Below are 144,179 nucleotides of genomic sequence, written 5' to 3' on the forward strand. Positions count from 1 at the left end.
TCTGGAGGCAAAATACAGCAAAAAAAGTAATGTTTGTCTTTAAATTTAGGAGGAAAACCACCTTTTCATCTGTAATACTCCTTTGATAAAGAATTCTGCAAACATAGTGACAGTTTGGTATTTAACATCAATACAGTGAGTACATATGTGTAAATGTATCAACTAATAATATGACAGTAGAGATGCATATAAATGGAAGACTACTAAAAATGAAAACTTCAATTTGAAAGATTGAACATATTCTTTCAAGAATAGCATCGTCATATTACAAAACATGGCAAAGTTCATTATGGAGAAAGTGAGGACTGCAGATGCTGGAGATCAGAACTGAAAATGTGTTGCTGGAAAAGCGCAGCAGGTCAGGCAGCATTCAAGGAGCAGGAGAGTCGACGTTTGGGCATAAGCCCTTCTTCAGGAATGAGGTAAGTGTGTCCAGCAGGCCTGCTGGACACACTTACCTCATTCCTGAAGAAGGGCTTATGCCCAAACGTCAACTCTCCTGCTCCTTGAATGCTGCCTGACCTGCTGCGCTTTTCCAGCAACACATTTTCAGCAAAGTTCATTATGCACCAGCAGAATTGGTATTCAAGCAAATATGTTTTATGTTGTTTTATTTATGACAATTAAGTTAAAAATTAGCATGTACTTAGAAGTAATGTAAACAGTGGTTTCTGTTTGCTGTTTTAATCTTGACATTTCTAAATGCATTTGGAGAAGGCATTTGGACTCAACAGCAAGCCAAAGTTGGCACCACAATCCTCCATCACCCAGAGGACAAATGTACACCGCAATTCATTATTCCTGAAAATTTTTCATTCCCAGTGTCTGGAAGCCTGGGTTCTCGTTGGTGAATAGAAAGCCAGGTTTTCCTGCTAAAGAAAGGTTAGAGTGTGAGTATTTATCCAGTTGTTTTCTTTTTGTGTTTGAGCTGTAAGGGACAAGAACAATTCAGCACAGATTTAAAAGAGATCTGGAAAAGCAAGGATGAAGTCAGGAAAAACCTGTTCATGCAGCAGGTAGTTAGGGTACAGATGCCTGAAAATGTGTTGGAGGCAAGTTTAGTTGAGGCATTCAATAGAGCTTTTCATGACTGTTTGGATAGAAATAATGTGTAAGGGCTTGGGGAAAAAGGGGGAGATTGTAACTAGGTAATGATGTTCTTTCAATGAGCTGGTGCAGACACAATGGGCCAAATGGCCTCCTTCTGCATGGTAATACATTACCCATTGTGTACTTTTGATTGGTAAATAATCTAACAAAACAGTTATTATTCATGCGAGTGCAGTCAAGTGACGCCTGATTTTAATTCTGCTCCCCTTGGGAGAAGTTGCATCGATTTAGTGGATATTAAACCTTGCAAACAAAAAAACCTCTTTAAATTGCCACTGTTCTTGAATTACTATTCTTGCACAAGTGAAACTAAAACCACGAGTATCCTGTAAATTTGATTAAATATCTTTTCACAGATAATGGATCTGAGGCAAAACTGTTTTGTTAATTGTTCTGAAGTGGATAAGGTCTGATTATTCACTGCGATAACCATTTTGGTTTGTTTCAACTCAGGACTTTTGGTGGAGCTAGAATTTCACAGTTCAACTTTTATGGTAAAATGGATCTTCTTTGTAAACAAATCAGGGAGTGTTGGCAGGCCATTCAACCTGCCAAGGCATCTAGAAGTTACTGGTTGCAATGATCCAAATATGCCCAATGATACATTTCCCTGTATATTTATACATCTCGCCTGTCATATTCAAGTATTCATAGGAGTCGTCTATGGCCCTGTATAATTTAGTAAAGTTTAGCCTGTGCAAGCCACCTTAATACAGTTGAGCATTTCTCAAATCAGGGTAGCAGTAATTTCACATGGAATGTCAATTTGCTAAAATTACTTTTAATTTCCCTCAAATGTGATGATTTAGTGATCAATATTATTAGTGACGATCAATGACAAAACCAAATTTTAAAAAAGTAAATATAAATACAAAAAGCACAAATCAAAATGTTATCACTGAAAAAGTTCAAATTTGATCAGGCAGAAGTGCTGGAGAGATTGGATTGGAGAAGATGTATCCAAGGTTTTTGAAAAAAATGAGAGCATAAACCTGCTGAGGCACTGGCAACAATGTTTCAGTCATCCCTAGACTTAGGGGAGATACCATGAAGACTGGAAAATTGCATACAACCTTGTTGTAAGAATGAGCCCAGCAATTACAGACCAGTTAGTTTAACTTCAATATGAGGAAGCTTCAGTATGGTGACAAGTTATTTGTTATAGTAGTTTTGTGGAGAAAAGGTGGGTTGGTTAGGAAGAATCAGCATGGAATTCTGAAGGGGATATCATGTTATTTAGCTTGCTGGAGTTTTTGAAGAGTAACAGAAAGGCTGGATGTTGTCGTATACATGGATTTCCAGAGGGCATTTGGTACAGTGCCTCACAACAGACTTGAGGCAAGCTATAGGTCATAGTATAAAAAAGGTCAGTAGCAAGATGGATACAAAATTAGCTAAGCGATAGAAAAGCATAAAGGTGATTTGATATTTTTAGACAAGAGGATGGTTTCTAGTGGAGCTCCTGAGGGATCTGTACTGGGACCCATGCTTTTTCTGAAATATATTAATGATCCAGATCTTGGTGTGCAGATGACAATCTTAAAGTTTGCAGATGTACTTTGAAGAATTATAAACTGTGAGGAGGACAGTGTAAAAAATTAGTACAGAATATAAAGACAGATAGCAAAAACTTCTATAAATATATAAAACGAAAAAGAGTGGCTAAAGTAGAAGTTGGTCCTTTAGAGAATGAGAAGGCGCATTTACTGATGGGATATGATGAAATGCCTGAGGCATTGAATAAGTACTCACAGTGGGGGATATAAACAACAAGCCAGTGATTGACAAAGAGACAAAGGTAGGTTAGGACATGGAAACAATTATTATTATGGAAGAGGTAGTGTTGGGCAAGCTAATGGAGCTAAGGATAGACAGGTCTCCTGGCCCTGATGGAATGCATCCCAGGGTACTAAACGAGATGGCAGGAGAAATAGCAAACGCACTTGTGGTAATTTTTCAAATTTACTGGATCCTGGGGCAGTTCCCAGATTGGAAAACAGCAAATGTGATGTCATTGTTTAAAAAGGGCAGAGGACAAAAGATGGGGAATTATAGACTGGTTAGCTTAACTTCTATAGCAGGGAAGATGCTTGAGTTATTATCAAGGAAGAAATAGCAAGGCATCTGGTTAGAAATTGTCCCATTGGGCAGACACAGCATAGGTTCATGAAGGTCATGCTTAACTAATCTTCTAGAATTCTATGTAGACCTTATGAGCACAGTGGACAACAGCAACCAGTAGATGCAAGGCCTGCAACAAGGTGTCATACAAGAGACTGCTGCGTAAGATAAAGATGCATGGCATCTTTAGCATGGACAGAGGATTGGTTGACTAACAGGAAGCAAAGAGTGGGGATAAATGAGTGCTACTAGACTTGGCAATCAGTAATGAGTGGTGTGCCACAGGGACCAGTGTTGAGACTGCAATTATTCACAATTTACGTCGAGTCGGGAACCACGTGTACGTGTGTCAAAGTTTGCGGATGACGCTAAGATGTGTGGAAGAGCAAAGTGAGGACTGTGAAACTTTGCAGAAAAACATAGATACTTTAAGCGAGTAGGCAAAGGTCTGTCAGATGGAGTACAATGTTAAGAAATGTGACATAATCTATTTTGGTCGGAGTAACAGTAAAATGGACTATTACTTGAATGATAAAAAGTTGCAGCATACTGCTGTGCAAAGAGTCCTGGGTGTCCTTGTGCACGAATCATAGAAGGTTAGTCTGCAGGTACAATAGGTAATTATGAAGGCAAATGAAATTTTGAAGTTCATTGTTAAAGAGTTTAACTTTAAAAACAGAGAGGTTATGTTGCAGCTGTGTAGGGTGCTGGTGCACTAGAGCACTGTATATGATTTTAGTCTCTTTACTTGAGAAAGGATATACTGGCAATGGAGGGGCTGCAGAAGAGGTTCACTAGGTTGATGCCAGAGTTGAGGGGCTTGGCTTATGAGGAGAGACTAAGTAGACCAGGATTATAGTCATTGGAATTTAGAAGAATTAGGGAAAATCTTATAGAAAGATATAAAATTATGAAGGGAATAGATAAGATAGAAGTAGAGATAATGTTTCTACTGGCCGGTGAAACTAGGACAAGAGGGCATAGCCTCAAAATTAGGGGAATTGAGAAGGAAATTCTTCACCTAAAGAATTCCATGCCCAGTGAAGTAGTTGTCACTATTTCAGTAAATGTTTTTAAAGCTAAGATAGATTTTTTTTAAACAAGAAAGGAATGAAGGGTGATGGTGAGATGGTGGGTAGGTGGAGCTGAGGCCACTAAAATATCTTATTGAATGGCGGAGGAGGTTTGAAGGGCCAGATGACCAACTCCTGCTCCTAGTTCTTATCTTCTTATGTAGAACTCCAAAAAGACATAGACAAGTTGGGAAAGTGCCAGATAGGTGACAAATGCACTCCAATGCAGCAAAGTATTGGTAGGAAGAATGTTAGAAAACAAGAATAATGGGGTTTGATTCCAAAGAGGGTGCAGCACGAGAGGGACTTATTGTATATGTGCACAAGTCATTGAAGGTGACATGCAATGAGCTGTTGTTAATAAAGCATAGAATATCCTTGCTTTTGTTGCTAGGTGCAATGAATAAAACAGCAATCACAAAAGAGTGATGTTGAACCTGTGTAAGATACACTTTTCTGGACATTATCTAGAATTTTCTGTACAACTGAGAGTGCTACATAATGGAATGATTTAAAGCACTGGAGAATGAAAATGTAATTTAAAAAATGGTGATTCCCAGGATGAGAATCTTCAGTTATGGGATTCGATTGAAGAAGTTAGGATTGTTCTCTTTAGAGAGAGGAGGGCTAAGAGGGGAGGTTTTGAATGGAAGACAGAGTAAATAGGGAGAAACTGTCGCCACTCGAAAAAGGAACACAAATTAAAAGACATAAATTTAAAGAAATTTCAAACGAAGCATGGAAGATACGAGAAAAAACTTTTTCACTCAGCAAGTAGTTCGAGTATGGAATACATGGCCTGGAAGTGTGATGGAGGCAGATGCAATTAAACCAGTCAAAAGGACACTGGAAGAATATCAAGATAAAAATATTATGCAAAAGTATAGGGATAAATCAGGAAATTGGCATGAGGTAATGTTGCAGTGTTAATGAGTTGATACAGGCATGATGGGATAAATTACCTCCTTTTGCCTCGATGTGGAGGTGTTGGACTAAGGTGTACAAAGTTAAAAATCATACAGCATCAGATTATAGTCCAACAAGTTTATTTGGAAGCGCTAGCTTTCGGAGCACTGCTCCTTTTGCCTCAGAAGATTTTTGTGATTCTAAAATCAAATGTATCCCAGAACATGGTGAAAATCTAGGGAAGAAATTGCAAAGCCCCAAGTACAGATATTCATACCGTCGACAGCCAAGGGTGAGGTGCAGAAAACTGGATGCTACTGTTGAGCCGTTATTTAAGGACAGCTGAAAAGAAAAGCCAGGGAACTACAGACCTTGAGCCTGATATCAGTGGTGTGTAAGTTGTTGGAGGGGATTCTGAGAGACAGAATTTACATACATTTTGAAAGGCAATGACTGATTAGGGATAATCAGCATGGCTTTGTGCGTGAGAAATAGTTGCCTACATGAACTTTAGTAAGGCCTTCAACAATGTTCCAAGATTAGTAAGAATAGATGAGATGGGATCCAGGGAGAGCTAGCCAATTGGATGCAAAGTTTGCTCAATGATAGGAGATGAAAGTTGAAGGTAAAGGGTTGTTGTTTAGACTGGAGGCCCGTGACCAGGGATGTGCTGCAAGGATCGGTGCTGGGTTCATTGTTGTTCATCATTTATATAAATGAATTGGATGAGAATATAGAAAACACGGCTAGTAGGTTTGCGGATGGCATCATAATTGGTGGTAAAGTGGACAATGAAGAAGATTATCTAAGAGTACAATGTGATGTTGATCAATTTGGCTCGTTGGCTAAGGAATGCAGATGAAGTTTAATGCAGAGAAATGGGAGGTGTTGCATATTGATAAGACTGATCAGGACTTCATGATAGGGCCCTGGGTGCTTTGTCAAACAGACACCTCAGGGTGCAAGTAGATAGATTCTTGAAAGTGGCAATACAGGTAGACTGGCTGGTGAAAAAGGCATTTGGCATGCTTGACTTCATTGAGTACAGGAGTTGGAATGTCATGTGTTGGCTGTATGTTAGGCCACATTTGGAGTACTGCATGCAATTCTGGATGTCCTGTTATAGGAAGGATGTTATTAAACTGGAAAGGGTGCAAAATGGTTTACAAGGATGTTACTGAGACCGGAGGGTTTGAGATAGAAGGAAAGGTTGGATAGGTTAAGACTTATTTTTTCCTGGAGCATCAGAGGCTGAGGGGTGACCTTGTAGAGGTTTATAAAATCATGAGCGGCATGGATAGGGTGAATAGCCAGGGTCTTTACCCCAGGGTATGGGAATCCAAAGCTAGATGGCATAGGTTTAAAGGTGAGAGAGGAAAGATTTAAAAGGGACCTGAAGGGCAACTTCTTCATACAGAGGGTGGTGCGTACATGGAACGAGCTACCAGAGGAAGTGGTAGAGGCGGGTACAATTACAGCATTTAAACTAAATTTGGACAGGTACATAGATAGGAATGCTTTAGACAGATTAGGGGTCAAACGGAACTAGTTCAGTTTAGGAAACCAGGTTGACATGGGTGAGTTGGGTCAAAGTGTCTGGTTCAGTACTGAATTAATTAATAAAAATCAAACAAAAAAAAACAATTTCAAAGAAAATATAAAACAGCAAGCCCACAAATTAAAATCAAGTAACCTCGAACTAGCCTACCACATGTTTAAAAAGGAAATCAAATGTCAGAATGGGCCTTCGATTACAGTTATGTTTGTTCAAAGATTTGGAATGCTGGCAGCACATTCCATAAATAAACATTGGAAAGCCATAATGAAGCAGTTTTTATTAGTAATTAATTTTTAAAAATTAAGTATTAATAATGCTTTCCAAACTATCAGTGGCAGCATGCAGTTTTACAAAATATCCTGTCTCCCAAGAAAACACAGGTTGCTGTGAGGAGGATTTACTGACTCCTCTGCTGTCGAGAGTACAGTGCTGAAAAGCACAGTAGGTCAGGCAGTATCAGAGGAGCAGGAGAGTCAACATTTCAGGCAAAAACCCTATACCAGCCCCTCCTCTGCTGGTTATGCATGCGCAAATTGCACAGAAGACCATTTGGCCTTTGAACTATTCAAAATGATCACGGTAAAACATCTACCTCAACTACTCATCAGGCCTTGTACTTACCATCAGGCCCTTCAGGGAGAGTGTCACTGAAGTTGTTGAAGGTGTTGTAGTTCATGCCATATTGGGTGTTATAGTTGGTTGCCTGGTTGTTGACCGGATGCAAGGGAATTGTACCAATAACAATTGGTAATTTAACATCTAAGTTGAATGAGCTTGGGACATCTAAATATATCTAAGAAATAAAAAACAAACTTTTAAGCATTTTTAAAAACATGTTATCACCAACAACTAATTTTTCAAGTTCACATGTTTTTGCTAATTTTGCTGTGCATATAGTGATGTGTCAGAGAGCATTTCTATATTTCATATCAACCTATTCAAAAGATGATCTTTACATGAAAATGCACAAAATATTGGGTTATACCACTGCTTACTCAATACCAGAACACTGCCCAAACAGCATATACAAATTTCTACCTGACTGATATTCAGTTTATGATGTAATTATTTAGAGGCTGTTGGACTTTAGCATCCCAGTCTATCAGCCAAAGGAATCAAGGTTTGTGATTTCTGCTGTGATCCTAGTGTCCTTACCAAGCTCATCTAATTCCTGACTTCAGAAACTTATGTCTGTTCTCCATTTTCCTTACATTCTCTTCCCCCACAGCCTTGTCTGGTTTACTTTGTTCCTTCTAGAGCAGACCTATTCTCTCCCTTTCACACCATAACTTCAACACATTTTACATTTCTTTTCCAGCATTAACAACCCATTTGTCTTTTGGACCGGGCCTCTGACTCTGTCAAAAGTATACAAAAAAAGCTTTTCCAACATCTTTCACTTCTGCTGAAGTGTAATACTAGATTTGAAAAGTTCATTTTGTTTCTCTCTTCATGGATGCTGATAGACCTGCTGAGTTTCTCCAGCATTGAGTTTCTTTCAGCTTTCCACCACTGCAGTATTTTATTAAATCTCCTGTTTAACTGCCTACCATGCCCTTGTAGGTAGTACTCAATGAATATCCTTAAATTCAGCAGCATTTCTCATGCCAAGCCATCTTTAAAAGCCTGTTGTGCATCCGATCACTGTCAGTCCGGAGCTGGTCTGGATGGTAGCTGACAACAGCCCAGATATTCAGGCAGGGGGGACATTATCAGCTTGCCGTACTGACAGGGATCTGGAAATACAGGTTGATTTGGTATTGTAGACGTGGGACTTCCTCATCCTCCAGCATCAGCAGTAGAAGCCATGAGACCAGATTACACCACCCTGGTCTAAGGTTTCCACTCAGGTCACTGCAGTCTCATACATCAGGAGGTATGTCTCAGCACAGTAGGAAGACGGTCTCAACGACTATCTGCACTCCACCAGCATAAATGCCATCACTCTAATATCTCACACTCACTCTACCACTTCCTAGCAAGGCTCATGCTCTATCACTCTTATTTATTGCCAGCAACATCTTCCATCACTTGCTGTCACCCATTCAAAACCATGACACTACCAACCCAGTGTGCCCTCTACACTGTCTAATCACTCACTTTGAGCACCTCCATACTTGCACCAAAAGCAACAACTGTACCACCTATTTCATCTCCTTCATTCAATAATAACGGCCCCCTCTCATCCTAGAATGGGAAAAAATAACCCATTAAGACAAAGACAAAGGTATCCTGACCGACATTCTGCTCCTTACCCCTAATGTTAAGAGCATTCTGACTTTGACTGCCCAGATGGCTGACTGGTTTTGAAGGCTGCCCTTGGCTCACAGCCCCAAGACTCTTGGGTGAAGGCCTTGATTTGTCTGAGGCTTGCTGACAATCATTACAAACATGCTTCGTTAATTAGAACTAAAACAGAAATTGAAAAGCCAAGTACCATCAGTGAGTACTCCATTTGGATAATGCTGCAGTTCATCAGTGTAGGAGGCACTGCTGGAATTTTCAGTTCCATTCCATTCCAGTTCTCTGATTTTCCAGCTAACAGTGGCTCACCCTCTATTTTGGTTACCAGTTCTGTAGCCGTTTTCTTCTTTCCTTCAGCACGGAAAATCTGTGTCTTATAAATGGCTGCCTTTGGAACCAATTTGCGGGAAGAGTTATTCTCAATTTCAGCAAATATTCGAATGGATTCACCTGCAGAAGGAACAAAATCTACATTGTATATTCTTTTATATCCCATCTGAACTCCACAGCAGTTTAGGTGAAAAGGAAATAAAGTATTATGTAGAATGGGAATTAAATAGTACTATAATAATGCTGAGATGGGGCATAAATTCTACAAGTCTTTAAGATAGGCTCAAATCTACCTCAATTGACTAGTCATGACTTGGTTGGACTGGTGTGGACAAAGTTAAAAATTACACAACACCAGGTTATAGCCCAACAGGTTTATTTGGAAGCACTAGCTTTTGGACCATTGCTTCTTCAACCACCTGATGAAGAAACCAAATAAACCTGTTGGACTGTAATCTGGTGTTGTGTGACAATTGACTAGTGGTTTTATCTTGGGTGATGGGCAGGTAAGATGAAGGGAAAGAAAATCACAGCTACATCCTGGAGGCCACAGATCACAAGTTCCGTCATTGGCTAATGCCAGCTCTACGGTCGCATTTTGTATCTGGTGCTCTTACATCGGATGCACAGTTCTGCAAGTTGAATAATTCAAGAATAGGGTTGAGTCAGAAGTTAAGTCAAACTCCCCCGTTTTGTGTGGAATGTAAAAACAAAAGGAAAATTCATGTTCAAGGTTAGCTTTTCACAAAGGTTGCCTTGTGAATCAGCAAACGAGTACACTTCTTTCAAGAAGGAAACTGGGCAAGGGTTAGGGAGCCAGCCAGGTTTAAAACGGGAAAAAAAGGCTCCTAATATGAATCAGTGTTAACTTATTAAATGGGTTAGCATCAGCATTCCGCTTTTTTTCCTACTGTGTGGACCTCGGAGGTTCATGTGTAGCAGCAACTTCCAGGAACTGGAAGTCAATGCTGCACAAGGCACATCAATCAGATTGATTATTATCCAAAAGCTGCCACCTTCACTGCTCTGCATTAGTTAAAACTACGCAAACAGTATTACAAATTTATGAACACCATTATCCCATAGATCTGATATGTGGGAAACACTTCACCAGAATCTGTGCTTAATTACTTCTAAGTTCGATTTAACAGAATAATACGTTAACATAAATTACCCCAAGCTGCTAACCTCAGTAAAGTCCCCTTCATATGTTGTGGGCTGAGAAGTGGAAACCCACGCAGATACGGGGAGAATGTGCAAACTCCACACAGAAAGTGTGGGTGGCATGGTGGCTCAGTGGTAGCACTGCTGCCTCACAGCGCCAGGGACCTGGTGTTCAATTCCCACTTCGGGTGACTGTGTGGAGTCTGCACAGTCTCCCTGTGTCTGTGTGGGTTTTGTCCGGGTGCTTCTGTTTCCTCCCACAATCCAAAGATGTGCAGATCAGGTGAATTGGCTATGCTAAATTGCCCATAGTGTTGGATGCATTAGTCAGGGGTAAACACGGGGTAGGGGGATGGGCCTAGGCAGGATGCTCTTCGGACGGTCGGTGTGGACTTTTCGGGCTGAAGGGCCTGTTTCGATACTGTAGGAAATCTAATCTAATCTAGAAGTGTCTGTGTCTTCCTTTCTTCACTCAGGTTCTTGGGAAACTGGTGATGTTTCCCCACTTCAGTGTTTTGACTACATTGAGTAATGGTACAGTTCAGCTTCTCCAGGTTTGCAAAGAGTTGATCCAACTTAATTACCAACTGAACTGAAGCCTTGCTTGAAAGAGCTTCCATTAGTTTACAGCTGTCAGCAATTTGATTTCATCAATAAGAGACCCAGTGGACTGTGAGAAATCATTAATTTTATCTTTTATTTTTCCAACCATTGGCCATCAAGTATTTTTTTCCCCAATATGAAATATAATCTCTACAGAGTTTATTTTTTGGTCTTTTGCCCATGTGAGTCTGAGTTTTGAATGTAAAAGGGGATATAGTTCAAATTCCAGATTATAGCTTAGATGTTAATCAGTTTTGCCACTTTTTATTAAGACCGTGCTTTGTTTTATAATGAATGGATTGTTTGAGTTAATGAAACAAAACTAGAGCAAGTCTATTCTATTCTGGATAGCGATACAGAGGGAAACAACTGGCAGTTTTGGTGATTGAAACAAAACATTTACACTAATGATGTGACTCATGGAGTAATTAGGCTTGACTACAATTTGATTTCTCCCATCACAGTCATAACAGTACTCAAACACTGTACCACTCAGCAACTTTTTTCTATTATCATGAATATACAAATTAGATGCCAGGCAATTCAATCCACAAAATAAACAAACCAGTAAATGTTTTACATACTTATGTATAAATAAAGAAGAAAGTGTGTCAAGATATAATGTGGGCTACAGAAAGTAACTGACTGTCATTAAACAGGCAGTCCCTGCACATGAAAATCTTTCAATATTATGTTGCTATAGATACTCACAGTATGATAAAAAACATAATAGTTTTCAGATTTTTACCTGATATGTAGCCTTTGCGTTCAATTTTGGCACTTAGGGATATTGGGCCTGAGGCACAACAGCAGCAACAAATAGTTTTCTCCTCTGAAGCAGACTGTGGTGACTGTAAAAAATTACCAGAAAGCACAGGAAACACTTTTACTTCAAGCAAGTTGAATACTTCAAGATAGCCAATTAATTTCTCTTTTTGCAGAGTGAAGCAGCATAAGATTCTAATGGTTTTGTTCACAAATAATACTTAAAATAATTTTTTATTAATAGCAAAACACTTAAATATCTCCAGCTATAGTTATTTTTGAGTCAAGCTCAGTATGTTTTGTTAAGCGCATACTGACTTTGTTGTTTAAGGGGATGTGGTGAGTGTGATGAGTGAAAACAGTTGAAGAACTTAAAGCTGGAAGAGCACTGATTGATTTAACTCCAGAATTTAATGATCGTTGATTTCGCTGGATTCTGGCCGAGCAGTGAGACAAGCCGACAACTCGACCGACTGCTGGACAGGTAAAGCAGCAGCAGGAGGCCACAACAAGGGGATTCTGGGACAGTTTCTCGCAATCATGAGGGTATGGAGGTTAGGTGACAGAAGTCAGCAGCGATTGTGCTGTGGAGATCAATGTTTTCGGCTTGGCAGGTTAGGGTAAAGTGGACAATAATTGCAGCTTGGAGGCACTGGCAACTGGGTTTGATTGGGAGAAGCTGGCAATTATGATTGTATGAAACTTTCCATGAAGGCCTAAATGGGGAACACTCCTAATCTTCTTGGCCTACGAAGAGTGTTATAAAGATGCTTAGTCTGTGAAGCCAGCATTTCCCACCCTCCTTTCTCTATTAAGTAACCTGAGCCTACAGAAATCATCTATAGAGTTTATATAAGATTGTCAATTGTGCTGTAGAAACATAGGAGTAAAAGTAGGTCATTCAGTCACTCTAGCCTGATATAAATATCCTCACATTTAAATATAGATCATCCTGTCAGTGTGACATTTGCTCATCATAAAACCTTCAAGTTTTCTCCTAACCCACCCAGGCTTTCTCCTGTCCACCATGGATGCATTAATATCAAACTTATTAATTCTATAATGATTATGCAATGTTGGTCTTGGTGTCTGGTGCACTGATCAACAATCATACTCCTCCATCCATCACATTAATGAACATTTAAAGATGCTCACACTCAGAGAATCACTGATGTGAAAGTTTTACATTTATTTTCAGTATATTTGAACAAACTATGACAACTCAGGTGGGAGCAGTCTTGTTCAGCTTCATGCTATTGCCAAGGAAAAGTACAGCATCAGCGGTTGAAGAAAATGTTTTGGGTACCAAAGAAAATGGGTTTGATTTTCATATTAGTTAGACATTTTTTCTCATCCGTTATCAGGGATCAGACTAACTGTCTCTGAGAACTGAAAGACAGCAGAGAGGTCGAAAAAGGTGATGGTACAATACATCTGAGTGATGTAAGAGTACGTGTAGAAACGGAGGGCAAAATGCAGATGAAAAATTGGATAGGGCCAATGATAAATCATTGAGAGACACCAACAGAAACAATATGGGAATGAGTAAAAGATGATTATCTGGTTAAATTAACTAGACAAGAATATGGAACCACATAACTGGACAATGGTGGCATGGTGTTGGAGTAGGGGACTGCAGTCTAGCATATTGATGAATGGTAAGTATGAGGAGGGATAGTATACCTATGTCACAGGCACATAAAACTTTGATAATAGCTGTTACATACAGAAAAGTGTTCACATTGTGAAAACCTACCTGAAGAGGTTTAAACATAAAAGTCTGAGTAAGGTGAGCACAGATCGAGAGAAAAAAACATTTTCAATGACTTTGGAGAGGAAAGGGTGGGTATCAATGAGGTGGTAGATGAGAGCAAATTTGAAGGAAAATGGATATAATACCTGAGGAAAGAGACTTTTCATAAAATCAGCTAACCCAGCAGCAAGGAAGGGAAATTTTGCAGTCAGCAGTTTACAAAGTGGAAGGCGGGTCTCATGGACAAGGCAAGCCTGAAGGGGAGGTGAGGGGAGATAACAGGACATATGTATGTGAAAAGGAAAAAGAAAAGAGGAGTTAAGATAAATGCAGGTCTCTTACAGTCAGAAATAGGGAAGTTATAATGGGGTACAAAGGGAAGGCAGATCAATTAAGTATATATTGTGTCTCTGTCTTCATGAAAAGAGGACACAAATAATTTCTAAACATTATTGGAAAATGCAGGGTTTAGTGAGAGGAAAGAACTTCACAAAATCAGTGTATGGAGTGGGATATCGTTGGGGAAATTGATGGGATTAAATTGATGGCTGATAAATCTCCAGGGCCCAATAGTCTACATTCCAAACTATTTACATTAGTGGTCCTAGAAATAATGAATGCATTGGTGGTCATCTTTCAGGATTCTATTGACTCTGGAACAGTTCCTTTAGATTGGTCCTAATGTCACCAAACTATTTAAAAAAAAGTTAGAGCTACAGCAGGAAATTTTGATCGATTAGCTTGCCATCAGTAGTGGGGAAAATGCTGCCGTCTATGATAAAAGATTTAATACCAGGACTTGGCAAACAGTGACAGGATTGGACAGAGTCAGCATGGGTTTATGAAAGGGAAATCATGCTTTACAAATCTACTAGAATGATTCAAGGATGTAACTAGTGGTATTGATAAAGGGAGCACCAATGGACACTATTTAGTTAAACTTTCAGAAGGCTTTCAATATAGTCCATAAGAGATTAACATATAAAATTAAAATGCATGGGACTGGAACAGTGTGCTGACATGGATACAAACAGTAGGAATAAATGCGTCTTTTTCTGAGTGTCAGCCAGTGACAAGTGGGAGACTGCAGGCTTCAGTTTTTAGGTCACAGCTATTCACAATATATATTAAATAATGCAGATACTGGACCTGAAAGTAAAACTCCAGGTTTGCAGACAACACAAAGATGGATTGGAGGGTAAATTGTGAGGAGGATGCTAAGATTTGGAGAAGTTGAATGAGTGGGCAACTGTGTGGCAGATTAAGTATAATGTGGATAAATGTGAGACTATTCCCTTTGGTAGCAAAAACAGGAAGGCAGTTTATTATCGGAGTTGTGATAGATTAAGAAAGGGTGCGGTGCAATGAGACCTGGATGCCCTTGTACACCAGTCACTTTAAATAAGCACACAGTGAATGCAAATGGTATGTTGGCCTTTATCGCAAAAGGATTTGGGTGCAGAAGCAGGGATGTTTTGTTTCAAATGTTCAGAACCTTGATGAGACCACATCTGGAGTACTATGCGCAGTTTTGTTCTCCTTATCTGAAGAAGAATGTTCTGGCTATGGAGTGAGGACAATGATGGGGTAGCAGACTGATTCCTGGGGTGGCAGAACTGATGTACAGGGAGTGACTGGATTGGTGAGGGCTTTATTCATTGAAATTTAGAAGAATAAAGGGGCATTTCATAGAAACCTATAAAATGATAACAACAGGATTAGACAGGGAAAATACAGGAAGGAGGTTCCTGATGACCAGGGAATCCAGAACTATGGATCACAGTTTAAGGATAGGGGTACGCCATTTAGGGTTGAAAAGAGGTGAAATATCTTCACCCTGAGGGTGGCCAGCCTGAGGAATTCTCTGCCACAGAAAGCACTTTAGGCCAAAACATTACATATTTTCAAGCAGTTCGATATAGATTTTAGGACAAAAGGAATTAAAAGATGAGGGAGAAAGCAAGAGCAGTGTACGAATTGGAATGATCAGCTATGATTGTATTGATTGATAGAGCAGTCTCGAGAGGCCAGCTCCTGTTTTTTATGTGACTTCAGCGAAAGAACAATGAAACTACTGAAAAAAATGGTGTTTAGATTGTACTTGTTAAATTTCTGCAACGTTTTTGGCAACGTTTTTAACAGCAGGTGAACTGGAGAACTCTGCAAAAATGAACAGTGCAGGAATGACATGCTGATGTGTAAATTTCTACAGTGAAAAATATATGAGACCCCTTCCTATACCAAACACTTTGTCTGCATTGCGTAACTTAAATGATTATTTAGATAGCTGCATGTCCATGAATTGCTTGAAATTGCATGTTTGTTTGTTTTTAAATGCAACTCTAATATTTACATGATTCATTTAATAAAATATTGCTCTGGCTGATCAGAGAGTGTGTCAGACAGGGTTTTCAGAGTGGAAACCCAGAGCACAGATGCTGACAGTTGGTTACCATCTCTAGTTTATCATTAAACTTTATCATCAAAATTCAGGAGAGCTTACCAACAATGATGGCACATTAATGTCAATCTGGTCAAGTACTGTAAACATTTCTTTCACTTTAATTCTCAGTTTCCATGGTCTGTGCAGTTTGGCTGTCATCCAATAGCTCACGTTGCCATGAGGACCTTTGAAGGTGGCAGGAAGTGGTGGTCTGTCAAAGAGTTAAGACATCAGAAGACATTTGTGGCATGAAGTATGTTGCTAATTTAGGTTGACTAATATCAATAAAATAACAAACAATACCAAGCCTTTATAAAAGGATCAGTCTTGAAACGATGCCATCAATTCTATCAGACGTCATTTTACTATTTCCACTTGATTTTGCAGTTTCCAGTTCTCTGCTTAGAATAAAATGACAGAACAATCCATACTCCATGTGAGCCTCCCACATCTCTCCTTACGTGTCTCATCAAAACCAACGACTCCCATCTCCTTGCGATTCTTTATCTTGTGTTCCCTTAAATACATCTACACTAATTGTCTTGACCAATCCCCTTGTTAATAAATTCTATTTTCACCATATGTGTGTGAATATATGCTTCATTCCTCATGTTATTTATTGATGACCAGATTATATTTATGACCTTAGTTTTGCTTCTTCTTCAGCTGGAAACGTTCTCTGTATGTCTACTGTACTGAAACCATTCATAATTTTATTGATCTCTGTTACGCTATTGCCTAGCTTTCTCTTTTCAAGACAATACAAAAGAGACCATGTTGTGCATTGTCTCCTGTTGGCTTTAAGATAGCATTTCTGGTGCCATGTTTTTCAGTGATTTCCTATGCAATACCCCAGTAAGTATCAACATTTCCAAAATGTGAATTCCTTAACTTCTTTTAAATTCAGTTGTAGTATTTCATATTATAGCTATTGAAATTAATTGCTCATTCTGCAAGCATATGAAGGTTATATAATTTATCGTGGTTCTCCTTAATATTGCCCCACTAATGTTTATGGGCTATAGATTTAGAATGTGCGCTTTTGACTACAAAGTCTAAATCATTAACATTAATTATGAACAGCACGGATTCTTATGAAGATTTAATAGAAAATTGTAAAATTTGAGAAGAGTATGGCGTTGTTTTTCTTGGAACAGAGAAGGCAATGTACAAAAAAAGCTGACCTTCCAACTTTCCAATTTTTGCTGTACCCCATTTCCAACTGCCATTGTCAGCATGAGTTATTCTGGACAAGTCCCTACATTTGAGTTATCACCGAGGCTGGAGGAGCGCAGTGCTGCTCTGGTCTAGTGCTTAACTGATTATAACTTAACATTAAAGTATATTACACTGATCAATATGACCAATTAAATAACCTTATCTACACCAAGCTTTTTCACAGATGTGCCAAATAGATGATGCATCTCAGCTTCCTCCTCAGGTTCCCAGCATTTTAAATTGATACTTTATGTGATTTTGACTCATTGCTGGTCTTAACAGCCTTTGAAAAAGTGATGGTGAACTGACTTCTTGAAATACTGCAGTTGTTGTCATGTAAGCGCATGGAAGGTGTCATCAGGGAGGGAGTTCCTGGACTTCAATCCTGCATAAGGGCTGCATTATTTTATTTCTTTGCATTCTTGAGTGTGGACTCAATTGGACAATTAATCTATTTTAAAATCAAGGATGTAGAAATAAATTTTTATATTTCTTTTTTCAAATCAGAACTCATTGCAGTGGCACAACTATTTTTGTGAAGGAATGAATCCCACGATAGCATTGAATCCACATGAAGCCAAGCTTGGGTATTCTTCTCGAGAGTATGATGCTGGAAAAGCACAGCAGATCAGGCAGCATCTGAAGAGCAGGAGAAATGATGTTTCGGGCATAAGCCCTTCATCAGGAATGCACCACCGTCTCGACTCTGATCTCCAGCATCTGCAGTCCTCACTTTTTTCTGTTGGGTATTACTCTCCCAAGTTCTGAAGTTCCTACCTCCCAAATCCATTGCCATCTTTATCAGAATTCCATATTTGAATTTCTCCAACCAAATATCATGGAAGTGAACAACTCTTGCCAACAGAATTGTCTTCCTGTGTGACAGACACAGTTGACTGCACCATCTTCTTCTAAGTTCATTCTTTACAATCCTGACCTAATTTCCATCATTGGCTGCCTTTCCTTCAACTGTCTGGACTATTAGCTCCAAATGCCCTCCCTAAATCTCACCTGCCTCTCATTTCTCTTTCTAGATACCCATCTGCCTCTGTGTAAATATCTGACTTCATGTGATGAGTTGACAAATCTTGACCAATAATGATGTTATGATGTGCTTTGAGAAGTTTTATTATCTTAAAAGGTATGATAAAAAACCAAGTTGGTGTTGTAAAGTCACTGCTCCACACAGCCTCTCAAGCCCTCGATCTCCAGTCTACAATTGTATTTCCCAGAGTAAGTCTACAGCGACAACTCACATATTGCAACAGGAAATATCCGCTACTTTCTCTCAGGCAGGAAGCAGTCCAGTCAGAGATAATCTATACTGCCAAACATACCACAGACTGTAAACCACAACCTCTGCCCACCCCTTCCAGACTAGAACTGTCACACCCACACCCAGGTCACATCAAGTCCAATCAAAATTGAAACACCTGAAACTCAGCATGATGGCTCGGTGGTGAGCTTTTCCGCCTCACAGTGCCAGGGACCCAGAATTGATTCCAGCCTCAGCTGATTCTAAGTGTAGAGTTTGCACATCTTCCTTCAGGTGCTCCAGTTTCCTCTCACAGTCCAAAGATATGCAGGTTAGGTGGACTGGACATGCTAAATTGTCCATAGTGTCCAGGGATGTGTAGTTTCGGTGGATTGGCCATGGTTGGTGTTTAGTTACAGGGACAGGGTAGGGGGCTGCGTGCGATGCTCTCTGGAGGGTTGGTGAGGACTCAATGGGCTAAATGGCCTAATACCACACTATAGGGACGATATTCTCTCCCTGTATAATTCCCAAACTAATCCTACTGTTCCAGTCTCTCCCCATGGACTTCTAACAATCCAAAATCAATCCCACTGTTCTGCAGCCCTGCATCAATTCCAAACTCATCCCACTGTCCTACTCTCTTCCCATAGCCAAGTTTAAGTTACAAACTAATCCCATGTTCTCCACATAGTCCTGTATCAATTCTCCAAACTAATCCCATTGTTCTGCTCTCTTCCTGTAACCCTGTATCAATTACAAATTAATCCTATTGTTGCTGCACACTTGTAATGTCTTTTACTATTTTGAATAACTTAAAAATTATTCAATTCAATCAGAATCTAGGATTTTAAATGGTGAGGAAAGCAAACTGTGATGGTAAGAGAGCAAAGTTAGCTGTGGCATTTTAGGAAACCGTATTCAAAGATGGTAGACCAGCAATGCCTAACACTTAACATGAAAATTCGGAGCAGAAGTAGACTGTATAGCACTGTGAGTCTGCTTTACCATTTGATACAATCAGCTTCTAGTGCACTTTCCTGCCTGATCTGTATATCCCGTGCTTTCCTGAGACCAACAATCTGCCCATCTCAGCCTTATTATCAATGCAAATTTCTTCAGAACTTTATATTTTTCCACAAGATCACCTCTCATTCGTCTAAACCTCGGAGAACATTGACACCGTTTACTCAGCCACTTGTAGGATAGCCCTCTCTTCCCAAAGACCAATCTAATGAACCTTCATATTGTTTCCACAGGTCAGCACAACAAAGATTAAAAGCCTGTCCTGCACTGTAATATTCTACATTCTATATATGTGTTCTCTGCGTCATCTCCATTGTAAATACATCCTTTTTAAACTAAGAAATCAGAACAGCACAAGTACTCCAGGTCACATCAGAACAGCACACAATATAAGTGCAGCAGGATCACGTTCTTCCTGTTCTCTCATCCTCTTGCAAGAAAGATCAACATCCAGCAATTGTGCCATTTTCAAGTTTCACAAGTTGCACAACATGATTGGCTGCTTGCCCAAAAATTAAAGTCAGAGAGGCACACAGCACGGGAACAGATGCCTGAAAAACCTTATTGAATAACAACTGGCTAACATGATGGCACTGTAATAATGTGTAATACTATCGCAGAGCATAGGTGTAACTGATCCTGCAAAAGTAGGTAATACTCTGACAATTAAGTCTTGTAAATAAAGACTTGATAAAATATATTCTTGGCAAAAGGCCTTCAAGTTATTGAGTTAAATGAATCATACACAGAAGAAAGCTATTCAACTCTTTGTGCTTGTGCCAACTATCCCATCAGTCCTCATTGCCCGTCTCATTCTCTGTAGAGAGTCTGGAAACATTTTTGCCCATAGGTTTTTATCCTTTAACATGTAATAATTGAATGTGCTTTCAACACCCTTTCAGGCACACATTCCAGATCAATATACTGTCGCAGCAAAAGCAGCTCTTCTGCTGCCAATTATCTGAGGTAGTGGTCCATATGTCCATTTTGGAAATGTATTGGATTTATTTATTGTGACATGCTCACAAGCCACATACAATTTCAATGGACAGACAGGAGGCTGGAACAACACAGCAAGTCAGGTATCATCAGGAGGTGGAGACGTCGGGTATAACCTAACATTCCACATTCTGTTTTCTCTTCAGCAATCAGCGCTTTCAACATCAAAATATCTAAAGGAATGTTGATCCGATGAACACACCAGCATCATGAATACTGGAAATGTGATCCTGACGTGGATTCCAGAGGCCTCTCACAGCCATTCTCCAGCCTCCTTCAAACTGGAATCCAGGGAGTTCATCCTCATTTAAAGAAATTACCCTGAGACTGGAACTGCTTAAAGTCAGGGGTCTCGAATGATAAAGGACCTCTCCACTTTGAAAATACCACCCAATTCTGTTAAATAGAATTACAATTATGTTCCCCCTAAATACATCCCATTTTTAGCTTGTCTGTACTATGTTGTTTAATTTTGTTTTTATCTATCTATTCTAACCCTTATTTGCCTAATGAATTTGGGATTAAAACCTTTTAGCAATTTGTCTATTGGCTGAAAAGTGGAGATGTTACTTTAAATTCCTTTTACCCTGAAACTAGGTTGCTTTGTAGTAAAATAAAAGGCATTAGAGATGGTCCAGCTGAGGTTTGCTGGTCTGCACTGTGAGATACTGAGGCAGTTGAGCAGGTCACACTGCAACCACAGCCAATGCCCACCGCATTTCCCCAGAATCAGACTACAGGGAGAGTGAGGGCTGCAGCAGAACCACCTGCTGCAGGGGGCTGAGACCATTCAGGCACATTAAGGCCTACATTCAGGGGCTGACTGGAGCTTTGGGGAACAGGCTAACTGCTTGGAGGGGACAGACCTAGGGCTCAGTGAGGCTTTACGGCTCTCTCTCCCAGCCTTCATCAGCTCTTTGCTGCAAGGTACCATATGAAGAGCATATGGTACCTTGCAGCAAATGTGCAAGGTACCAAGAGCACAATGTGGACTGGTTTATTATTTAATATTTTAAAATGTTGGAGAGGGAGTCTCTTGTCTGAAAAGGTGCTTGGGTGCTTCTTGAGTGGAGAAGGCCTCATGGATACATAGAAAATAGGAGGTGAGTTCATTGTTGAGACCACTGAGAATAGGAGTTGGGATGTCATGTTGATGTTGTACAGACCATGGTGAGGCCACTTTAGGAAGGAAAGTTCAGAAAAGGCTTACCAGGATGTTGCTGGGACTGGAGGGTTTGAGTTAGAAGGATAGGTTGGGACTTTTTTCACTGGAGCGTAGGAGGTTGAGAGGTTTCCTTCCAGAAGTTTATAAAATCATGAGGGGCATAGTTAAGGTGAATAGCAAACATCTTTTCCCTAGGATGGGGCACATTTTAAAGGTGACAGGAGAAAGATTTACAAGGAAACTGAGGAACAACCTTTGCACATAGAGGATAGTTCATATGTGGAATAAACTGCCAGAGAAAGTGATAGATGCAGGTACAGTAACATTTCAGAGACATTTAGAAAGAGACATGAATAGGAAAGGTTTAGAGGGAGATGGGCCAAATGCAGGTAAGTGGGACTTGTTTAATTTGGGAAGCTTCATCAGAATGATCTGGTTCCATGCTGCATCATTCTATGATATGATTGAAGTATGCAAAACTGTGAGGGGTAGAGGTAGACAAGAGGAACTTGTTGCCCTTGGCAGAGAGTTCAAAAATCAGAAGTCAGAAATGCAAGGTCACTGGCAGAAGGATTAGAGATGAGGTAAGAAAATCTTCTTTACACAGAGGATGCTTGGTAGCTGGAATTTGCTGCCTGAGTGGATGGTGGAGAAAGAGATCTTTCAAACAGGACCTGGATCTGTAGGGCTATGGGTCATGTGTGGGAAGATGGGATTAGAAATCTCCCTTTCTACGGTTTTACCCTCCCTCATCGTTCTAAACTCCGTTGAGTATAGATCTAGAGTCCTCAACTGCTCCTCATATGATAAGCCCTTCAACCCTTCTTATAAACATTCTCTGGTCCTTCTCTAATGCCAGCACTTTGATGAATGATTCATACAAAGCTCAAATAGAGGTGTAAGAGGTCACTTTCATTGATTTATTTTTACCGTGGTGGTAGTCTTGTTAAAAAGGTGGATGCTTTACATTGAGAATGGTTGCAGTATGATGTATTTTAAAAACTGTCCTTTATTCAGCATTCCAGGAACTATACACATACTTAGGTTTCACATAAAGCATACGCAATAATTTCTCTCTTTAAAATTTCTTTATCATGTGATCTCTTGCAATACTGTTGGTGTAGCTTATCCTTTACTCAGTAATTCCTGTTAATAGCATAGTGTAACTTGGAAATTCCAGCTACTGATATTTAACAGTAATGAGGAGGAGGAGAAAGGTGTTTATCTTCATTTCTTTCTTTTAGGGAATAGTTATGACAGTAAAGGAGCAGGAGTTCTCAAAGTTAGGAATACTGTAGTGAGGAAAGGAAATACCAGTTTTGCAGAACTGGAGAAGGTGTTCCTCAGGCACAAAGACAGAAATTGCTGGAGAAACTCAGCAGATCTGGCAGCATCTGTGGAGAGAAATTAGTGAACAAGAGTCACTGGACCCAAAACATTAACTCTGCTTTCTCTCTGCAAGTGCAGCCAGACCTGCTGAGTTTCTCTAGCAATTTTTGTTTTTGTTTCAAATCTTCAGCATCTGCAGTTTTTTTTGTTAAGAAGTATCTCAACTAAAACTTGGACACGAAGATGGCTTACTGATAGATTTTCCACGTCTGTAAGCACTGAGAGGAGGGACAGGATGTTCATGGAGAAATTGATAGTTTAAGGTTCAAAGAAAATTGACTGCCAAGCATGGTGGTTGAAAGCCTTTTAAAGGTTGACAGAAATGGCTTGTGAAGACAATGCATCCTTTCCCAAACCACAAGTAAGCACATGGTGCAAAACAGAGTAATGACTTCACAACAAAGAACGATGTGGGTCCCACTGACAATATACAATCTGTGTCATTAATAAAGGCTTTATTCATCCTGTCTGTTGTGATCAATCTTCACACCAAGCACTAGTTTAAAACTAGTCCATTAACTCATACAATCTGCCACAAGGATATCAGCCAATTTTCGAGGACAGTTCATTGAAAAAGACAATGCATTGAGCCTTATTATTATGAAACAATTATTTAAAATAGGAAAACAACGTCAATTTCTTTTTAATTTCTTTAACTTTAATGTTTATCTCTGCAAGGGAGGATCTGGAACACAATCAGCAACAAAACGGGAAAGGCACTTGGGCAGAACAGAGTGAAAATTCCAAGGCAACATTGAAAAGGGAAGTCTGCAAATTGAGCTCAGACAGATCAGAGTGGGTATTGAGTCTCGTGACACAGGAGGCAGTGTGACAATGGAAGATTGATAGAAGGCTTTGCAAGGATCATCATGAGTGCTTTCTGTACTGTACCATTTCCAAATATTGCAATAAATCATAACCTAAACTAGTATTTATTGAAGGTCAGAATCATTGAGGATAACTTTAACTTTTAAGACTCAGCAAAAAACAAGTGATGGTGAACTGACAGCCTAGATTGTACCTCAGCTAGTTTTCATTTCTATTCAATAGAACGTCTATCAAAAGGTGAGGTAATCAAATGTCAGCCCACTGTGTGCAGTTCCTAACAATCTATGCTTTGTTTCAAATTACAAATGGAACCTTGGTGGAAGCAGGCCCTCCAAACTCGTCCAGAAACATAACCACTGCCATTTCATTGCCAACTCCAAGATGCCATTTAAAATGGACAGTATTCAATACTGGGGTTCTGAAGTGTGTGGTGTGCAATCTATTGAATATAGAAACATGCTAAGATTTCCTTAAAAAAACACCATCATGTAAAGAAAAAGAGCAGCAATATTTTAGGGCAACTTCCTAGAATTAGTTGTTCATTTGAAATACTGGTGCAATATTACAGCATTCCAATTTAGAACTTCCTTTGCTATCTGTTGAGTAGTCCTTTGATTCTCCTCTGAGTCAAATGCCAATGGTCCAATTCCTGTATCTATCTCGTAAACTTCCTCTGAACTACCTTCAATGCTCTTATATCTTTCTTTATCTTTCTTTATATAGGGTCAAGACTGTACATAATATATGACCTGCATAACTGGAACATAACATGCTTACTATCATTTCAAGCAATGGACAATGGTAGCATAGTGGTAATGCAACTGGGCTTGTATTCCAGAGGCCCAGGTTAATGTTGTGACACAGATTGAAATTCCCACAACAGCAGCTTGTGGAATGTGGGCATATTAGCAAAGTTAAATTTAGACATGCTACTGTGGGAAGATCAAAAGTAGAACTATGCGTGGGCAAGATGGATATTTATCAAAATCAAATTCTAATTCATAATTCTTCGCTTAATGTTAGCACAGATGCCTGAATCAAATGGATATAGTTTCAAACCACACTCATCACTCTAGTTATGAAGCAATATTGTCAGCAGATTATCAAAATTATTTGTAGAACCAAAGAATACTTACTTTCAAAATACAATCAAAAGTGCCAGGTACCCATTATGCAGGCAACCATCCAACAAGTGACTTGAAGAAGCATCTCTCAGATATAGAGGAGTCTGACAATTATAAATTTAGTGTATAGAAAGACATGGGAGTTAACATAGGCATTCCAATGGAATTAGCAGGGCAGGTTAGAAAGTTTACAAGGCCATATCAGATCCTGGACTTTATGAAGAACTGAAAAACCTTTAAACCTTTAAAACAAACTACAGTGTAGTTTGGTTTCAACAAGAATATTATGTCTAATTTTGAGCATTGTATTGTAGAATGTATTTTACAATATATGTGAAAGCCTTGGAGTGAGTGCAGAAAAAGATGAAAATGGTGACCAGGATGAGAAACATCAGTTACAGGGACAGGTTACAGAAGTTGGGGTTCCTCTCCCTTTTGAAGAGAAGGGCAGGAGGCAACTTGACAGATGTGCTCAGAATCTGGAAACAGAGATGAATTGTTACTATTGACAGAAGAATCAAGATCCAGAGGGCACCACTTAGGGTGACTGGCAAAAGAACCAACAGCAAACTGTGGGAAAAACTTTTATTTTAAATCAAGAAGTGACTGGGATATGGACACACTGCTTGGGTAGATGGTGCAGGAAGACTCAATTGTAGCTGAAGGTAATTGGCTAAGTGCTGGAAGAGAAAACTTTACAAGTCTTCAGGGAAAGTATGGCAGAAAAGAAATAGAGTAGTTGTTCTTGCAACAAGAACATGATTAACTGAACAGCTTCCTTCTGTGTTGTAACCATCTATGACGGGCAGGATAGAGGAACAATCTAAAATTCAGCACAATAGTATATAATACTGTCACAAACTCACGAATGTGGAAGCACAAGGCTGAATGGATATTCATGTCTGCCTGGAGGTAGAACTGTAAGTTGTTCAGAATCATCTGGAAAAAAAATGTCAATGAGTTAGTTGTTTAGAAATACCAAAGGAAAAATCTTATTATAGGCTATACTAGAACCAGTAATTTGATTCTTGTGCTGAGATCTCTGCATCTCAGGTGTTAAGTGATCCTAGATAGAACATTTTTCTTATTATACTGGGAATGTTAGATCATCTCATGTAAAGATTCAGTGTTACTGAGGATCTAAAATCTGGATTTAGGCTGTTGTCAGGAGCAACCATTTAATGCATGCTTTTATTAACTACAAAATGGCTTCTTAATGTAAGTAACATAAAATAACATAACAAAATGGCTTCTAGGAACAATGGCATCTAACTCTGCTGGAAACTGCATTCCTGGAGTAATTGAAAGAGATTAGCAAACAATGCCCTGTTCATAGTATGAATTAACTAAGTAAGACATAACATTATGTTTATTTGACCGATCGGGGAACCCGAGAGGCCCCTCCCGGGATCCAGATTTACATTATTTCCAAAAGTGGAAGGCCATGTTGTTGAGTATGAATAGTTATTAAAGGTTTTCTACTAACATTAAAACTGTGTCTTTGTGCATCAGCCATCTTGCCCTCACATCAAGTATTATTCAAGAGTATTATTCAAGAGTAATTAGCCACTGAAGACAAGCAAAAGATGATGTATCAATTACTGGTTCTCGTATTTGAAAAAATGGGCTACCCAAGAGAAAACAGGGAAAATACCTGCTGCAAATTCACTTTAGACACTGATTGCAAATGGTCACAAAGTGAGTAGAGAGCTTCTCCAATAGACTCATGTCATTATTGGGCTTTGTTGTCATTTAACTCAACACTTCCGTTTTAATGAAGTATATAGAAGATGCATGTGTATCCACTCTGCCTGCTCAAACCTGGTGATATGAGGTATGCACTATTTTGAAGCACATATCTTGTCATATAGTCAGAGAGCTGTACACACAAAAAGAAACCCATCAGTCCAACTCATCCATATTGACCAGATATCTTAAACTGATCGAGTCCCATTTGCCAGCATTTGGCCAATATCCCTCTAAACCCTACCTATTGATGTACCCATCCAGATGTCTTTTAAATGTCATAATTATACCTGCTTCAACCACTTCTTCATTCCATACACGCACCACCAGTTGCATGAAAAAGCTGCACCTTAGCTCCATTTAAAATCTTTCCCCCTCACCTATTTTTCGACTCCCCTACCTTGGGAGAAGACCTTGGCTATTCACCCTATCCATGCCTCTCGTGATTTTGTAAACCTCTATGAGGTCACCCCTCGGCCTCTAATGCTCCAGGGAAAATAGCCCCAGCCTATTCAGCCTCTCCTTATGGCTTAAACCCTCCAACCCTGGAAACATGCTTGGGAATCATTTCTGAACCCTTCGTGGGCTGTCAGAACAACTATAGAATGGTATGGAGGAAGTGTTGAGAAACCCAATGTAACTGTTGTGGTTCTGTTCGCCGAGCTGGGGGTTTTTGTTGCAAACGTTTCGTCCCCTTTCTAGGTGACATCTTCAGATGGTTTGAATCTGCTGCTTCCGATCGTCAGTTGCTGTCTGCTGCAGTGACAGCAACTGACAACCGGAAGCGGCAGATTCAAACCAGTATAAATGCCGGAGGAATCAGTACAGAAGCGCTTCACAGGAGGCTCCCAAGCACTGAAGATGTCATCTAGAAAGGGGACGAAACGTTTGCAACAAAAATCCCCAGCTCGGCGAACAGAACCACAACAACGAGCACCCGCGCTACAAATCTTCTAACTACTTTGAATCCAATGTAACTCTCTGCTTGAAAGGATCCTCCAACTCTGGAAGTGGTGGCATCATTGAAAAATGGTCAGCAATTACTTCAAAATAAATCACTGTTAATAGTGTAATCTAGCTCTGCTGTAAAAAGTACAGGTGAGTATTTCCAGGTCTCAAGTGTCAGAACACAACTGATCAGTGCAATGGACAGTCAGACAAAAGATTTCCACTGTATAACTGCAAGTGTGCAGTTCAGTTCCAACTTGTGACATGGGTTTGGGATATGATATTGAAGCAACTTTGTTAGCCATGATCCATCCAATGAATGTTGCTTCCATGTTGAAGCCAATATGGTATAACATCTAGAGCATCAGAAAGGATTAGAGACAATTATATGCTTAGATGAAGGTAGTCCTGATAAGTGAATTTGGTTATCTCCATTATCAATCACATTTCTCATTGATCTCGATGTACTGATTTTGTTTGATGATTATTTGTTGATTAGGTAATTGTAATGTCGGACTTAAAAATGCTATCTCCAAAACAGGCTATTAAGGGTTAACTATTAAGGGATATGACAATCAGCAACTGGAGAATGTGTAAAATTACATGGAAAGCAGGCCTAGTGAAAAACAGCCTGTTTTGGCTGTTGGGCAACTGCACAGCCTTACTTGTCTGTGGGAATTATTCTTTCATGCAGCTAACACTGAGACACCTAGAGATATTTGTTTTCTGCACAATGGAATGTCTTGAAAAGTACTGAAAATACTATGAAATGGTGATACAGCACATAACTAGAATAACATTGAATTTTGGACTTTGTCCCACTCTTTCGGTTTGCATCATGTACATATATTAAATAGAAAAGCACATTGAACAGCTAACAGTTAATCAGAATGTTATCAGCAATGGGCAAACTTTTAGCAGGAACATTTGGATGATACTGCGATGTCCATTTCATTGTCCAAACACTTTCAGGTGTCTCTTGAGAATTGCTCCAAAGAAATCATTGAAACCATGACTTTGTAACCGGACAAAGATGTTTGTGATAATACTCTGCATATTTTGCCAGCACTATCATCTATCACAAACTAAAGGGCATGAGTCAAACAGTTACTCAGGAAAAGTTACATAATTAAATACATGGTCTATTCCACCACCATCCCCACTCTTCCCCCCACAAACTACACCAATCCTACATCAGAGACAAACTCCCTCCCACAACCTGTTACCTCCTGCCTTGGGATCTGACACTCTGTGGGCCCAGACACACGGACTCATGAGATTGCCACTTCCTGGAAATTTCTCATCCAATATAACCAAAATCTGGATAGCCATTTAATCACAAACAAGTTGCAAGGATTTGTCAAATAATATTTACGTTATGTATTGAACCATATAACTACCTTCAGTTTTGTAGAAGGGGTCACTGGAGAATTTTTATAAATATACATCTAAATAGAGTCCTAGAGATTGACAGCATAGGAGAAAGAAATCCACTCTGGTCAAAACGACCTCCTAACTATTTTAGTGTCATTTTTTAGCACTTGATTCATAGCCTTGCTATGCTTTGACATTGCAAATGCACATCAAAATACTTCTTAAATATTCTAGGGGTTTCTGTCTTCATTGCCCTTCCAGGCAGTGAGTGCCAGAAAACTCTTTCCTTACATCTCTTCTGAACCCTCTGCTCGTACCTTAAATCTATTCCACTGAACCCACCATCAAGGGGAAAGGTTTCTTCCTATTTACATTTTTTATGATGGTCATAATTTTATACATCTTAATCATGTCCCTTATCAATCCCTTATGCTCTAGGGTAAACAAACTCAGTCTGTCCAATTTCTATATCTGAAACTCTCCAAGCTAGGCAGCATCCTGGTAAATCTCCTCTCCACCCTTTCCAGTGGTATCATATTCCTCCTGTAATGTGGATTCTAGAACTGCACACAATACTCTAGTTTAACCAATGTTTTATACAGTTGCAGAATAACCTCCCTACTCTTAAATTCTATGCTTCAGCTAATACCATATGTCTTCATAGTTATTTTATCCTCCTGTTCTGAAACCTTAAGGGACTGGGGGATAAGTGCGCCAAGATCTCTTTGATTCTTGGTGCTTCCAGCAGTACTACAGTCCATTGAATACTCCCTTTCCATTATAAATGGCTGTAGAAAATTTGATGGGAATAGGTGCACCCACTGGTGGTGTGCCGAAATTCAACCGCAGTTGGACTGAAACTTTATCAGGGCTTTCAGAGGTTAATGTTCAAGCACGGATGTGGTTAAAAAAATCAGAATGATGATTTTTGTTTGTTCTGTAATTAAGTTATTAATTATGTTTCATTCCTTTTTTAAATTCTTGGCTGGCAGCTTTTATTATCTGTGTGAATGTACAGTAATGCTGATTGGTTGCAGATACAAGCTGATCTCCAGTGCTATTCAGAGTGGTTTTGTTAGGTGCCATAAACCATAAAGGATCTTGACAGGTGGAAAGCTTAAAGACAGTGTCTTTCTGTTTTTCTGTATTTTTAATTGTGAACTGAAATGGGAAAAGGACAATTAAAAATAAAAACAAAAGATTGTTGAAGGATCACTTCAGGTTTTAAAAGTAACATGACAATCTTTGCGAGCACCATTTATGCAGTTTCTTATTCAAGCAATAGTTGGAGTGAATTTTACAGATGGGTAGCAGCTGAGTAGTGACTACAAATGGAGATTCAGCCTGGCACAAGCAGCTAATTTACTGTCAACTAGTGACAAGTTAATGATGACAAAAGCCCCCAGCTTGCCAACAGCTAGGTTTCGGATTGCTATACAATTTGTCACTGACAAAAGAGAAAAATCATCACAGCTCCCTCAGCTCAGAGCTCTCTGTTCTCTGTAGTAAAAACTACAATAAACTAGAAGGAAGAGAGTTACATTTTCCTTCAGTAGTTGCTGTAAGTTGTGACTTCCAATAACTAAATCAAAGGACTTGTTAAACTTGTTCCCTAATAATATTGACACTCACATGCAGCTAATCACATGGACATAGAATGCATATGCTTGAACAACTGCAGTGTTCTGTGCTGAGACTGCCACACCACACCACAGGTCTGCTGTTGACCCAGTTCTGTACTTTTTCTAATTCATTCATGTGATGTGTCATGGAACAGCATTTATTGCTCATCTCTAATTGCCCTTGACAAGATAGTCGTAAGCTATCTCTTGAAGCACTGCAGTCCACACAGTATAGGTATACCCACAATGCTGTTCAGGAGGACAGTCCCAGATGTGGAAGCAGTGACACTGAAAGAATGATGATATTTTTCCAAGTCAGGATGGTGAGCGGCTTGGAGGGGATCTTGGAGGCATGGTGTTCCCATGATTCATCAGGCACATGGGTTTGGAAAGTACTATCTAAGAAGTTTTGATGAATTTCTGCAGTGTAGCTTCTGGATGATAAAGGCCATAAGGAGCAGAAATTAGGCCATTCAGCCCATCGAGTCAGCTGTGCCATTCAATCATGGCTCTTAAGTTTCTTAACCCCATTCTCCACTTTCTCCCTGTAACCTTTGATCCACTCGATACTTAAGAACCTATCTATTTCAGCCTTAAATATACTCAATGACCTGGCCTCCACAGTCTTCAGTGGCAATGAATTCCATACATCCACCACTCTCTGGCTGAAGAAGTTTCTCCTTGGCTTCATTCTAAAAGGTCTTATCTTTCCTCTAAGGTTATGCCCTTGGGTCCAAGTCTCTCCTACCAATGGAAACATTTTCCCAACATCTACCCTGCCCAGGCCATTCAGTATTCTATAGGTTTCAATTAGTTCCCCCCCCCCCCCACCTTTCTTCTGAACTCTATTACATATAAACCCAGAGTCCTCAAAAGGTTCCTCATATGTTAAGCTTTTCGTTCCTGAGACCATTTTCATGAACTTCCTCTGAACACGCTCCACTGCTAGTACATCCTTCCTGAGATATGGGGCCCAAAACTGTGCACTGTACTTCAAATGTGATCTGACTAGAGCTTTATAGAGCCTTAGAAGTACATTCCTAATTTTATATACTGCTACTGAGAGTCAGGAGGTGGAGAGAGCTGATCTGGTGCCAATCAAGTGAACCGCTTTGTCCTGGATGGTGCCAAGTTTCTCAACTGTTGTTGACAAGGCAAGTGGGGAAGATTGCATTACACTCCTGACTTGTGCCTTGCAGGTAGTATCCAGACTCAGGGAAGCCAGGAGGTAAATTTTAAGCTCTGTATCACCCAGGATCCATTTAAGTGATTTGTCTGATATTATTAATTTGGTCAAAGCTTGTCCAAATTCCTCAAGGGTTACATAAATCAAATCAGTCACGATTCCAAACAAATCGATTATCCTCCTGTTTCATCTGACTTCAGGCTGTGACAGGAATTCATACAAGCTTGAACAGATTTTTCAAGGCTTCCAGAAATGAAGAATGTCTCTTTATTAGCTTGCACAAACTTCCTGTTTATCTAATTTCAGTATTCTAAAGCAGGGCTTCATGCAAGTCTATACACATTTCTCAGATTTACTTGTAACAGTTGTGACGCATCCAGTTTTACAGAACTTGAGTATTGCTGAACAAGACACATTTTGTCCAAGTTTTTCATCCTACTCGCATCAACACAATTCAAGAATACCAATTCAAGGGAAAAACAAACATTTATATTGCAATTGTGTTTGTTCTTGATCACACCGTTGTCCATTTACAGATTCTGGCACGCCTCTATCAGAGATCACTTGCTTACCAATTAATATTCTCATCTCATGCAATATACGTGTTCATTTACCCCTAGAATTGTATTCTTGTGAATTGTCTTGATGAGAACAAGACAAAAACTGCCATAAAATGCAATTCTCAAGTTGTGATTCTGCACAAGTAGACAAATCCTACAGCTTCAAATGTCACATGCAGTGAATTTAAAGCCTGATGGGTGTTTACCATTTTGCTGCAAAACCTCCTGTACTAATGGAAGAGAAGAGGAAGAAATATAAACAGCAGGGTCAAAACCCAGTAGTTACAATTCTCAATTGCTTTTAATGTTTTAATGATGGCCATGATGTGGAGGAGCTGGTGTAGGATCAGGTATCTGCCTGATGAAGGAGCAGTGCTCTGAAAGCTAGTGCTTCCAAATAAATCGGTTGGACTATTACCTGGCGTTGTGTGATTTTTAACATGTTTTAAGACTTGGAAAGAACAAAATGAACTTTGAATCTGGAGAGAAACTATGAATAAGATTTATTATCGAAAAGAATTTTAGCTCAAAACTGCTCACTTTTTGATCACAGCACTTTTCCTGCACTACTTCTTCCCACAAAACTTCAACAATCATCAAAGGCCCCTCAAAAGATGTGGGTGCTGTAACCACAAACAAACTGTTGTTGTCAAGGTGTGTGGTATAGGGAAGGTACTGGATTCACCTAAAAAGGATAGGGAATAGAAGAACAGGGCAGAAGTGGCCAGCAAGAACAATGATCACTATATATAGAACCATATAGTACGGAAAAAGCCTTCAATCCCTTCAAATCTGTACTGCCAAAAGAATGAGGGTGTGGGGGTTTGGTATGCACTGCCTGTGACGGTAGTCGAGGCATGTTTCACCTATATTTTTGAATCAACTTGTTGACAGATGGGACTTGATCCCAGGCCTCCTGGTCCAGCAATAGAAACATTATCACTGTGTGTTTCTTCAAAGGGTGTATTAGCCTTAAGATAAGCATAACTGTTGATACAAAGGCTGCAACAATTTCCATTCTCACCAGACTGCTAAACATAGCAAACCGCCAAGAGCCCAAAAGTACAGAATCCCAGCATATCAAGTCCAATGCTTATTCCATGCTCCCTGAACCAGTCACTCCTTTTGGGTGTGAGAAATCTCAGCATGTCTGAGTTCTTCATATCTTGTTCGCAGCATTCCACCAGACAAATCACCCAAATGCACAATTCTGGCATCTTTATTTTTAAAAATGTTAGTAGATGAGTTACGCGATGCTAATGGGTGTTTATTTCCTAAAGGTCTAATTAAAGGGATTACCAGAAAAACAGCATTTTGGGATTCCAATGAAAATTGCTTTTAAGATGGGATAAAGAACATTAGTGAACCAGATGGGTTTTTACAACAGCTTCTTGGTCATCATTGGATTCTTCATTCAAGAGTTACACTGAATTGAAATTCCACCACCTGCCATGGTAAGATTTGAACCTGGGTCCCCAGAACACGACCCGAATCTCTGGATTAATAGTCCAGCAATAATACCACAAGGCCATCACCTTCCCAATTAACAACAGTATAAGCAAAGACTGTAGCACAAAAGAAACAATGGCAGTATTCCAACCTCAGTGCCAGAAGACCAGGGTTCAAGTCCTACTCAACCTAGAGGCCTGGACAAGTTGATTTTAAAACAAAAGTAAGGAGCAGATGAGAAGCATTGATTCAAGCTCACAAATTAAATAATGTGCTATATTTTTAAAGGAGTACAGATTTATTTGAAATAGATGAGCAAATTATTCTTGTTGCTTGCTATTCCTGCCCCATTTGAGAATTTCTTGTGTCTTGGATAAACAGAGATATCTCCAGCTGCTTTAGCATGCGCTTAGGTTTTGGGGGCAGGGAGGAGCAGGGTGGGCAATGAAGCTGGAATTCCTAACAACTTCTAAAACAATGGGGCAGAACGCCAGGGAACAGAGGCAGGTTTTCTCACACCAGCACACCTTAGTCTTAGCCACCCTGTGTCCCCATGCCTCCAGGGTTGGCAGTCCAAACTCTATTATACATCCACCAACCACCCCCTCACCTTTACACAGTGACAGTGATCATCAGTCCACATCTGCCTGTTATGAACCGTCAGCCTGTAGAAGTGAGGTGCATCACTGATCTCAAGGGGCAGCCAGTGTTACTGTGCAGCGTCAGGAACAATAATTCCAAGTAGGCAAAAGTGAGGACTGCAGATGCTGGACATTAGAGTCAAGGTTAGAGTGGTGCTGGAAAAGCACAGCAGGTCAGGCAGCATCCGAGGAGCAGGAAAATTGACATTTCAGGCAGGAGCCCTTTATCGGGGATCTGTATGTTCCAAGTGTTCATTTAGCAGATACTATAGAAGATAGTTGCTTTTCATGGAGAGTAGGAAAAACTAGGAAAAGGTACAAGTATGGTAGTCTTTACGATACACGTTACTGTCAAAAGGTATCATTAGAGACTGCTAGGAACGCTGCTCGTTGGATGCTGCCTGAACTGCTGTGCTCTTCCAGCACCACTGATCCAGAATGATGATGCCCCGAATGAGTCTAATCCTGACCATTAAGCAAGGGACTGCACAGGAGGGAATAATAAAAGGTAGTAAGTTATAGGAGGTTCCAAAATCAGGGGAACAGACAGGCTCATAACATCAAAGAGAGGTGGTGAGGAAATTATGCAGAGAGAAACAAATGAGCTAGATTTGGAGGACACATTGGATTCATTCATCAGTGTTTAAGCATAAAGTGCTGCTGGGGAAAGTGATATTGTGGCACTTAAGGGAATTGTGAAACTAAATGCTCAATATTCAAGGATATAAAATGTCCAAAAAGGACAAGGTGGGGTAAAAATAAGGGTGTGGGGAGGGGGTGGGTGGAAAATTGATTAGGGAAGATATTTTGTGTAGGACAATAGGAATATTCTTGATGTGCAAAAACTTCATCCACTTGGTTAAAGACGAGGAGCAAAATGAAAGGGTGTGATGGCCCTACTGAAAGATTATATAAATCTCCAAATAGTGATTTAAATAGAGGAGAAAAACTGCAGGGAAATTGCAATTGTGTACAACTACCACTGAACAGCATGATTTGGTACTTTAGTCACGCAATATTCCTTGGCATCATATGTGAATTTCAGTGCCAGAATGATGTCTAGCATGCAAGTCATTCATGCAAGATCAAACCAAACTGCCTATTATTTCCATTTCTTGTAATTGGGTGGATACAGATTATGCTCAACCAGCCCATGCCTGTAGAATCAAAACAAACACTAACTAGTATTGGTTCATTAGAACATTGAATCTATCACACTTTAAGAAAATACAAGGTTCCTCAAGATGTGTAGAAAAGTTTTATCAGAATGATTGAATGAATGAGGGATTTTAGATACAAGATTAGATTGAAGAAGCTGGAGTTGTTTACCTTGAAGCAAAGGGAGGAGAGATTAGATTAGATTAAATTCCCTACAGTGTGGAAACAGGCCCTTCGGCCCAACAAGTCCACACCAACCGTTGGTGCGTTAGTCAGAGGGAAATGGGTCTGTAACCCACCCTGACCCATTTCCCTCTGACTAACGCACCTAACCTATGGGCAATTTAGCATGGCCAATTCACCTAACCTGCACATCTTTGTGATGACAAAAAAAAAGGACTGTGGGAGGAAACCCACGCAGGCAATGTGCAAACTCCACACAAACAGTCACCCAAGGCTGGAATCAAACTTGGGACTTTGGTGCTGTGAGGCAGCAGTGCTAACCACTGCACCACCATGCCGTCCCTAAAGATGGTAAAGGTGCACAAAATATTGACAGGTTTGGACTAGTTAGATAAAGAAAATCTGTTTCTGTTTGCTTATGGTACTAGGACTAGGTGACACAGACAAATGTTTGAACAGAGGATGCAAGGTACTCCCATTGAGAAAGTATGAGTTTGCCCATGAACTGATAATAACCTGGAACTTGTTATCCATGACGATGGTGCAAGCAGTGAAAATCAATGATTTGAAAAGAAATTGAATGGGCCCTTTAAGAAAGCAAATTTGTAAGACTACAAGGGTAGAGAAAAGGAGTAGAAATTACAGAATTAATCTATGGAGAGCTAGCACAGACTTAATGGGATGAATGGCCACCTTCTGCATTATTTAAAGTTACTCTACGGTGTGTAGGACTGCACTCCCATAGGTTGATGTTAAGCTTACCAAATGTCTGGCATCTCCCAAATCTGGAACAGTTATTTCCCAGGCAAAGCTGCTCACATTTCAGCAGAAAGTAAAGTTTATCTCCTAAAGTATCTCAATGGCAGGGAGGCCATCTATAATGGTCACCTCAGTGTAGACATACTGTGACCGACCACCATAGAGGAACCTTAGGTGACATCACCATTCCTGATCCCAAAAACTGCCCCACTGTATACATGAGCCTGACTGACAATTCTAAATTTCTTCTCACACTTCTGATTGTCCAGCAAATGCTGTCCAATCGCGTAATCACACCAAAATGTTGGATATTACTTTGTGAGTTTTACAAGTGTGACTTGATGGGTAAGGTTGTTGCAAGCAGCCAGAGAAACATGTTTCATACAATCTGCCAGCTTTCGGTACTTTCAGCCTAAATACCAGGCATCATACTGGTGTTGAAATTCACATTACTCAATTGTGTGGTAGACAGAGTGTCCTTTTGACCTAATATGCTATTAATTAAGAAAGGCTGTTAGCAAACATCAAGGGACTATGGACCAGTGAGCCTGACATCAGTGGTGGGTAAGTTGCTAGAGGGGATTCTGAGAGACAGGATTTATATATATTTGGAAAGGCAAGGGCTGATTATGGTTAGTCAGCATGGGTTTCTGAATGGAAAATTGTGTCTTGAGTTTATTTGAAGAGTTGACCAAGAAGATAGGTGAAGGCCGGGTGGTAGATGTTGTCTATATGGACTTTAGCAAGGCTTTAGCTCAGGTTCTGCATGGTCATCTGGTTCGTAAGGTTAGAACACATGGGATACAGGAACAACTAAGCAACTAGATACAAAATTGGCTTGATGTAGGAGACAGAGGATGGTGGTAGAGGGTTCTTCTTTAGACTAGAGGTTCATGACCAACTTATTGGTTCTGGGTCCCCTGCTATTTCTCATTTATCTGAGAAGCATGGTTAGTAAGTTTGTGGATGACAGCAAAACTAGTAAAATAGTGGATGTGAAAAAGATTATCTAAAAGTACAACTCGACTTTGACCAGGTGGGCCAATGTGCCAGGGAATGGCAGATGGAGTTTAATTTAGATAAATATTGCATTTTGATAAGACAAATCAGGGCAGGACTGACACAATTAAGGGAAGGCTCTGGGGAGTGCTGTTGAACAGAGAGATTGAGGCCTTCAGCTACGTAGCTCCCTGAAAGCCGTATCACAGGTCGACAGCGTGATGAAGACGGCCTTTGGCACATTTGCCTTCATTGGTCAGAGCACTGAGTATAGGGCATTAGTAAGGCTACTTTTAGACTATTGTGTACAATTCTGATTATCCTGTTATACGTAGGATATTGTTAAACTGGAAAAGGTGCAGAAAAACTTTAAAAGGACGTTGCTGGGACTGGAAGGTATGAGTTATAAAGAGAGGCTGGACATTTTTCCCTGGAATGTCGGAGGCTGAAGCATAACCATATAAAGTCATGATGGGCATGGATAGGGTGAATAACCAAGGTCTTTTACCAAGGGAAGGGGAGTCCAATACTGGAGAGCACAAGTTTAAGGTGAGAGGAGAAATATTTAAAAGGGATCTAAGAAGCAACTTTTTCATCCATGTTTCATATGTGGAATGAACTGCCAGAGGAAGTGGTAGACATTGGTACACTTACAACATTTAGAGTCATAGAGATGTACAGCATGGAAACAGACCCTTCAGTCCAACCCATCCATGCCGACCAGATATCCCAACTCAATATAGTCCTAGCTGCCAGCACCTGGCCCATATCCTTCCAAACACTTCCTATTCATAAACACATCCAAATGCCTCTTAAATGTTGCAATTGTACCAGCCTCCACCACATCCTCTGGAAGCTCATTCCATACACGTACTACATTCTGCCCTTAGGTTTCTTTTATATCTTTCCCCTCTCACCCTAAACCTATGCCCTCTAGTTCTGGACTCCCCAACCCCAGAGAAAAGACTTTGTCTATTTATCCTATCCATGCCCCTCATAATTTTGTAAACCTCTATAAGGTCACTCCTCAGCATCCGACGCTTCAGGGAAAACAGCCCCAGCCTGTTCAGCCTCTCCCTGTAGCTCAGATCCTCCAACCCTGGCAACATCCTTGTAAATCTTTTCTGAACCCTTTCAACTTTCACAATATCTTTCCGATAGGAAGGAGACCAGAATTGCATGCAATACTACAACAGTGGCCTAACCAATGTCCTGTACAGCTGCAACATGACCTCCCAAATCCCGTACTAAATACTCTGACCAATAAAGGAAAGCATCCCAAACGCCTTCTTCACTATCCTATCTACCTGCAACTCCACTTTCAAGGAACTATGAACCTGCACGCCAAGGTCTCTTTGTTCAGCAACACTCCCTAGGACCTTTCCATTAAGTGTATAAGTCCTGCTAAGATTTGCTTTCCCAAAATGCAGCACCTTGCATTTATCTGAATTAAACTCCATCTGCCACTTCTCAGCCCATTGGCCCATCTGGTCCTGATTATGTTGTAATCTGAGGTAACCTCTTCGCTGTCCACTACATCTCCAATTTTGATGTCATCTGCAAACTTACTAACTGTACCTCTTATGCTCACATCCAAATCATTTATGTAAATGACAAAAAGTAGAGGGCCCAGCACCAATCCTTGTGGCACTCCACTCATCACAGGCCTCCAGTCTGAAAAACAACCCTCCACCACCACCCTCTGTCTTCTACCTTTGAGCCAGTTCTGTGTTCAAATGGCTAGTTCTGTATTCCTGTATTCCATGAGATCTAACCTGGCTAATAAAAGACATTTGGACAAGTACATGAATAAGAAAGGTTTAAAGGGAAATTGGCTAAATGCAGGCAAATGGAATTAGTTAAGTTTAAGATACCTGGACAGAATGCTTGAGTTGATCTGAAGATTTGTTTCTGTGTTGTATGACTGTATGACCTGATGGCAGCATACTGTTTGTGGTGAACACCACTTGTGATGCTAATGTACTTTAGCAGTGTGAAACAGCTGATATTTTAAAATCAACAATACTCTATATCTGTAGTGTGAATTTCACACATTGGTCTGTAACCAGTTATAGGGAAATTTCAGGGTTTAAAAATAGTTATGCCATCAAACAGGATAAGCAGCCAATCACAATGAAGCACTATCACACACAGCAAAATATAAAGCATCAGTTCGGAGGCAGGGTCACTGGACCCAAAATGTTAAATCTGATTTTTCTTTACAGATGCTGCCAGACCAGCTGAGCTTTTCCAGCAACTTCTGTTCTTATTCATGAAGCACTAGCATCTGCTTTTCATGAGATTAAAGTTAAAAACTAAAATATCACAAGATTATACAGAATAGAAGTAGGGCTAGGGCATTCGCCCTATCCAGTATGCTCTGCCAGTCATTAAGATCACAGCTGATCTGATGTGGCCTTTGCTTCACTTTCCTGTCTGACACACCATAACCCTAAGTTCCCTGATAGATTAAAAATCTGCCCAATACAGCCATAAATATTCAACAGCCCAGCCCACTTAGGAAGTAAATATCAACCACTGATGACCCTAAACAAACTTTAAGAAATTCCTCAAATATATTTCACAGCTGGGGATTCCCCATCAATAATTATGACATACATCTCGTTGTACCTCATTCCATAAAGGTTCTGCTGTGAATTTCACAGGCTTTCATTTTAACATGCAAAACTGCAAGTAATTCCTGTTGTTACTTGGGCAGATGCGAGCAGGCCCTACTGCAGAGAAGAATCCAATGATAACAGCATTTGAATTTACCTCGAATACAGGCAAAACACAATAAAGCACAACATAAGCTCCAGGGACATCACCTCATCTTTTTTGTTTACACACTTTACAGTCTCAATATTGAATTTAATAACTTCAGAAACTGGTTGCATTATGTCAGTTAGCTATTTTTCTTATATTGTCTCTCCTTCAGAGTCTCAGAATCTTGTTTGTGCCTTCTTTTCTATGCTCTGAGCAGTGAACTCATTCCCTCTCTTTCACACTGTTGTACGCATCTTACATCCTTTTGTCCTTTCTCCACCACTAACAACTCCTTTGTCTTTTGCACGAGACCTCTGTCCCTTCCAAATGTATTAAAGTTTCCAACACTTTTCAATACTGAAGGTGAGTCATATTGGTTTTGAAACTACTCTGCTCCTCTCATCACATTTTCTGCGGGACTTGCTGAGTCTGTTTGTTTCTAAACGTCCTGGTTTAATTGTGGATGCCAGTTGCTGCTGTCAGTTTCAAAGAGGAATGAGGAATCATTCTAACTAGCCGGGTCAGCACTGTAAATATTTACAAATTCTGAAGTAACAACAACATGGTGGAGCCTCATGAAATTCCTCCAACCCAAATTTGCAACCTTAGTTGATGACAGAAAAACAGTTTGTGCCCCTGAATATATACCATGTATGTGCAGTTTAAGAAGGGAAAGAATATACCCAATGCCACTGTTATCCCAATAGCCACCTTTGTTTGCGACTGCATCAAACTGTGCATGGATCCTTGGTATGAAAACACCAATGTCATTATGTACAGTACAACCTCGATTATCCAAACTACATAGGTGGGGAGTATTTTGTTTAGATAATTGAGTGTTCAGATAACTGATCTGATGGGGATGGGGAGCTGCCCAAGCATCCAGATTTTGAGATTTGTTTGGATAATCTGAAATTTGGATAATCGATGTCGGATAATCGAGGTTAAACTGTACTGAGTTTCTACCTGTCCCCAGTGTTTGCAAAAGGTGGGACTCGAATTATTGCTGCGGAATGCTCTAAGTAGTTGGACCGATCCATATCACCTGTCTTTCATGGAGAAATTTGCAAACGAAAGGCAAATGTGACCACAAGTGATCAGGAAATGGTCAGTGCATAGCATCCTTGAGACTCTGCAAGTAAAGGAGGGTCATGTGGTTTTCTGAGCAGATTGTCACAGTCATTTGGCAGAATGCCTTATCAGCAGAACTTTCCAACAATCACAGACATCGCTTGGCTGATGGTGAGAAGAACACTACCTGTGGAATCCTTCTTGCATGCCCAGTCTATTTGTGCCACTGAACACTGCCCCTGAAGTGGCGGTGGGGGACAGAGACTGTCACACATTTTCTACTAGAATGTGCCTATCAAAGGGATTCTGGAGAAAGAGGCAGTGGTTCTTGTCAAAGTTCATCCCAAGCAGTTCCATCACATGGACCTCTGCTCTATGGTCTATTCTCCGGGATGCACACTGAGACAAACATCGACTGTGCCTGGAGGTCCATCAACTTGGTGAAAGTCACTCTTTGGTCTGCTTGAAACTCAGTCTTTCAGAGCAAGGAGTCGACCTCGACCAAGTGAAGCAGAGTGGCACATTGCGAGATCCACTGGAATGTTAGGAAAGACCACTGTCTGAGATCTTCCTGCTGAATTTAAATGGGAGGGTGTTCAGTTACGATTAGATTACCTACAGTGTGAAAACAGACCCTTCAGCCCAACCAGTCCTCCAAGGAGTAACCAACCCAGACCCATTTCCCTCTGACTAACGTACCTAACCCTATGGGTAATTTAGCATGGCCAATTCACCTAACCTGCACATCTTTGGACTGTGGGAGAAAACCGGAGCACCCGGAGGAAACCCAGAGGGACCTGAGGTCCAAATTGACCTGGGACCATGAGGCAGCAGTGCTAACCATTTGTACCATATGGGTCCCTTCTTGTACCATAGTTATATGTAAACATTATCTTTTGGCTTGTTTGTTACAGTCAAACATCAATGTTTTGTTGTTTTTCTTCATCAGTACTATACAGACAATATGACTATGTATGTATGTGTGTTATAAATTTATAAATAAAGTATAATTTTGAAATTAAAAAGAAAATGAATGTAGAGTTAGGACAGATGGAATATTTAATATGCATTACTCGAATCTGTTTCATGTTTGCAAAAAAATACAAAAAATAAAAACATCAGTGTGGATAATAGAAATCTGAATTAAAACTGCTAAAATACTACTGTAATTTTTATCATAGTAAAAATGCAATGTTGGAGAACATTTCAGGCATAAAACACGAAAGCAAAAACCACAAGTTCTGGAAAGATACAAACAAAAAGAAGGAAACAGGGTGCTGCTAGCTAAAGAGGTAAAAACAAGGACCGCAGATGCTGGAAATCAGAGTCTAGATTAGAGTGGTGCTGGAAAAGAGTGTGCTGCTAGGACCTGCACAAGGAGATGAAGACGGTTCCAGTGAATAACCTGACCTGTTAAATGATTCCATTATTTCTCCGCCGCGAGTGCTCCATAACAGTGTTGGCAGGCGGGACACTGAAACTACACAAACACTTGGTGTTTTTAAAAAAATGATACATCTTCTAGTTCCGATTTTCGAGTTTAACTTTGACAATTTGAGACCACACTCACCTATTCCTATTAGCAAGTCCTTGTGCTTGAAGTATCTGATGGTCTTACTATAGGACCGAGTCTCCGAGTCCGAGTCGGTCTCAGTCCAGTGAACATACGCCTGTCCTTTGGCGTGAATTTTAAGAGCTTTCACCTCGATCTCAGCGTTGACCTCGACAATGATCCGCCCAGAGACCCATTCCCCGCAGCTGTAGGTCGGGATGTTGTTGTCCACGGCGCGGTCGTAGAGTATTGTAAAACTCGTCACTTTCCCCATTGCTGCGGGCGCCGAGGTGGAGAGATTTTAAAGTGAGACCATTCCCCTGCCAATTGGGTGCGGTCTGAAGCGGGATTGGGAATGTCCCTTCTTGTACCGATCCTCCCTGTGTGTTCGGGAGTTTTCTGAACGTGAGCAGCCCCACAGTGCCAGGGCAGTGAGCTCAGTCTGCTTCCGCCTTTTTGGAGAAAGGAGCATGTGAAAGTTATTGTGTGGTTTCACCAACCCCTGCGCATCGTCATTTCTCGTAATTCTACAAGCAAAGGAAACACAACAGTTCCTCCACTCTCCTCAATTTTACGATTCCGATTTTTCTATCAAAGGAAGCGATCGAATGGGCGGCACTGGTGCCAGAGCCGAGCTCCCAGCCCATGGTGCTGAGGGAGCAGGCGAGATGATTAAGCTGCTTGCGTGCAGTCGGCTTGTTAAATGTGTGCTGTGTCCAGCCTCTGTACCCTGTCCACAGCCTTCGGGAATTGCATCTTGTTAGGGATGCATAAAAACTGCTTGCACTTTTCAAGAGAGATACGTATACCGTGCTAACAATAAGCAATGGAAAAGTTACCCCTACTACAGTATGTGTTTCTTTTGAGGAACGGCTGAAAATACTTTTCAATTGTAAAAGCCAACTCGCTCAACCGTAGTGCTCACTGATATACTCCCCTCTTATTTACAGAAGGTGGTCAGCAGGAGTCAGTAGGGTTTTTTTTTCATTCATTTGTGGGATGTGGACATTGCTGGAGGGTCAGCATTTATTGCCTGTTCCTAGTTGCCCTTGAGAAAGTGGTGGAGAACTGCCTTCTTGAACCGCTGCAATCCACCTGCTGTGGGTTGACCCACAATGTCATTAGAGAGGGAATTCCTGGACTTTGACCCAGTGACAGTGAAGTAACAGCGATAGATTTCAAAGTTAGGATGGTGAATGGATTGGAGGGAACTGGACTGCAAATGTGTTGCTGGTCAAAGCACAGCAGGCCAGGCAGCATCTCAGGAATAGAGAATTCGACGTTTCGAGCATAAGAAGGGCTTATGCTCGAAACGTCGAATTCTCTATTCCTGAGATACTGCCTGGCCTGCTGTGCTTTGACCAGCAACACATTTGCAGCTGTGATCTCCAGCATCTGCAGACCTCATTTTTTACTGGAGGGAACTGGAGGCTGGTGGTGTTCCCACGTATGTGCTGCCCTTGTCCTTCCAAATAAAAGTGATCATGGGTTTGGAAAGTACTGTCTGAGGATATTCCATGAATTTCTGCAGTGCACCTTGTCATACACACTGCTGCTACTGAGCATCGGTGGTGGGGGGTACGGATGCTTGTGGATATTGTGCCAATCAAATGGGCTGCTTTGTCCTGGATAGTATCAAGCTTCTTGAGTATTGTTAGGGCTACACTCATCCAAGCAAATGGGAAATATTCCACCACACTCCTGACTTGTGCCTTGCAGATGGGTGGATAGGGAGTCAGGAGATGAGTTACTTGCTGCAGTATTCCTAGCCTCTGACCTGCTCTTGTATCCATTGTGTTTGTGCAGTGAGTCCAGTTGAGTTTCTGATCAATTAAATCTCCTAGAGATGAGTGGGGGATTCAGTGACGTTAATACCTTTGAATGTTGGGGTGGTGGTTAGATTATGTCTTATTGATAATGGTCATAGTCGAGTGTGGCGCTGGAAAAGCACAGCAGGTCAGGCAGCTTTGAGGAACAGGACAGTCAATGATAAGCTTTGTGGCATGAATGTTATTTGTCACCCCAAGCCTGGATATTATCCAGATCTTGTTACATTTAGTCATGGACTGCTTAAATATCTAAGGAGTTGTGAATGGTGTGGAACATTGCACAGTCATCACAAACATCCCTATTTCTGATCTTATGATGGAGGGAAGGTCATTGATGAAGCAGCTAAAGACAGTTGGGCCTCAGACACTACCCTGAAGAACTCCTGCAGAGATGCCCTGGAGCTGAATTGACTGATCTCCAACAATGATGACCATCCTCCAATGTGTTAGGTATGATTCCAACCACCAGAGAGTTTGCCCCCAATACCCATTGAATCTAGTTTTTTTAGGGCTCCTTGATGCCACACTCGGTCAAATGCAGTCTTGATGTCAAGGGCTGTCACTGTCACTGCACATTGTGGAATTCAGCTCTTTTGTCCATGTCTGAACCAAGGTTGGAATGTGGTCAGGAGCTGAGTGGCCCTGGTGCAACCCAAACTGTGTCACTGAGCAGGTGCTACTTGATAGTACTGTTAATGACACTTTCTATCAATTTGCTGATGGTTGAATGTAGACTGACAGAGCAGTAATTGGGGATTGTCCTGCTTTTTGATTACAGGATATAACTCGGGCAATCTTTCACATTGTTGGGTTAATGCCAGTGTTGTAAATGTACTGGAACAGCTTGGCTAGGGGAGCGGCAAGTTCTGGAGCACAAGTCTTCAGTACTATTGCCGGAATGTTGTCAGGGCCCGTAGCCTTTCCAGTGTCCAGTGTCTTCAACCATTTTTTGATATTGCCTGGAGTGAATCAAATTGGCTGAAGACTAGTATCTGTAATGCTGGGGACCACTGGTGGAGGCCAAGATAGACCATCCACTTGTCACTCCTGGCTGAAGATTGCTGTGAATGCTTCAGTCTTATCTTTTGCACTGATGTGCTAGACTCTTCCATTATTGAGACAGGGATATTTGTGGAGCCTCCTCCTCCAGTGAGTTGTTTAATCGTTCACCACCATTCTCGACTGGATGTGGCAGGACTACAGAGCTTAGGTCTGATCTGTTAGTTTGCTACTCATGGCTGTTTGGCATGCAAGTAGTCCTGTTTGGTGGCTTCACCAGTTGACACCTCATCTTCAGGTATGTCTAGTGCTGCTCCTGGCATGCCCTCCTGCACTGTCCATTGAGCCAGGGTTGATCCCTAGCTTGATGGTAATGGTTGAGTGGGGAATATCCCAGGCCAAGATGTTACAAATTGTGCTAGATTACAGTTCTGCTTCTGTTGATGGCCCACAGCACTTCATGGATACCCGGTTGTGAGTTGCCACATATGTTCGAAGTCTGTCCCATTTAGTACGGCGATTGTGCCACACAATACCATGGAGGATATTCTCAAAGTGAAGGCTGGACTTTGTCTCCACAAGAACAGTGCGGGGGTCACTTTACCGATACAGTTATGGACAGAGGCATCTGCAGTAAGCAGATTGGTAATGATAAAGTCAAATAAGTTTCTCCCTCTTACTGGTTCCCTCACCACCTCCGCAGACCCAGTCTAGCAACTATATCCTTTCGGACTCGACCAACTCAACCAGTAGTAATGCAGCCGAGTCACTCGTGGTGGACATTGAAATCCTCCACCCAGAGTACATTCTATGCCCTTGCCATCCTTCATGCTTCCTCTAAGTGTGATCAACATGTACTGATTTATCAACCGAGGGAGAACAGTACATTGCAATCAGCAGAAGGTTTCCTTGCCAGTGTTTAACCTGAAGCCATGAGATTTCATGGGGTCAGAGTCAATGTTGAGAACCCCAAGGGCAACTCTCTCCCAAGTGTGTCAGTACCTCTGCAGCGTCTGTCCTGCCAGTGGGACAGGACATATCCACGGACAGTGATGGTAGTGTCTGGGACATTGTATAGACAATAGGTGCAGGAGTAGGCCATTCAGCCCTTCGAGCCTGCACCGCCATTCAATATCATCATGGCTGATCATTCCTAATTAGTATCCTCTTTCTGCCTTATCTCCATAACCCTTGATTCCACAATCCTTGAGAGCTCTATCCAACTCTTTCTTAAATGAATCCAGAGACTGGGCCTCCACTGCCCTCTGGGGCAGAGCATTCCACACAGCCACCACTCTCTGGGTGAAGACGTTTCTCTTCATCTCTGTCCAAAATGGTCTACCCCATATTTTTAAGCTGTGTCCTCTGGTTCGGCACTCACCCATCAGCGGAAACATGTTTCCTGCTGCCAGAGTGTCCAATCCTTTCATTATCTTATAGGTCTCAATCAGATCCCCTCTCAGTCTTCTAAACTCAAGGGTATACAAGCCCAGTCGCTTCAGTCTTTCAGTGTAAGTTAATCCCGCCATTTCAGGAATTGACCTCGTGAACCTACTCTGCACTCCTCAATAGCCAGAATGTCTTTCCTCAAATTTGGAGACCAGAACTGCACACAGTACTCCAGGTGTGGTCTCACCAGGGCCCTGTACAGCTGCAGAAGCACCTCTTTGCTTCTATATTCAATTCCTCTTGTTATGAAGGCCAGCATGCTATTAGCCTTCTTCATTACCTGCTGTACCTGCATGCTTGCCTTCATTGACTGGTGTACAAGAACACCCAGATCTCTCTGTACTGCCCCTTCACCTAAATTGATTCCATTGAGGTAGTAATCTGCCTTTCTGTTCTTGCCACCAAAGTGGATAACCATACATTTATCCACATTAAACTGCATCTGCCAGGCATCTGCCCACTCACCTAACTTATCCAGGTCACCCTGTAATCTCCTAACATCCTCATCACATTTCACCCTACCACCCAGCTTTGTATCATCAGCAAATTTGCTAATGTTATTGCTGATACCATCTTCTATATCATTAACATATATTGTAAAAAGCTGCGGTCCCAGCACGGATCCCTGCGGTACCCCACTGGTCACTGCCTGCCATTCCGAAATGGAGCCGTTTATCACTACCCTTTGTTTCCTATCAGCCAACCAATTTTCAATCCAATCTAGTACTTTGCCCCCAATACCATGCGCCCTAATTTTACTCACTTACCTCCCGTGTGGGACTTTATCAGAAGCTTTCTGAAAGTCCAGGTACACTACATCTACTGGATCTCCCTCGTCCATCATCAGAGTTACACCCTCAGAAAATTCAAGATTAGTCAAGCATGATTTCCCTTTCATAAATCCATGCTGACTCTGTCCTATCCTGTTACTACTATCCAGATGTGCCGTAATTTCATCCTTTATAATAGACTCCAGCACCTTTCCCACCACTGAGATCAGACTAACTGGTCTATAATTTCCTGCTTTCTCTCTCCCACCTTACTTAAAAAGTGGTATAACATTAGCCACCCTCCAATCCTCAGGAACCAACCCCGAATCTATTCGAGCTCTGGAAAATAATCACCAACGCATCCACAATTTCCCGAGCCACCTCCTTCAGTACCCTGGAATTAGACCATCAGGCCCCGGAGACTTATCAACCTTCAGACCTAACAGTCTCTCCAACACCAAATCCTGGCAAATATAGATTCCCTTAAGTTCAAGTCTTTCAGCCACTGTTACCTCAGGGAGATTGCTTGTGTCTTCCCCAGTGAACACAGATCTGAAGTACCCATTTAATTCTTCTGCCATTTCTTTGTTCCCCGTAATATATTCCCCTGTTTCTCTCTTCAAGGGCCCAATTTTTGTCCTAACCATTTTTTTGCCTTGCACATACTTAAAAAAAGCTTTTACTATCCTCCTTTATATATTTGGCCAGTTTACCTTCATACCTCATTTTTCCTCTGCGTATTTCCTTCTTAGTAATCCTCTGTTGCTCTTTAAAAGCTTCCCAGTCCTCAGTTTTCCCACTTATCTTTGCTATGTTATACTTTTTCTCTTTTAACTTTATATGTTTCTTAACTTCCCTCATCAGCCACGGCCGCCCATGCCTCCTCCTGGGATCTTTCTTCCTTTTAGGAATGAACTGATCCTACAACTTCTGCATTATACACAGAAATATCCGCCGTTGTTCCTCCACGGTCATCCCTGCTAAGGTATTGCACCATTGAACTTTGGCCAGCTCCTCCCTCATAGCTCCATAGTTCCCTTTATTCAACAGAAGTACTGTCTCTTCTGACTGTACCCTCTCCCTCTCAAATTACAGATTGAAGCTTAATGTATTATGGTCACTACTTCCCAATGGCTCCTTCACTTCGAGGTCTTTGACCAATTCTGGTTCATTACACAATACCAGATCCAGAATTGCCTTCTCCCTGGTCGGCTCCAGCACCAGCTGCTCTAAGAATCCACAAAGAGGCACACCACAAAGTCTCTTTCTTGAGGTCCAATACCATCCTGATTCTCCCAGTCTACCAGCATGTTAAAATCCCCCATAACAACTGTAGTAACATCTTTGCGACAGGCCAATTTCAGCTCCTGATTCATCTTACATCCGATATATGTAAGGTATGATTCTGTGAGTATGATAATGTCAGGCTGTTGCTTGACTAGCCTGTGAGACAGCCCCCAAATATTAATGAAGAGGACTTTGCAGGCTTGACAGGACTGTTTCTGCCACTGTCTTTTCTGGTGTCTAGGTAATCCATCTGGTTTCATTGAGACTTTGTAGCAATTGATATAACCGAGTGGCTTGCTAGGATTTCAGAGGGCAATTGAGAGTTAATCACATCAGTCACATCATGAATTAGTGAACCAGATAGTTGTTCCCACCGATGATTTCATGGTCATCAGTCGATTCTTAATTCCAATTTTTATGTTGTTTTTAAAAATTCAATTCCACCATTTGCTGTGGTGGGATTTGAACCTGTGTGTCTGGATTAATAGTCTAGCAATAATACCACTAGGCCATCACCTTTCATTGGACAAAACACAAGCCCAGTCACAATATGTTTATTCCCTGAAAGAGACAATGTTGTGGTTACTGGCATTAATCATGAGAGATGTTCAGCTTTAGATCAACTGATTTACTCAGTCTACGTGCAGGGGGACGTCACTCAGGAAGTTTCTAGGAATCACATGGAAACAATTTAGGTTTTTTAAAAAGGGAAATTGTCTTTAACTCGCAGGAAGTTTTTATTGTGTAAGAGGTTACAGAAGGTTCAATAAGAGTCAGGTTGTTGATGTGGTACACATGGCTCTCCAGAAGATTAGATTAGATTACTTACAGTGTGGAAACAGGCCCATCGGCCCAACAAGTCCACACCAACCTGCTGAAGCACAACCCACCCATACCCCTACATTTACCCCTTACCTAACATTAGGGGCAATTTAGCATGGCCAATTCACCTGACCCGCACATCTTTGGACTGTGGGAGGAAACCGGAACACCCGGAGGAAACCCATGCAGACACGAGGAGAACGTGCAAACTCCACACAGTCAGTCGCCTGAGGTGGGAATTGAACCCAGGTCTCTGGCGCTGTGAGGCAGCAGTGCTAGCCACCGTGCCGCCCATGGTTTGATACAGTGCCACTAACGGAATTATGAGGAAAAGTATAAGTCGGAGTATAAAAAGGGGACAGAAGGGAAGTCAATAAAAAATAATTAGCTGATAAATAAGAAAACAAATAGTCAATGGATATTTTCCCAGATGGAGGAAGATTTGTAGTGGAGCACTTTAGGGGCTGGCATTGGGACTTTAGCTTTTTCAGTTATATATTAATGATATGGATTTTGATGTGCAGATAATTTCAAAGTATGCAGATGACATGGAAATTTGGAAGAATTGTAAATTGTTAGGGGATCTGTGTATAACTCCAGAAGGGGAAGAAAGGTGATGTGAAACTTGAAAGGGTTCAGAAAAGATTTACAAGGATTTTGCCAGGATTGGAGAGTTTGAGTTTTAGAGATAGGCTCTAAAACTGAGTATTTTCAACTGAGCATTGGAGATTGAGGTTCACAAGATCATGAGGGGTATAGATAAAAGTAAATACCAAGGTATTTACCCATGATGGGCGAGTTCAAAACGAGGGGTTATGTTTTTAAGTCGAGAGGAAAAAGATTTAAAACAGACACAAGGGACATTGTTTTCACACAGAAGGTGGTTCATGAGAGCAATGAACTGTCAGACAAAGTGAGAGATGCAGGTTATAGTTGTAAAGTTTAAAAGACAATTGACCAGATACATGGACAGCAAAGACTTAAAGGGGTATGGGCCTAACGCAGGCGAATGGGACTAACTTCGTTTGGGAAACTTGGTCGGTATGGTCGATGTGACTGTATGGAGGTAAGTTCTCACTGTTTAAATGTGCCCGTTGTTTTTTTTCATGCCTAGACTTACTGCCCGGCTCCAACACAGTATTGGCAGGCGGGGCACTGAAACCGCACAAATACTTTGGCTTTTATTTTTAAAATGAGGTGTTTTGATTTCTGATTTTCAAGATTCTTGCAAAACCACACTTACCTGATCCTATTAGCGAATACTTGTACTTGAAGTATCTGATAGTTTCGCTGAAGGTCTCAGTGTCATCCAGATTGTGCTCAGTCCAGTGAACATACGCCTGTCCTTTGGCGTGAATTTTAAGAGCTTTCACCTCGATCTCAGCGTTGACCTCGACAATGATCCGCCCAGAGACCCATTCCCCGCAGCTGTAGGTCGGGATGTTGTTGTCCACGGCGCGGTCGTAGAGTATTGTAAAACTCGTCACTTTCCCCATTGCTGCGGGCCCCGAGGTGGAGAGATTTTAAAGTGAGACCATTCCCCTGCCAATTGGGTGCGGTCTGAAGCGGGATTGGGAATGTCCCTTCTTGTACCGATCCTCCCTGTGTGTTCGGGAGTTTTCTGAAAGTGAGCAGCCCCACAGTGCCAGGGCAGTGAGCTCAGTCTGCTTCCGCCTTTTTGGAGAAACCAGCACGTGAAAGGAAACACAACAGTTCCTTCACAGTCCGCAATTTTACGATTCCGATTTTTCTATCAAAGGAAGCGATCGAATGGGCGGCACTGGTGCCAGAGCCGAGCTCCCAGCCCATGGTGCTGAGGGAGCAGGCGAGATGATTAAGCTGCTTGCGTGCAGTCGGCTTGTTAAATGTGTGCTGTGTCCAGCCTCTGTACCCTGTCCACAGCCTTCAGGAATTGCTTCTTGTTAGGGATGCATAAAAACTGCTTGCATTATAACAAGAAGCCTGAAAGTACTTCTCAATTGTAAAAGGCAACTCGCTCAACCGTAGGCGCTCACTGATATATTCCCCTCTTATTTACAGAAGGTGGTCAGCAGGAGTCAATAAATTGGACAAAGGACAAGTACAACCATAATATGCTCATAGCCTGAAGGAGAAAGCGGCAGCAATATGTGAAGGGACAATGCTGTCGTGGGGGTTACTAGAGACGTTAATTGTGAGGGGTGTTTAGTTTTAGATCAATTGATTTACCCAGTTTACGTGCAGGGAGAAGTCACCTAGGAAGCTTCTAAAAGTTGTTTTAAACGTTGTCATCACATGGAAAACATTGGGTTAGTTTGGAAGAGTCAGTTTGGGACTTTTTTTTATAAAAAGGAAACCGTGTTTAACTTGCAGGGAAGCGTTTTGTAGAAGAGGTTACAGAAGGTTCAATAACAGTAAGGCTATTGATGTGACACACATAGATCTCCAGGAGATGCTTGATACAGTACCACATAACAGACTTGTAAGGAAAAGGTATAGATCAGAGTATGAAAAAGGGACAGAAAGAAAGTGGATATAAAATTGACTGACAGGAAGAGAACAAATGGATAGTTTTCTGGGTTGGGGAGATTTGGAGGGGAGCACTTCACGGGGTGGCACTGAGAGTTTTGTTTTTCCTCTATTAATGATATGGAGCTTAGTGTGCAAGATCATTTCAAAGTTTGCAGATGACATGGAAATATGGAAGAATGGTAAATTGTGAGGAGGACTGTGTAGAACTCGAGAAGGACATTGAGGGGGTGCTAACTTGACGTATAAGATTCAATGCAGAGAAGTGTAAGGTGATGCACTTTGGTCAGAAGAACAGTGAAAAACAATATAACATAGGGGGCCCATTTCTAAAGAGGGCAGAGGATGTATAAGTGCACAGAACTTTGAAGGTGGTTGGACAAGTGGCAAGCAGTTAATAAATTATACGGTGTTCTCAGCTTTATTAATAGAGGGGTAGAGTACAAGAACAAGTTTAATTTGTATAAGACACTTGTTGGACCTCAGCCGTTATATTGTCTACATTTGTGGGTTCACATTATAGGAAATATGTGAATACATTGGAGAGTACAGAAGTGGTTTACAAATTTGGTTCTAGGAATAAGGAACTTCAGTTATAAAAAAGTAGATTGGAGAGGTGGTTGGTTAGCTCGCCTGGGTTATCGTGCACACATTTTGTCGCCATGCTGGGTAACATCATCAGTGTAACTTCCATGAAATGCTGCTGTTCTATCCTACTCGGTTTTGTGTCGTCTGGTCTGTTGAGGTAAGTGTTACTTTTGGATCTTCTCTGCAGCGGCTTGTACACTTGGTCCAGTTCTATGTGTTTGTTAATAGCCTTTTTGGTAGAAAACTAGGCTACCAAGAACTCTCACATATCTTTGGATGGCTTGTCGTGGAATAGCTACTTTGTCATAGTCCAATTGATGGCCCTCTTGGTCTGTGTGCACAGAGGTGAGCAAGAGTGGACCATGTCGTTTAGTTGCAAGGTGTTGTTCATGATGTCCAATGGCAAGTTTTCTTCCTCTTTATCTAATGTAGTGCTTGTTGCGAGGAACTTTGTATATCACATTGCTCCTACATGTCATGAGTGTGGGATCCTCTGTCTTGGTAAGTAGTTGGTGTAGTATGGATGTTGGTTGGTGTGCTATCATAATACCTAGTGGTCATAACAGCCTGGTAGTTAATTCTGATATGTTCTTCACATAGAGTAAGATGACCAGTGTGTTGGTAGGTACAGTATCTTCTTGGCACTGTCTGTTGGACAGGCATTGGTGGATGAAGCTGATGGGTTATCCCTTGTTAGCAAAGACTTTGTATAAGTGTTCTTCCTCTTCCTGGTTCTGGTGTGTAACAGTGTGTCATGACTCTTTTGATTAGTGTCCTGACGTAGTTCCATTTGTGGATGTTGGGGTGGTTGCTATTGTAGTTGAGGATCTGGTCCACATGGATGTATCTCCTGTAGTTGATACTAAAATTGGAGGTGTAGTGGACAGCGAAGAAGGTCACCTCAGATTACAACAGGATCTTGACCAGATGGGCCAATCGGCTGAGAAGTGGCGGATGGAGTTTAATTCAGATAAATGCAAGGTGCTGCATTTTGGGAAAGCAAATCTTAGCAGGATGTATACTCTTAATGGTAAGGTCCTAGGTAGTGTTGTTGAACAAAGAGACCTTGGAGTGCAGGTTCATAGCTCCTTGGGAGTGAGTTGAGTAAGAGTCACAGGGGAAACTAAAAGCCTTCTCTCTATCCATCTGCCCTTATGATTTCAAACTGTAAGTTGCCTGTGCCGTTGTTTACTGTTTGTGCTAAGGGATGTGTGTGTTGGGACTGTTACAAGTAGTTTTAGAACAGCATCATTAAGTCGGGTTTGGATAGGATCAGTTATCCAGTATTCTGTTTTCTGTTCATTGTGTTTCATTCTGTAACTTTGTAAATAGATCTTGTTTGTTTAAATCTTGGCAGTCGAGCCAGCTAATTTACACCGGCAATATTCACTCCACACCTAGCTAAACAGACGCAAAGTTATGGTCTGGGATACCAGTTTAAGAATTTTTGCATATCAGTTGTGACCAGAAGTCTACAGACAATGTTTCAGAAATATAAACCTATATTGAGTTTGAAAGGATTAAACAAAGTAATTTTGATAGATGGATGATAGATGGTGAGGTTGTGATCTAGGGGGGAGATTGGATGAGGTAATGTGAGAGCCAACACCCAGCCTCATGAACTTAGAGGTCAGTCTGCCAGACGACAACAATAGCACCACTCTTGTTGGCAGGCTTGATGACAAAGTCAGGGTTGGATCTGACAGCATGGAGTGCAGTCAGTTCAGAGAGAGATAGGTTTGAATGGGTAACGGGGATGGGCAGAGAAATTGAGGCCACCAATATCATGTTGACATGGGTCATGGTCGTGCCTGTCTCTTTGGGGGGGTATGTGGAACATTCCTTCTTCCAATCCTACTCTGGCCACACCGACAACTCTTTTTCTGGTATAATCAATGATATCACCAGTGCTGTTTCCTTCTCTTGTTCGGAATTGTAAAAGTTTACTAATTTTGCTTCCAAATTGCACCCCACTCTCATGTTCACCTGGTCCACTCGGACTCCTTTCTTCCCTTCCTCGACATGTTTGATTCTGAGGTTAGGCTGGCCAACAATATCCACTACAAACCCGGTGACTCCCACAATTACCTTGACTATACATCTACATACCCTGCTCCCTGTAAAGACTATTCCATTCTCTCAAGCTTTTCTGCATCATTTGTTCTGATCATGCTGACTTCTTCAAGGAAGCCTCCGAAATGTCCACTTTCTTCAACCGAGGTTTCCCCACCATCGGGGTTGACAGGACCCTCAGTGACTCATTTCTCACACTTCAGCCCTCACCCTTTCTCTTCTCTCTCAAACCAGCGATACGGCCCCCCTGCTTCTCACTTACCATCTCACCAGTATCCACATCGAAGAGATCATTCGCCACCATTCCCACCACCTCCTGCCGAATGCCAACACCAGCCACATATTCCCTCCCCTTCTGTGTCAGCCTTCCGCAGGGATCCTTCCCTCTGGGACAACCTGATCCAGTCATCCTTCACTTCCAATACCCCCCACAGCCCCACGGCACCTTCCCCCGAAGCCACAGAAGATGTAACCCCTACCTGTTTACTGCCTCCCTCCTCAGTATCCAAGGGCCCAAACATAGCTTCCAGGTGAAGTAGTGCTTTACTTGTACTTCACGCAATCTAATCTACTTTGGGAAAATGAAGGTAGACCTGGTGACCGCTTTGCAGAACACTGACATATCTAACCCCGAAAAAAGACCCTGAGCTGGGACAACATCCCTGACTTGGGCTTGCTGCATTTCATCAGCGAAGCTCAGTACAAGTTGAAAGAACAGAACCTCATTTTCCACTTGGGGACCCTGCAGCCTTCAGGACTCAATATCAAGTTCAATAATTTGAGGGTCCCGAGTACCTTCTCTCATGTCCCTATCTCTCCCCCCCCCCCCCCAACACACACACACACACACACACACACACACACACACTAAGCATATGGGCTGCTATCACAAATAATTAGCAGCAATTGATTCTCCCAGATTGGCCTTTACCCCATTTTCTACTTTTATCTTTCTCTGGGCTCTGTCTCCACTGATCTTTGACTCCTTGCCCCCTTCCCTATCTTCAGCATATACACCAACATTTTCCTATCTACAATCAGTTCTGAAGAAGGGTCATTGGACTCTGCTTTCTGTCCACAGATGTGACCCGCTAAGTTTTTCCAGCGATTTCTATTTTTCTGATATCCAGTATCTGCAGTTTTTAAAAATGTATTTGTTTAGTGTGTGAACATATCAGATTAAAACAGTACAAGACGGGGGATTCAAGATGGCGGCAACCCAGTAGGTCTGCCTTGCTACACTCTGCACCAGACCCCAGACAAAGTGGTGCACTCACTCTCCCAATGTGGTAGAAATTATTAATTGTTGACCCCTAGAACCATTTAGTATTAGTTTAAAATCACTAGGAAAATGACCAAAGGCAAGGGGCCACCCCTGCAAAACTGGACATGCCCGTGGCTGCAGCATCAGCCTCCGCAATCGCCCAAGGGGCCTCACCTGCAGAGCAGAGCCTGATCTCGGAGTCTCTGAAACCCCGAGAGAAGATTGATTCAGCGATGGAGACGACCTGGGCCAGGCTTGAATAGATCTTGGTCACGCTGCAGACATATGACCTGGAGATCCAATGCCTCGGGAGTGTGTTGGGGAGGTGGGGCAACAGGCTACAGCCTCCAAAAGTGGCAGAATACTGGGTGGTTTTGGTCCGGGCCTTGGTGGAGCAGGTCGATGACCTCAAAAATCTGGTGGGGCTTCCTGAACGGGAGGAGGAAGGCCAGCTCATCAGCTTCTTGGAGCAAGGACTCCCACAGTTTTTGAAGCTGGAAGTTGAGGCAGACCGGGTGTGAGTCAAGCAGGCCCACCAAGTTGCAGTGCGCAGGCCTGATCAGACCAGTGCCCCGCCCAGCCCTAGTGTGACTCCAACATTATAGAGATAAACAAATGATGCTGGAAGCCTCTAGAACATTGGGGAAGAATCCACAGGGTAAAAAGTGAGGTCTGCAGATGCTGGAGATCAGAGCTGAAAATGTGTTGCTGGTTAAAGCGCAGCAATTCTCATTCCTGATGAAGGGCTCTGGCCCGAAACGTAGAATTTCCTGTTCCTTGGATGCTGCCTAACCTGCTGTGCTTTAACCAGCAACACATTTTCAGCTCTGATCTCCAGCATCTGCAGACCTCACTTTTTACTTACAGTATGAATGGGATAGTTTGATTGCCCACTTAACTTTCTTGTTGTAAGATCTGTGTAATTTTTTTCTTACTTGGTGCTGTCTGGGGTGGGAGCATGGCTTCATCTTGAAGCAGCCATGGAGGGGTTAGTGGGTAGTATGAGTGCCCCCTGTGGGCAAGGGGGAAAATCTCCTTTCGTTTGTGTTATATGTCAGTATATAGTAGAAGTAGCTGTTAGAAGTTTTGATTTGGTAGTTTTGGAAGTTGTATTTTAAAACTTATACAAACTGCTTATTATTTTCACACGGCGCACTGAGTGGGGTGCGGTTCTTCCACCCGGGGTGTTATGGACGGTTTCAGATGGTTTATGGCTAGCCATTCTTTAAATGGTGCACCTGGAATGTTAAGCGGAGTCATTCACCAATTAAGAGAAAACAAAATACTGTCAAGCCTTAGAAAAGAGAGAGAGGGTCAATGTATCCTTGCTGCAAGAAACAAATTTAACCAATAAGGAGCATTTCAAGTTGATACAGGAAGGGTTTGGACAGGTACTTTTCTCATCCTTTAATTTGAAAAATAGAGGAGTTGCTATACTCATCTGGAAGAATCTCCCATTTCAAATGTTCAACCAAATAAGGATGAATATGGGCAATTTATAATTCTTAAAGCTTTAATACATGGAGAGGAATATGGGATTTTGAATGTATGTTGTCGGCTGGCACACCTCCTTAAATTTTTAATGGATGCGCTTTCCAGGTTGGTGGCCCTTGCTGCACGTCATACAATTCTAGGGGGGGAAACTTTAAACTTCTTATTGACCCCAAAGTAGACAGGATGCCTAGGGGTCTTGTGGGTCTGTCCCCACAATCCAGGCAGTTGGTGGACCTATGGAGAGGTCTTCAACATCAAGGTATGGATTTCACCTTTCTCTCTAACCCACATAAAAGCTATACCAGAATTGACATGTTTTTGTCTCATCGACCTTTTTGGATTTGGTGCTACCTTGAATAGGGAATGTAGCCATTTCTGAACATGCGGCAGTGTACATGGAGATTAAGGCCGGTGGTAACAGGATAGGCTCCCGGCACTGGCGCATGGACCTTTCCTCTTGAAAGATTGCAAATTTATAGACTATTTTTTGCAGAAATTTTAAATTTTTTGGGACATTAATTTCGGTACGGCCAGTAATCCATCTGTGCTCTGGGAGACTGCAAAGACCTATGCACAGGGTTTGATTATTTCTTACTCTGTGACCTGGAAGAAGCAGAGGGGAGAGCAACAGCAGTTGCTCGAGTCTCGTCTGAAGGCAGCTAAGACAGCATACCTTGATAGACCATCTGTAACCAAATTGCAATGGATTACAGCCCTCAGGGCTAGTATGAATGCTGTGCTCACCCAGACAGCAAAGAGGGAAATCTCCTTTGCGAAACAGAGGTTATTTGAGTATGGTGAAAAACCGGGCAGATATCTAGCGTACTTGGATAGAAAGAGGAATGTCCCCCAATCTATCACATCCAGAAAGTGTGCTGGTCCTCTTATTTGCAATGCCAAAAAGATTAATGCATCATTTAGGAAGTTTTACTCAGAGCTGTACCGGTTGGAGGGTTGTGAGGACAGATTGATGAAGATGCAATCCTCCTTTAAGGCCCTGGATCTTCCGGGTGTAACTTCAGAGCAGGCGTCCTTTCTGAATGCCTCCCTGACAATCCACGAAATACAGGAGGCAGTGGTAAAGCACCTGGCCCAGATGGATTTCAAACTGAGTTTTAGAAGGAGTTTATAGATATGCTGGCCGGGCCACTCTTGGATATGTACAACTACTCAGAGTCAGGACTGTCTTTCTCCTTCTTTGAGAGAAGCAAATATTTCTTATTCTTAAGTGAACAGCCCCAGAAGATTGCACTTTGTACAGGCCCATTTCGTTACTGAACTTGGATTTTAAAATTCTGTCAAAAATGTTGGTGTTAAGGTTGGAGAGAGTTTGTCTCTCATTGTAAAGGAAGACCAGACGGATTTTATCAATGGTCGTAGGTCTACCAACAATATAAGAAGTGTATTAAACATGGTCCAGGTATGGCAGAAAGGTTAGATTCCAGGCTTGGTAGTTTCCCTGGATGCAGAGAAAGAGTTTGACCAGTTGGAGTGGCCGTACCACTTTTATGTACTGGAGCAGTTTGGTCTAGGAAGGGGTTTTAACCAGGTGGATGGCAGTGTTGCTTAGTGACACAAAAGCAGCAGTTCTCACTAATGGTATACGGCCGAATAATTTTAGTATCGGCAGAGGCAGCCGACAAAGGTGTCCTTTCTCGCCACTATTATGTACATTGGTGATTGAGCTGCTAGCAGAGGCCATCCACAGGGATCCCAATATAACTGTCCCAGAGGCAAGATCAGGCAGGCATAAGATCACCCTCTACACAAATGACGTTCTTCTCTTTTTAACTGATCCTATGACATCTGTGCCCCGTTTAATACAAGTGATTAATCTATTTGGTTTCTTCTCAGTGCATAAAATTAATCTTATAAAGTTGGAGGCCATGCCTGTGGGGGTGGGGGGATGACACCTTACTAGAATATCCGATTTTGGGGATAAACAAATATGGGTTTGCTTTCTAATGCTCCCGGTGGTGGGGAGCTTTGTTGGGTCAAAAAAGTTGTAATGAGGTTAGCAGCTGAGTGACCTGGCAGAACTGTGAGGAAGATATATGATATCTTGCTATTATTTGGGATTGCGCTTAGTGCAGTAATTTAACGGAATATAATTTGTTATCTTGATATAACTTGGTTTAATTTTATTTTATTTTTCTTCTTTAGTTGTTTATTGAATTGTAGTTTTTGTAGGGTATTTTCCCCCATCTCAATGGTTTGCAGAGTACAGTAGTAGTTTGTTTATTGTTATTAAAGTTGTTACACTATTTTGTAGTGATTTTGTAAAGAAATTAAAATCTTTGTTCTCAATAAAAATATTTACAAAAAAAGTACAAGACATTCACAGATAGCAGCAGTCAATCTTAAGAAAACACATCAAATCTCTGAAAACAATTTTAGTCTTAATAAGTTGCTTTGAGAAAGCAACTTGTTCCATCTTTGCAGTTTGCTTCCTTTAGAACTATGGGATGACTCGAGTATAGCCAAAGAACTTTTTCCATTTGTTCATTCATCAAGGGGTTAGATTCTGTTTTGTTTGAAATTGTCATTGTCTAGAACTACTTCTTGTATAATGTTAGTGGGCACTTACACAGGGTATGGGTTGCTTCAGGATCTGAGGAGTTTATGAACGATGCTGATCATTATTCGCTAATGATTGCACACCTCCACTTCTGACTTTATGGTGGAAGGTCATTTAAGAAGCAGTTGAAAATGAGCCTACCTTGAGCAACATCAGCAGTAATGCTCTAGGTCAGAGATTATTGACTTCAGCAACTACAAGCATCTTCCTTTGTTCTAGGCATCATTCTAACAGAGAGGTTTTCACCTGATACCCACTGACTCCAGTTGTGAGAGGACATCTGACACCATATTTGCTCAAATGCATTCTTGATATTAAGGGCTGTCACTCACTTCTCCTTTATCTACGTCAGTCTCTTATCAATTTCTTATCTACACAAGGTCAAAAACTGTAATGAGGTTAGCAGCTGAGAGTGGCCTGGCAGAACTGTGAGGAAAGCATATGATATTGTTGCTATTATTTAGAACTGGAGTTCTAAAATGGAAAGCACACTGCATCTTTTTAAGTTTGAGTCATATTTATATATGCTGAGAGTTAAGGTAAAGATACAATCTTTTTGAATTTGATGAGAAGCGATAGACGTTTTGGAAATTTCTTTACATCTAAATGAGATTTTTCAAACCCTAAAGGTGGATACTTTAGTGCTTTCCTACCGGAGGGTAGAAGTGAAAAAAATTGGGTTGCTAACAAGGTGTCCTATGCCACAGGGAGACAGAGTCCGAAACACATTGCTTTTGAGAAAAACTGCACTGTCCAGAAATTCAGAGAGTATGCAGGTTTCTTTTAGAGAGAGAAACGGATCATTCAGTGTGAAAAAAGGCTTGTAACATTGGAAACTGCTAAACTGTATTACCGAAGACCAAAAAGAAGTTCCGAGTGGCATAAATGTCAATAAGGGAAAAGCTCCAGAAACAGAAAACTGTGGAAGAAGAGTTTAAGGAAGTCAAGTTATGAAATGTGCACTGTGTTAGTAGTTTTCATATGGGTCTCAGGATGAGGCATTAACTAAAGAAATAGCATCATGTAACTGTAGTAGTTAGCCAAAATTAAACTAATTAAAACTATGCCCACAAAGGTTTGTGTATCTGTAAAGTTGTTGTTGAGGGTACAAAGATTGAATCCTTATTTCTGATATTTGTAGTTAGGGGTGGCACAGTGGCTCGCACTGCTGCCTCACAGCACCAGGGTTCTAGGTTCAATTCCAGCCTCGGGCGACTGTCTGTGTGGAGTTTGCACCTTCTCCCCTTGTCTGTGTGGTTTTCCTCCCACAGTCCAAAGATGTGCAGGCTGGGTGAATGGGACATGCTAAATTGCCCATAGTGTTAGGTGCATTAGTCAGAGGGAAGTGGGTCTGTGGGAAGTGGCCTTCGAAGAGCCAGTGTGGACTGGTTGGGCTGAAGGGCCCTGTTTCCACACAGTAGGAATCTAAACTAAAAAAAATTCAACTCGTATAATATTTCTGGGTGCTTTTGTCTTTTTGCGTGTATCAAAGTTTTGTGTTATTTTCATTGACCACCAGCCTCTTGTGTTCCATAACTGACCACCATGATAAACAAAAAGCAAAAATAAAATTTATGATCAGTCAAGCTAGGTTTCACTCTGAAATATGACTTGACCAATATTATCACCAACTGGGATCACAGCAAAATCCAAGCTGAGCAACTCAGGTTATTGCTGACTGAGTGATCCTTGACAGCACTGTTGGTGACCCTTTTCATCCATTTGCTGATGATCTAGAATAGACTGAGGAGCTTCCTGATGAAGAGCTTATACCCAAAACATTGATTCTCCTGCTCCTCAGATGCTGCCTGACCTGCTGTGCTTTTCCAGCATCACACTTTAGAACTGATGGGCAGGAATTGGTCAGATTGGATTTATCCTACTTTTTATTCTGGATACTTTTCTGCATTGCAGAATTGATGCCAGTGCCATAGCTTTGCCAGCATTTTCAATATCTAGTGTCTGTATCTGTTTTTTGATCTCACATAGAATTAATCAAACCGGCAGAAGATTGGTATTTGTGATGCTGGAGACTTCAATAAGTAGTCAAGGGATTAACGAGGTGACCTCTCCCATTAAATTAAAGCCAAATGCTGAGGGTGCCAGAAATGTGAAATCAAACCAGAAAATGCTGGACAACAAGTCTGGCAGCCTCTGCAGAGAAAGAAACTGAGTTGAGCTGTCCCAGGAGACTTGTCTTCCTAGGAGGTTTCTAATTGTTCAACACCATTCAAATCTAGGTGTGGCAGACTGCAATGTTTAGATTTGATCTGTTGGTTGTGGGATCACTTCATTAACATCTCGTCCATATCCCACACCTCCGCCCTCAGACCCCACCCCTCCAACCATAACAAAGACAGAACGCCCCTGGTACTCACCTTCCACCCTACAAACCTTTGCATAAACCAAATCATCCGCCGACATTTCCACCGCCTCTAAAAAGACCCCACCACCATGGATATATTTCCCTCCCCACCCCTTTCTGCCTTCCGCAAAGATTGTTCCCTCCGTGACTACCTGATCAGGTCCATGCCCCCCTACAACCCACCCTCCCATCCTTGCACTTGCCCCTGCCTCTGCAGGAACTGCAAAACCTGCGCCCACACCTCCTCCCTCACCTCCATCCAAGGCCCTAAAGGAGCCTTTGATGTCCATCAAAGTTTTACCTGCACATCCACAAATATCATTTATTGTATCCGTTGCTCCCGATGCGGTCTCCTCTACATTGGGGAGACTGGGCGCCTCCTAGCAGAGTGCTTTAGGGAACATCTCTGGGACACCCGCACCAATCAACCACACCGCCCCGTGGCACAACATTTCAACTCCCCCTCCCACTCTGCCGAGGACATGGAGGTCCTGGGCCTCCTTCACCGCTGCTCCCTCACCACCAGACACCTGGAGGAAGAACGCCTCATCTTCCGCCTCAGAACACTTCAACCCCAGGGTATCAATGCGGACTTCAACAGTTTCCTCATTTCCCCTTCCCCCACCTCACCCTAGTTCCAAACTTCCAGCTCAGCACTGTCCCCATGATTTGTCCGGACTTGTCCGACCTACCTAGCTCTTTTTCCACCTATCCACTCCACCCTCTCCTCCCTGACCTATCACCTTCATCCCCTCCCCCACTCACCCATTGTATTCTATGCTACTTTCTCCCCACCCACACCCTCCTCTACCTTATCTCTCCACACTTCAGGCTCACTGCCTTTATTCCTGAAGAAGGGCTTTTGCCCGAAATGTTGATTTCACTGCACTTTGGATGCTGCCTGAACTGCTGTGCTCTTCCAGCACCACTAATCCAGAAATTAACATACGCTTTGTCTGCTGTTTGGCATGTAAATAGTCCTGTGTTGCAGCTTCAACAGTTAACACTTTTTTTGTTTTAAGAATGTCTGCCGCTGCTGTTGGGAAGAAAGTGAGGACTGCAGATGCTGGAGATCAGAGCTGAAAATGTGTTGCTGGAAAAGCGTAGCAGGTCAGGCAGCATCCAAGGAACAGGAAATTCGACATTTTGGGCATAAACCCTTCATCAGGAATGCCGCTGCTGTTGACATGTACTCTGTCTTCTTTATTGTACTCGGTTTGATATTCCTGCTTAACAATGATAGTCGAGTAGATAAGGTGGACTATGAGATTAACAAATTGTTGTTGAGTACAGTTCTACTGTTACTGATGGTGCATGGTGCCTTATGGATGTTCAGTTTTGAGTTTCAAGATCTGTTTAAAACCAATCTCATTTAACACAGTGACAGCACCACACAACACTACATAGCATTGGGGGCAAATAATGTCAGCGTGTTGTAACTCCATGTTGGAATTTTAACAGCTAAGTGCAAAAGTCTCCAACAAATGTCAGAACAGCAGAATACCCAGCTAATTTTATATAGCAGGCTTCACACACAAGTTATGACCCAGGCAGATCTAGAGACCACTAATTCTAATGCCTACTTTAGGGGTTTTCTAGCCATATTGAACATCAAAGAAAGTAAGAACAAAAAAAACTTTCATGTACTCACGCCCACACTCCGGATTCCTCCACCGTTCCTGAACCTTCTCACGACCTCCGGAACCGCTTGGGCGCCATTGCCCATGCTGTGGCGAACGGCGACGTCACTTCCGCCCCCATCGCCGCACGGACAACAGCCACAACCGACCATGCAGCCTCCGTGATTGCTGCCCAGACAACCGCCTCCACAATCGCCAGGAAGACCATTGCCGACAGATACGCGGCCGCCGCGGGATCCACAGCCACCGGGACCAGTGCTGTTTCTGCCCAGCGCATCACTTCCGTCCCTGGAGCTGCCGTCGCCGCAGCCACTTCCGCTCCCAGTGACGTCACTCACCTGCTCAAGGACCACACCGCACGCCACTCCCATGTCAATCTCCGCCCCCACGTTAGTCTCTGCCCCCACTCCGATCTCTGCCCCACGCCAGCTCCTAGCTCCCAGCCCTGCCGTATTTTCACCATCCCTCCAGACCTCCCACTCTCTGAGGATGAACGATCAGTCCTCAGCAGAGGCCTCACCTTCATCCCCCGATGCTCCCGGATCAATGAGTTCGACACGTGGTGAGACAGCGAGCATTTCTTCCGCTGCCTTCGCCTCCGCGCCTATTTCTTCAACCAGAACTCTCGCCCACCCTCTGATCACCCCTTCTGCCACCTCCAACACACCCCATGCTGGCCTCTTACCCAACCTCAATCTCTTCATATCCAACTGCCGCCGCGACATTGATCGCCTCAACCTGTCCACCCCTCTCACCCACTCCAACCTTTCACCCTCAATGCACAGCCCTCCACTCCCTATCTCACCATCAAACCGGCAGACAAGGGAGGTGCGGTAGTAGTTTGGCGCACCGATCTTTACACCGCTGAAGCTAGACACCAACTCGCGGACACCTCCTCCTACTACCTTCTTGACCTCCCACCACCAAACCATCATCTCCCAGACCATCCATAATCTTATCACCTCAGGAGATCTCCCATCCACCACCTCCAACCTCAGTCCCACAACCCCACACCGCCCGCTTCTACCACCTGCCCAAAATCCACAAACCTGACTGCCCCGGCAGATCCATTGTCTCAGCCTGCTCCTGCCCCACTGAACTCATCTCTGCATACCTTGACACTGTCCTGTCCCCCTTAGTCCAAGAACTCCCCATCTACTTTCGGAACACCACCCACGCCCTCCACCTCCATGATTTTCGCTTCTCCGGCCCTTAACACCTTATCTTCACGATAGACATCCAGTCCCTATACACTTCCATCCCCCATCACGAAAACCTCCAAGCCCTCCACTTCTTCCTCTCCCACCGACCCAACCAGTACCCTTCCACTGACACCCTCCTTCAACTGACTGAACTGGTCCTCACTCTGAACAACTCCTTCCAATCCTCCCACTTCCTCTAAACCAAAGGAGTAGCCATGGGCACCTGCATGGGTCCCATCTATGCCTGCCTCTTCTTCGGCTATGTGGAACAGTCCATCTTCCACAGCTACAATGGCACCAACCCCCCACCTTTTCCTCTGCTACATCGAGGACTGTATCGGCACTCCTCGTGGGAGGAGGTTGAACAGTTCATCCACTTTACTAACATCTTCCACCATAACCTCAGATTTACCTGGATCATCTCAGACTCCTACCTCCCCTTCCTAGACCTCTCCATTTCTATCTTGGGCGACCAACTCAACACAGACATTTGCTACAAACCAACTGACTCCCACAGCTACCTAGATTACACCTCCTCCCACCCCGCCCCCTGTAAAAATGCTATCCCATATTACCAATTCCTTCGCCTCTGCCGCATCTGCTCCCAGGAGGACCAATTCCACTACCGAACAGCCCAAATGGCCTCCTTCTTCAAAGACCGCAATTTCCCCTCAGATGTGGTCAACGATGCTCTCCACCGCATCTCCTCTACTTCCCGCACATCCGCCCTTGAACCCCGCCCCTCCAATCACCACCAGGACAGAACCCCACTGGTCCTCACCTACCACCCCACCAGCCTCCGGATACATCGTATCATCCTCAGTCATTTCCGCCACCTCCAAACAGACCGCACCAAGGATATATTCCCCCCCCCCCACCCCTATGAACGTTCCTGAGAGACCACTCCCTCCGCGACTCCCTCGTCAGGTTCACACACCCCCACCAACTCAACCTCCACTCCCGGCACCTTCCCCTGCAACCGCAAATGCAAAACTTGCGCCCACACCTCCCCCCAAGGCCCCAATGGATCCTTCCATATCTGTTGCAAATTCACCTGCACCTCCACACACATCATTTACTGTATCCGCTGCACCCAATGTGGTCTCCTCTACACTGGGGAGACAGGCCGCCTACTTGTGGAAGGTTTCAGGGAACACCTGTGGGACACCCGCACCAACCAACCCAACCGCCCTGTGGCTGACCACTTTAGCTCCCCCTCCCACTCCACCAAGGACATGCAGGTCCTTGGCCTCCTCCATCGCCAGACCCTGACCGCACTCCTCCTGGAGGAAGAGCGCCTCATCTTCTACTTAGGAGCTCTCCAACCACACGGGATGAATGTAGATTTTTCCAGCTTCCTCATTTCCCCTCCCCTCACCTTATCTCAGTCCCAACCCCCGGATTCAGCACCACCTTCTTGACCTGCAATCTTCTTCCCGACCTCTCTGACCTATCACCCTCACCCACTTCCATCTATCTCATTCCTAGCGCCCCTCCTCCAAATTCCCTGCTCCCTACCTTTTATCTCAGCCCGCTTGGCACACCAGCCTCATTCCTGAAGAAGGGCTTATGCCCGAAACGTCGATTCCCTTGCTCCTCGGATGCTGCCTGGCCTGCTGTGTTTTTCTAGCACCACATTTTTCAACTCTGGTCTCTAGCATTTGCAATCCTCACTTTCTCCTCCGGAGTTTCCAAACAGCTAACCATCCTAAATTGTGTGAACTGTTCTAGATATCTCCTGGACATAGCTGGTAGCAACCCGGGGAAAGAAAAAATCCCTGTTATTACAACTTGATGGCAAGGGCAAGTAATATAATTGCGCTCTCAGCAGTGGGTATGCTTCCTGACATACCACCACAAACCAGCCATCTCTCAACTGTAGGTAATCTAATTGTAGGCAGTCGATTTTAAGCAAGGCAGATGGAAAAATGTGTCCAGACGTGAAGCTGCAGAAGTGGGAGAATTCGGGGTACAGACGAGAGAGAGAGCACGCGGGGGCTGCAATAATGTTAAAACAAAAAGGATCTGAAAGGGAGTTTGGCTCATGGTACAAGAGCATAACAACTTAATTTTCTATATGGCAGATACACGAGTCTATCTCACTAAAGATAGCAGTTACTGGCAAAAACATTGAATTACTCAAAAACTTTCAGCAAATGCATCAGGTTGCATTTGGTGGCCAATGCTGAATTGATAGCACACACTTTTGAACTGAAACAAAACACAGTCTTAGCAATATTTGTTGAATGGATTTCACATTTCGTTCTGTCGCTGGCAACAGAAGGACTACAACAGTGAGATCATCAAACAGAACAAGCTGCCAATCGTGCTGGAGAACGGTAACAGAAAACAGATGAAAATACAAAACAGAAGCAGAAATAAATCTTTCCCTTGAGATCCCTCAAGCCTGCTCTACCATTCAAGAAGATTATGGCTAATCTGTTTGCCTTTCAAATTCTGCAGTCCCAGCTACTCCCTGTGATTCCTCTGCCTAATAAGAATCTGTCTATCTCTCCCTTAAAATTGTTTAAAGACACCACTGTCTTCTGAGTCACTCAACTTGCTCAGGGAAAAGATTTTACCACTTCCCTGTCCTAAAAGTGTGACCCTTAAATTTTTAAACAGGTCCCCCCTAGTTCTAGACCAACTATAGATTATCATCTGCTTTCTAAATTTGTCCATACACATGAATTTAAGATAAAAGTTGAAATACTATAATAATCAAAAGCCTGTGTAATGTTTTTGAGCATAATAGCGAAATTTGTAATTCCATAAACACTTTTTTCCTAATTTGTTACACAGTTAAACATCTATTCAATAAATTCCAACTCTGAATTACACGGACTGTCACATTAAGGTTTAAAATTACAAGTAATTTGCAGTCATGTGAATTCTCAGTCTCGACTTGGGCAGATGACACAACGCACCCTGTGGGAGAAATAATTTAGTGACAGCAGCTTCTGAATTCCCCTGTTTAATTGTGAATGTCAGAAGTTATTGTCATTTTCACAGAGTTAAAAATTACACAATATCAGGTTATAGACCAACTAGTTAGTACTTCCAAATAAACCTGTTGAACTATAACCTGGTGTTGGATGACTATTAACTTTGTCCACCTGGGTCCAACACCGGCACCTCCACATAACAGTTTCACAGAGGAACGAGGGGATTGTTACAACTGCTGGTGAGCACAGTGTACTTGTAATATTTGCAAAATGTGGAGTGGCAATAAAATGATTAAACCGCATGGAATTCCTGCTGGAATTCTCAGCCTGAGTAGGTGACAAGAGAATGTAGCCAGAACCTTTCTCATGTGACAAATTTGAGCTGGTCTAATTGGTTGTAAACAAGATCACAAGAATCTGTTTCATATTTATAGAGTCCTAAGAGTCATACAGCATGGAATCAGACCCTTTGCCCAGGAGAAGGCTGTGGAAGAGAGTGAGATTTATGTGGAGCATGTTAATATGCTAGGACATTTTGTGATCAAGAAAGAAGGGGTGTTGGGACTCTTGAAGAGCATTAAGGTGGATAGGTCGCCAAGGCCTGATGGTATCTATCCCAGGTTGAGAGAGGCAAGAGAGAAGATTGCTAGGGACTTGATCAAGATCTTTCTATCCTCGTTAGCCACTGGAGGTGTCCCGGAGGATTCATTAGTCACTAATGGTGTTCCTTCGTTCAAGAAGGGGAACAGGGGTAATTAGAAGAAACTATAGACTGGTGAGTCTCATAGTGGTTGGGAAGCTATTGGAAAGAACTCTCAGGGATAAGATTTATGCACATTTGGAAAAGCATAGCCTAATTAGTAACAGTCAGCACAGCTTTGTACAGGGTCATGTCTTGCTGACTTGATTGAATTTCCTGGAGGTGACAAAGGTGATCAAATGAGGGTATTGTAGAAGATGATGTCTACATGGATTTTAGAAAGGCTTTTGATGAATCCCTCACGGTAGGCATATCCAGAAAACTAAGATGCAGGAGGTCCATGGTGATTTGGCTGCATTCAGAAAGCAGAGGATAGTGGTGGAAGATTGTTATTCTGGTTGGAAGTTTGTGACTAGTGGTGTTCCACAGGGATCTGTGTTGGGATTTCTGCTGTTTGTGATATATATGAATGTCTTGGATGTAATTGTAGATGGGTGAGCTAGTAAGTTTGCAGACAATATAAAGGTGAGTGGGATTTTGGATAGTATAGAAGGTTGTCAAAGGGTACCTTTGATATCTGGCATTGATATACTTACATATGTTGCCAATATGGGTGAGAATTGGCAGATAGTGCTACATGTAGGGATATCAAATGTTAAGGAAAACTATACAGTTAATGGCAGGACACTGAACAGCAATAAGGTGCAGAGGAATGTTGGGCTTCATGCCCAAAGCTCTCTGAAAGGTGACCCCTCAAGTGTAATGGCATGCTTGTCTTTATTGGCCAGGGAACTGAATACAAAAGTCAGGATATCATGTTACAGTTTTTAAGACTTTGATTAAGCCACACTTAGTATTGCATTCAATTCTGGTTATCATTACAGGAAGGATGAGGAGGTTTTGGAGAGGGTGCAGAAGACCTTTACAAGGCTGCTGCCTTGGATTAGAGGGTGTCAGCTTGAAGGAGAGGCGAGAAAAACTCTTTTTTTCTCTCTGGAGTGGAGGGTGAGGGGAGAAATTATAGAAATCTATAAAATTATGAGATGCACAGAAAGGGTTGATAGTCAGAATCCTTTTCTTCAGAGTTGAAACAACTAAAGCTAGGAGGTATGCATTTAAGATGAAAGGGGCAAGTCTCAAAGGAGATGTGAGGGACAATTATTTTACAGAATGGTTGGAGCCTCCACCATGTGTGACCAGGCGTGGCAGTGGAGACAGACATGATAGCCATTTCAGGGACTTTTAGATAAGCACATGGATAGGCAAAGAATTGAGGGATATGGACGAAGAGCATAGTTTTATTTGGCATCATGTTTGGCACAACATCATGTGCCAAAGGGTCCATCCCTGTGCTGAACAGTTCAATGTTCTCTATACAGTGTCCATTTCTGGTCATCATGTATTAGGAAGGATATTATTAAACTAAAGAGGAATCAGAAGAGATTTACTGGATATGGAAGGTTTGAGCTATAACAAAAGGCTGGATAAGCTGGGACTTCTTTCACTGGAGCATGGGAGGTTGAGAGGTGACCTTATTGTGTTTTACAAAATCATGAAGGGCATAGATAGGGTTAATTTTAGGCTTGGAGATTAAGACGGGGGGCAATATTTTTAAGATGAGAGATTTATAAAACGCTTGAGGGGCAATTGTTTTACACAGAAGGTGGATCATGCATGGAATGAACTTCCTGAAGGAGTGGTGGATGTGGGCACAGTTAGATAATTATATGAATAGGAAAGACTTGGAGGGATATGGGCCATGGTCAAACTGGTAGGACTAGTTTAGTTTTGGATTATGTTCAGCATGAATTGGTTGGACTGAAAGGACTGTTTCAGTGCTGTAATACTCTATAACTTAAGACCATAAGACATAGGAGTGGAAGGCCATTCGGCCCATCGAGTCCACTCCACCAATCATTGCTGATGGGCATTTCAATTCCACTTACCCGCATTCTCCCGGTAGCCCTTAATTCCTTGTGACATCAAGAATTTATCAATCTCTACCTTGAAGGCATTTAGCATCCCGGCCTCCACTGCACTCTGCGGCAATGAATTCCACAGGCCCACCACTCTCTGGCTGAAGAAATATCTCCGCATTTCTGTTCTGAATTGACCCCCTCTAATTCTAAGGCTGTGTCCACGGGTCCTAGTCTCCTCGCTTAACGGAAACAATTTCCTAGCATCCACCCTTTCCAAGCCATGTATTATCTTGTAAGTTTCTGTTAGGTCGCCCCTTAATCTTCTAAACTCCAATGAATGCAATCCCAGGATCCTTTGGAGTTTAGAAGATTAAGGGGAGATCTAATAGAAACTTACAAGATAGTACATGGCTTGGGAAGGGTGGATGCTAGGAAATTGTTTCTGTTCACTGTCCACTATACCATCAATTTTGGTGTTATCTGCAAACTTACTAACCATGCCTCCTACATTTTCATCTAAGTTACTTATATAAATGACAAACAAATGTGGACCCAGCACCTGAGCAACACTGCTGGTCACAGGCCTCCAATCCAAAAAACCACTCTTCACTACCACCTTGTCTCCTCCCATAAAGCCAACTTTGTATCCAGTTACAGGTTTGCAAAGTAAATGTTCAGTAAAAGTGAATAAAATCGTGGATACTGGACATCAGAAATAAAAATACAAAATGCTGAGAACACAGAATATTTGTAACATTATTAAAATAGTCAGAATTTTCAGCACTTCTGAAAGCCTATTAAGATTTGTATATTTATGTATATACATTTCCCAGACTCGTCACCAGCCCTGTTGGAGGATCTACAGCAATCTCCCAAAAAGGAGGTATTTTTGATGACAGATGTTCACAAACTCTTTACAATGCGAGACCACACTCACCTACGCCGATCAGCAGGTACTTGTGCTTGAAGTATCTGATCTGCTGAGTGTAGTGTCGAGTGGTATTCGAATTGGAACCAGACCTGTGCGTCTCAGTCCAGTGAACATACGCCTGTCCTTTGGCGTGGATTTTAAGAGCTTTCACCTCGATCTCAGCGTTGACCTCGACAATGATCCGCCCAGAGACCCATTCCCCGCAGCTGTAGGTCGGGATGTTGTTGTCCACGGCGCGGTCGTAGAGTATTGTAAAACTCGTCACTTTCCCCATTGCTGCGGGCCCCGAGGTGGAGAGATTTTAAAGTGAGACCATTCCCCTGCCAATTGGGTGCGGTCTGAAGCGGGATTGGGAATGTCCCTTCTTGTACCGATCGGTAAACACACCGCACTTCCCTGTTCAGTGTTTTATATAATGAGCAGCCCCACAGTGCCAGGGCTGTGAGCTCAGTCTGCTTCCGCCTTTTTGGCATGACAGCTGTTGTGTGGTTTCAAATACACACGCACTTACTCTCAATTCAGTCCAGATTCACTAACAGGACATGGGTATATATTCATGCTCTTCAGTTTTACGACGGCCTTCCTTACTTTTTGCGGTAGATACTGGGGGGGGCGGTGATATTACATTGTTTGTTTCCCATGTAATTGTGAATTTGTTCTGTTTTAAGTGAGAGCCAATGCTTTTCCTGCATGCATCATATATTAACATGGTAATTCTAGTTAAATGCAGCCTGCATGTCCTAAAAAGATTAAAAACAGTAACGAGTGAACTGAAAAAATAAACAACGGCACTGGAGAAACTCAGCTTGTGTAGCAGCATCTGTGGAGAGAGAAACAATTAACATTGTTGACCCTGGTATCCCTGATTTGATTTGATTAAATTTATTACTGTCACGTGTACCAAGGTTGAGTGAACAGTGTTGTTGCCTGTGTCTCACACCTACACACACACAACATGGGTTTTGAGGATAATATAAGCACGCGGGTCGTGTGGGGGTTTTGGAGAGAAAAAAATAAATGAAAGTGTTGTTTTATGTGTGTTATAGGCAAATCGTACTCCAGTGCATCAGGGTAACAGACAATGTTACAGCTGCCAATAAAATGCAGAGACATCAACATTAACATTAGGGAGGTCCATTCAAAAGTCTGATAACAGTGAGGAAGGTGCTGTTCTCGAATCTGTTTGTACATGTATACAAACTTTTATATCTTCTGCCTGATGGAAGGTGTTGGAAGAGAATATAACAAGGGTGGAAGAGCCTTTGATTATGTTGGTGGTTTTCCTGAGACAGTGGGAAGTATAGATGAAGATGGTGGAAGGAAGGCTGGTTTGCATGATGGACTGGGCTGTGTTCACAATTCTCTATAGTTTCCTTCAGGCTTGGGAAGAGCAGCTGCCGTACCACACTGTGATGCATCCAGATAGGATGCGTTTGAGAGTGCATCTATAAATATTTGTAAGAGCTTTATGGATATGCCAAAGTTCCTTAGACTCCTGAAGAACTACAGGCATTGCTATTCTTTCTTGAGTAGTGTCAACATGGGTGAATCATACAGATTGTTGGTGATCATCACTCCTAGGAACTTGATGCTTTTGTCAATCTCCAGCTCAGCACCATTGATGGGGTTGTGTTCTCTCCACTCCACTTCCTTAAGTCAATTACCACCTCCTTCATTTTGCTGACATTGATAGAAAGATTATAGTCCTTACACCATACCATTAAGCACTCAATCTCTTTTCTGTATTCTACCTCATTGTTTGAGATCCGACCTATAACAGCAGTGTTGTCAGCACTTGTAAATGGAGTTGGTGTGGAATTTGTCATGAGTGTATAAAAAGTAGAGTAGGGGACTGAGTACACAGCCTTGTGGGGCACTGCTGATGAAGATTGCCATGGAGGAAATCTATTCTGACTGCAGTAAATTTGGAGTTGGAGATGAGCTTGTTTGGAATTATGGTGTTGAAGGCAGAGCTGTAGTCAATAAGGAGGACCCTGATAAATGTATCCTTGTTATCCAGACTTTCCAGGAATGACTGTAGGGCCAGGGAGATGGCATTGCCATGGACCTATTATGTCGGTAGGAACATATCATGCTTCTTTGGAACTGAAGAGGACTGGAAAATTATGGTTTTTATACCATTGACAAAGTGAGTAGAACAAATGTTAATGGTGCTCAGAGCATAAGACAAAGGAAATGCTAAATGTGCAAAGTACGGAATAGGTTGGCCTTGTTGACATCATCTACGCTACCACACAAAAAAACATAAGGACCTCTGTAGGTCTGTCACATACAATTGCCTGCAAGAGTCCATTCATCATGCTGGCAGCATTGGGATTTAAACCCACATCTTGACAGAGACTGGAGCTTAAACCAAGTGCCTTAGACCATCCAGCTACACTACCTGATGAAGGGCTTTTGCCTGAAATGTTGATTTTCCTGCTTCTTGGATGCTGCCTGACCTGCTGTGCTTTTCCAGCACCACTCTAATCTAAACACTTGTTGACATCATACTCATGTAGGGGTTAGGAGGGGCTTTAATCAAAATGAAATACAACGTTTATGTTTTGATGTGATGAGCCTGAAGTCTATAAATTGCTTAGGCCAACAACAAGATGCTGTTTCTTCAGCTTGCATTGGAATTTTGTGTAACAATGCAGCAGGTCTAAGATGGGCAGTTTTGCACATAGTAAAGGGAAGTGCATTGAGACTCTGCTACATTGCTATTAAGCTGTACTTGCAAAGGAATACCCTACTAACTGATACTAGTTTGGGTTTTGCCAGGACCACTTGGTGCCTGACATTTTTACAATCTTGGACCAAACCTAAATGTGGATAAAACAACTGAATCCAGAGGTGAAGTGATAGTGATACCGACATAGGATTCAACAGAGTATGTCATTAAGGAGCCTTAGCAAAACTGGAGACATCAGAAATCAGAAGAATACTGCTGGCAGGTGGGACTAGATTGGGTTGGGATATCTGTTCGGCATGGACGGGTTGGACAGAAGGGTCAGTTTCCATGCTGTACATCTCTATGACTCTAATTGGTTGGAGTTATATTCAGCACAAAGGAAGATGGTTGTTGTTGTTGTTGGAAGTCAATCTTTTCAGCTCCAAGACATCTCTTCAGTAGTTGCTCAGGGTAGTGGCCTCGACCCAACCATCTTCATTTGCTTCATCGATGATCTTTCTGTGTCATAAGGTGATGTTTACTGATGATTGCACAATGTTCAGCACCATTCGTAACTTCTCAGATACCGAAGCAGTCATAACCAAATGCATCAGGACATAGACAATATTCAGAATTGGGTTGATAAGTGCCAAGTAACATTGATGTCGTACAAGTGCCAGTTAATGACCATCTCAAGTAAGAGAGAATCTAACAATCGCCCCTTGATATTCAATAGCATTACATTGTTGAATCACTCATTAACAACATTCTGGTGTTTACCATTGGTCAGAAACTGAACTGAATTATGGCTATCAGACTAGTCAGATGCTAGAGTTTCTGTAGTGTGTAACTCACCTACATCATGGCCATACTTCATAACTCTGACGTACTACAGGCATTTTTAACTTGTAATTCCAAAATATATTTTTTAGAGAGGGTTGATACAGTCATAAGTGTAAATTAAGTGGTTATTTGAAGAACGTCCGTAGACTATCAGACCTAACGATGCAAAGGGAATTTCAAACAACAGCCCTTCAAAGAAGGAAAAAGGCATGTCGATACAAAGGACTTGGAATCTAAAAGTAGTGAAGCCTTTCTAAAATTGTGCGAGACCTTAGTGAGATGGCAATGTGCTATTATATATGATTTTGGCCTAAGAAAGGAGATAGATGCCTTCAAGTTCAAGTCAAATTTACATGACTCAATTGTTGTTTTGTAAGGATATTCCTTTGAGGAGAAATTGTATGGACAATGTCTGTATTCCATAGCATCAAGAAGTATGGTAGGTGATCTCATTGAAATATGTAAAATTCTTAATGGGTATGATGGGGTTTATGCTGAAAGTAAGCACTTGTCCTCTCTGAGGAATCTAGATCCAGAGCTCACAGTATACACAGGGCTTTTGACTGGTATGGAACTGGCATTAGTACTAGGGACAGAGGAGCTGTTCTTTTATGATGGACTTCACTTAAATTAGACTGGAACCAATGTACTGACGACTCCTACAACTAGGGCTGTGGATAATGCTTTAAACTCAAAAAGATACATGAAGGTTCGAGTGAGGAGAAATTTATAACTCTAAAGAGCAAAGCCAAGGTTACAGAAAGGTGTAGCTTTTGGTTAAATGTTTTAGTTCGTGACCTTTGGAAGTCAACATCTTTCTAGTTAGTAAAATGTAGTCGATGTTGAATATAGGAAAAAGACTAGCCAATTTGACATATCTAGTTCCCACAAACAACAAAGTGATAATGATCACCTGATAAAGGAGCAGCGCTCCAAAAGCTAGTGCTTCAAATTAAACCAGTGGGACTATAACATAGTATTGTATGATTTTTAACAATGGTCAGATAATTTGCTTTGTAATCTGGATTGATAGATCCAAAATGATGGGAGCATGTGGTTTTGGAACATTAGACTATGCCCTCAGATTATGTGGGAAACTATCACAAAGCTACTTCTGCCAAACTCATGGCATTCTCTTGAATCCATTTACATAGATTATCTTTCTCTGAATTTACCTCATGCTTGTTTATTATTTTTCTCTTCTCCCAGGAATTAGTGGAGGGAATTTAAGGCACCCTATTGCTCAGTTACATCCTGACTGTTTGATATAGGCTCAGTGAGCAAGCTGTTTTTTTTACCATCTGCTTGTATGCTCACAACATGCTTTCAGACTAATTGTTAAAAGCAGAGCACATTGATTACTTAAATAAAAAATGATGTGCTAGAAAAACTCTTAATATTTGTGAAGACAGAAAGGGAGTTAACATTTTGGGCTGCACAATACTTTTTAGAATTGGTAGGGGATGAAAACTAGGTGGGTTATGTCCTGTTGAAAGGGGAGGAGGGGTGTAGAATAAAAGGAGAGGTGAAAGATGTTTTGAAGGGAAAAACAAACAGATTAAATGTCATGGATATAAGGCAAAGGGACTTGATATAGTAAAGAAATAAATGCTTTGTCTGGAGTAGGTTTTGATGGAAGAGTAATGGATAGTTTTGCATGAAAACAAAAACATGAAAGGAAGGCTCTTCACTCTTGACTGCAAAAGTTGTCATTGCAAAACTAGCTGAACTGGTTATTACTATGTTCATGTGATGTGGAATGCAAATTAATCTCATGAGAATAGTAAATTTGTGGATGACACCAAAGTTGGTGGTCTGGCGGACAGTGAACAAGGTTATCTAAGATTACAAAGAGATCTTGATCATTTGGGTCAATGTGCTGAGGAGTGGCTGATTGAATTTACTTTGGATAAATGCGAGATATTGCATTTTGGTAAAGCACACAAGGGCAGGACTTATACAATTAAAGGTAGACCCTTGGGCAGTATTGTAGAACCGAGAGACACATGAGGGTCCAGATACTAATTCTTTGAAGTTTACATCACACGTAGACAGGATTGTCAAGAAGGTGTTGAGCACGATTGCTTTCATTGCTCAGATCCTTGAGTATAGGAATTGGAATGTCATGTTGAGGTTGTACAGGATGTTGGTGAGACCTCTTCTGGAGTTCTGTGTTCAGATTTGGTCGCCCTGTTATAGGAAGGTTACCATTAAGCTGGAGCTGCATCAGAAAAGATTTATCAGGATGTTACAAAAACAGAAAAGCTCAGCAGGTCTAGCAGCATCTGTGAAAAGAAATCAGAGTGACATTCCTTTTTGTCCAGAGTAGATTTTGCTGGCAGAGTAATGGGTAACTTTGTATGAAAACAAAAACATGAAAGGAAGCTACAGGTTGGCCCTTCACTCTTTACTTGACTACAAAATTTGTCATTGGAAACTAGCTGAACTGGTTATTGCTATGTTTGTGTGATGTGGAATGCAAATTAATCTCATGAGATTATAGAAGGCATGGTTGGTAAATTTGCAGATAACACCAATATTGATGGTGTAGTGGACAGTGAAGAAGGTTATCTAAGATTACAAAGAGATCTTGATCAATTGGGTAAATGTGCTGAGGAGTGGCAGATGGAATTTACATTGGATAAATGCGAGACATTGCATTTTGGTAAAACAGAGACAGGACTTATATAATTAAAGGTAAACCCTTGAGAAATGTTGTAGACAGAGAGAGATAGAGGTCCAGGTACATAATTCTTTGAAGTTTACATCACACGTAGACAGGATGGTTAAGAAGTATTTAGCACAGTTGCCTTCATTGCTCAGATCTTTGGGTTTAGGAGTTGGGATGTCATCTTGAGGTTGTACAGGATGTTGGTGAGACTTCTTCTGGAGTTCTGTGATCAGTTCTGGTTGCCCTGCTACAGGAAGGTTATTATTAAACTGGAAAGGCTTCAGAAAAGATTTCAGAAAGAGAAATCAGGGTGACCCTTCCTCAGAACATACCAAAACATTAACTCTGATTTCTCTTCACAGTTGCTGCCAGACCTGTTGAGCTTTTCCAGCGACTTCTGTTTTGTTTCTGATTTAGAACGTCCGCAGTTCTTTCCGCAGGTTTTTATGAGGATGTTGCCAGGATTGGAGGGCTTGAGTTAAAGGAGAGGTTGGAATCTTTTCAGTGGAGTGTAGGAGAGGTGAAATTATAGAGCTTTATAAAATCACAAAGGGCAAAGGTAAGGTGAATGGCAAAGGTCTTTTCCTTAGGTTGGGGCAGTTCAAGACTAGGAGGCATATTTTTAAGGTGGGAGGAGAAAGCTTTAAAAAGGACATGAGGAGCAATTTTTTTCTTTACACAGTGTGGTTTGTGTGTGGAATGAATTTCCAGAGGAAGTGATGGATATGCTTACAGTTATAACACTTAAAAGTCATTTGGATAAGAACATGAATAAGAGGTGTTTGGAAGGATATGGACCAAGCACAGGCAGGTGAGACTAATTTAATTAGGGATTATGGTATTATGGTCAGCACATACTGGTTGGAATGAAGGGTCTGTTTCTGTGCTGTTTGACTCTACTTCTATATTCGATTCAGATTGAGGAACTATTTATTTTCAAAGGAGACTAGGGAGGAAATTACAGAGGTGTTTGAACTGGTTTAAAAAGATTTCAAATGGAATACTGCCAGAGGATTAGCAAACAAGTTCAATACGTTTTTAAAAAGTGAGGTAGATCTAATCCAGAGATCTGTACAAGTGCTGTTGAGGCATGAGTTCAAATTCCAAGACAGCACGTGAAGGAATTTTAATTCAAAGAACTAAGGAAGTCTGGAATGCAAAGCTAATTCCAATAATAATGACCTCAAAACCACTGGATTGTTATAAAAACTCATCTGGATCAATAATGTCTTTGATCATCAGAGAACTTTCTACACGTTGCACCCGACCCATAGCAATGTGGTTAACTATGGATGAGTTAGCTTTGCTCCAGGATATAGTTGCAGGAGTTTTTCAGGGTAGTGTCCTAGACCCAACCATCTTCAGCTGCTTCATCAATAGCATTTCTTCCACCATAAAGTCAGAATTAGAGATGTTAGCTGATGATTGCACAACATTGGGCATCATGTGCAAGTCCTCAGATACTGAAGCAGTAGATGTTCAAATGTGGCAAGATCGAGACAACTAATATTCATGTTACGCAAGAGCAATGAAAAAAACATCTCCAACAAGAGAGAAGAGAACCATCATTCCTTGGCATTCATGGTGTGATCTTCAGTGAATCCCTCATTATCAATGGTTGCCATTGACCAGAAACTGAACTGGACTAGTCATAAATACTGTGGCTACAAGAGCAGGATAGAGATTAGGAATGTTTCAGTGGGTAACTCACCTTCTGGCTCCCCAAAGCTGGTCCACCATCGACATTCCATGTGATGGAATTCTCCTGATTTGCCTGGATGGGTGCAACAATACAAAAGAAACTTGACACCATCAAGGACAAATCGGTCTTCTTCATTGCCACCACATCTACCAGCATTCACCCCCCTCCACCACTAATGCTCAATAGTAGAGTAGTAGCAGTGTGTGCAAACTACAAGTTGCACTATAGAAATTCCCCAAGACTCCTTGGGCAGCATTCTCCAAACCCACAACTGTTTCCACCTGAAAGGACAAGGGCAACAGATGTATGGGAAGACCACAAATGCCAAGTTCCCTTCCAACCCATTCACAATCCTCCCTTGGAAATATATCATAGTTCCCCCACTGTCACTGGGTCAAAAACTTGGACAACATTGTGAGTATATCTACAGAAAATGGACCACAACTGTTCAAGAAGGTAGCTCACCACTGCTTTTTCAAGACTAATTGAGGATAGCAATAAATGCTGGCCCAATAGTCTGAACTGACAATTACGACCACTAACTGCACCTAATTCCAATTTCCTGTACTTGCCTCACATCTCTGAATATTGTGATATCTCAAGTGCTCATCCAAATTTTTTTTAATGGTTGTAAGGTTTCCAGCTTCCACTAACCACCCAGGCAGTGCAATCCAGATTCACACTATTCTCTAAGTGAAAAAAAAAGTTCTTTCTTAAATTCCCCCGAATCTGCTGCTCCTTATCCTAAAAATATGTCCCGTCATGATTGACCCCTCAGCCAATGGGTCTCATGGCCCTCATTTTCCAGTAACTACATCAATCTAGCCAATCATGTGACCATTTGGCTGTCTTATGGGCAGGTTGGGGGCTGGACAGGCATATACATTTGCAATACACTGCCCCAACCATTGCTCTTCAGGGACAAAAGCATGGCAACAGGAGCAGGGGGAACCTGGCCTGTGTTCCAGTTGTTCCCACCTGACAATGAGATAGGGTGGTGCTTGGAGGCATCCAGCTGGAGGAAAACCACACACAGGCCCCTCAGAGGTCACCATTCACAATCCTCCAGAGATGACCTTACCTTCCACCTCCACTCTGCCTGTTCCCCTGTGTGAACCTTGGAAGTAGTAGCGAAGAGAGTCCACTTGCCTCTGGCAAGAAAACCCTCAGCATGTCTGGACTATTCAAACATAAATGCCCCAGAACCATCCAACCAAACCTCCAGAGCTTAAGGGCTCCACTGCTGAGCTGGCTCCCTCCACTCCCAGCTGCAGAACTAAAGAAAACACAGAGAAATGGTGGGAGAGAGAGAAAGAAGAAAACCTGTTGAGGGCACTTCACTGGAGAAAATGCACCAAACTTGAATTTGCACTTCTGTACATAATTTACTACCTTGCCTTGACAAGTTTGTGTTTTGTGACTCAATGCAAACAGTACGCACATGTGCCAACATGATGCTGACATTCATACCCACACAGGCTGTGCCATATACCAATGTCTGTGTTGAGAGCCTGCTGCAGCATGTGAAAGCAAGATGAATAATGTGTATATTGGGCAAAGGGTTCTGCTGACACCATTGCCCCTTGTCCTACCATATCCTTATTCTGTTCTTCTCAAACTAAATGTCTTTCACATTTAATGTGAATGAGGTGATCAGCAATGTCAGACACAGAACAAACAAGTAGCAAATGCATTACGATGGCCAGGGATTAAGGATCCCCCACATCTAGGTCTATTCAGTGAATGGGTCTGTGTGTAATAGTTCCCTTTACGGTGCTTTACATCAGTGTGTCCTGCAGTCCCCTCCCTTGCAGGTCGTCATTACTTCTCTCTGGGTATGATCGCCACCATTTTCTTTCCCATTGAGTAGTTTTGATGTTCAGCACAATGGTCGGTGATTGTCAGTGCTCTTTGGTCAGTGGATTTCATCTTTCCTATCCAAGTGTCAGTGAGGCTGCAAGGGATTTCAGATCACCTTCCTGATAGCTCTTGCAATGAACCCCATAAGCTTTATACGTTCCCAGGCTCCCACTTGACCCACCTCCATGAGTCTTGGATGAACTCAGATTTCTCCAGTTTCCTCATTTCCCCTCCCCCCACCTTGTCTCAGTCGATTCCCTTGAACTCAGCATCACCCTCCTAACCTGCAATCCTCTTCCTGACCTCTCCGCCCCCACCCCACTCCGGCTTATCACCCGCACCTTGACCTCCTTCCACCTATCACATCTCCATCGCCCCTCCCCCAAGTCCCTCCTCCCTACCTTTTATCTTAGCCTGCCTGGCACCCTCTCCTCATTCCTGATGAAAGGCTCTGGCCCGAAACGTCGAATTTCCTGTTCCTTGGATGCTGCCTGACCTGCAACACATTTTCAGCTCTGATCTCCAGCATCTGCAGACCTCACTTTTTACTCTTCAATCATCCACCTTTGTCCCCACCCCTTGGCATGTGAACTGACCATGTCAGGTGCGGTCGTATACTTTGTCTTCTCATTGAAGTCAGGATGCTACTGACTATGGATGAATCTCCTCCTTCAGTGCTGCATTCCCATCTTACAAATATGGTTCTCTCCATTCACAATTGCTGGTCACCTTCTCTCCAGATTGAAGTCCCAATCCCAAAGGATGAGTTGCCAAGTATGCTGTGGTATTTTCCCTCCTTGACTCTCCCTTCAAACCCCTTTCCCTTTACTTTGTCTGGATGGACCTGACAGACTGACAGTGCTGCACAGCCTCATATGAGAAATGCCAAGAGACCTGACTTCATCCTTGATAGGTAAGAAACTAAAAAGGTAGAGGAGTAAATGGACTAAGAATATATTTATATACTTAAGGAATATTATCAAGTGAGACGGCCATGAAGTGTGCAAATAAATCACTAGTGTTAATTTCTAAAGGAATGGAACTCAAAAGTTACACATAGTGTCAGTTTATCACACATGGAATATTAACATTCTGGACTTCGTACAAAAGAAAATAATATTAAAGCATTATGGAGAGTGCAAAAATTATTACAATTTTCTTGATTTGAGTGGATGCAAATATTGGAAACGAATGATTTAAAAGTATTTTCTATCATGAAATGAAGACTAACAGGAGACCAGATAGAGCTTATGAATAGGCTGGATGTGAAGAAATTGTTTCCTTTCATTGTTGAGTGCCGAACAAGGGAAAACAATTGTACGACAGCTAGAAACAAATCAAATAAAGAGGCTAATGCATAGAATAATCAATTCAAATCGGGGAAAGTGGTGAAAGGTCATTAAAATGAAAGGAACTTTGTCTGGGCTATAAAAATACTGGTATAAACCAGTTGTGTAAAATGTCTTGTTATACGCATTGTACTAGAGTGTGAAATCTATATGATTCTGTGAATCTTATGATTATGAATTATCAAAATCAAACAAAAAGTTTGAGTTGTCTTCATTTGTTCACAATCCCTTATGTTGTGAATGATATTTCATTGTGGGTGGCTGGGTGAAAGTAAAACCTCAATATTGGCTAACGATTGCTGATGGTTTATTATCGCTATCTTTGTCTCCGACTGTAAGTGCTTCAGTTGTTGGTTACTAGAACAGATGGCTGATTGTTGGCTCAAGTAGCTGCCTTTTCTTTCCATTTCTCTCTCCCTCTATTCTCTCTCAGTCATTGTTCGTGTTTTTTTGAACATCTTCGCACCATCTTTGATTTTCCACATCTTGATGTTGATAGAGGCTTTGAAGTAGTTTGGTCCCAGTGTGTACAGGTTTCTAGGCATAGCTGAGCCATTTAATGTATTTAGAATTGCATTTTACACTTTGTCCATTTATGGCTAGCACACGTGGATCTGTAAAAAGACTGTCGCAAAAGAAGAGCGAAATCCATTGGCTTTGCATCTAGTTCACACATGCTTTCAACGGCTCTTTATTGAAACGTACTGTTCCTTTTGAAGAAAATCACAAAATTAAAGGTTGTTGCTCTAGTCAATTATGCCAAAAACCACCAGAGGATGAGAATGAGCTGACAGACCTATTGGAATTAGCAAGGTCAGTATCGCCTTCAGAGTCCAGACCTATTTAAGCTATTGAAGTCCACTCTGCCAATAATAGCTATTGTACTCCATGTTTGACTCCAGTGAACACGTCTATCACATGGTAAGAAACCATCTGTAAAACAGCCAGAGTTGTGACTTGTCCAAATAATGGTTCTGCTGTGGTGCTAACCTACACTATGCACAATATGCTGCTGCTCCCAAATGTAAAGCTTGTGGTAAAATCTCAACTCCCATTTTGATAGTGTTTGTCAGTTATCAGCAAACTCAGCTGCTCAGGTCAATATGTATGCATACCAAGAACAAAAGAGCAAAACTAATGTGTAAAATTCTAAGGGGAAAATCACCGTTTGAGTTAAATTAAAAACTTAAAGGCAGCACCAAACGTAAAGGAAAAACATATCATTATGCAGAAATAGACACAGGTCAAAGATTGGATAGGAAATTTTAAAAATACAGCAAAGAATAATGAAAGAAAATAATAAAGATTCAACAACGATGAGGGAATAAATGTATCAGATAAAGCTAGCTAGAGTGTAAAGAAATATCTTCAGCAGAATCTTATCAAGAATAATCTCAGTGACATGGGATATAACTAAATTTGTGGCAGAATCGGATGAAAAGTCTAGAGAAGCTGATCATAAAATCATGAACATCTTGCTTCATCTTCTATGCTTTTGACAAGCAGTGCAATTATTTTCTCACAAGGCAATGGCAATGTGCCAGTTAAAGGGGTTATTGCTTGTTAAACACCTTGTTGATGGGCCAACTTGCCTTGTTAATATTCAACGTTTTGCCTTATCAAACATGCCAAACAAGCTAGATATTGAGAAAACATAACATGGACATCAGCGGTAGATGTGAGGTCAAATGCAGGCAGCATTTGACTTTGTAGTTGGGTGAAGTGAATGGGCAATATATGATAAATGGAATATAATGTGAAAAATTGCAAAATTGATCATTTTGGCAGGAAGAGTAAGAAAGAAGCATATTATCTAAATAGTAAGAGATTTCAGAACTCTGAAATACAATGAGATCTGGATCTCATAGTGCATGAATCATCAAGAAGCCCCAGCAAAACTGGAGTCTATGGAAATCAGGAGAAAACCTGTTCAGTGGTTTCTCGTTCTAAATCATATAATGGAAGATGGTTGTAATTATGAAGGGGAATGTTAAATCATATTTTAATTAATTTATAGAGTTATGTGAATAAAGGGAAAGTGGTGAATGCACTGTATGTAGGTTTCCGGAATGGATTAATTGACCTGAATACAAAGATAGTCATCACAATGGCTGGCTGTGGGTGTACACGTGAGTCATGTAATGTCAGTTACTTGCTTCAGACATCCTAAGCTAGAATTGATCTGTGCCTTCCCAGTTGATGTGAATGCATTCTATGCATAATAATGATACTATTGCCATGCAAGTGCGGATTGCCCACTCACTGTAGAGCTGGAGGCTGAGCATCCATATATTACGGGAGTCATGAACGGAGAAGGGCCAGGTTTAATTGCAAGTAACATTGGTCACTGTGTAGTGCAGAGCCAGGGCAGCTCCTATTGCTTGGGAGATCCAGGCAGAATTTAGATTGTGTGGAGTAGAGGTTGTAGCAACACTGAGAACTGACCCACTAATTCACTGAATGCCAAAGGGCTGGTTCAAAGCAGTATTATCAGGTGGGTGTTCTGAGCCTTCATGCTCCTTACAGCACTTAGAGGCAACATTCTTGCGAAATTTGGCCTTTATAGAAAACATTTGATCAGCTGCTACATCAAAAGATATTACAAAAAACAAAAGCTCATTGTGTGGGAGGTAAGATATTGACACAGATAGAAAATTGGCTAGCCAATTGGGTAGACAAGATGTAACAAGTATTGTGCCACAGGGGCATCAACATTTGCAAGTGACTTGAATGAAGCACCAGAGTATTGTTGTTAACTTTGCTGCTGACATAAAGATAGATAGGTAAGCAAGTAGTGAAGAAGAAAAATGGAGTCTCCAAAGGGATATGGATAAGTTAAGTGAATGGGCAAAATATGGTAAATGGAATATAATGTGAGAAATTACAAAATTGATCCTTTTGGCAGGAAGAGTAAGAAAAGCATATTATTTAAATAGTGAGAGAGTTCAGAGCTCTGAAATACATTGGGGTCTGGGTCTCCTAGTGCATGAATCACATAGGAAAGATTGCAGGCACAGCAAATATTTAAGAAAAACAACAAAATGTCACCATTTACAGCAGGGGAAAATTGAATACATAAGTATCAGAGTTAGGCTTCAGTTTTATAGATGCAGGTTCATAGTTCCTTGAAAGTGGCCTCACAGGTAGACAGGGTGGTGAAGAAGGCACTTGACACACTTGCCTTCATAGGTCAGAGCATTGAGTATAGGAGTGAGGACATCATGTGATGAGATCACATCTTGAGCATTGTGTTCAATGTTTGGGTCCTGAATTAAAGAAGAATGGAAATGTATTGAAATCAAGTCAGAGAGGGTTTCATAGAATATTTCCTGGCTTTATGGAAGCTGCAGGGCTTGTTTTATGAGGAAAGCTTGGATAGGCTGGGATTGTATTTGCAGCATTTTATTGAACAAAGTCAGATCCTGGGGGGGTTGTTAATAGGGTGGAGGTGGAGAAGATGTTTCCTCTCATGGGAGAATCTAGAACTAGGGATCTCTGTTTAAAAATAAGGCGTTTCCCGTTCAAGTTAGAGAGGAGGCCAAATTTTCTCCCTTTTGGAACTTCATTCCTAAAAGGGTGGTGAAACAAAATTCTTGAATATTTTGAAGCAGAAATAGGTAGATTCTTGATAAGAAAAGAGTGAAAGGTAATCATGGGCAATGTGGAATATTCAAATCATCGATGATCTTCCTGATGGCAAAATAGACTTGGGGGAGCTGAGTGGCTAACACATGCTCTTAATATAGATGTTCACATGCACGTAGAGATAGATGACCTGAAATATACTTTTGTTTTCTCTTTTGAACACAGTAGCCAAGCATGTGTTTCTTGACTATTGGCTTGGACTTGAAACATTAACTCTGTTTCTCTCTCCATAGTTGCCATAAGATACATTGAGTTCCTCCAACACTTTCTGATTTCATTTCAGGTTTCTTGCACCTGCAGTACTTAGCTTTTATATGGCTGTAATTAAAGTCCTGTTTGGAGATTGTGACATCCCTATCAATTTCCACAGTTGTGCACCTGACCACATTTTCATATGCAGTTCATGTGCACACCAATAAAAGTGCTCAAATTGAGCATGATGTTGTAACATGATGTTCCAATCCTTGTGTGCAATAATCTGACCAATGAAGGCAAACGTGTCAAACACCTTCTTCACCACCTGATCAAATTGCATTGCCACTTTCAAGGAAGTATACACCTGCACCCATTGGTCACTTTGTTCTTTGACATTTCCCAGAGCCCTAACATGAACTCTGTAAGTCCTGCTCTGGTTTGCCTTACCAAAATGCAACACCTCACATTTATCTAAATTCAATTCCATCTGCCACTTCCCTTATGACTTCTATAATTTCTACCACCTTTTGAGGAAGAGTGTTCCAAAACTCCCCACAGAGAAATGATTTTACATCTTATCTGTTTGAAATGAGTGACCTCTGATTTCTAGTAAAAGCAGAATGCTCCAGATGCTGTGTGTCTGAAACAGACACAGCGAATGCAGGGGAATCTCAGCAGTCTGGTAGCATCTGTGCAGACAGAGACAGAGTTAATGCTTCCAGTCTGATACTGGACTCTAAACATTAACTCTATTTCTCACTCTACTGACATGAGGAAACATCCTGTCCAGACCCCTCAGGGATCACAAGTAATCCTGTTCAACAGCCCACATAGAAAACCAACTACTCAAGTAGAGTTTGGATACTCTTAACTCTAAGAGTGAATTCCATGTAGAATATAAGTCTGAAAAACTCAACCTAATGAAATATATTTCCTACCAATAGTCAGTTTTACTAGTTGTGAAAAAAGATTGCTGAACAACCTCCTACCTAAAGTCTAAAAACAATACTGAAGTTGCTAAGACTAGCTGAGACCAAAGCAGCAACAACACAAGATGAAGCGAAGCAAACATGTATGACAGTTATGGAATCTTGAAACTTGGAAGACATGATCAAGAGAGCATCTACAAACAAAATCACTTGCACACTGCAAGGTGTTCATGATGTTTAAAATAAGTTTGCCATTACAACGACATTGGATGTCTTGTTTTGTGGTAGCTATATCATCATTCTGTAGTAACCAAGAGAACATGTTGTGTCTCTTACACATGAATGTCACAAAGAAATATCACTCTTTCGGTCAAGGTGTAATTCTTAGGTGCAAATGTGTTGCTGGTCAAAGCACAGCAGGCCAGGCAGCATCTCAGGAATAGAGAATTCGACGTTTCGAGCATAAGCCCTTCATCAGGAATCCTGATGAATGAAGGGCTTATGCTCGAAACGTCGAATTCTCTATTCCTGAGATGCTGCCTGGCCTGCTGTGCTTTGACCAGCAACACATTTGCAGCTGTGATCTCCAGCATCTGCAGACCTCATTTTTTACTCGTGTAATTCTCAGGAGCTGGCCACATGGTATGGCACAAAATCAATCAGTTACCAGTTTCAAATCTTTGTAATTCTTTCAAGATGCATGAACTATTTCCAAGACTATGGATTGGAAGTGTTACTGATATTGCAGATTTGCACACTAGTGAGTACCCGCTTTTGTCACTGTTCACCATAGCAGATTCCCTGACATTGGAATAGCTGTGCCTACCTCATCAAAAGCAGTTATCCCAAAGCGTGTTTGGAGTTCTGCTTTATTTAACACCCTCAAATGGCAAAAAGTGTCAGTTGGCCTCAATTCAACAGTGAAGAGTTCAGTAACTTGAGTTATCTGGACTCCATTCTTCAAAGAATAATATCCCATTGCCCAACAGCTAATGGAGAAGGTGAGAGATTTTTGCATATTTTAAAATATATATTTATACATACAGCTGGAGCTGAGAACAAATCACAAGAGCAGGAGTTGTACCATTTTCTTCACAATTACTTCTCATGTGAAAGTATTCAGCTGGACTCATTTTTGCACATTCTATTCATGCTTCTCTTCTTGAGCTACCCTGCACAGTTACCTGATAATATTGAAAATTTCCCAGGTATGTCCTCTAGCCAAAACAGGACAAGTCTAACCTGGGAGTTCACTGCCCGATCAATCTATTCTCCATCAGCAAAGTGATGTATGATGTCAGCAATAGTGCTCATAAACAACACTTACTCAGCAATCATTCTTTCATTCATGCTTGTTTTTTTATCCACTGTTAATCATCTCGATACTCCATTACAACCTCAGTCCATGCATGAAAGAGCTGAATTCCTGAGGTCAAGTTGGAGTACCTGCCTTTTGACATCAAGGTAGCATTTGTGTACGTGCTGCAACAAGGAGCCTGAACTAAATGGCAGTCTGTGGGCATCGGGGGAAATCTCTCCACAACATCAATACCTAGAACAAAGGAAAGTGATTGTCTCAGGTCAATTATCTCAAATCGGCACCAGAGGTCGTAGGAGTTCCACATGTTACTGTCATGAGTCCAACCATCTCAGGTGCTTTCACAATGGTGAGTAGCATTCAGAATACCTCTACTATTGATGCTGTGTATGTTCATTGGCAACAAGAATTCAACAATATTCAGGCTTGGATTGATAAACTGTAAGTAAAATTCATGGCATAAATGCCGGACAATGACTACATCCAATAAGACAGAACCTAACTCTCTCTTCTTGACATTCATCTGTATGGGTCATCACCAGAGGAAGAGACAGAGTGCCGCAGGGAGAAAGGAGGGCAGCACCCACCAAACAGGAAACGATGAACCCTCTGAGGGGACTGGTAAAGACCACCCCCCCACCCTGTGAAACCAGGAGATACCCACTGCCTCACAGCTCCAGGCAACTGGGAGCAGCGATCCTCTGACAGCCCCGCTGTCAGATAGAGGACTGGACTGGGCGAATCCTGGTCCCGCCCCGAAGACACCAGAGCGGGGAAATGTCTGCAGCGTGGAGCCGGACAGCTATCTCAGCCCTGCGAGTGTCCAGCAGTTCGCTTACACCACAGGGATGCAGATAGCTACCCCAGAGAGGCAGGACCCACAGCAAATGGACACTGGCAACCTCATAAACTGTTAAAATGGTGATAAAAATTGCCAGTATTGCCATCTCTACATTGGCCTTGCTCGCCAATGTCAAAGCTGCTGTCCTGTTTCTGCAGGAGTGTGGGATACTGCACCTCAGCAGCTACAGGAGATGGTCAAGCTTGTGGGCCTATGGGCCATCAGTTTGGTCGGGGGGGGGGCAACGATAGCCGTGCCTCCAGCCTGGGTATTCTGTTGCGAGGAGGCAACTTCACCATCTCCGAGGTTAAGGAGGTGGTAGGCGGGTGCCTCCTTGTCGCTGATGTCCTGTATAGAAACGCTCCCCTGAGACTAATTAACGTGTATGCCCCAATGGGTAAGAGTGAACAGTTGACCATCCTGCAGCAGCTTCCACTGTTGCTGGCTATGTTCAGGCTGGTCATTCTGGTTGGAGACTTCAACTGCATCATTGCTGCAGATGGACGATCCGGGCGGGGTGGAGTGGGGGGGGGGGTGGTGGGGTGGGGCGGGGGGGGGAGGGGGGAGGATGTGCGGCAGTAAACTGGACGCCATGTCCAGAGTCATGATGGAAATGGTCAAAGATGCCAAGCTGCATGATGTCTTCAGCACCACTGCAGATGGAGTGCAGCATAGATACACCTGGTCACGGGGCAGACAGGTCTATCTGCTCAAGGATAGATTACCTGTTTGTGTCCTGAACGCTCTCGGTCAGATCCACCAACGTCAAGCCAGTGTTCTTCTCTGACACTGCCTCCTGCTGCCCAAATGTCACCTACAAGATAAGCAGCAGGCTGGTAAAGGAACGTGGAAGCCAGACACCAAGCTGTTGACCCCGGGAAACATTGAGGAGCTCAAGAGGGACTACGCAGGTTGGAGAACCCTGAAGCTCCTCTTTGAGTCCCCAGCAGACTGGTGGGAAACAGTAAAAGGGAACATCAAGAGGTTCTTCATCCTTAAAGGTGTTCAGGAGGCGAGAGAGAGGTGTGGAAAACTGTCCCAACTCTAGCAAAGTATGCAGAACCTGCTCCTGCTGCAGACGATGGGGCTCGATGTCACAGAGGACCTCAAGGAGATGAAGGGCCAGCAAGCCTCGCTCTTTGCCTCGGAGGCTTCCAAGATAATCTTCAGGTCCAGGGTCCGCTCGGTGGAGCAGGATGAGACGTGCTCGCGTTTCTTCTTCCAGAAGGTGCACAAAGAGAGCTCCGTGCTCAGCAGCCTGAAGGAAGAAGATGGCTCGATAACGTCATCTCAGGCTGACGTCATGAGGATCAGTAAATCCTTCAATACCAGTCTGTATGACTCGAAGCCAACCGACAGCGCGGCCTCCCAGTCATTCCTGTCCTCTATCACGGAGGTCTTAGACAACAGAACACGGGAGAGGCTAGATCAGCCGCTATCTCTGGACGAGCTGACCAAGACCCTCGAGTCCTTTGAAAAGAATAAAACTCCCAGAAGCGACTGCTTACCGGTTGAGCTCTATTCTTCTCTCTGGGACTTGATTGGCCAGGATCTGCTGGAGGTGTACGTCAGTATGCTTCTGGCAGATATCATAAGTGAATCCATGAGAAAAGGCATCATCACCCTCATCTACAAGTGGAAGGGGGAGAGGGAGGAACTCAGAAATTGGAGACCAATCTCTTTATTAAACGCGAATCACAAAATCTTGTCAAAGGTCATCGCCAACCGGGTCAAGTCTGCTCTGGGATTGGAGATCCACCCTGACCAAACCTGTGCTGTACTGGCCAGGAAGATTGCTGAGAGTCTCGCACTTCTCAGGGATACAATCGCCTATGTGCAGGACAGAGGGTTGGACACCTGCCTGATCAGCCTGGACCAGGAGAAAACCTTTGACAGGATATCACATACGTATATGAGAGATGTTCTCTCCAAAATGGGCTTTGGGGAGGGAATCTGCAATTGGATCAGACTGCTCTACACCAACATTGTCAGTGCAGTCTCAATCAATTGGTGGGAATAAGATAGCTTCCCAATCAGATCTGGAGTCAGGCAGGGCTGCCCTCTCTCTCCTGCCGTGTTTGTGTGCTACATAGAGCCATTTGCTGAGTCCATCAGGAAAGATGTGAGCCTGAGAGGGGTGACAATTCCTGGCAGCGGGGGCCTACAGGATAAGGCCTCCCTGTACATGGATGACGTTGCCGTTTTCTGCTCAGATCCACTGTCCGTGCACAGACTCATGTGCATATGTGACCAGTTCGAACGGGCCTCGGGGGCCAAGGTAACCCGAGACAAGAGCGAGGCCATGATCTTCGGGATCTGGGCTGACCAATCCTTCAACCCCTATACCATCAGGACTCACCACCTGAAGGTGCTGGGTATTTGGTTCAGAAGGGCTGGGGTGTACACTCTCCATCGTGGATAAAAACCTGGTCATCAGGTGTGAGGCACTGTCAGTGTTGTTATATGTGGCACAGGTCTGGCCTACTCCCAGAACCTGGGCTGTCACAGTCACCTGGGCCATCTTCCATTTTATATGGAGATCAAAGATGGACCGGGCTCGAAAGGACTCGATGTATAAAGATCTGGGCAACGGGGGAATAAATACACTCAAATACACCCTCACTCTGTTGGCCACCTTTGTGTGTGGCTGCATCAAGCTGTGAGTGGATCCCCGGTACACAAACACCAAGGGTCACTACATACTGAAGTTCTACCTGTCTCCGGTGTTGCAAAGGATGTGCCTGGCCTCACTGCCGCGGAACGCTCCAAGGAGTTGGACCGTTCCGTATCACCTGTCCTTCATGGAGAAGTTTATGAAGAAAAACACCTTAGACCACAAGTCTATCAGGAAGTAGTCAGCACATAGTGTCCTTGAGACCCTTCGGGAAAAAGAGAGGGCAGATCCTATCGAGCGGTTCACTGAACAGACTGTCAAAGCCATTTGGCAGAATGCCTCATCGCCACAACTTTCTAACAAGCACCAAGACATGGCTTGGCTGGTGGTGAGAAGAGCTCTGCCTGTGAGATCCTTTATGCACGCCCAGACTCTCTGTCACACTGCACGCTGCCCTCGAAGTGGCTGCGGAAGGGGACGAGACTGTCACACACCTCCTTCTGGAATGTGCCTACGCAAAGGAAGTCTGGAGAGGAATGCAGTGGTGTTTGTCGAGGTAAGTCCCGAGCAGCTCCATGACGCGAGACTCCGTGCTGTATAGTCTGTTCCCCAGGACGCACACCGAGACTAACATCAACAGTATCTGGAGGATCATCGACTGAGTCAAAGACGCTCTTTGGTCTGTCCAACACCTGTTGATCTTCAAGCTGAAGGAGTTGACCCCGACTGAGTGTTGCAGACTGGCACATTCCAAGGTCCAGGACTACGTGTTGAGGGACGTGCTGAAGCTTGGGGTAGCTGCTGCCAAGGCGCGGTGGGGAAAGACCACCGTGTAATGTCTGCCTGCCAAAGAAGAACAGGGGGCCCACTCAGTAAGTGAGCTCCGCTGAAGCCTCAGCTATATATATATGGATGGTAAATGAACAGACCTGTATATATGAATGATTAATTCTGATCTCTGTATGTAAAGAAATGGAATGTTTATGTATGTATGTATGGCATGACCAATTGTATAGGTATCAAAATAATTTTATGAATAAAGTATATTTTTGAAATAAAAAAAAGAACCTGATCTGCACAAGTCCATTTAGTCTGCCCTGCAAACCATGCAGGAGTCATGGAATAGGATGTTGGTTGCAGAATGACTCTAAGACAACAGTCTTCATCATCCAGGGAAGTTGTTTTGGAGAGCTTGGAGGGTCATGATTGAGCTCTACGGTTGGGTCAAAGAAAGCCCCAGGTGTCCTCTTTTGGCCTCAATGGAAACCAGGTAAAAGGAAATAAAATCCTAACATATTTTCTGGGCCTATTCTTATTAGCTAGCTATTTGATTGCCTCTGGTTAATTGCTGGGGCCATGATGCAGTAATTAAAGATGCACATGTATATTTAAAGAAGGATTCGATGCCTCTCAGCATACGTCAATCTAACTTGCTATGAATAGGGTTACCAGCTGTGGTAAAATGTATTACTGGAGACTTTGTTACATCACATGCCCATATGCTCCAGTCATTTGTTGATCAACACAGCCTTCCTTCATACTATGACAATTGGACAGTCAAAAAATTCATTCCCTATTTTAATGATGGTTAGCTGTCAGCCAAATAGTGCATTCTTGTCCTCAGTTTGAATGATTTTTTAGTTGTTTAGTGAAATGTTCAAAGAAAATGACAAAACCCTCAAGTTCTTTTGTTTAAATGTTTCTCTAAGGTTGTACGTTAGTATTGTGGAGACTGATCTTCAATACCTGAGGACTACAGGCCAATCCCAGAGGGTAGATAAGCAGGAGGCTGGAAGAACACGGCAGGCCAGGCAGCATCAGGAGGTGGAGAAGTCAATGTTTCGGGTGTAACCATTCAGTATCGGGGTGTGGGTGTGGTGGGAGTTGCAGATAAAGGGGGTGGGGATGTCCCCTCCTCATCAGCCTGTGTCTCCCCCCACCTGCCTCCCACCGCTACACACACACACACACACACCTTTATCTGCAGCTCTCCTTTCACCCAGTCCCAGTCCTGAAGAAGAGTTACACCCGAAACATTGATTTTTCCACATTCCGATGCTGCCTGGCTCGCTGTATTCTTCCAGCATCCTGCTTATCTACCTTGGAATCCAGCATCTGTCTAATCCTGGAGGGTTAGCAACCCTAGCTCCGAAATTGAGTTTAAGGTCAAACTTATAGGAAGACAGTGGGCTCAGTGTAGGTGAGACCTTGTAAACACTAGCCTGCTTTGTATAATATTGGAAGTAAAAGTGCTAGAATTAGCTCTACAGACCACAACCTGAACATATAACCAGTATTTTCTGGCCTTTGGGTGCTGGGCAGAGGTGTGAGTGGTGGACGAGGGGTGAATAACTAGAATCATTTTAGGACATAAAACAACCCACTCATTCAAGGTTTTAGTCTGATAAACATTTTTTTAAAAATTGCTTTCAATAATTTTTATATTCTTGCTTAAAAAAGGAAACCAATACTGTATCCAATATTTCAGAAGTGGTCCCAGCAATGGCCTCTATAGCTAAAGTGTTAAGTCTTACTTTTGAATTCAATTCCCCTCACAATCTATGATAATGTTTTATGAAGTTGCATATTAACATCATGCACGAGGCCACTCAGATCCCTCTGCATCTCTGAGCTCTGCTCAAGCTACACATAAATATAGAGTTATATTGTCATACAGCACAGAAATTGAACTTTAGCCTAACCCGTCCACACCGACCAGGCATCTTAAACTAAACTAATCCCGTTTCCCTGCATTGTGTTCGAGGGTTATGATTAGGACTGGAGACTTGTAACCAGTGGTGTGCAGCAAGGATTGGTGCTGGGTCCACTGCTTTTTGTCATTTATGTAAATGATTTGGATGAGAATAAAGGAGGCTTGATTAGTACATTTGCAGATGACTCCAAAAATTAGAGATTTAGTAGATAGTGAAGAAGGTTATCTAAGAATACAGGTACCCTGAAATCTTGTTCAGATGAGAAGCTAACCTAAGCCCTGGCACCAGCACAACTTTCTGGGCTCTTGTTTTTTGTTGAAGAGAACAGCGACCCCCACTATTATGCATTCCCCTATAACCAATTCATTTCGTGTTTCTCCCCTTCCTGTACTACAGTGTCATGCACCCTGTAGTCTCTACTGTCAGCTGAACAATCTGAAAGAAGCTCAAATCTGTTGGGTAATTGAAAAGGCTAATATTCCTGAAAGGCTAATGAGCCATACTCTCCTTCTCCTGATCAGTAGCCAAGCCAGAAGACCCTATCCTAATAGGTGTGACCTCCTCCTGGAATAAAGTATCCAATTAACTCCTCTCCCTCCCTGATGTTTAATAAGCTCTGAGATAAAGATGTTTAATTGACAAGCACTTAGATTCCTGATGAAGGGCTTTTGCCCGAAACATCGATTTCGCAGTTCCTTGGATGCTGCCTGACCTGCTGTGCTCTTCCAGCACCACTAATCCAGAAGCACTTAGATATGTTTGCTCTGGATCACACTGGTGTCAAGCAGTCCTCACATCCTCCAATCACAACACATCACCGTGATTAATACTAATACAATTAATCAATTATTAAATAAAATAATCACTTTTCAATACCACTTACTGCACTGACTTAAAACTTAGAAGTCAATACATTTTACCCCTTAAAAATAAGATAAATAATTAAATCATGAGTTTCTCACTTTCCTTCTCTGGAGTCTATTAAAAACTTTAAGAAGTAATTACAGCTTTTACAAAAAATTCACGGTTTCCTTAATTTCAGCATTTTGTACACAGTCCTACCAGCAGGTATTCACCAAACCAGTAAAATCATGACTGCCTTGTAATGTGACTGTATGATTTTTCCAATTGAAACATATTTATTCTTCTCCCCACAGCGTGTTAACTCCTGCAAGTCTGTCCCTGGCTACTCCTTTCCTCCTTAAATTACATGTACCTTAGAAGCTCCCCTGCATCCTTTTTGAAATTTCTTACTATTATCATACCATTCTTATGTGATTTGATGAATAGAAACCTCCCAAAACAGTATCACATACTTTTAAATGTTGTTTTGTATTTGAATATTGAAAGCCCCTCTGATTTTTCAGCAGGTATCTGCCTTGATCTGACTGCATTATATTGATTTTAGGGGATCTATAATCACGTTTACCTAATAAAGGTAGTCAATAATTTCGAAGTAATTTTCTGATAGTTTATTGAGTTTGTCAGAAAGCAGCAGTTTATATATAACGCAATAGTTAATTACACAACCACGCCAGTGGGATGGTTTGCTGAAACCAGAGGATAAACAAACTGTTAGCGTGGAAGGTTTCGGTCTTATTAAAATTATGGGTGCAGCATTCTGCTGTCGAGCCAAGGTGTTAGGGAAATCTTTCCTGGGTCTTCCTCCTCTCTGTCCGGTCAGTCTTCCATCTGCCTGATGAGATTTGGTCAATAAGGACTTCTCTCTGCCGCCTACAATGTCTGCTTGGTGAGAACTCCCAGAAAGAACAGTTCTGTTGTTCTTGTTGTTATATCTTATTTTGATACGATGGGGGTTATTTTCTGATCAATTGTCTGAACCTTTCTGACCTTTGGGCCACTCATGATGTTGAATGACTGTTGTCCCCTTACCCACCTTCGTTTGGAGATTGGTTTTCATTCCTTCTAAGAACAAGATCTTAATTTTGAAAACAGTACCTCGCTAATAGCTGGTATTTGGAACTAGTTCAATGCGCACTGAGACATCTGTGTTTCTCATAATTCTTCCCTTTTGCTTTCCCATTTTGGATAGTTAGCGACTGATGTAATAGCTGTTGAATAAAATCTCATGGTACATAGTAAATACTAGGAAAGTTCTGAGAATTTTTAAGGGGCATCAAATTATTAGGTTTGACGATTAACTATATCCTATAACATTTGGTAAATCGTAAAAAGGTGTGCTTAATTTCTGGATGGTGAGCTAAAATGGCCTGATCTTTATCTTTTGCAAACTAAGAAAGTACTGTAGTAATGATTTCCATTCAGTACTTTTTGAGAATGTTTGCCTAGTTTTGGTCTATTCTGCCATCATGTGGCTAAACAGTGGTATTACCCCATCTCTGTGAACTTTAGAAAGCAAACAGCAAACGACTGAATTGGCACCACATTGTCAATGGTTGATTGGTATAATGCAGCTCTTTGTGTGGCTGAGGAAACAGGTAAAGTTTGATGTCAAGATTAGTTATCCATTGAACAGCTTTAGATGAAACAGAACAAAGAGTTCTAATGCTACCAGGAATGGATCTGTCATCTAATATGGACAAAGGTCTGACTTGGATGTGTACAGTCACAATTTGAGCTGTTCTACTTGTGGAACATGTGATCACATCTTCCTTGGTCCATTTTCAAGGAGTTGAAGATTATCCAGATTTTTCAGGGAGAGTTGAAACCATATTAAAGTTAATGATATTTACAGTCACCCAGGAATGAGAGGTTTGTTGTGCTTCACTGATGTCCTGTGCCAATTGGAATGCTTGTTAGCTGTCAGCTAGTGGTTTTCTTTGAGAAGGATATTTACCCTATGGACATCAGGATAATAAATACAGTGTTCAGTTATCTGAACACCAATTATCCAAATTTTGGATTACCCAAACAAGATCTTAAGGTCCCGATGCTTGAGTAAATTGTGTTATCTGAACATTCAATTATTGGAACATTTGATTATCCGAACAAAATACTCCCTGCCCATGTCATTCGAATAATTGAGGTTACTCTGTATGTGCTAATGCAGGAAGATCAACTATGTTGATCTCAACATCCCAAAAAATGGTCCATGTGACTTCCTGGAGATGACTGTCTACTTCATTTGTGTGGCAGTTCTTGACCCCTTCCTGATGAAGGGCTTATGCCCGAAACATCGAATTTCCTGTTCCTTGGATGCTGCCTGACCTGCTGCACTTTTCCAGCAACACATTTTCAGTTCTTGAGTCAGGTCAAACAGCAATACTCTGACGTTGGTCAGACTGGGACAATGAAGCAGTGAATAGTATGTTAGCTTTGCTTAAGCTGCAGACCAACCTCTGAAACCTTCGATAGTTATGACATTTAGATTCGATTACTTACTTACAGTGTGGAAACAGGCCCTTCAGCCCAACAAGTCCACACCGACCCGCCGAAGCGCAACCCACCGATACCCCTACATTTACCCCTTACCTAACACTCTGGGCAATTTAGCATGGCCAATTCACCTGAGCCGCACATCTTTGGACTGTGGGAGGAAACCGGAGCACCCGGAGGAAACCCACGCAGACATGGGGAGAACGTGCAAACTCCACACAGTCTGTCGCCTGAGTCAGGAATTGAACCTGGGTCTCAGGCGCTGTGAGGCAGCAGTGCTAACCACTGTGTCACCGTGCCGCCCATTTAGAGTCATAGAGTTGTACAGTGTGAAAACAGACTCTCCAATCCAACTTATCCATGCCGACTAGATACCCTAAACTAATCCAGTCCCATTAACCAGCATTTCACCCATATCCATCAAAGCTCTTCCTATTTTTATAACCATCCAGATGCCTTTTAAATTGTAATTGTACCAGCCTCCATCACCCTGTCTGGCAGCTCATTCGATATACATACCACCCTCTATGTGAAAAGGTTGCCCCGTAGGTCCCTTTTAAATCTTTCCCCTCTCATCTTAAACCTATACAATCTGGTTTTCGACTTCTCTACCTTGGGAAAAAGACCTTGGCTATTCACCCTATCCATGTGCCTCATGCCTTTATAAAACTATAAGGGCACCCCTCAGCCTCTGACGTTCCAGGGAAAATAGCCTCAGCCTATTCAGCCTCTGCCTATAGCTGCATTTGAAGACTGGTTTTCATTCCTTCTCAGAACAAGACCTTCTTAATTATGAAAACAATACACTTACATGTATTTGGTACCAGGCGAACATTGATGCTAGTTCAATGTGCACTGAGACATCTGTGTTTGTCGTAATTCTTCCCTTTTTATTTCCCATTTTGGACAGTTAACTATTAATGTAATAGCTGTTAAATGAAATCTCATGCTACACAGTATATACTAGGAGAGTTCTGAGCATTTTTAAGGGGCACCAATATCCAACAATTAGCCTTAAGCATTAACCATCTCCCATAACATTTGATAAATAGTAGAAGTGTGTGCTTAATTTCTGGATGGTGAACCCTTCAGTCCCAGCAACATCCTTCTAAATTTTTTCTGAACTCTTTCAAATTTCACAATATCTTTCCTATAGCAGGGCAACCGGAATTGAATGCAGGATTCCAAAAGTGGTCTAACCAATGTTCTGTACAGCCACAACATGACATTCCAACTCCTATAGTCAATGCACTGACCAATTGGCCTTAAGCTCAACATTTATCCACTTGCTTAGCTTTCATCAAAAACAAGACAATCTTTCCCTTCAGCTTACAAGTATTTAACCATGGAGTGAAAGGACCAATGGTTGTACCATTTCTTATTCTGAGGCACACCTCGCAACTTTTCACAAACTCTTCTATGAAACTTCTGACACTAAAAATGGCTTCTTGCTATTAGTTTCATGTGGACCATCATGAGATTTCTTCTGTTATGTGAGATGATACCACACATTATGTCTGAGGTGAGGTATTGCATGCTTAAACCAGATCGTAGTGGTCAAAACAGCATGCAATACTTTCTTCACCTCTTCCAGTGCTGTCCTACGTGCCACAGACCACTCCCAAGCTCTCTCATCTTTCAGCATTCAATAAAATGGAGCAAGTGTATTAACCAGGATTGAATTTAGAATGATACACAACTGACCCTATGAATATTTTTTGTTCTTTGGTTCCTTTGCTTTCAAAATCATATCAACCTGCTCCTGTATTAGTGGATATGATCACCATCTATTTGATGACCCAGGTAAGTTAGACTTAATCCATGAAGAAACATTTGAGTTTTCTAGATTTGGTGATATGCTCTTGAAGTTGATCTAGACTTTATTCAATATTACAGTGTGCTAATTCTCTGTCTGACTGTGAATTAACATGTAACCTATGAAGCATCCCATTTCCTACACGATTCTTAATGCTTATGGACCTGTGAAATCAATGGACACACACCTAATTGGAACCTTTTGCTCTGATATAATTCTTTATGAACATAAATGACAAGCACTTTCTTGTTCTTGTCAGTTGATTTTAATTGCAAATATGTATTTGACAAATCTATTTTACTTTTCCACTGGCTATATTAGAAAATAAATCTTGACTGATTGGTCGCGACTCTCAATCTTGATCAACTTATTAACCTTTAGCTGTTAACTTCTGCAAATCCAAACAGACTGATCTACTTTTCGAACTATCCCAATTTGATGTAAAGACTGTATTTTGAGTATTTTTCTATATTTTTTTATTGTGGACTGAAATGGGAACATTATTGTTGTAAAAGCAAAGGAATGTGGAAGGGTTTGCTGCATTTCCAAAAGCAGATTACTGACACTCATTGTAACTGCTGTTTACCCTACTGGTTAACCAAGGGGATTTCTTGCAATATGAACTGGAGCCAAACTGTTATAACAAAGATTTGGCCACCAACAAGCATCTGATTGGTCTTTGGAATTGTGACCAGCTGTTGGTACCAAAGGCTTTCTGCCTGAAAGCAACAACATGATTGGCTCCATGGTAGCTGATTAACTTATGGCATGAATGTTCTGTCAGAAGACATTGGCCATCCAGAAAGGAAGGTGCTGTCCTCTCTCTGCAGTACAAAAAACTTCTCAAGCCTGAAGAAAACCAATTTATTTCCCCTCATTAATTGCTGTAAACTGTGGCTTTTAGCAATAAGTCAGAGACTTCATAATTCTGAATCAATTGCCCTGTGCCTCCTGCAAACAAGTGAAAATATGTGGAGAAGGAAAATTGAAGAGCACTGGTTAGGGATTTTAGAATTGGGGCATAGTCTAAGATTAGAGCCAGACTGGTCATGAGCAATGTTATTAAGTTTTTCTACAACACAAAGGGTAGGAGAAGTTTGGAAATCTCTTCTACAAATGGCAATTGATGCTGGATCAGTTGTTAATTTTTAAATCTGAGATAGATACATTTTTGTTAAGCAAGGGTATTTCATCAAAGATTTGAGCCAAAGGTAAACTCTGGAGTTTGACCACAAATCAGCCATGAATGCATTGAATGGCAGAACAGGCTGGAGGGGCTGATGGGCCTACTCCTGTTGCTACATGAGCAACAGATAAATCAGGCAAGAGAGTAAATAGGGATTATCAAGGCCCCTCCTGCTCTCAATTTTATTTTGATATAGATTGGCTGATATAGATTGTGATTGAAAACGATTATATTCCTGCTGATCACTCACAGGATGATTAATTTTGAGTTACTCACTCTATTCGAACTCTATCCCACTTAACATGTGAAGATGGGGCTTTGTCTCACAGGGACTATGCAGTGGTCACTCCTACTAATACTGTCATGGACAGAAGCATCTGCCACAGGAAGATTGAAAAGGACAAGATTGAGTAAGTACATTCCTCTTGTTGGTTCCCTCCCTGTCTGCACAGATCCACACTGACCTAATTGATAATATTATAAACTTTTCAGAAAAATAAACATACCAAAACCACTGTTTGAAAATCCCAACTCTGTTGTATTAAAAATATCCTTCATCTGACAATAATACAAGTAATACTTATGGAATTGAGTATAGTATTGAAAATACATGGCTAAACTGGAAAAAGAAATTAGGAAAGCCAGTAGAGGAGATTGGCCATAAATTGAAGGGAAAATCAAAAGATGTTATCTCTGTACTTTAGTACAGTAGAGTGACTAAAGCAAAGCCTTTCAGAGATATAAATGGTAACTTGTGTGAGCATGCAGAAGATGTGTCTAATGTCCTTGAAGAAAGGAAACTGCTGTCCTTACCTGGTCTGGCCTACATGTGACTCCAGACCCACAACAATCTGCTTGACACTTAAATGACAATTGTGGTGGGTAATAAATAGTGAGTTGAAAAGTGTGGTGCTGGAAAAGCACAGCAGGCCAGGCAGCATCTGAGGAGTAGGGGAATCGACATTTTGGGCATAAGCCCTTCTTCAGGAATGAGGCTGCTGTGCCAAGCGGGCTGAGATAAAAGGTGGGGGTGGGGGGTGTGGAAGGGGGGGAGGGGCACTGGGAATACGATAGGTGGAAGGAGGTGAGGGTGAGAGTGATAGGCTGGAGAGGGGGTGGAGAGGTTGGGAAGAAGATTGTAGGTCAAGAGAGCGGTGCTGAATCCAGGGATTGGGACTGAGATAAGGTGGGGGGAGGGGAAATGAGGAAGCTGGAGAAATCTACATTCATCCCGTGTAGGTGGAGGATTCCTAAGCGGAAGATGAGGTGCTCTTCCTCCAGGCGTCGCGTGGCCAGGGTCTAGTGATGGAGGAGGCCAAGGACCTGCATGTCCTTGCCAGAGTGGGAGGGGGAGTTCAGCCATGGGGCAGTTGGGTTGGTTGGTGTGGGTATACCAGAGGTGTTCCCTGAAACGTTCCGCAAGTAGGCGGCCTGTCTCTCCAATGTAGAGGAGACCACATTGGGTGCAGCGGATGCACAGAAGACTTATCATGGGAATCAGCCCTCTGCTTGGTGCCTGGAGCAACCTTATTGATGGCCAGGAATGGGCTGAGGTAATGACGCATTGCCAGTGATTTGTTACCCAGGCTAATGTAATATTGAAAAAGCTATAAAAATTGAAATGGCTCACCAACCATGACTGAAGCACATTGGGAGCATCTTAGATAGACTTCACTGGGCTCCTACCCACTAAAGGTATTGCTTAGTCATGATAGTTGACTCTGGATAGAAGCGTTTGTGACAAGGCACTGCCAAGAATATCTTTGCAGAATGAATAAAACCCATTAGAAAATATGCTGCAGATAGACTCAGATAAGGGAACATACTTTACAGGTACAGCACGGTGGCACAGTGGTTAGCATTGCTGCCTCACAGCACCAGAGACCTGGGTTCAATTCCTGCCTCAGGCAACTGTCTATGTGGAGTTTGCACATTCTCCCTGAGTCTGCGTGGGTTTCCTCTAGGTGCTCCGGTTTCCTCCCACAGTCCAAAAATATGCAGCTTAGGTGAATTGGCCATGCTAAATTGCCTGTAGTGTTAGGTGTAGGGAATGGGTCTGGGTGGGTTGCTCTTCGGAGGGTTGGTGTGGACTTGTTGGACTTGTAAGTAATCTAAATAATCAAACAGACACATACCCTGGTGGGACTTAAACAGAAGTTCTCCACATACCATTACACCCCCACAAGAGCTCAGGCATACTAGAATGAATAGAACTATCAGGACATCACTTTCAAAAGCCATTGCCAAAACTGGCATGGGCAGGATCAACCTGCTACACAGTCCCCTGATGAATAATTAGAGAATCCTAACTGAATGAGTGGATTGACCACCATGAACTAATGACTGGATGAGCAATGAGATTGCACAATGATGTTTGAACAGTCAATGAGGATTTGGGTCCAGTTCAGAAAGGGTCAAAAATTTGTCAAGGAGTGCGCAAGCAGTTTCATGACTTGAGGCAAATGACCAGTAGATCATTAAGAAAATGGAAGTGAAATGAGGTGGAAGGAAAGAGGGAACTGCCAGGAATAGGAAATTGAGTGATAGTTACAGTCCTATCACCCAATGGGTCTAAGCCCCTTGATGACTTGAGGTCCTGTTGACCAGTGGCACTTTTGTATGCATGGACTAACTGATGATGTCTTCTCACAGAATTGCAAATGCTGCCAACTATGTCTGGCAAATATCAGAGGAAGACCTAGTGAGCCAGTTAATCAGAGAATCCATTAAGTCATATTGCAGAAAATTTATGTGAACCTACTTCTGATGTGGGAGTGGTGCTTTGAACATTATGGGGTATTAGAGGAAATTACATTTCCATTGTAATTTTGGACTTTTGATGATAGATAAAATCAAGGCCATTGAGATGAGAGGATCACGTGCAATATGTAAACTTCCACAAGCCAAGCACCATGTGCAATGGGATCGAGAGCTGGCAAATGTCCAGCAGTGATTGATGACTACATTGAAATCTAGTGTCATACTAACTGGAATGAATGCATGTTCCTACTGAATGATGCCCAAAGAAGCTGTTAATGCAGGCAGGGAGAATAGTGAATTGTAGCCTTTGAGACAAACCTTTTAGGGACTAAAATATATTGGGATTAGAAGCGATGTCAATACTCATAAACTCTATACTGTAATCAAATATGCAAATTAGAGGCATTCCATTCCTACAGCAATTTCACTGGGCTAGTCCACAAAAAAAATCAAATAATGATGTCTTCGTACATCTCATGGGGATAGCAATGAGAACATATAGGTTTAATGATACCTTTAAGATTTTGATTGTTTCACCATGAGCCAATGCAGGTGGCATATCATGGAAGAAGGAAATACTCCATGACTGCCAATGAGTCTTGGTGTTAGTGCAGCTACGTTCAGTGTCCAGTGATCACCTAAAGTTTCTGCTCACACATACTTCCTCATCGAGATGGGATGAATCTAATTGCCAACCTGAAATGTGATTTACTGAGATACCTCCTTATATAACATAGAACATAGAACATTACAGAGCAGTACTGGTCGATGTTGCGCCGACCAGTCATACCAATCTGAAGCCCATCTAACCTACACTATTCCATGTACGTCCATATGTTTGTCCAATGATGACTTAAATGCACTTAAAGTTGGCGAATCTACTACCGTTGCAGGCAAAGTATTCCATACCCTTACTACTCTCTGAGTAATGAAACTATCTCTGACATCTGTCCTATATCTATCACCCCTCAATTTAAAGCTATGCTCCTCGTGCTCGCCATCACCATACTTGGAAAAAGGCTCTTCCTGTCCACCCTCTGAATAATCTTATATCTCTTTATTAAGTCACCTCTCAACCTTCTTCTCTCTAACAAAAACAGCCTCAAGTCCCTCAGCCTTTCCTCGTAAAACCTTCCCTCCATACCAGGCAACATCCTAGTAAATCTCCTCTGCACCCTTTCCAAAACTTCCACAACCGGGTGAACAGAACTGAACACAATACCCCAAGTGCGGCCATAGCATAAACTCATCGTTCCGGAACTCAATCCCTCTATTAATAAAAGCTAAAACACTGTATGCCTTCTTAACAGCCCTGTCAACCTGGGTGGCAACTTTCAAGGATCTGTGTACATGGACACCGAGTCTCTCTGCTCATCTAAACTACCAAGAATCTTAGCATTAGCCCAGTACTTTGCATTCCGGTTACTCCGACCAAAGTGAATCACCTCGCACTTGTCCGCATTAAACTCCATTTGCCACCTCTCAGCCCAGCTCTGCAGCTTATCTATATCTCTCTCTAACCTACAACATCCTTTGTTCCTATCCACAACTCCACTGACCTTAGTGTCGTTTGCAAATTTACTAAACCATCCTTCTACGCCCTCATCCAGGTCGTTTATAAAAATGACAAACAGCAGTGGACTCAACACCAACCCTTGCGGTACACCACTAGTAACTGGACTCCAGGATGAACATTTCCCATCAACCACCACCCTCTGTCTTCTTTCAGCAAGCCAATTACTGATCCAAACTGTTATATCTCCCACAATCCCAATCCTCTGCATTTTGTACAATAGCCTAATGTGGGGAACCTTATCAAACGCCTTGCTGATATCCATATAAACCACATCAACTGGTTTACTCTCATCTACCTGTTTGGTCACCTTTTCAAATAACTCAATAAGGTTTGTGAGGCACGACCTACCCTTCCCAAAACCGTGCTGACTATCCCAAATCAAGTTGTTCTTTTCTAGATGATTAAAAATCCTATCTCTTATACCCTTTTCCAAAACTTTACCAACAACTGAAGTAAGGCTCACTGGTCTATAATTACCAGGGTTGTCTCTACTCCCCTTCTTGAACAGGGAACCACATTTGCTATCCTCCAGTCTTCTGGCAATATTCCTGTAGACAATGACGATTTAAAGATCAACGTCAAAGGCTCAGCAATCTCCTCCCTAGCTTCCCAGAGGATCCTGGAATAAATCACATCCAGCCCAGGGGACTTATCTATTTTCACATTCTGCAGGATTTCTAATACCTCTTCCTTGTGAACCTCAATCCCACCTGGTCTAGTAGCCTGTATCTCAGTATTCTCCATGACAACATTGTCAGTTTCTAGAGTGAATACTGTCGAAAAATATTCATTTAGTACTTCCCCTATTTCCTCAGACTCCACACACAACTTCCCACTACTATCCTTGATTGGCCCTAATCTTATTCTCGTCATTCTTTTATTCCTTAAATACCTAGAGAAAGACTTAGGGTTTACCCTGATCCTATCCACCAACAGCTTCTCATGTCTCCTCCTGGTTCTTCTGAGATCTCTCTTTTGGTCTTTCCTGGCTACATTGTAACCCTCAAGTGCTGTAACTGAGCCTTCACATCTCATCCTAACATAAGCCTTCTTCTTCCTCTTGACCAGAGATTCTACTTCCTTCGTAAACCATGGCTCCCGCGCTCTACAACTTCCTCTCTGCCTGACAGGTACATACTTATTTAGGACACTCAGGAGCTTTTCCTTGAATAAGCTCCACATTTCTAATGTGCCCATCCCCTGCAGTTTCCTTCCACATCATATGCTTCCTAAATCTTGCCTAATCGCATCGTGGTTGCCTTTCCCCCAGCTGTAACTCTTGCCCAGTGGGATACACGTATCCCTTTCTATCACTAAAGTAAACATAACAGAATTGTGAACACTATCACCAAAGTGCTCACCTACTTCCAAGTCTAACACCCTGCCGGGCTCATTACCCAGCACCAAATCTAATGTGGCTTTGCCTCTTGTTGGCCTGTCTACATACTGTGTCAGGAAACCCTCCTGCACACACTGGACAAAAACTGACCCATGTGTAGTACTCATACTATAGTGTTCCCAGTCAATATTTGGAAAGTTGAAGTCCCCCATGACAACTACCCTGTTTCTCTCACTCCTACCAAGAATCATCTTTGCTATCCTTTCCTCTACATCTCCAGAACTATTCTGAGGCCGATAGAAAACTCCCAACAGGGTGACCTCTCCTTTCCTGTTTCTAACCTCAGCCCATACTACCTCAGTTGACGATCCCCAAACATCCTTTCTGCAACTGTAATACTGTCCTTGACCAACAATGCCACACCTCCCCCTCTTTTACCATCTTCTCTGTTCTTACTGAAACATCTAAATCCTGGAACCTGCAGCAACCATTCCTGTCCCTGCTCTATCCATGTCTCTGAAATGGCCACAACATCAAAGTCCCAGGTACCAGCCCATGCTGCAAGTTCACCCACCTTATTCCGGATGCTCCTGGCGTTGAAGTAGACACACTTCAAACCAACTTCTTGCTTGCCGATGCCATCTTACATCCCTGAAACTTGATTTTGGACCTCCCTACTCTCAATCTTTTCTATACTTGAACTACAATTTTGGTTCCCATCCTCCTGCTGGATTAGTTTAAACCCACCCCAACAGCCTTTGCGAATTCCCCCCCCCAGGATATTGATATCCCTTTGGTTCAGATGATGACCATCCTGCTTGTAGAGTCCCACCTACCCCAGAAAGAACCCCAATTATCCAAGAATCCAAAACCCTCCCTCCTGCACCATCCTTGTAGCCACGTGTTCAACTCCTCTCTCTCCCTATTCCTCGCCTCACTAGCACGTGGCACGGGCAACAAGCCAGAGACAACAACTCTGTTCGTCCTAGCTCTAAGCTTCCTTCCTATCTCCCTGAATTTCTGCCTTAAATCCCCATCTCTCTTCCTTTCTATGTCATTGGTACCTATGTGGACCACAACTTGGGGCTGCTCCCTCTCCTCCTTAAGGACCCCAAAAACACAATCAGAGACGTCATGAACCCTGGCACCTGGGAGGCAACACACCAAATATGAGTCTCTCTCGTCCCCACAGAACCTCCTATCTGTCCCCCTAACTATGGAGTCCCCAATGACTACTGCTCTGCTCCTCTTCCCCCTTCCCTTCTGAGCAGCAGGGACAGACTCTGTGCCAGAGCCCTGTGCCCCACTACTCTCCCCTGGTAAGTCATCCCCCCCAACAATAAACAAAACGGTATACTTGTTGTTGAGGGGAATGGCCACAGGGGATCCCTGCACTGCCTGCCAGTTCCCTTTCCGTCCCCTGACTGTAACCCATGTGCCTTTTTCTTGTACCTGAGGAGTGACTACCTCCTTGTAACTCCTCTCAATAATCCCTCTGCCTCCCAAATGATCTGAAGTTCATCCAGCTCTAGCTCCGGTTCCCTAACGCGGTTTTCAAGGAGCTGGAGCTGGGTGCACTTCCCGCAGATGTAGTCAGCAGGGACACTAGTGGTGACCCTTACCTCCCACGTTCTGCAGGAGAAACATTCAACTCCCTAACCTCCATTCCCACTATTCTAAACTCCCAAAGACACTGTTGAAAAAATAAGGAATAAAAAATAAACTTGTTAGCTTACCAATCTGGCGCACAGAACTATTTTTTTGGTTAGAGTAGGAGGATGGGTGGGAGACACTACCCGAGTAGTGTTTCGGGTAATGCCACCACACAAATATATGACTTCCCAGAAGTCCTTCGCTCTTCCCTTGCACCTCTCAGCAAATGGAGGCCCGACTCACGAGGGAAGTCCCTTTTAATGCGGGAAATCTCACCCTTCTCGACAGCCCTCGCTTCACCTTTCCTTCTCTCCTCACAGCTCTGGCAATTAGAAATAAACCCCGAACTGTCGAAACATTTACAGGAATTGAGGATAGAGGTCTGGTCAACAATGAAGCAGTATCACAAGATCCAATATGATGAGACAATTGGAGGAGGACATTAAAGAAGCACATATGGTGGTGGTAATTTGGGATTTGGGTCTTCAGGTAGATGTTCACCCATTGATTAAAATTGTTTCTTAGGTACCAATACTGATTGAATTGCTAACTGCTATTAGCATACTGTTACAGTGTTGACAGTGCAGTTGGGAAGGGGCACTACCAGAATCAGTACAATAAGCACAACCTAGTCCAGTCGCTCATGGTAATGCCCAGGTCAGAATATCTTGTAAAGCATGGGTGTCCACATCACCAACTTGCAGGAAATGAAGGGGAATGTGAAGTCTTACTCCCTGTTATCTAAAGGGAACTTCGTCATTGGCCCGGCCTCTCACATGGAATGAGATGAACAACAATTTACAGCCTGTTTAGGAGCACATTGGAGGATTCACCTTGTGGATTGAAAGAGGGGAAGTGAAGTTGTTCATGCACGAAGTTATATAAAAACATAGGATTTCATACTTTGCTTAACCTTATTGAACTTGCAGAAGTGACTTTGGACAAACATGCTAATTAGGGTATGGGTTAACAGTCACAAGTGTGAGAACAAAGTGGTGATATAGGTTCGAGTAGCTTTACTGATAAGTGTAAGGCTGATTAGCTTAGGACATGGCTATTTTTGATAAAGTACCATTTGTGATAAAAAAAGAGAATTAAAAGAAGGAAAATAAATATTGAGTGGATCAGAATAAGGAAGGGACATCATATTAAAATGCAAAAAGATTAAGGGTAAGGTTTAGTTTATTTTTCATGGCCATTTAAATATGAAACTGAAAGTACAAACTCTGGTACATGAACCATGATGTGGTCCATGAGATAAAGTTACAAGAATTATGTAAATGTACTCCAGATCTGCTGAATTGTGCCAATACTGTTGGTGTAATTGTAATGTGTTTTCCTTTGTATGCATACTTTTGTTGATCATTAACCTGCTGTGTCTCTCACTTTACAGTTGACTTTTGTCAAATGGTTTTAGATATTCAACACCAAGGAGGAACGTTTCCAATCGAAGTACTATGCCTTGATTCTCCCATTACTCTTAACGGGATAAGTTATTTTCCTCTTAACATGTTGGTATTCCCATGGTAATATGGCAGACTCAAAGTTGCATGAATGGAAATTGACATCTTTTGGTGGATGTACAAGTTTGTTCAGAAGAGACGATGACTGAATACGTTAGAATGACCGTTGAATGAGGCTGTGTTGAATCAGTTGCATTTCCTGATGTAGAGACCAGTACATTTGAGAAAAAAACTTGTAAAAACATGGTAGTGGTCTTTACTGGAGTTCCATATTAAGGTATACATGATACAATTGGACTAATTCTGCCATTTCCAAATTTTACTGATTCTTTCCATCCGGAAATGGAATCCCAAGACTAAGGATGAAGCAGCTTTCTTCTTTGAGGATCAACTTAATATGGAAGATACTGTCTAGCTTATTTTATTATGAATAATATAAATAATATACTTATTCTTTTAGCAGGGTTTTAACAAGTCTGTTGAGCAAACAATCAGCAATGTATTTGATCAATGCAAGTGCTGCAGTAGCCAAATTTGCCAGTTGCTGAGGTTGTTTAGTGAGCAGTAGAGATGGGAACAGTTGTAACATTTATGACAGCATGCAAGTAAGAACTAAGCCTCACTCAAGGTTTAAAAAGAATCAGTGGATCCAAATTAATATCCACAACAACTCCAGGCCTCCAGCTACTTCACATCAGTTATCTAGATAGTTCTAAAAGTTAAAAATGGTGCACTTCATTTTAGTAATATTTTCAATGCGATTACATTAATAGGTTTCAAAGGATTTGAGTAATTTGGTGTAATGGTGATGTAGGACTAATTAAATTATCAGCTTATGGAGTAATAGTTTGAATTTTTCTTTGGTTTTGCCAAATTTAAGATTGCTATCAGTTAATTTTAAATTAATGTGATCTTCTTTATTGACATATACTGAGGTTAAATCATTCTTATGAAAATTTCAGTCGTTTGTTTCAACAAACTTTCCTTTGAAACAACTGTTTGGTGAGAAAGAAAACAAGCAAGATAGAAAGAAATAGGGATTACAAATAATTATTTGAATATTATTGACAAAAAAGAAACACTTAGTCAAAGTTTTTCAATTTCCACTCAAGAAGACAAATTGCAAAAACTACCTGAGTACAGGGAAAATAACAGCTGAGAGGATCATAGTGTTTTTCTTAGTCATTCATGGGATGAGGGCATCGCTAGCTAGGTCACCACTTATTGCTTATTTCTAATTGTTCAGAGGGTAGCTAAGAATCAACCATATTGCTGTGGATCTGGAGTCATAGATAGGTCAGACCAGGTAAAGATGACAGTTTCCCTCCCTAAAGGACATTAGTGAACCGCATGGGTTTTATTTCCAACAATTGATTTATGGTCATCATTAGACTCAATTCCATATTTTTATTGAATTCAAATTCCACCATCTGCCACTGGGGGATTCAAACCTGGGTCCCCAGAACATTACCTGGATTTCTAGATTAACAGTCCAGCAATAATACCACTGATAGTTAACAACCAGGCTTGGTTTAGATTTTAAACCATGCAGATATGCAAGTGAAAGCAAATACTGCAGATGTTGGAAATCTGAAGTAAAAACAGTAAATGCTGGAGCAGCTCAATGGGTCAGGCAGTATCTGTGGTAAGAAAAACAGAGATAACATTTTAGTTCTTCAGAATTGATTTGAAACATGCTGGGTTTGTCTAGCACTCTCCTTTTTACAACTCATGTAACTGAGTGCAAGATGAGCAACTTCAACAAAATTGTTGTCTTTATTCAACAATCCCACCTTTGTGATGAAGTCAAGAATGCATGAGAATCTCAGGTATCCTGTTCACATTGTTTTTTGATGACATGTGACAGTCGGATTGCGCAATAGTGCCTAAGGCCAGCAGTTTTCCTCAGTGAACTGGGCACCATAAGGGAGGGGAGCTAGAGAATGGCAGCTTGCATGAAGGCTTGGGATTGACAAGGGTGAGTTATAATTGAGGAGAGGGTATAGAGTGGGATCAGGGGCATCAGGGAATGAAAGAGGAATCCAAGTGTGCAAAGGGGGTGGAGTCAAACTCATGGAGGACTGAAGCAGAAAGGACTTGGTGAACTGGTCATGAAGATGGTGTAAGCAGTCAATCAAGGTAAAAAATTGAGGGCCCAAAAAGATGATGTTGGTACTGTCTTAATGTTCACCCATTGCAGCCTGTCCAGTTTGCTGGCAGATTTGCTACACAGCTTTGAATTTGCTTATGAGAATCTTGTGTTGTTCCCAGGAGTGAGAGGCAAATTGGGTGGAGGAACTTAATTACATGAGAAGCCAGAAATACGTTTTTTGGTAGCAGGAATAAAGTTTGGAATTATGTTCTTGGAGCTTTAAAGGCAGGCTGAGCTTCCCAGAGACAGGCACCAGGAATCCCTTTTTGCATGGATTTGTATCTGATGCATGACCATTAGAAGGCTTCCCAAATGTGCTTTCCATGAGACAACATGGATGTAGCAATAAGAAGCTTGCAGCAGATGATGTAACGTACTTGCTGGACTTCAGAGTAAGCAGACACTGCTTTATCATGTTTTCAGAGCATTTGTCTATCCCATACCATGATTGAGATTGGGTGGTGGAAGTCTAAGTTGCTGGGGCTTTCTGTATGACTAAAGGAGGAAGGCTGGAGCAAAATGGGCACAGGAAAAATAGGCTAGCCTATGGTGGAATTCTTCCTGGTCAAGTGGGAAGCATTCACTGATTGTTAATGGTTAGGCCAGCATTTATTCCTCAGAGGACAATAAAAAGTCAATGATATTGCTGTGAGTCTGGAGTCACACAGAGGCCAGCTTCCTTTCTGAAAGGATATTGATGAACCAAACGGTGTTTCCTCTGAATCAGTCATGGTTTTCATGGTCATCATTAAACTTTAATTTCTCATTTTTTTATTGAGTGTCAGTTAGACCATGGCATATGCCCTTCATCAGGAATGATGCTTGTGGGCTAGGGGGACTGAGAGATAAATGGAAGGGGTGTCTGGCTGAAGCGAAGGTAGCTGAGAATGCAATAGGTAGAGGAAAGTGGGGGGAAAGGTGATAGGTCAGAGAGGAGGGTGGGGCAGATAGATGGCAAAGATTATGGACAGGTCAAGATGTCTGTGCTGAGTTGGAGGCTTGAGACAGAGATAAGGTGGAGTGGTTGGTAAATGATGGAACTGGTGGAATCCACATTAATTCTGTGAGGTTTGCAGGGTCCCAAGGCAGAAGATGAGGTGTTCTTCATCCAGGCATCAGGTGGTGAGGGTTTGGTATTGGAGGAGCCCCAGACCTGCATGCCCTTGGTGGAGTGTGAGGGGGAGTTAAAGTGTTTAGCCACAGGGCGGTGGGGTTGGTTGGTATGGGTGACCCAGAGATGCTCTCTGAAATGAAAAAAACACTATTAGGCCAGAACCTTCTCATCTGAGGAGGCTAGCAAGGGTAGATGTTGAGAAGATTTTACTGTTAGTGGGGAATCCTGGCCTGGGGAACAAAGTTACAGGATAAGAGGGCATCTATTTAAAAGTGAGATGCAAAGGAAAGCACTCCTCCCAGAGGGTAGAGAATGTCTGGATTTCTTTACCCCAGAGACCAGTGGAAGCTAAGCCGTTGAAAACATTTTAAACAGTGATAGCTGGAAATATCAAGGTGTGGACGGCAATGCTGATTTGGCATGAAAGAGGACTTGAGGCCTGGGACACATCAGCAATAATCTTATTGAATGGATGGGTAGGCTAGAGGAGACAAATTGCCTACTCCTGTTCCTATTTCTTATGTTCTATCAGGTCACTTTTAAAATTTGACCAGTCGTTATTTTCAAAATTACGGCGAGTGAATTTTGCTTGTTTTTAGATGAAGATCTCAAACAGTTTGCATGTCATCAACATTTATGAAGCACTCTCTTGTTTTACATAGTCGTGTAATTTAATCATACTGTGTAACTTACTAATGAGCCAACATGGTGGAAATTTGCAAAAAACATAGTGTAAATGTTTGAATTTGTACAAAACACAAGGCATAAATAATATGAAATACATTATATTGTCACTTAATTTTCTGGGATTGTCAATTTTGTGGAGTTGGTCAAAAATCCATTAACCCATAAATTTGGTCGCCAATCAGTTGCTAACCAGACTAGTAAACTATCAAAGTGATAGCCAGGTTGGTTACACCTATTTTCAGCTGAGAGTTCATCATTTGCCATATTGGTACACCTCAAAACAAAATTGCTCAGTTCACATTTCTGATAAAGACCTATCTCAGCATTAATTTGCACTCAGTAAAACTTAACTTGAGACGGTCTGCACTAAAAAATCATATACTTAATATTTACCCACCTGAAAGCAGACTTAGGTGTTCTCTAGCTCTTTCGAGTATTTTATTTTAAGCACATAGGTCACTGCTCCCCTTCCACCTATTGTTTTCTCTGACTTTCAATTGGAGCTGCTCCCCTTTACTTGAGTGTCCCAAGCCTGTTCCACCGAACCTTTCATCTCTTGATTCCCCTGCCTCCAGTATCCTGATACATCTGGCTACCCATTTCTAGATGCTACAACCTCACATCTCCCTGCTTCCTGCCTCCTGACACTCTTATCTGCTGAAGCTCCCAGTCTCTTATTTCCCAGTCTGGTCACATATTCCACACAATCAAGCTTTCAGTCCTTCCCAGACAACAATTCCATCCACCTCGCCTCCAACTTCTGACTTTGTATCCTGATTTCCTGGGCCTCTAATCCTATCTCTACCTGCCCTCACAAATTCTCCCTCACTAGCTTTTGGCTCTTGCACCACCACCACCCCCACCAACCTCCCCCCACCCCACCAGATTTCTAAACTATATCTTTACCTTATAAGATATTTGTAATCTAACTTTTTGGATAATGCACTTTAAAATTGTATTTTGTTTTCTTCACAGACAGCTACATTGTATAATGCCCAGAACTTGCTAAGAAAGTGGGGTTTTGTTTGAGATTTTATAGTGAGGGAGAAATATCCTGCACACCACTGCAATAACTAATGAATATCAAATCACCACAATTTGCCAGCAAATTTGTTTTCAATGCCTCATAGAAGCTTGCTGTCAATCTCTATGGGAGTTTCAGGAAATTATTGTTTTGTGGATTTAACTCAGTGCAGAAAGGTATGGCTGGTACAATACTGTGAGGGCTTTTATAATGTTATTTTTGTGAAATGTCCTGGAGAACGCAGGATGGAAAGCTTCTGCACTATTAAATAACAGAATTGTAATAGTGCAGATGGGGGTCAATTTGTCTATTGTGTTTGTGACAGCTCTCTAGAGGAGCAATTTATCTCTCACCATTCCACACCACCTCGCCACCACCCACCCGGCACCTCACCTGCCACACCTTTCCCCTTTACTACCGTGAACATACTTTATTATCAGAGTTTAATCCAATTCCCTCTTGATTGCTCAATTGAATCTGTCCCCAGATTATGTGTTCCAGGTCTGGTTTTCCAATACATCTTTTGTCAACTATCTTTCAAATCAGTGTACTCTTGTTCTCAATCCTTCCACCAATGGAAAAAATGCTCTCAATCAAGCCTCCTCTGAATCTGCTTTTCTTCAAGGTAAAGAGTCCCATCTTTTCTAATATTTCCATATAACTGGAATTTGTCATTGCTGGGACCATTCTCGTGATATTTTTCTGCACTCTCTCTAATATCTTTACATCTTTCATAAAGGGTGGTTCCCATATGAACACATGTAATAGGAGCACTAGTAGGCACCTCAAGCCGACTCTGCCATTCAATAGGTGGGCGGCATGGTGGCTCACTGGTTAGCAGTGCTGCCTCATAGCAGCAAGGTTCTGGGTTCGATTCCAGCATCAGGCGACTGTATGATATTTGTATATTCTCCCTGTGTTTGCATGGGTTTCCTCTATGCTACTGTTTCCTCCGACAATCCAAAGATATGCAGGTTAGGTGAATTGGCCATGCTAAATTGCCCATAGTGTTCAGGGATGTGTAGATTAACTGCATTAGTCAGGGGTAAATGTAAAGTAATAGGGTAGGGTAATGGGTTTGGGTGGGTTACTCTTCGGATGGTCAGTGTGGACTTGTTGAGCCTAATGGTCTGTTTCCACACAGTACTGATGCTATGATGCTATGAATAGGATCACAGCTGAGCTGACAGTGGCTGCAACTCCACATTCTGAGCTCCCCAATACCTGTTGACTCCATCGTTAGCCAAGAATCTATCTACCTCTCCCTCAAAAAAATTCTACTGCAGTTCAGGGAAGAGAATTTTAGACTTGTGATCTTCTCAGGTTAAAAAATGCTCTAATTTCCCTTTTAAATGGGAAACCCTTTCTTTTTAAGCAATGTCCCCTAGTTTTAGTCTTTACCAGAGGGGACACATCCTTTCAATGCAGGAAAATCAGCTCTTACTTTTCTAATCTCCAATGGATATTGGTTCAACCTATTCAAAAGTTCTCCACAGTGTAGTTCCCTCATCCCTGGAATCAATGAAATAAACCTTCTTTGAACTACTTCTGAAGCAGTTATCATAAGTTGTTATAGCAAAATCAGAAGTTGCCTGGCACCACAGGTTTATTTGAAATCACAAGCTCTCGGAGCACAGCTCCTTCATCAGGAGAAATGGAAGGAAGTGCACAAGCACAAAATTCATATGCAGAGAGACAATTGCAAGCAAGTTCCAGGTAATAGAGAGTGTCAACTGATAAGTATAACCAGTGTGAGCGGACTGTCAACAGGCTGAATAACAAGTCTTCATAGGTGATCAAAAGTATCAAATGGTGTGAGTCAAGCTGAGCTATGATCTGATTATTTAAGGCAGAGAGATAATTACAAAACAAAAAATCCAAAATAAGATGGTGTTAGGAACAAACTAAATGGCTGGAATAACATGATAGGTGTAAGAGTTGCATGATGAGGATCTCACCAAAGTAACAAGCAATACAAAGCTGTATAAACTAATTGAGGTCGAGACATAATAACAAGTTATCAAAGTGATGGTGTCAAAACCAAACAGTAAGGAAGATTTTACACAGAACTGTATGGTAGGGTTACACATAGAGTGACATGAACCCAAGATCATAGTTGCCGCCATCTTCAGAGGCACAGACCTTGACTACCAGCTTCTGCTCAGCAATTCTGCATTATTGTGTTTCTCAAAGGCCAACTTGGAGAATGCTTACCCGAAGATTGGAGGCTGAATGTCCCAAACTGGGAGGGAACACTCCTGACTGGCGATTGATGTTTGGTGTCCATTCATCTGTTGTTGTAGAGTCTGCATGGTCTCGTGAAAGTATCATGCCTCGGAGCTATCTTTGAAGTAGACAATGCTGGCCAAGTCACATGAGTACACTCTGTGTACATGGTGGGTGGTATTCACATGTGTGATGGTAGTATCCATGTTGATGATCTGACGTGTTTTGCAGAGGTTGCTGTGGCAGGGTTGTGTGGTGTTGTGGTTGTTGTTCTCCTGAAGGCTGGGTGGTTTGCTGTGAACATCACACATGTGGAAACCTCTGCATGCTTAATTACTTGGAATTATCTTGCCATTATCTTTCTGCATATGAATTCTGTGTCTGTGCACTTTCCTCCATTTCATCTGATGAAGGAGCTGTGCTCTGAAAGCTTGTGATTTCAAATAAACCTGTTGAACTATAACCTGGTTTGTGTGACTTCTGACTTTGTCCACTCCATTCCAACACTGGCGCTTCCACAAACAAGTTATTGTATCCTAGAGGCTATTCAGTTCCTGGAACCTCCTTTGCCATTCTAGATCATGCTGATTATTGATCACTGTACTTTTTTTGTGCACTTTACCTTGATGCAATTAATAATGAGAAATCTATCAATCATTGTATCAAACTTACTTATTGACTGAACATCCACTGCTCTCTGTCTGAGAGAATTCCAAGCATTCATCACCATCTGAGTGAGAAAAATTCTTACTAAATTGCCTTTTGTTCTGAATCGGTGTCCCCTGGTTCTAGACCCTATAGTTAGAGGAAGTTTCCTTTCAGCATCTTCTCATCTGTCTAAAAATTTTGTAAATGTTGTAGATATCAATGGCTGAAGAGGACAAAATGGCTGCTTGTGGTTTTTTTTAACAGACACAAAATGGTGGAAGAAAATTATAGATGATGCAACATTCCATGTTGCTGAAATCGAGGCCTTCACAGACAGTCAACAAAATGCCTCTGAGTCTTAGTCAGGTGGGGCTAGAATGCAGACTGATAAGACAGCTCAGATGAAAACTGTGATTTGAAATTTCCGATTTTTAAATATGAAAATAGAAAGGGAAAGCTTGATCCACTTTAATCGAGGCATTAAAAAAATGATTATGTATTAGAGTAGACACATATAATCATAAAATAATAGTAGTTTTAATGTATTTGACACTGAAAAAATTAATTAGATTTCTGTAGGCAGTCAGCCTTGACACAGTGACTGGTTTGGATAAACATTCTTGCAGGAACCTTTTCTTCTCGACAAGAAGATTAGAACAACGAAAACAGAACAGAACAGAACAGAAAAATACAGCGCATTACAGGCCCTTCGGCCCTCAATGTTGCGCCGACCGAATCCTACCTAACCTACACTAGCCCAATAACTTCCAAATGCCTATCCAATGCCCGCTTAAATGACCATAAAGAGGGAGAGTTCACCACTGCTACTGGCAGGGCATTCCATGAACTCACAACCCGCTGTGTAAAGAATCTACCCCTAACATCTGTCCTATACCTTCCACCCCTTAATTTAAAGCTGTGTCCCCTTGTAACAGCTGACTCCATTAGCGGTAAAAGGTTCTCATGGTCAACCCTATCTAAACCCCTAATCATCTTGTACACCTCTATCAAATCTCCCCTAAACCTTCTTTTCTCCAATGAGAACAGCCCCAAGTGCCTCAGTCTTTCCTCATACGATTTTTCTACCATACCAGGCAACATCCTGGTAAACCTCCTCTGCACTCGTTCCAATGCCTCCACATCCTTCCTATAGTATGGCGACCAAAACTGCACACAATACTCCAGATGAGGCCGCACCAGAGTCTTATACAACTGCAACATGACCTCAGGACTCCGGAACTCAATTCCTCTGCCAATAAAGCCCAGTACACCATATGCCTTCCTCACAGCACTATTTACCTGGGTGGCAACTTTCAGAGATCTGTGTACATGGACACCAAGATCCCTCTGCTCATCCACACTACCAAGTAGCCTACCATTAGCCCAGTAATCCATCTTCTTGTTACTCCTACCAAAGTGAATGACTTCACACTTAGCTACATTGAATTCCATTTGCCACCTTTCTGCCCAGCTTTGCAACTTGTCTATATCCCGCTGTAACCTGCCACATCCTTCCTCACTATCCACAACTCCACCGACTTTTGTGTCATCCGCAAACTTACTCACCAAGCTTTCAAGCCCCTCCTCTAGATCATTTATAAAGATAACAAAAAGCAATGGTCCCAAAACAGATCCTTGAGGTACACCGCTAGTAACTGCATTTCAAGATGAACCTATACCATCAACTACTACCCTCTGTCTCCTTCCAGCCAGCCAATTTCTAATCCAAACCTCTAATGCACCCTCAATGCCATACCTCCGTAGTTTTTGCATTAGCCTACCATGGGGTACCTTATCGAACGCCTTACTAAAATCCATATACACAACATCTACTGCTTTACCCTCGTCCACCTCCTTAGTCACCTGCTCAAAGAACTCAATAAGGTTTGTGAGGCACGACCTGCCCTTCACAAAACCATGCTGACTATCCTTGATCACGTTATTCCTATCCAGATGTTCATAAATCTTATCCCTTACAATTCTCTCTAAGACTTTGCCCACCACAGAAGTCAGACTCACTGGCCTATAGTTACTCGGGCTATCCCTACTCCCCTTCTTGAACAAGGGGACCACATTCGCCATCCTCCAGTCTTCTGGTACTATTTCCGTTGACAATGACAACATAAAAATCCAGGCCAATGGCTCTGCTATCTCCTCCCTAGCTTCCCAGAGGATCCTAGGATAAATGCCATCAGGCCCAGGAGACTTATCTATTTTCATCCTTTCCAGTATTCCCAAAACCTCTTCCCTACATACTTCAATGCCATCCATTCTAATCACTTGTGACTCAATATTCACACCAGCAACAGTGTCCTGTTCCTGAGTGAATACTGACGAAAAGTATTGATTTAGTGTCTCTCCAATCTCCTCCGCCTCCACGCACAACTTCCCACTACTATTCTTGACTGGACCGATACCTACCCTAGTCATCCTTTTATTCCTGACATACCTATAGAAAGCCTTTGGATTTTCCCTAATCCTACCAGCTAAGGACTTTTCATGTCCCCTTCTCGCTGCTCTTAGCTCTCTCTTTAGATCCTTCCTGGCTACCTTATAACTCTCAATCGCCCCAACTGAACCTTCACGCCTCATCTTTACATATGCCGCCTTCTTCCCTTTCACAAGGGATTCCAATTCCTTATTAAACCACGGCTCCCTCACAAGACCCTTAACTCCATGCCTGACTGGTACATACTTATCAAGGACACTCAGTAGCTGTTCCTTGAACAATCTCCACATATCATTAGTATTCTCTTGAAGCCTGTTTTTCCAATCCACACATCCTAAGTCATGCCTCACCGCATCATAATTTCCCTGCCCCCAGCTACAACTCTTGCCCTGCAGTGCACACTTATCCCTCTCCATCACTAAAGTAAAAGTCACCGAGTTGTGGTCACTGTCCCCGAAGTGCTCACCTACCTCCAAGTCTAACACCTGGCCTGGTTCATTACCTAGAACCAAATCCAGTATAGCCTCACCTCTTGTTGGCCTGTCTACATATTGTGTCAGGAAACCCTCCTGCACACATTGGACAAATACCAACCCATCTAACGACCTCGAGCTATAGCTTTCCCAGTCAATATCTGGGAAGTTAAAGTCCCCCATAACAACCACCCTGCTACTTTCACTCTTCTCCTGAATCATCCTCGCAATACTATTCTCTACTTCTCTCGGACTATTAGGAGGCCTGTAGAAAACACCTAACAGGGTGACCTCACCTTTCCTATTTCTAACCTCAGCCCAAACTACCTCAGATGGCAAGTCTTCCTCCATCGTCCTTTCCACCGCTGTAATACTATCCTTGACAAGCAATGCCACACCTCCCCCTCTTTTACCCCCATGTCTGACCCTACTAAAACATTTAAACCCTGGAACCTGCAACAGCCATTCTTGCCCCTGTTCTACCCACGTCTCTGTAATGGCCACAACATCGAAGTCCCAGGTACCAACCCACGCTGCAAGTTCACCTACCTTATTTCTTATACTTCTGGCATTGAAGTATACACACTTCAAGCTACCCTTCTGTTTACAGGCACCCTCCTTCGAGATTGCTGCCTTGTTCATAACCTCCCTACACTCAAGGTCCTGTACCCTAAAGCTACAGTCCAGGTTCCCATGCCCCGGCGGAGTTAGTTTAAACCCTCCCAAAGAGCACTAGCAAACCTCCCCCCAAGGATACTGGTGCCCCTCAGGTTCGGGTGTAGACCATCCTTTTTATAGAGGTCCCACCTTCCCCAGAAAGAACCCCAGTTGTCCAGAAACCGGAATCCCTCCCTCCTGCACCATCCTTGTAGCCACGCGTTTAACTGCTCTCTCTCCCTGTTCCTCGACTCTCTATCACGTGGCACGGGTAACAAACCAGAGACAACAACTCTGTTTGTTCTAACTCTGAGCTTCCAACCTAGCTCCCTGAAAGCCTGCCTGACATCCTCACCCCTCTTCCTACCTATATCGTTGGTGCCAATATGGACCACGATCTGGGGCTGCTCCCCCTCCCCCTCAAGGACCCGGAAAACACGATCAGAGACATCACGTACCCTTGCACCTGGGAGGCAACATACCAATCGTGAGTCTCTGTTGCCCCCACAAAACCGCCTATCTGTGCCCCTCACTATTGAGTCCCCAAGAACTATCGCTCTACCTTTCTCCACCCTTCCCTTCTGAGCAACGGGGCCAGGCTCCGTGCCAGAGGCCTGAACCTCGTTGCTTGCCCCTGGTAAGTCATCCCCCCCACAAGTATCCAAAACGGTATACTTGTTCTTGAGGGGAATGACCGCAGGGGGTCCCTGCACTGGCTGCTTCCTCCCACTCCCCCTCACTGTCACCCATCTGTCTATAACTCGCCTGCGCGTTTAAATAAGGAAAAAAACCCTACCCAGGTAACCTAGCGCGACACTAGCTTCCGGGTCTGCTAAGCGCTTTTTTTTTAAAAAGACTTAAAATTTTTAACTGTTAAACAAACGACACTACTGGAACGTACCAAACAGCCGTCACGTGGTCCACCGAGAGAAAACATAAATGAGATAACCTTGTAAGAGAACCCAGAGATGTAGCAAGGTGTGGCAGAAACAATTGTGAAACAGGGTCACTATGACCTTGAGAGAATAAATAATAGCTGCTTTCAACCTAATGAACATCCTGAAGAATCCAAATAAGCTCTTCTTAATGACTTAATGGAGCTATAAAATTGCTTGAATTTCATTCCTAGTGATGGGATTTGAATATGTGCTCTATGAAAAGTATTTAAAGTAATGCCAATAACATCCATCCTGTTATCACAGATCTGTTTAAAACCATTTTACAGCATATACAATAGGAGAAGCTGTAAAGAGCAGCTGCTAGACAGATGAAGTGGATTTGTTTGACTTTTCCAAATCATGTAAAAGTGAAGTTGTTCCAGAAGTTGTTAGCTTGGTCAAAGAGTCTTAGTATTAGATGTAACTATCTATAACTTTAGAAGTAATTTTATGTTAGAGCAGATATTTCATCAATTGCTGAAGATTAGTACCCATTTTAATCTTGTGTACTAAGGTCAGCAAGAGATATAAACTGCATGACTGAATTTGAAAAGTCATTTGTAATAAGCAAGTCTATGATGCAGCTGGTGAATGTTTAGAAAGGGACATTGCAGTGTTGGAATGTGGTCAATAAGATATATTGTAAGATCCTAAGGGCAGGTGATAGGGAATCCAACAAACTACATGAAATGATAACGATTTAAGTTGTCCATCACAGGTTTGGATATGTAGGTCAGAGAGGATGTGGAAAGCACTGATATCAGTGTTGTCCATAACCACTAAAACATGGTATGTATAAATATCCTGTGCTTTACTGGGACTAAGGGAATGTCTTGAAGTCTGTCTCCAGTGACCACTTCCAAACTACAAGGTAAGGTGTTCCGAATAATGATTGATTTGTGCTGCTGAACACAGGACTAAGACTCTTCTTTAAAATTCTTCTCCAACTGTAAATTTATTTGAGACTGCTTCTCATTCTTCTCTACCTTACAGAATACAGGCCTAGTCTCCTGAATCTCTCTTCTCAGGACATCGTCCCAGAAATGAGTCTGGTGAACCTACACAACACTCTCTCTATGGTACGAATATCCTTCATTAGTGAAGGGATCCTGAACTGCAAACAATACTCCAGGTATGGTCTCACCAGTGTTATGTATAAAACTGAATAAAGAAGTGGGGTCACAAATGGATTAATGTGTGCAGCATTGGTCTCCTTATTTAAGGAAGGATATAACTACTTTTGAAGAAGTTCAAAGAATATTTTTTGATCTTACACCTAAACGGGTGATTTGCCTTATACAGAGAGCTTTTGCAGGCTCATATCAGTTTGAGTTTGAAAGAGTAATATGTGGGGGGATTCAAGATGGCAGCGATCTAACAGGTCTGCCTTGCTGAGCTCTGCACCATAGTTAAAGCAAAATGGTGCTTTTACCATCCGCATTTTAGCTATTCTGGAAAAATTTGGTAATTTTAAGTGATTAGAATCGCTATATTCCTTGTTAATGAACTGGGAGGATGACGAAAGGCAAAGGGCCGCATGGATCACAATAAGCAGGGCACTCCCCTGCAGTGATAGGCGCATCTGTGGCCACAGCGTTGACCTCTGTGGAAGCTCCACTGGACTTACCTGCTCAGCAAGGTCTGGCTTCGGAGTTTGTTAATCTCCGAGAAAAGATCAAGTCTGGAACCAATCTTGGCCATGTTGCAAAAAATGCATTCCTGAAGAAGGGCTTATGCCCGAAACGTCGATTCTCCTGCTCCTTGGATGCTGCCTGACCTGCTGCGCTTTTCCAGCAACACATTTTTCAGCTCTGATCTCCAGCATCTGCAGTCCTCACTTTCTCCATGTTGCAAAAATATGAGTACGTGATGCAGCATTTCAGACAGCGTGTGGAGGAGGTCGAGCGGAGGACCATGGCATTGGATATTGCGGCCGAATCTTCGGCGGGACAGATCCAGGCTCTGGAAAAGGTACAGGCCTTAGTGGAGTGGGTCAACGACCTTGAGAATCAAGGTCGTAGAAAGAACATTCTAATTATTGGGCTGCTGGAGCGAGAAGAAGAGGATCAGCCAGCCTGCATTTTTTGAGCTTTGGGTGGTGAACGTTCTGGGATGGGAAGCCAAGGCGGGCCAGGTGCGGATCGATTGAGCTCACCGGGTCGTGGTGCGCAAGCCCAGGTCAGACGTGCATCCCCACCCGTCTTAGTGCAATTCCAGTCCTATAAGGACAAGCAAAAGCTGTTGGAAGCTTCCAGAACACTGGAAAAGGATCCACAGGCTCTGATTTACAAGGGATCGAAGATTATATTTTTTCAGGACTTTTCTGTGGCTGTGATCCGTAAGAGAAAGAGGTAGCAAAGAGGCTGAGGGATATCCAATACTTTGTAAGGTACCCAGCGGTGCTCCGTTTCAGCCACTGAGGGTCCGTACATGTCTTTGATTCATCAGAGAAAGCAAAGAACTTTTTGGACACTTGAAAATAGACTGACTGGCTCAAGCAATTTGGACAATAATGGTTCTCCTTTGTTGTTGCTTTTCTCGCTTTGTTTTGTCCCTTTAATTCTTTTTCTTCTCCCTTCCCTTTTCGCTTTCCTGGGGTTTGGAAAACATTGTTGGAATTTTTGGTTTGTTTTTTCCAGCAATTATGGAGGTTGATTTACGGGTGAGGTGGGTGAAATGGCCTGTTTTAATTCCTGTGCTGATAAGATCTATGCATTCTTTATTTTTGTTTTGCCTGAGTTTGAGGCGTGGCTTCAGCTAGAAGGAGGTGCGTGTATTTTTCATATAGAAGGAGGTGTGAGTGCCCCCATGGGCAAGGGGGAAAGCCTCCTCTTATCTGTTTTTGTATTGATTTATTGTAGTTGTAGCTTTTCAAAATTTTGTTTTGGTAGTTTTTGTAAGTGTATTCTTCAGGCTCTATGAGTCTTTAACTGTTTTACTCTGTATGTCGTGAGTAAGGTTCTTCCTCACGGACTGTTTTAGATAACTATGGCTAGTTGTTTGCTCAAATGGTTCACCTGGAATATTAAGGGGAGTCACTCACCAATTAATAGAATGAAAGTACTTTCAAGTCTTAGAAAAGCGAGGGTGGATGGCAGTCTGTTACAAGAAAACGACCTTGATGACAAGGAGCATCTAAAGTTGCAGCAGGGAGGGTTTGGCTGAATGATTTTTCATCTTTTAATAATAAAAACAGGGGAGTGGCTATACACATAGGGTCATAGAGTCATAGAGATGTACAGCATGGAAACAGATCCTTTGGTCTAACCCATTCATGCCGACCAGATATCCCAACCCAATCTAGTCCCACTTGCCAGCGCCTCACCCATATCCTTCCAAACCCTTCCTATTCATATACCCATCCAATGCCTCTTAAATGTTGCAATTGTACCAGCCTCCACCACATCCCCTGGCAGCTCATTCCATACACGTGCCACCCTCTGCGTGAAAATGTTGCCCCTTTGCTCTCTTTTATATCTTTCCCCTCTCATCCTAAACCTATGCCCTCTAGTTCTGGACTCCCCAACCCCAAGGAAAAGACTTTGTCTATTTATTCTATCCATGCCCCTCATAATTTTGTAAATCTCTATAAGGTCACCCCCTCAGACTCCGACGCTCCAGGGAAAACAGACCCAGCCTGTTCAGCCTCTCCCTGTAGCTCAGATCCTCCAACCTTGGCAACATCCTTCTCAATCTTTTCTGAACCCTTTCAATGTTCACAACATCTTTCTGATAGGAAGGGGACCAGAATTGCACACAATATTTCAACAGTGGCCTAACCAATGTCCTGTACATGACCTCCCAACTTCTGTACTCAATACTCTGACCAATAAAGGAAAGCATACCGAACGCCTTCTTCACTATCCTATCTACCTGCGACTCCACTTTCAAGGAGCTATGAACCTGCACTCCACGGTCTCTTTGTTCAGCAACACTCCCTAGGACCTTATCATTCAGTGTATAAGTCCTGCTAAGATTCGCTTTCCCAAAATGCAGCACCTCGCATTTATCTGAATTAAACTCCATCTACCACTTCTCAGCCCATTGGCCCATCTGGTCCAGAACCTGTTGTAATCTGAGGTAACCCTCTTTGCTGGCCACTACATCTCCAATTTTGGTGTCATCTGCAAACTTACTAACTGTACCTCTTATGCTCGCATCCAAATCATTTGCGTAAATGACAAAAAGTAGAGGGTCCAGCATCGATCCTTGTGGCACTCCACTGGTCACAGGCCTCCAGGCTGAAAAACAACCCTCCACCACCATCCTCTGTCTTCTACCTTTGAGCCAGTTCTGTATCCAAATGTCTAGTTCTCCCTGTATTCCATGAGATCTAACCTGGCTAATCAGTCTCCCATGGGGAACCTTATCGAACGCCTTACTGAAGTCCATATAGATCACATCTCCTGCTCTGCCCTAATCAATCTTCTTTGTTACTTCTTCAAAAAACTAATCAAGTTTGTGAGACATGATTTCCCACGCACAAAACCATGTTGACTATCCCGAATCAGTTCTTGCCTTTCCAAATACATGTACATCCTGTCCCTCAGGATTCCCTCCAACAACTTGCCCACCACTGAGGTCAGGCTCACCGGTCTATAGTTCCCTGGCTTGTCTTTACCGCCCTTCTTTAACAGTGGCACCACGTTTGCCAACCTCCAGTCTTCCGCCACCTCACCTGTGACTATCGATGATACAAATATCTGAGCAAGAGGCCCAGCAATCACTTCTCTAGCTTCCCACAGAGTTCTTGGGTACACCTGATCAGGTCCTGGGGATTTATCCACCTTTAACCGTTTCAAGACATCCAGCACTTCCTCCTCTGTAATCTGGACATTTTGCAAGATGTCACCATCTATTTCCCTACAGTCTATAGCTTCCATATCCTTTTCCACAGTAAATATTAATGCAAAAAATTCATTTAGTGTCTCCCCCATTTTCTGTGGCTCCACACAAAGGCCGCCTTGCTGATCTTTGAGGGGCACTATTCCCTAGTTATCCTTTTGTCCTTAATATATTTGTGAAACCCCTTTGGATTCTCCTTAATTCTATTTGCCAAAGCTATCTCATGACCCGTTTTGCCCTCCTGATTTCCCTCTTAAATATACTCCTACTTTCTTTATACTCTTCTAAAGATTCACTCGATCTATCCTGTCTGTACCTGACATATGCTTCCTTCTTTTTCTTAACCAAACCCTCCATTTCTTTAGTCATCCAGCATTCCCTATACCTATCAGCCTTCCCTTTCACCCTGACAGGAATATACTTTCTCTGAATTCTTGCTATCTCATTTCTGAAGGCTTCCCATGTTCCAGCCGTCCCTTTACCTGCGAACATCTGCCTCCAATCAGCTTTTGGAAGTTCTTGCCCAATACCGTCAAAATTGGCCTTTCTCCAATTTAGAACTTCAACTTTTAGATCTGGTCTACCCTTTTTCATCTCTATTTTAAAATGAATAGAATTATGGTCGCTGGTCCCAAAGTGCTCCCCCACTGACACCTCAGTCACCTGCCCTGCCTTATTTCCCAAGGGTAGGTCAAGTTTTGCACCTTCTCTAATAGGTACATCCACGTACTGAATCAGAAAATTGTCTTGTACACACTTAAGAAATTCCTCTCCTTCTAAACCTTTAACACTATGGCAGTCTCAGTCGATGGTTGGAAAGTTAAAATCCCCTACCATAACTACCCTATTATTCTTACAGATAGCTGAGATCTCCTTACAAGTTTGTTTCTCAATTTCCCTCTGACTATTGGGGGGTCTATAATACAATCCCAATGAGGTGATCATCCCTTTCTTATTTCTCAGTTCCACCTAAGTGACTTCCCTGGATGTATTTCCGGGAATATCCTCCCTCAGCACAGCTGTAATGCTATCCCTTAACAAAAATGCCACTCCCCCTCCTCTTTTGCCTCCCTTTCTATCCTTTCTGTAGCATTTATATCCTGGAACATTCTGCTGCCAGTCCTGCCCACCCCTGAGCTAATTGCTCTGATATCCCAGTCCCATGTTCCTAACCATGCCCTGAGTTCATCTGCCTTCCCTGTTAGGCCCCTTGCATTGAAATAAATGCATTTTAATTTATTAGTCCTACCTTGTCCCTGCCTGCCCTGACTGTTTGACTTACTTCTATTCTCATTCAGAAGAATTTCCTATTCCAGTTGTTAGATCACATTAAGGATGAATATGGGCAGTTTGCGATTCTCAAAGCTTTAATATATATGGTGAGGAGCATGGCATTTTGAATATTTACTGTCCTCCAGCACACCCCCTTAAATTTCTGACGGATGTGCTCTCTAGGTTGATTGCCCTTGGAACGTTCAATATTATTATAAGGAGAGATTTTAATTGCCTCATGGATCCCACAATGGATTGGATGCCTACGGACTCCGAGGGCACTTCCCCACAATCTAAACAATTGGTGGACTTATGTGTAAAGTTGGGATTGGTGGATGTATGGAGATATTTTTACCTGGTAAGTAGGGATTTCACCTTTTTCTCCAATCTGCACAAGTGTTACACAAGGATTGATCTGTTTCTTGCTCCATCAGTTTTTTTTTTGGGATTTGCTGCTGTCCTGTAAAATTGGGAACATAGCCATTTCTGATCATTATTAAGGGCCGTAATTGGAGGTTAAGGTCGGGGTAATGAGGTAGGTTCGTGGCATTGGTGCATGGATCCTTTTCTCCTTTAGGACAGTAAGTTTATCAAAACTTCTCATGAGAATTGAAAGAGTTCTTAGATATCAGCTCGGGCACAGTCAGTAACCCACCTGTGCTTTGGGAGACTGCCAAGGCCTATGCAAGAGGTATAATAATTTCTTATTCAGCTAGTCAGAAATGACAGAGGGACAGCAGCAACGTCTGCTCAAGGCCCTGCTGAAGGCAGCTAAGACCACATACTTTGAAAGGCCATGCATGATTAAGTTACAGCGAATCACAGCTCTCTAGGCTGCTCTGAATTCCGTGCTTAGTCAAACAGCGAAGTGAAACAAAGCTTATTTGAGTATGGACTCAGGTAAAAACACAACATATTTGGCTCGGAAAAAGAGCGCCCCTCAATCTATCACATCCATCAGAAAGGGCACTGGGACTCTTGCAACCTCAAAAAGATTAATACAGCTTTTAGGAAATTTTACTCCAAGCTGTATCAGTCAGGGGGCTGTGAGGACAGATTGGCGAAGATGGAGTCCTTCTTTAAGAACCTGGACTCCAGAGGTGTGACTCCAGAGCAGGCATCCCTCTTGAATGATCCCTTAATGGTCCAAGAGATACAGGAGCCTGTAAAACAGCTCCAAAGTGATAAGGCACCCAGCCCAGATGGCCTTCCGAGTGAATTTTATAAAGAATTTATGAATATGTTGGCCTGGCCAGCTAGACATGTACAATTATTTGTACAGTTAGGATTGCATCCCGCCCTCTCTGAGAGAAGCTAATATTTCTCTCATCCTCAAGAGAGGGAAGAGCCTAGAGGGCTGTGCTTTGTTCAGGCCCATTTCGCTGCAAAACTTGGATTTCAAAATTTTATCGAAGACACTTGTGTTGAGATTGAAGAATGTATTGCCCTTTATTGTAAAGGAGGACCAGACAGGTTTTATTAAGGGCCGTAGGTCCTCCAATAATATTAGAAGAGTGCTGAATATGGTCCAGGTGTGTCAGCAGAGGTTGATTCCGGACTTAGTGGTCTCCCTTGATGCATTTAACCAGGTGGAATGGTTGTATCTTTCTTATGTTCTGGACCTGTTTGGTCTCGGTGGGGTCTTTACCAGATGGGTGCAAGTGCTATATACTGATCCTATGATCCTATGGCAGTGGTCCGTACTGATGACATAAGATCTAATCATTTTAGTATCAGTAGAGGCAGCTGACAAAGTTGTCTCCTCTCACCGCTGTTGTTCATGCTGGTGATTGAGTTGTTGGCGGAGGCTATCCAGAGGGACAACAATATAGTTGACCTGGAGGTTGGATCAGGGACACATAAAATCACACTCGACACAGATGATGTTCTCTTTTTCCTATCAAATCTGGCAGTGTCCGTACCTTATTTAATACAATGTATCAATTGATTTGGCTCTTTCTCGGGATATAAGATTAACATTATGAAGTCAGAGGCCATGCCCATGGTGGGGGTCTTGGGGGAATACCCGATCTTGAAAGTGAAATCAAATTCCCTTTCAGGTGGTCACAGGAAGATTTTCTGTACTTAGGCATTTTCATTACTCCCGCCTTTGACCAATTATATAAGGCTAACTTTTTGGAGTTGCATTGGGAGATTCTTGCAATATCTTAGTTAGGCCAAATGGCTCTTATCAAAATGAATGTTGTTCCTTGCTTGTTATATCCCATACGAGTACTCCCTCTGATGATGCCTAGGCAAATGTTATGGAAACTCAATGGTTGGCTCGGTTCTTTTATTTGTCATCACAGGGCAGCCTCTCATTAAGCTTGCCAAGTTGCAGCTTCCCCATTGAATGGGGTCAGTGGGGGGATGGGTAGACTTTCCAGATATCTTGAGGTATCAAATAAACTTCCTACTATCCTTTGTGAATGATTGGGCTTGTGAAGATCTGAGGTCAATATGGTTGGATATCGAGGCCTCCCAGGTGAAGTGCCCTCTTATTAATGTGTTATTCATGGATAAGATGAGGACAGTCACAGAGTATTATTGGAACCCAATTGTCATCAATATGGTTAAAGCATGGAGAGTGATGCAACAAAGCAAAGGCAGTTTATCTAAAACCTCCTTTCTCACTCCTATAGTAGGAATACCAGGATTTTGTCCAAGTTTGTTGGACTCTGGTATTAAGTTATGGGCGTCCAGGGAGTCTCTTGTCTGGGAGACTTGTTTGAGGAGGAGGTCATGATGTCCTTTGATCAATTGAGTCACAAGCATGAATTGCCCAGTAGGGGCCTCTTTTGTTACTTTCCAGGTCCAGAAAAATACTGCACTTCTGATTTATCCTTATAGGTCTGACATAGAGAGAAGAGTGTTCCAGACTACAAGCACTCTACCAGCTAGTACCCTTTCCCATTTACTGGGAAGTGGCACCTTGAAAGATATTGAGTGGCTCCATGGGGTCTGGGAGCAAGAGTTGGAAGTGGAGATTTCATAAGAGATATGGAAGAACATTTGGGAGAATGTGAGAAAGATGTTGATCTGTAACAGAATGCATGTTGTGCGGCTGAAGGTCCTTCACAGGGTTTATCTGGCCGCAGAGTACCTTCTGAAATTCAAAAAGGGAGCATTTCCATTGTGCCCCAAATGCAAAGTAGGTATTGGCACTGTTAGCCATTGTTTTGTGGTCATGCCACAAGCTTTGCAGTATTGTTTAGTGAGTCAAGGGGACTGAGATTAAGGTAGATCCAGTGCCTCTTCTGGGCATGCCAAATTTGCCTTCCTTAGATGAGCATGGGAAAGAGCTGTTTAATCTTTTTACACATTGTGTGAGGAAGAACATTTTGATGAGTTGGGCCTCTGAAAGTCCTCCGGGCCTGCTGGGATGGCGTAGATTAGTTATGGAGCACATCCCCCTGGACTTCTTTACAAGTGTGGTGTACCAGAAAACAGAACTTTTCTACAAGGCATGGTAGCCCTTTCTGAAACATCTCGAAGCAGATTTTTCGGCCATATTAACAACGCTTTTATTTTGCCATGAGGCTTGGGTCTGATGAGCAGGGTGGCCTGAGAGAAAGAATCCTGAATAAATACGGGTATACTAACTAATGCTCCCGGTGATGGTGAGCTTCAATGGGGTTTGTGCTGAGTTTTATAATTTAATATAGTTTATTTTCTTTGATTATTTATTGAATTGTAGTATGGGTAGCCTTTTTTGTTATTATTTGTTTTGTAGAGTAGAGTAGTGGTTCATTTATTGTAATCAGAGTCATAGAGTGATAGAGATGTACAGCATGGAAACTCGTCCAGATTATTATATTTTTGTAATTTTATAATTTTGTAAAGAATAAAAAAAGTTTTCATTTAAAAAAAAATTAAAAAAGAAGAGTAATATGTGACTTGATTGAAGATCCTGAGAGGGCTTCACAGGTTGAATATGGAGAGGATATTGACCCTAATGCAACAATCTAGAGATCATGGAATCCCTACTGTGTGGGAGCTGACCCCACCCCACCCAGACACCATTCCATCCACACCCACCTTCCTACCCTATCCCCATCATCCTGTATTTCCCATGGCCAAACCACCTCGCATACACAACCCTGGATACAATGGGTAATTTTTTTTATATATTGGAATTTTTATTGAAGAAATAAAAAGAAATATGTAAACATTTTTTACAAAATTACAAAATAATACAAACAAATCTAAGCACTAATATACACATAAATATATAAAATAAATAAATAATAACCAAAGCACAACAAAAGAGAAAGAAGAAAAAGAGAAAAAAGTACACTCTGCTAACGACTAATCTATTCTACAAACAACCAAAGCATAAATAAGATATCTTACGTTACCAGTAAGAAATAATGTAATAATTAAATAAAGTATATACTCAAAATGGATTAACATCAAATCATGATAAAACCTGTATTTATATGGGATTCCTCCTCCCGGGGCCCCCTGGACCAGCCAGAATCACTACCATAGCCCTTAACAATATGGTCGAAATATATGTGTCTATATAGTTCAGAAAGGGCTGCCATATTTCATAGAATAATTCAGTTTTTTGGTGCACCATATTTGTGGGGAAGTCAAGGGGGATATATTCCATGATTAACCTACGCCAATTCGAACGTCCTGGAGGGCCCTCAGCTACCCAATTAACTCAGATATTTTTCCTTGCACAGAAAGAGAGAATAGAGAATAGTTTCCTTCCGTGCACATCCAGAGAGGGCAGATTTGAAAAACCCAGGAGAAGAGACACTGGATCCAATCCAATCTCCGTTCCCAAGATTTCTGTCAGAATATTCGCTACTCTGTCCCACTATTTCCAGATCTTGTGACATGTCCATAAACAGTGTGTGAGTGTGTGAAATTTTGCCAGTTGTTCCAGTGCTATATGAATCCTATGGAGTATCTTTAATTGAATAGCTTGAGTTCTAATACAAATAGAGATCTTTCTGGCATTTTCCCAGATGTCCTTGCACATTTCTGATGGAATTTCTAACCCCAATTCCTAGTTCCATGTTTTAAACAGTCATTCCATGTCTTTCGATACCTCGTTATGTAATGAGTGACCATAGCATTCTTCTCTCCATATCCAATTTGTAGGGACTGTCTAATAGTGTGGTCTTCTTCTGTATATAATCTCGTATTTGGAAATACCGAAAAATGTCTCCATTAGGCAGTCCAAACTTCTTTAGTTTGGAGGAAGTGGGAGGATTGAAAAGAGAAGTTATTCAGGGTTATCCACCTCCTCCAGGATTTTCGCTTCCCCGGTCCCCAACGCCTTATCTTCACGATGGACATCCAGTCCCTGTACACCTCCATCACCCATCACAAAGTACTCGAAGCCCTCCGCTTCTTCCTTTCCCGCCGCACCAACCAGTACCGTTCCACTGACACCCTCCTTCGACTGACTGAACTGGTCCTCACCCTGAATAACTTCTCTTTTCAATCCTCCCACTTCCTCCAAACTAAAGGAGTTGCCATGGGCACCCGCATGGGCCCAAGCTATGCCTGTCTCTTCGTAGGATATGTAGAACAGTCCATCTTCCGCAACTACACTGGCACCACCCCCCACCTTTTCCTCCACTACTTCGATGACTGTATCGGCGCTGCCTTGTGCTCCCACGAGGAGGTTGAACAGTTCATCAACTTTACTAACACCTTCCATCCCGACCTCAAATTCACCTGGACTGTCTCAGACTCCTCCCTCCCCTTCCTAGACCTTTCCATTTCTATCTCGGGCGACCGACTTAACACAGACATCTACTATAAACCGACTGACTCCCACAGCTACCTGGACTACACCTCCTCCCACCCTGCCCCCTGTAAAAACTCCATCCCATATTCACAATTCCTTCGTCTCCGCCGCATCTGCTCCCAGGAGGACCAGTTCCAACACCGTACAGCCCAGATGGCCTCCTTCTTCAAGGACTGCAGATTCCCCCCAGACGTGATCGACGATGCCCTCCACCGCATCTCCTCCACTTCCCGCTCCTCTGCCCTTGAGCCCCGCTCCTCCAACCGCCACCAAGACAGAACCCCACTGGTTCTCACCTACCACCCCACCAACCTCCGTATACAACGTATCATCCGCCGTCATTTCCGCCACCTCCAAACGGACCCCATCACCAGGGATATATTTCCCTCCCCTCCCCTATCAGCGTTCCGCAAAGACCACTCCCTTCGTGACTCCCTCGTCAGGTCCACACCCCCCACCAACCCAACCTCCACTCCCGGCACCTTCCCCTGCAACCGCAGGAAATGTAAAACTTGAGCCCACACCTCCTCCCTCACTTCCCTCCAAGGCCCCAAGGGATCCTTCCAAATCCGCCACAAGTTCACCTGCACCTCCACACACATCATCTATTGCATCCGCTGCACCCGATGTGGCCTCCTCTATATTGGGGAGACAGGCCGCTTACTTGCGGAACGCTTCAGAGAACACCTCTGGGAAGCCCGGACCAACCAACCCAACCACCCCGTGGCTCAACACTTTAACTCTCCCTCCCACTCCACCGAGGACATGCAGGTCCTTGGACTCCTCCATCGGCAGAACATAACAACATGATGGCTGGAGGAGGAGTGCCTCATCTTCCGCCTGGGAACCCTCCAACCACAAGGAATGAACTCAGATTTCTCCAGTTTCCTCATTTCCCCTCCCCCCACCTTGTCTCAGTCAGTTCCCCCAACTCAGCACCGCCCTCCCAACCTGCAATCTTCTTCCTGACCTCTCCGTCCCCACCCCACTCCGGCCTATCACCCTCACCTTGACCTCCTTCCACCTATCACATCTCCATCGCCCCTCCCCCAAGTCCCTCCTCCCTACCTTTTATCTTAGCCTGCTTGGCACACTCTCCTCATTCCTGATGAAGGGCTTATGCCCGAAACGTCGAATTTCCTGTTCCTTGGATGCTGCCTAACCTGCTGTGCTTTAACCAGCAACACATTTTCAGCTTATACAGCTGACCAAATACTGGGGTGATAAAAATACCTAAGTATAGAAAACCCTCCAGTGACCACTGAAAGGGAAAGCAAAATCCATCTGATAAATTGGATATACTAGCAAGACCACCCAATGGCATGGCTTCCGATTTCGTAAAATTGATTTTGTAGTCTGCGAACATACGAAATAGATTAATTACTTGAATTAAGCGGTATACGGATATCAAAGGATTATTTAACAACCCTGTCATCTGCATGGAGGGTGATTTTATGTTTACCTGAACCAATCCTTGGAGCCACTATGTTAGAGTCGGTTCATATAGCTTCCGCTAGTGGTTCAATTGTTTGCGTGAATAATAACGGCGAGAGGGGACATCCCTGACAACAGCTCCTACCCATGCTGCAGCTATCCGAACCTAAACCATTGGTAATCACGGTCATTGTATAATATTGAGACCCATTTAGAAAATACCTCTCCAACACCAAACCTTTCCAGTGTGTAAAAATGACATGACCATTCAACTCAGTCAAACGCCTTCTCTGCGTCCAAGGAGACAACTATCCCCAGTATTCTTTCCTGTTAATAGGCTTGTATTATATTTAAGACCCTTATAATGTTGTTAGATAATCTACGTCCCTTGATAAACCCCGTCTGGTCCTCTTTTATGATATATGGTAAGACCCTGTCCAATCTTAAGACTAACATTTTAGAAAGGATTTAAAAATCTACATTTAACAAGGATATTGGTCTATATGATGAGCAATCTTCTGGGGTTTTCTTTTTTTAAGAATGAGAGAAATATTTGCTTCTCTCACTGATGGCGGGAGGCAGCCCTGACTATGTGAGTAATTATACATGTCTATAAGTGGGCCAGCCAGTTCCCCTATGAATTCTTTATAAAATTCAGCCTGGAATCCGTCAGGTCCAGGTGCTTTGCCCACTCTGGAGCTGTCTAATTGCATCGAGTACTTCCTGGGTTACCAGGGGCCCATTCAGGATCGACACCTGCTCCAGAAAGGCCAAGTTTTTAAAGAAGGACTCCATCTTCTTAGTTCTATCCTCACAGTCCTGCGATTTATACAGTTCAAAATATAACTTTCTAAATAGACGTGACTGCTTGAAGAGCTTTTTTTTCTCACAAAATATGCTCGGTATCTGTCAGGCTTGTCGCCATATTCATATAGTCTTTGCTTTGCAAATAATATTTCCCTCTTTGCTGTTTGGGAAAGTGCGGTATTCAAGGCTGTCCTAAGGGCTGTGATCCTTTGTAGCTTAGTAATAGAGGGCCTATCAACATACGCTATCTCAGCGCCCTTCAAGCAAGCCTCAAGTAGGCGCTGTTGTTCTCCCTTTTGTCTTTTCTGGGTCGCAGAATATGAGATGATCAAACTTTGCGCATAAGCCTTAATGGTCTCCCACATTGTCGACTGGTTACTGGCCGAACCTGAATTAATTTCCAGAAAGGTTTTGAATTCTTGAGAAAAAAATTTATAAATTTGCTATCCTTCATTAAAAAGGATAATGTCGGGGGCCTGTCCCATCATCCCGAGTCTTAACTTCCATATATACTGCGGCATGATCAGAGATTGCTATATTACCTATTTTGCAGGAAAATAGAGAATTCAGAAGGGTCAAGGGAGTAAAAAACATATCAATTCTAGTATGACACTTGTGTGGGTTAGAGTAGAAAGTAAAGTCTCTGCCCTGGGGGTGATGACACCTCCACACATCGACTAGCCCTAGCTCCTTATTCAGATCCGCCAATTATCTGGATCTAAGAGATATACCCATAGTACCCTTGGGTATCCTATCTGTCTCTGAGTCCATAATACAATTAAAATCTCCTCCTATAATTGTATCAACTTGGAGGACGCTTCTGTTACAAATTTGAAGGGGTGTGCTGGGGGACAATAAAAATTCAAAATCCCATACTCCTCTCCATTTATTAGGGCTTTGATCAGTATAAACCATCCAGATTCATCTTTTATCTGGCTTAAGATTTTAAAAGGAAGATTCTTCCGAATGAGCATGACTACCCCCCTATCTTTTGAGCTAAAAGATGAGAAAAAAGCATGGTCATATCCACCCTGTTGTAATTTTAAGTGCTCTTTTTCAGTAGATGTGTCTCCTGCAAAAAAGCTATATCAACCCTTTCTTTTTTAAGGTTTGATAATATCTTCTTCCTTTTGATTGGTGAATTACTCCCCTTGACATTCCAGGTGCACCACCTAAGTGAATAGCTAGCCATGATTATGCAGGCAAGCCCAAGACCCCCAGGAGGAAGAACCCCACCCAAAACACCCTGAGTAAAGACATGAAAAATTCACAAAAGCAAAAATTCTTTAAGACATTTACACAAAAACAATTAAAAATGATTCATAAGTAAAATAAACAATACAAAACACTTTTGAAAGGAGATTTTTCCCCTTGCTCCCAGGGTGCATAACAACCTATCAATAACCCCACAATAACCTCTCCGAACTAGTGCCCCGCCTTCGACCCAGGTATTATAAACTGGAGTAGACAAATTCAAGTGTTCTATAAAACCAAAGTTAAGAATGAGTGACCCACCCATCTCCCACACCAATACCTAGGTGCGTTTAGCAAGCATAATACAGAATCTAAATATATAAAACTACAAAATTATAATCCCAGCAATTATTAGAAAACTATGTAAGACGATAGAAGAAGAGAACCCCACTCTAAATAAAAAGGCAGGACAAAACAAACACCCCTCCCACATAAATCAAATAAGCCGTACGGCTTATAGAAAAATAAATCACAGAATGAATAACAAATAAGGCCCCCTCCCTGCCCCCCGGAGAAGGTAATGAACAAAAAAGGGATGGAGAAGGAAAGAAAGGGTAAACTGGGTGGGTGGGGCAAAGCAAAATTGTTATCCATATGATTTGAATCTTACAGTCTATTTAAGAGAGTCCAAAAATTCTTTAGCCTTCGGTAATCCAAAGTTGTATATGGACCCTTCGTAGCTGAAGCACAGCGTTGCTGGGTAATATTGGATATTTAGATCTCTTAGACGCTTCTTCGCCTCATCGAATGCCCTCCCCCTGCGGACCATGGCTGGAGAAAAATCCTGGAATAACATAATCCTGGAAATCTTGTGCATTATGTCCTGGGGATCCTTCCCCAGGACTCTAGAGGCTTCTAGGAGCATCTGCTTCTCTTTTTCGCGTTGTAGCCGCAACAAAACTGGGTGGGGGCACTGGTCCGGCCCGCGCCTGCGTATAGCGACCTGGTGGGCCCACTCCACCCGTATTCGGCCTGATCCGGACTCCAACTGTAATATTTCAGGGAGCCATTGCTCCAAAACAACAGCAGGCTGGCCTTCCTCTTCCCAATCGGGAAGGCCCAGCAACCGAATATTTTTTCGACAACCCCGATTATCGAGGTCAGCGATGTGTTCTTCCAAGGTCTGGACTTGCTGCTCGCGGCCCATGGCCGATTTGGCAGCAGCTTCTGAGATTGTGGCCTTTTGTTCCACCCCTCCAATGCATTGTTCGAGTTTTTCAATTTCTCGGTCGTGTTTCTGCAGACTCCCACCTGGTCCTGGATTCTTCAATGAAGGCATTAATCCTCTCCTGCAACTTGTTAATCATGGAGATCAGGCTCGCCTCTGCAGCTAAGTCCCCTGAGGTGGCCATGGCTGTCTCTGCTGCTGCTGGAGGGGGGGGGGAGGGGTCCCTGCCTGTTGCGAACTTCGGGAATTTTTGCCCTTAGTCATTTTGAGAACAATACCAAACTATTCAAGTTTGATGCAAAACGACTAAGTATGCTGGGCAAAACCTATTTTAAATGATTGAAAAGGTGTAGTGAAGGCGGGTGCCCCACCTTGCCTGGGTCCTATGCAGAGCACTACAGACTCAGACTTGCTGGGTCGCCGCCATCTTGAATCTCCCACAATGGGTAATTTAACGTGGCCAAACAACCTAGCCTGCACCTTTGGACTGTGGGAGGAAACCGGAGCACCCAGAGTAAACCTACATAGACACAGAGCTGAAAATGTGTTGCTGGAAAAGTGCAGTAGGTCAGGCAGCATCTAAGGAGCAGGAGAATCAATGTTTCGGGCATGAGCCCTTCTTCAGGAACACATTTTCAGCTCTGATCTCCAGCATCTGCAGTTCTCACTTTCTCTACACAGACACAGGCAGAACATGCAACCTCCACAGGAGAGGATGGAATCAAACTCAGGTCCCTGGCACTGTGAAGCAGCAGTGATAATCACTGAGCAACCATGTAGCCCCTATTAGGGGTCATTGTTCAAAAGTAAGACAGAGATGAAGTGAGACATCTGTCTTGATTTATGAGTAATTTCACATTTCAACCACCAAAACATTCTCACAAAACTTTGGTAAAAAGCACAGAACTTTAACAACTCACATTATCCAGCAATCCTTATCTTCCACCAATACCAATAGCTATAGCCATTTTCATCTCATCCAATCCCTCTCTATATTCTTTCCAGGAAAAAAAAATCCCACAATTGGGCAGAGAGAGCTAAAATGGATGGTTGGTTGCCTCATATCCATCTCCTCATCCTTCCCTTCATGATTACCATTTATAATGTGATGCTAAGACCCAAGTTCCAGAAATCAAGTATTGCTGCTCTCCATTCCCACCCCTCTGAGTGTATTCTAACCATGCTCAAACTTTTAGGAGAAAGTGAGGACTGCAGATGCTGAAGATCAGAGCTGAAAATGTGTTGCTGGAAAAGTGCAGCAGGTCAGGCAGCATCCAAGGAGCAGGAGAGTCGACGTTTCGGGCATGTGCCCAGCAACGCAGGAAAAAGATTAATGACCTTCTGCACTCTGCAAGGGTAAGTGCCACCTTCATCTGCTACCTCACATGCACTCCATCTCTGCTACTGCACTGGTCTCCCAGGGATATTCCAGGGGTGCCTGGACCCTTCACCTCCACCCTGCCTACTCCCTCAACCATGAGGGAGCTCAAGCTGAGGATGGCAAACCTGCACCTGAACAGAAACACGCAGGGTACCTGAGCCACCTTGGCAAAAATGGCCCTGGGTCACCTGCCCAAAACTTCAAGATCAACAGATTACACCAGAGGGTAGGCTCACTTCACCCCAGCTACGGAGACTGGGACAGCACCTGGATGGTGTAAGAGGGAAAGGAAGAACATATTTTGAAAGTACATAGATGGCATGAGAGACACTTCATTGTAAATATGCTGTTACATCCATAAATATATGTTCACTTTTCATCATTAGTCCTGTGAGCAACTATCATTTTAGCTGCAACTAAAGGAAAGAAGGAAAGAAGAGAGACCACATATCCTTGCACCATACTAGCAAGGAACTTTGTCATGATTGTATGAGGAAGTGTTAGATGTTGCAAGGCTTTCATCTGTTATCTTTCAGTAAGCAGCATGAACTGCATAGAAAGATGAAACTGTTAAGCTGCACTTGCATTTAGGATTGTACAGGGAATGGTGACCTCAGCAACATCAAAACATTTACAGTCAGTGAAAAACAACATCATGTTAGTCAAGGACCTGCTGCACTTTTCCAGCAACACATTTTCAGCACTGATCTCCAGCATCTGCAGACGTCACTTTCTTTCCTTTATGTTAGTCAATACCATTAAATGAGGTTTACAAACATTGTGAACTCTCTGAGGCTGTGGCTATCCTGCATCTTTGTTGCATCATGAGGATGCCTATGGCTGGAAGAGGCAGCTTCACATCCATTGAAGGCACTGAAGGTTACTGCTTCAGGGGGCTTCAGGACACATCTGCTCCTTCCTCAGTTAGTCATACAGCGGCTCTATGTCCTTCAGCCACAGCTTCTGTGGCTGGATCCATTCAGAACAGTTCCAGTGAGCAAACGTAGTCAATATCATAAACAAAGCAGCTCCTCAATAAAGTAACCATTCAGCAGCCAGGGCACACTCAAATAAGGACATGAGGATCTTTGAATATGAAGTTAGTGGGATGGTTCTACAAAGATGTTGTACACTATTGCTCTGATTCAGATATCTGTTGTTCATACCTTCCTGTTTATATACAGGTGCAGATTGGAAGCATATTAACAACAGTGAATATCTCTCCTCAATAGCCCACAGTATCCAAGAAAGGTAGCATTGCACAGAAGCTAATAGTGTGGGTGATTTAGGGTCCAAGTTGCAAAGTGAGAAGCTCCTGTGTCTCGTTCAGGTTCTAGGACCATGGAAGGTGATTGGTACTTTGTCAACCAGAGGGAATCTTTCCAGCCTGTATGGTCTTACTTGTGCCTCTGAGACATTAGTGGGATTATTTTCTAATGTTCAGTGTCAGGGTCAAGAACACAAGTGAGAGTTTAAGTCGACATAGTACATCAATGCTTGAGCATTTTGTGTTGAGCATACAGCACTGTGTGATAGCAGTGTCTTTTACTTGTATTGTTTGGGTATTTGTTTAGCTGGGTTGCCCTTTGAAGGGCTTTACATCACAGAAAGGCTGAACCGCTCCCTCAGAGGAACCAACACAACTACCCCAGCCACTCTGTATATGAAGGCAGCCTTTACACATTTAACCTTTGGATGAGGATGAAAGGCAAGTGGTCACACAGCTTAGCCTCTCAGTCTAGGTGACCCCCCCGGAAATCTTCACGTTCCTTTCTGCCCTTCCATCCTTAACAATCCCAATGGTTTGATCTTCCCTTCACAATTTGATTATTTAACTGCTGTGAGCCCATGGCTCAGAGCTTTGTCATGCACCGTCTCCTTATCAAAGCCGAGGCAGTGCTGACCAATATTCTCACCAAGTTATTTTTCAGTGCATGGACCTCCAAGGACTTTTTTCACTGGTGCATTGGAGATAGCAATCTTCCAGCCTTCATCATTCTCAAGGTGAATAGCCTGGCATGGTCTAGGGCTAAGGCCTGGTGTGGAGTGGAAGCAAGGTCCCAGTGTGGTTTGTTGTTCTGAACTCCATTTCTCTATTGTCTAAGATGTTGTAACTAAAGAAGCTGTTTCTCGGTAACTTTGTACTTATGTTGGCTTTGTAAGTGGTGACATATAAACTTTCCACTGTACTTATTGAGTATATGTGACAGTAAAGGCTAATTCTAACACTAATTCTAATGGTAAAATTGTGTGGAATGAATTGCCAGAGGAAATGGTAGATTCAGGTACAATTACAACATTTAAAAGACATTTAGATAGGTACATGAACAGGAAGTGAGATGAGTCAAATGCAGGCAATTTAGAATAATTTAGTTTGGGAAACAATGTGGCATGAATGAGTTAGACCAAAGGGTCTGTTTCTTTGCTGTATGACTCAATGAGTTCCTCTGAGAACCTCCAATGTCCATGCATATCGGTTAGTTCCAAAAGCAGATGTCAACCATTTGCCCACCAATCAGCCTATGTGGAATCTCATATGAAGTTTGGAACAGTCTCACAGCTGCCCGCTTAGAGGGAACACATAGTGACCTTTGACAACCTCCCTTCATCACAGTATCCTCTGCCTACTCATGCTCTATCATTTCTCACTCTTATATATTAAGTTATCCTTTTCACAATTGTTTTTCCCAACATTCTGCCTCGAATCTCCTTGACTGACTTTTCCAGCAACCCCACCATAGCAGTGAGCCCTGATCAATCTCTTTGACATTTAGTGAATAGACCACCTGCACTGACTGTAGCCTATCCCTCGAATGACTTTGAAAGACAGTCCTGACTAGGCTCTGAGTGAACTCTGTACAACTTACTATTAGTCCCGAGTCTGTTTGAAATGTACCTGCTGGACTAACTGTGGGCCAGTTCCT

At 42.4% G+C, this 144,179-nt stretch overlaps 1 protein-coding gene across 4 annotated transcripts; it reads right to left on the minus strand.

The window, feature by feature from the left end:
• Positions 1-541: 541 nt before the first annotated feature.
• On the minus strand, positions 542-72,924 carry LOC132827541 (arrestin domain-containing protein 3-like). 4 transcript variants are annotated; one of them, XM_060844172.1, is made up of 7 exons: positions 72,458-72,924; positions 25,941-26,013; positions 16,131-16,281; positions 11,858-11,960; positions 9,206-9,462; positions 7,390-7,561; positions 542-869 (listed from the first exon to the last, which is right to left on the minus strand). In XM_060844172.1, the coding sequence occupies exons 1-7, from the start codon at positions 72,723-72,725 to the stop codon at positions 796-798; spliced, it is 1,098 nt and encodes a 365-aa protein (XP_060700155.1). In that variant the 5' UTR covers positions 72,726-72,924; the 3' UTR covers positions 542-795. The 4 variants fall into 4 exon arrangements, with proteins under 4 accessions (XP_060700155.1, XP_060700154.1, XP_060700158.1 ...); XM_060844171.1 differs by having other exon boundaries at positions 542-872; positions 72,458-72,922; XM_060844175.1 differs by lacking the exon at positions 72,458-72,924 and adding an exon at positions 51,488-51,935 and having other exon boundaries at positions 542-872.
• Between the last annotated feature and the right edge of the window lie 71,255 nt (positions 72,925-144,179).

The sequence above is a fragment of the Hemiscyllium ocellatum genome, chromosome 2 (assembly GCF_020745735.1).
Source record: "Hemiscyllium ocellatum isolate sHemOce1 chromosome 2, sHemOce1.pat.X.cur, whole genome shotgun sequence".
Lineage (NCBI taxonomy): Eukaryota > Metazoa > Chordata > Chondrichthyes > Orectolobiformes > Hemiscylliidae > Hemiscyllium > Hemiscyllium ocellatum.

Coding starts and splice junctions, on each gene's coding strand:
- LOC132827541 (XM_060844171.1), bottom strand. CDS start 72,725: ATGGGGAAAGTGACGAGTTTTACAATACTCTACGACCGCGCCGTGGAC. Junction 11,961..16,130: donor TTAATGTGCCATCATTGTTG/GTAAGCTCTCCT, acceptor AATTTTTTACAG/TCACCACAGTCTGCTTCAGA. Junction 7,562..9,205: donor AAATGGAGTACTCACTGATG/GTACTTGGCTTT, acceptor TTTATTTCTTAG/ATATATTTAGATGTCCCAAG.